The sequence below is a fragment of the Meles meles genome, chromosome 7 (genome assembly GCF_922984935.1).
Source record: "Meles meles chromosome 7, mMelMel3.1 paternal haplotype, whole genome shotgun sequence".
In the NCBI taxonomy this organism is placed as follows: domain Eukaryota; kingdom Metazoa; phylum Chordata; class Mammalia; order Carnivora; family Mustelidae; genus Meles; species Meles meles.
The window spans coordinates 122,112,966-122,257,144 of NC_060072.1; the positions used below are offsets into that span (position 1 = coordinate 122,112,966).

Here is a 144,179-nt window from a genome sequence, read left to right on the forward strand (position 1 = left end):
TGAGCCAAGGTAGACAGGAAATTGTTTTATAAAAAGATCCCCAGAGACTCTTCCTTTCTTTCTAGAATAAACAGAATGAAGCAGTTTTCCAGAATTTCAATAAGACCCAATGAATGGGAAAGCTCTACATTTATGTAAGATCTCTGAAATCATGGCAGTGGGAAATAAAGCCTCAGCACTTCCAAGTTCACAAATAGACCTTCCTCTTAGAGTTTTCACAGCCAGCTTTTCAAAGCTTGGCCACCACTGCCATAATATTCCATGAATATCCAATTGTCACTGCAAGAAGTGTATTTTGGCTGGGACTTTTTCCCGCCTCCCTGGAATTGGATCACATTAACTTGGGGAGAACTGCTTTATGTGAATTGCTTGATGTGACTTCCACATTGGAACAACTCCTGTGTAATCATTTCTTCCCTTAGTTTCCAATGGAACCAGAAAGAGGAGTGGATGAGAGCAGGAATATCAATGGAGTCATTGGTTGCAAAATGTAAAGCCTATTTGCTGGAGAATTGACCCATGGAGCTTAGGAAAGAAACGTGCTCCTGGAGTCCAGTTGTGAAGAAATGAGGAGACCAACCTGAAAGAAAGCTGATTTCCTGCCCAGCGGGCTATCATGTCTATGAACTTAATAACTGTCTATTGGCCTATGACAGGGGGAAAAGGACCTCTGTCCACAAAACCAGAAAAGGGCTAATGTAGTCTACTGAAGGGAACACTGAGGTTTTGTGGGTACAAAAGGTCATGGACAATACAGCTAAGATTTTTGTGTCCAGGTTTATTATAGTCTCTTTGAAAGCCATGCATGAATACGTTTTCTCAGGGGACTTGTGACTTTTCAAATTGCAACATCATTTGTGATCATTTAGCTAGACAAGCATTAAGCCAGCCTCTATAGAAATATGACAGTTAATTTTGTGTCAACCTGACTGGGCTGTGGGGTACCCAGATATTTGGAAAAACACTATTCTGGATATTTCCATAAGGGAATTTGGGAATGAGTTTAACATTTAAATGGCTAAGATGGAATAAAGCAGATTTTTCTCCCTAATGTGGGTGGGTCTCATCCAATCTGTTGAAGGTGTGAATAGAATTGGATGCTGACCCTCCCTGCAAACAAGAAGAAACTCTTCCTGCTTGACTGCCTTGAGCTGACACATCAGTTTTTCCCTGCCTTCAGGCTCCAGCTGAAACAGCAACTTCATGGGTCTCAAACCTGCCAGCTTTTGGATTAGAATTACACCAGCAGTTCTCCTGGGGCTCAGCTTGCCAGCTGCAGATCTAGAAACCTGTCAGCTTCTATTGGCATGAGCCAATTCCTTATAATAAATATATTATATACATACAGTTCAAATTGCAAAATCAAAATAAAATTATATGGACACATACACACGTATATCCTATCAGTTGTTTCTCTAGAGAACCGCAATTAGCATAAGAAAAAAGAAGTCTAAACTGAAATTAAGTTCATTCGACATCTGCTAAGACAGGATGCCAAATATAATGAACCAAAAGGAATGCCACTTTCTCAGAGCTGGAGGGAAGCTAAGAGATCACCGGTACCCGCCTCTCTACCTCACTGATACAGAGGCCAAGAGCCGAGGAACTCTACTCCTTCATGCGTTCTCAGACCAGACCCAGGTAGCCTGATACCCAGAACTGGGTCCCCAATACCACCCTGCCCTTCTAAGAAGGGAGAAATTTCATTCTAGGAAAGAATAAGTGAGATGGAATAAAGACAAATCACATGGGCTTCAATAGTGCAGATGAATTATTTAACCAGAAGCAAGGAACTATGTAGAAAACCACCCAGGCCATTTCCCACTGGCCAGGCATCTGACAAAGACAATGGCAGTGTTTTTCAGACCATGACCAAGAGCTGTGGTGTCTTGGAGGGATTATGCTCCAAAATCACTGGTCTGACTCAGAAGTACCTCAACAGAAAATTTTGTACCAGGAATTTTTAACAGTTCTATAGCAAAACAAGGAAACAAGAATTTAATGTGTAATCTACTCTCTGCTTTGCCTTGAGAGAAAACATGGGGGAGTCTAGGACAGCTTCTGGGTGTACATAATGGACAGGAGCAGGAAGTAACTGATGCTTATCAGTTTTACTTCATATTACTGTGTTTTTTTTTTTTTTTTAATGTTCACAGAGGACCAATGACCGCCTAAAAGATTAACAGAGTCCTCCCCAACGAGATTACTATTTCAAGATTTATAAACATGAGGCAAAGGAGAGGAATTAAACACAGACCACACACACTGTGCTCTGGCTTTTCATAAAGCAAGGCCATTGTTCCTGGCACTCAAGATACTTGGCTTGCAAACTGATGGCAGGTTAAACTCTATTCGTAGAGCCTCGTTCTGATGGAAGCTTCAACTACACACCTCACTCCTCCTACAGGCAGATGCTACAGGGCCAGATAGCTGTAAAAGGAAATACACACACTTGTTTGAGTCCTTGTTTTCAATCCTTTGGGGGACTGTGCCTAGGAGAGGAATTACAGGGTCATGTGGTAATGCCATTGAACTTTTTCGAGGAACCCATCCTCAGAAGAAGGGACAGACATGCCCTTCATCAGACCTCATGATTAATTATAACTTCAGTCTCCGGGGTGCTTTTTGGTGTTGTTTTTGCGACTCTATTGAGGTGTCATTAACACCCTATAAATTTCACCCATTGTAAGCCCAATGATTCTAATAATGCCGATAGAGTTGTACAATGATCATGACAACCCCATTTTAGAATATTTTCATAACCCCCCATAATTCCCTTGAACTCGCTTGCAGTCAAGGCTACTCCCAGCCCCGGGGAACCATAGGTCTGCTTTCTGTCTCTCTCGGTTTCCCTTTTCCAGACATCTCACATCTATGGAATCACAGTACATACAGATCTATAGTATAACTGTTTTTTTTCCGGAGACTTTTCTTCATTGTTAAGCTGCAACATACATGGTTTAATACAACCAAAAAAGCATTTAATCAAGTGAAAAATAATAAACTGAACAATAAACAAATAAACACACAAAACAAAATATTTTCCACTGGAAATGTGTTAAGATGGTACAGGGCTTTGTGACCATCTTACTGGAATGTTCTTATGGGTTACCAGCCTACATACTCCTTGTTTTCCACAATCATGCAGATGTGAATGGAAGTGTGAATGATTAAATAAATAATAAGTTTGTTTACTGCAGAGAATCATTTCACAAGGAAACCAAAGTGGGTTTAGAGAACAGAATTATTTAAGAAATTCTTTGTGAGTTAGGTTCACTTTAGAATCCATGAACCTTAAGCTGTTCCTCCTTGTCAATACCAATCTCCAAGAGACACTGACAAATGTTTTTTCTTTGGTCACCATGAGGCTCAATCACAGTATCATTATAGGCAAAGGGGCTGAGGCTTGACTCTTTGGTGCTCATGAGACCACCAAGCTCTATCCCTCTCCCAGTATGCGGGAGTCACGCTTCCTTCCCTCCAACTGCTGAAAAGCCCTCCACCTAATAAAGAAAATTTCAACTTTTAATGCTGTGGGCTCTACTCCAGGGATCTCAGGGAAGCTGTATTTTTAACTTTTACCAAGATCAGAATGATTTGACCAAACTTTAGAGCATGGGCACTATTTCTGCTGTGAGCACACTTTTTGCATCAGCTTCATTAGCAAATCACCGAAAAGAAACATTTCTAGGGGCCCCTGGGTGGCTTAGTGGGTTAAAAACCTTTGGCTCAGGTCGTGGTCCAGCGGTCCTGGGATCGAGCCCTGCATTGGGCTCTCTGCTCAGCAAGGGGCCTGCTTCCCGCCCCCCCCAACCCCCTTCCCTCTCTCTGCCTGCCTCTCTGCCTACTTGTAATCTTGATCTGTCAAATAAATAAATAAAATCTTAAAAAAAATATTAAAACATTTCTAGAGAGAAGAGTAAGACTCTCCCTAAACTCCCCTACCTCTGAAGCCCACACCCTTGTCCACACTTAAATCTAAGATAAAGTTTGTAATTTTCTGAAATGTCTTATGTCATGGTGAATTGTAACCCTGGATGTAAAAAGACATATATAATCCTGGATCAAACCTTCTTTCTCGGGAGCACTCTCCCCTTTGTAAAGATTGTGGATCCAGGGAAGTTGTCCTCACTGGGCCTCCAGTAATAGGTAACTACTCTCGCATAGGCATACTACTCGCATAGGTAACTGCTCTCCACTTTCCTCCAGGACACCTGAGGTAGATTGCATATAAAAGCTTATTTGAGGCACCTGCGTGTCTTCCTTGGGTGTCTGCCTTCAGCTCAGGTCATGATCCCGGGGTCATGGGATCGAGCCCAGCATCAGGTTCCCTGCTCCGCAAAAAGTATGCTTTTCCCTCTCCCACTCCCCCTGCTTGTATTCCCTCTCTCACTGTGTTTCTCTCTCTGTCAAATTAATAAATAAAATCTTTAATACATAAATAAATTAATAAATAAAAATAAAAAGCATGTTTGTCCAAGAGTCCTGCAAATGCCCTTGAGGTAGGAGCCATGAAGGGATGGGCTGCCTTCTCCAAACAGCAGGTGAGGGGGATGGGGAGGAGCACAGAAAGCATGAAATAAATGAATATCTCACTGACTATGCTGCCACACTACTTCGCATTCGCCCACCACAAAACCACATCAGTGAACAGCTAAAAGAACGTAATAATTTCAGTCTTTTTATCTACACTTAGATTCCATCTACTCCGAGAAGTGTGAGAGGAAGGAGGCACCACCCAGGACCAGCCAGGCTTCACACCAGCAACAACAGCAACGACATTGTGCCCCCCTGTTACTTTCACTCGTCCTAGCCCCCCATCCTCCCAATGGCCATAGGCAGTAAGGGCTGTAGATCCAGATCCCTTATTTAAAGCAGTCGGAGCAAGTTCCAGTTTCAGAATTCAGAATTTTTTGGATTTTAGAAAGGTGAGACAGGAATGTATTACAAAGTATGTAATTTATATAACGTAACTTCCCAAGAGTGTCCGAAGCAGATCTCAAACAAACTAATGTCTTCAATGAAATAAATAATCCCATGAAGTGGTGGTCTAAAGACTGTAAATAACTCATCAGTGGAGGTCACATTTTGGCGCCAAATGAACTACAAAAAGCCTTTGGCAAAGTTCTCAGAACTTCTTGTATTTTGCAGATAATGAGGCACAGCAAGATCAGGTAACTGCCCAAGGTCACGGAGCTAATACGCGGTAAGCCAGAGGTCCCCTTCCCCTACTGCTGAGAGAACTCCCTTGACCATTTCTCTACCAGAAATTCAACTCCAACCTTACTTACTACTCCCCAGCTGAGTAGTACGACCTTCCTTCCCTGCCTCCCCGCCCCCAAATCCTATTACACTAATTTTATTTTACCTTAATATGGTTTAAAATAGAAGGAAACCCAGAGGGAGTAGGACTCACCCCAGGCACCCGGATAGGCTCAGGAGGGACCCTCGGGAATTGGGTGTTGGGGGTGGGGCAGGGACTGACTTGCTACCCCTCCGCCCAATTTTAGAGATTATTAACTCAAGAGTGGTGTGAAAGACGAGGCAGGGGGAACCTGACTGAAGCAGGCGGTCTAGAAAGTGAAACTGAATCCTTTCCAGATGCCAGAAGAGGGCGCATCCGCCTTTTCCCATTTAGATTCGGATCCCCCCGCCCCGGCCCGCCTTCCAAGCAGTTTGGACCCACAAGCACAAGCTGCGTGTTACTGGCGAGCAGCGTCAGTGTCTTCATTACCAACTCAAGTTCTTACCGCATATGAAACCCCCCACTTTTTTTTTTTTAAAGATTTTATTTATTTATTTGACAGACAGAGAACACAAGTAGGCAGAGAGGCAGACAGAGAGAGAGGGGGAAGCAGGCTCTCTCTGCTCGGCAGAGAGCCCGATGCGGGGCTCGATCCCAGGACCCTGAGATCATGACCTGGGCCGAAGGCAGAGGCTTTAACCCACTGAGCCACCCAGGCGCCCCGAAACCCCCCACTTTTGTTTTCTTGGTTAGGGGTTCAGGTTAGAGTATTTTGCAGTTCAAAGACTCCAGAGAATAAAAGCCCATACTGCTGGGGTTGGGGTTAGGGGTTAAGGATAGGGTGTAAGTCTGGTATTTGAAGTCCTTTTTGATCTTTGGCCCAAACTTACTCTCAGACCCTCTCCTTTCACAACTCTCCCCTCCTCCCCCTCTCCCTCTCCCAGTTCTGTTTTCTTGTCTTGATGGGGCCCTGTTTCTGGGGCACAGGCTTCACCACCTTGGTCGAGATCCTGCCCAGACCTTTACCTCATTATTAGTTCCCTTCTGTGTCCTGTGTCTGAGTCCTTCCTCAACCTTTCTCGCTGTGCTTAGGACTCAGATTACTGTGCTGTTTCCTCCTTCCTCGTCTGGTTTCCTCCCTCTTAAATCTATCTAATCCAGAAGCATCTTCCCCCTTCCCGGACAAGTAGATCAATACTTCTGCTTCCCAAAACAATTCAGGTCAATCCAATAATACCACCTGCCTGTGGCACTTGAACTATCCAGGCGTCCACAATTGGCCTCTTCTTGGGAACAAAGAGCCCAAGAAGCATCCTGCAGGCTTTATGTTCTTAATTAAAGGTCTATTTTAAGGGCAAAGTCGGATGGAAAGCCACGCATGCTCAGTTAACTATATTAGATGTAAGGCTTTTAACTGAGATCCAGGGTTCGGTCAAAAGATGTCTCGGACTGTACCCCTTCTTCCGTGGGGCGCAGGGAGTCCCTGCGGCTCCGGTCTTCTAAAGAGATCCCAGCAGAGGAGACCGATTCCGCACATCCTTTAATTAATTATCTATTTAAGTGAGCGCCGCCGGTCACGGCCGTTCTCGGACCCGTTTAGGCCTCATTGTCCCCGCCCGAGCTGCAGGGCTGGGACCGCGGACCCGGAGGAGGGGGCGGGGCCTGTGGGGGCGCGACTGCGGGGCGGGGCCCGGGAAATTCCCGGCGGGGGCGGGGAGGCGGTCAGCTGAGCTGCGCTGGGCGGGGTCGCGAGGCCGCAAGTCAGCCGGAGGCTCCCCGAGCCCGCGCCGCTGCCCCTGGTGGGTCCCCTGGTCCGCGTCTGCATCCGGGTCCGGAGCCCTCCCCCAGCGGGCACGATGCGGAGAGAGCAGTGACCCCGATAGAGGCCGGAGCGCGGGCGCGGGGTGAGCTGGGGCAGAGGGCGGGCAGGGGCTTGGAGAAGTGGCGGCCTTGGAAGCTGTTCCCGCGGCCCCGTTCCCTGCGACGCGGGAGCCTGTCGGGTGGCGTTGGCGAGGGATGGGACGTCCTCTCCCCCGGAGGGTTTCCGGGCCTGGGCGAATTCTGACCTGGTGGGAAAGGGCAGCGGGGCGGCCATCCCAAAGCGCTGTCCCCCCTTTTTTACCGGCCGGGTTGGCCGCCGGTGACTTCCTCTGTAGGTCACGGAGGTTGTTTGAGGGTGACATCCTCCCGCAGGTTGGGAATGATTACAGCCAGTTCCTCGTTATCTAGGAAGTGGTTAAATGTATACCTTTGAGAAACGAAAACTATTCTAGCTTTTCGAGGTGGCCCCGGGACGCTAAGGAACAGGTGACCTCTCTTTAAGGCGCTGGGACTCCTGAACAGCTGAAAGGAATCTTCATAAACCGTTGTGTCCGGGAGAGCATGTGTGTGTGTGTGTGTGTATATATACATACATAGACCATGAATGCTCCCTGAGGCTGAGAACCCCAGAGGAATTGTTTTTCCTGTCGGAAATATGAAAGCTGGAGGCAGAGTCAGCATCGCTAAGAGAAAACGAAACCCAGATTCTAGTCTGGCCTCCTCCTCCAGGAAAACTGTTGTATGGAAATGTATGCCCCAGAACTATTGAAGGATGAAGTGGAAAACAGAACCGTGGTCCAGTAAGGTGGTATTAGGACCTCAAAAGCCTCAGATCTGGTAAGCAAGAGCAGCGCTATTAACACAAGAACCAGCCCCTCCCCTTACTCTTTGCCTAGGGAGGGAAGAACTACGGAACCCTGGCTACCTCCCAGGATGTGCGCAGTTTGTGCTGGGCTGGAGAGATCCTGGGGCAGAGGCAAAGGCCAGGAACTGCCCTAGGAATGGACAAGGCAAGTGAAGTTTAAATGTGGCATGGAGAGAGAGGACAGGGACAGGAATCTTCCGAGTGACCTGTTTTTCTACTGGGCCACTTCTAGTGGTTCTTTGTATATTATGTACGACATTATAAAAATAACGTCTTTTTTGGGTAACTGATCTCAGGTTGCATATTATGCTATGGAGTCCAACTAACTCCTCCAAAAAACAAAACCAAACTTTATTCTTTTTTTTTTTTAAGAATTTATTTACTTATTTACGAGAGAGAATGAGAGAGAGAGCATGAGAAGAGGGAGGGTCAGAGGGAGAAGCAGACTCCCTGCGAAGCAGGAAGTCCGATGCCGGACTCCATCCCGGGACTCCAGGATGATGACCTGAGCCGAAGGCAGTTGCTTAACCAACTGAGCCACCCAGGCACCCCAAACTTTATTCTTGAAAGAAATTGGCCATTGTATTACCTTCCTTCAAAACCCTCTCCCTTAAGTGAGGATACATGGGTATTTTCCCTCCAAGCCCTGCTTTTCCTGAATTTTATAGAGACCTGAACTATTTGATATATTCCTTGGAATCAGTGGGATTAGTAAATCTAAAGGAAAAGGAAGAAATTAAACTCTGTTTTTGAGAAGTGAAGTCTGTTTCAGAGGAAAATATTATTTTAAAGGTTTTCATTTTGACATGTATATGAGGATGGGATAATAGGATGTGTGTTATGAAATGACACTCAGATACCTTTGGGGGTGATAAAAGAAACAGTACTAATTTTCAAAACAAGTTTTAAAAGTTGAGGTCAAGAATTAGGGAATGAGGGGCGCCTGGGTGGCTCAGTGGATTAAGCCTCTGCCTTCGGCTCAGGTCATGATCTCAGGGTCCTGGGATCAAGCCCCACATCGGGCTCTCTGCTCAGTGGGGAGCGTGCTTCCCCTTCTCTCTCTGCCTGCCTCTCTGCCTACTTGTGATCTCTGTCTGTCAAATAAATAAATAAAATCTGAAAAAAAAATTAGGAAATGAGTGCCGTAGAGTTGTAGAAAAACTCATAATACTAGCGTGCTGGGTTTGTCACTATAGAGCAGAAAGTGTCTTACACTATATAGCAGAAAGTGTTTTAAGGTCTAAGTGCTAGACCTTAAAATACCTCATTGCACTGTGTTTTCATTTCATTTCAATGAACATTTACTGAGAGCCTGCTGTGTGCCACTCACAAGGTAGATAAAATAGAGACCTTCCCTGAAGTTTGACAGAGGATATCCTGGAACGGGATGATCATAGAACTTTGCAGAAAGAGCCCAGTGCTACTGGGTACTGAGAGGAAAGAACAGTCTGTTTTATACAGACATCTATCTCAGCTGGACATGGAGCTGTCTGGTGGGTATTTGCCAGGGCAGACGTGGGGCCAGATATTTTGTGCAGAGAGGAGAACAGAGATAAGAGCAAAGAAGCGGAAGAGAGCGGGAAACTGTGAGCTCTTTCATGTGCCTTGCGTGCCAGTGGCATGGTGATAAGAGATGATACCGGTGAGTAAGTGGGGGCCAGACTCTGAAAGGCCATGTCTTTCTCATTTAGGAGCTGGAATTCTGCCTTGCATGGGAAGGGTTTTCAGCGGGAGGGTGACCTCATGCTGGGAAAGAATCTGTAGTGGTCGGGGGACTGCGGTAGAAAGAGGCCAGGCAGACCGCATAGGTAACTACTCAGCAAGGATTCTCGGTGTGGGAGACACAGTGGTGCACAGAACAGACAAAAATCCTGTACTCTGTGGAGTGCATCACTGCTGTAATTGAGACAAGCCTAAGCTGGCAAGGATGGGAAGGAGGAGGAAGTACCAGCAACTTACTGACCCATGAGACTCCAGTGGAGAGAATCAGGATACTCCCAGCCTCCTGCCTTACATGAGAAGGGTAAATCGATTTCCATTTTCTGTAGGTTGGCAAATTACAAAATCAGAATACCATTTCTGGCATGAAAAGCGAAGCTTCTTTTTCCCCCTTCATTGGATACAGGCTTTGAGTTCTTTTTCCAGGATGATGATGGTTTTAGTTGACGTAATCTTGGGGTCACACTCAGCCCCGCAACCCTGGCATAAGTGTAGGAAACAGAGCATTAAGCAAGTGTCTGAGGATGAGGGATATAAGGCCATGATTCTACAATCTCAGCCACCTAATGTCTCTGATCAAGAAATAGGTTTTTATGTTTAAAATTAATTTATTCATGCAGGGATTGAAGCTTTGAATGCTTATTAAGCCAGTTTGGAACACACCAGGGTAAGGGCCTGGACTTATTCTGTATGATGCCTACTGGTCCAATGTCCAGTGGGTGGAAGTCAGTATAAGACAGATTTCTGTTCAATACAGAATGACCTTCTAATGATGGGAATGGTCCTGGAACAGAATGGGCCGTGTTGCCTGCCAAAGTCATTGCTCGTATATTCTGTCATTGAAGCCTTTCAGGCCCGGTCTGTATGACCCTCTTCCATGGAAACCAGATAAAAGATTCTTGCATTCTAATAAGAAGTTGGAATGGATCATTTGTAAGGCGAACTCAGAAATGAGATTTAAGCTCATGCCCACACCCACAGAGCCAAGTCATTGCTACTTGACCTCTTGAATTAAAAATGATAATATATTTAAGAATTCAAATAGGACTGGGAATAAAATCAAGGAAATTCTTCCAGGTAGTTTGCTGTCTTTCTCACTGGTGAAATCTTGATAAATCCTGTGCTAAATTAACTCACCCTTCTGTAGTTAAATATCACCTTTGCTTTGAAATGACATGTTTCAAGGATGCTTGGCTGACTCAGTAGAGTATACGACTTTTGATCTCAGAGCAATGAGTTCAAGCCCCATGTTGGACATAGAACTTATATTAAAGAAACAAAAGAAAGGAAAAAAAAGACATGTTTCAGATCCAGGTTAGTTGGATTTTTATGAGAAATTCTGTTATTAAAAAAAAAAGAAAGAAAAAAGCAGTTCTGTTAATGGATAGAACCTTGGAATAAATGGCTTAGTTCCAGTTTCTATAACCTTGGGAAATGTGTGCAAGAATTTATAATTCATCTCTGTATTTGTTCAGCTGAATGTAGCTTAAGGCGATGTTAAAGACTTAGAAAATTCGGCTTTCCCTAAAGGGTGCTCTACCAATAGACATTTCACATAGGCACTGTACTCATAACTCATAGTGATGTCCCCCAAAATACCTAAAATCATAGGGTGCTCTTTGGGTCACCAAAAAACAGTTAAATTGCTTTTGGTTACAATTTGGTAATAAGTATTTACATGCTTATGTTTGGCATATACACTAACTTATTTCCTATGACATTTGAATTACCAAATAATTTTTCCTAACAATGCTGGATAATAAAGTGTTTGCTGCGATTAGGACAGGTATATAATACATGTGGTGGCATGGCCGTGATGGTGCTGGGTTGTATGTGTTGGATGGGGGGGTGGGGGTTGGATCTTCCTAGAAATTCAAGAATACTTTTCATGGGGTTTTTGAGCTAAAAGCAAATGTAATGATCGTCATTTGCTAGACAAGTCAGTAAATTATCATAAGAGGTCACACATCTGGGTAAGGCAGCCAGTGTTTTTTTCTACTGTCCCCTAGCATGACCCTGCTTTTCCCCCTCATGTCCTAAAATCTGGGCAACGTGAAAAAGTTAGAAACCCTGATAAAACAGCTAGAACCAGTTTTAACTTTATTGTGGGTGTCTAAAGGAAGTATAAAAGAAAGTTGAAGAGGAAAAATAACCTGGATAATTTTCAAGAGAAAATCTTTCTTTTCTCCCCTTCCCTCTCTTCCTCTTCCCTGCTTCCCCTACCCTTCCCTCTTCTCTCCGCTTTCCTCTTTCTTGGAAAAACAATTAAGGAGAAATGTGTATATACTAAAATGAAATTAAGCACATCTCTGGAGAACTGCTTAGGAACTTTAAAAAAAATCTGTTGAATGTTTCCATTTGCTTTTGCAAAGTGTATTATAATCATTGAATACCTAAGCAAACTGGACAGTTGACAAGTAAATGATACATATTGTAAGGTTTTTAAATTTTTTATTTAAATTCAATTTAACATATAGTTTCAGGGGTAGAATTTAGTGATATAGTGTACTGTTAGTTTCAGGGGTAGAATTTAGTGATTCATCAGTTGCATAGAACACGCAGTGCTGGGGCACCTGGGTGACTCAGTTGGTTAAGTGTCTGCCTTTGGCTCAGGTCATGATCTCAGGGTCCTGTGCTGGAGCCCTGTGTCAGGCTCCCTGCCCAGCGGGGAATCTGCTGCTCCTTCTCTCTCTGCCCCTCCCCCTCCACTTATGCTCTAAATCAGAAAAATAAAATTAAAAAAAAAGAGAACACCATGTGTTCATTCTGTCAAGTGCCCTCCTTAATGCCCATCACCTAATTCCCCCATCCCCCAATTCCCCCATTCCCCACCCACCTCCCCTCCAGCAACCCTCCGTTTGTTCCCTAGATTTAAGATTTAAGATTTATAGTTTGCTTCCCTCTCTGTTTTTATCTTATTTTATTTTTCCTTCCCTTCCCCTATGTTCCTCTGTTTTGTTTCTTAAATTCCACACATGAATGAAATCATGTGGTATTTGTCTGTCTTTGACTGACTTATTTTGCTTAGCTTAATACTCTGTAGTTCCATCCATGTCATTGCAAATGGCAAGATTTCTTTTTTTCATGGCTGAGTAATATTCCATGCAGATATATACCACATCTTCTTTATCTATTCATCTGTCAGTGGACATCTGGGCTTTTTCCATATTTTGGTTATTGTGGATGGACATTGCTGCTCTAAACATTGGGGCACAATTGTGAGGATTTTATCTTTAGGTCTCTTTAGTATTCCTATTATTTCGTAAAAACCCATGTTTATGAAAGGTTAGCTCCAACATCATATTGTGCAAAAACAAATGTTATAGAAAGCCAGAAACTGGATTTCTCCCTTTTTTTCTAAATTATTTCATCTAGATTATTTTATTGGGGAAACCAAAAGCAGTCTCTTCTCGTCACTGAATACTAGGAGCCCACCTCAGCACTAGACCACTTTCCTAATGCATTAGGATATGTAGAACATAGGCTACCTTCCAGAGGCCCACAGTGGGATAGTATGCCTTGTCAATGCTTTTCACTTCAGAAATTGCCATCCTCCTTAAAGCATTTCATGGGACTGCCTCTCCTTAAGGTGGCTGCTCAGGGAAGAAGCCGGAGCCTGCTGTCCTGTCATGGTACTGTCCCTCATGACCTGCAGGTTCCTTCAGACCAAAAGCAGATCACCAAGCTCTTGGGTCCAAGGGACCTCCAGAGAATCCCAGGCATTGCTTCCATTGGGAGTGGGGAAAAAGGACTGTACCACGACCTGTGTGTTTGGTTGCATTTTAATAGACAGTCACCAAAAGTGCTCCTAGCTGATAATGATACGGTGCTGTATCAGAAAGAGTGCACTTATCCTTCTTCGTCTTCCATGACAAGGCTTATCATGATTGTCACGAAGCGCAAAAAAGAAAATGTTTGCCTGTAGCATGCCACCAGTTGTTAGAAGAGATTCGTATGTTTGCCCAGGTGGTAGGGCATACATAAACGGATCTTATTTTTGTCCATCTTGTCTGTTTTGTCTTGTCTATCTCATTTATGTCCACATTGACCCCTCTAAAAAATAAAGTGGTATGCTTAAAATATTCTCAGAATATGCAATAAGTGAGCAAGATCTCTTAGTCTTTTTAGGATGCCTTGTAGAATTATTGAATATTGAAGCCTAAATATTCAGTAGCATCTTTATTGTATGACGGAGCTGGGTTTTGGTATTGTTCATACCTCTTCTGAAGTGACCTCGGCCGAGCTCTGACAACGCTGGGAGCTCAGCTTGGTCTCCTGTCAAGTAGCCATCCAATTGGGTATTAGTGAGGATTAGAAACTGACATCTTGGCTGCGGTGATTCAGCATGTAGTAAGCATCCAAAAAATGCCTTCTCCCTTTCCTCTTAGCCAAAAATTCAAGAGATAAAATATGGAGATGTTTTAACAGCTTTATGTGCAATTCACCCAAAACAAAAAGATCTGAGCTTGAAAGATTTGCATAGGAAAACCAGTTTAATGATACTTTACCCATATCTACAAATGTATGTTTGGAAGCCTTGAATCCCTGTTAGGATCCCTGATTCTCATGCTCTTCTCTCCCTCTTCCATCCCTTAGGCCCTTGCTGCACCCACGCACACAGACACATGGGCACACTCACAACGCATTGAGGCTAGAATACACCTCTTTGTTTAAAAGGGAAAAACCAAAAATGTCCAAAAATGAATTGGAGAGGAAGGAGGCAACTTTTGGAATACACACTAGCAGTTGCCCATGGGTTTGTGGGACTCAGGGGGGCCCCTTGCAGCGGGAAGACAGCTCTCTCTTCAGTCTGTGACGTTTCCCTAGGTCCTGCAGCCATGTCCCACCAACCGCTTAGCTGCCTGACTGAAAAGAGGGACAGCCCCAACGAAACCACAGGAAATGGGCCCCCCAACCTGGCGCACCCAAACCTGGACACGTTCACCCCAGAGGAGCTGCTGCGGCAGATGAAGGAGCTCCTGATTGAGAACCATCAGCTCAAAGGTGAGAAGCCCCTGGCCACCATGTTTCTTCATTCACCCTGGGCCTTCATGAATAGCATCTCTCTGTCAAAAGGCTTGTCGGTGAATTCCCTTCTCTCTCTTTCACTAGCGGGAGAAAGAGCACAGGGTTTAGCTTTTGGTAAAGCTAAAATTGTTTCCATTGCTTACTTTTGGGATACAGGTAAGAATAAAAGGTACTTACACACCCCAGGGAAATGGTGTAATGACATGGAGTCCCTTTAGAAAGAAAGGAAGAATTACAGAATTCTAAATATGACCTTGTTCATAGAACGCATTCTGGGGTCTCCGGCCATGGCTTCTGGCAGGACCTGTGTTCAAATCAGTCCTCTAGCATGTGTGTCATCGTGGAGGAACCCAAACCAGTTTTATTTTCTGGAGTCTTTGGAGGACTAGAAATGACATTAGGCCCCTGAGTCCTGTCTGGAAGCAAAAACCACTCTCCTTCCTACATTTTCTGCCAACCCTGAGGCCCAGGCCAAGGAGGGCTCCTTTAGATTCACAGCTAAGTCACGAGGGTGGTTGGAGGTTGGATTCATCAAATCGAGTCTGATGTGTGACACTCTCACTTTGAACCCCATACAGAAGCCATGAAGCTAAATAATCAGGCAATGAAAGGGCGATTTGAAGAGCTTTCAGCCTGGACAGAGAAACAGAAGGAAGAACGCCTCTTTTTTGAGATACAGAGCAAAGAAGCCAAAGAGCGCCTCATGGCTTTGAGTCATGAAAATGAAAAATTGAAGGAAGAACTTGAAAAACTAAAAGGGAAAACAGAAAAGTCCCTTGAGGTGAGCAGACTAGTCAGTTGTGATTTTATTTTATTTTATTAATATTTAGAGTGGAATCTTCCTTATCTAGACTTCTAGATCAAAATCTTTCATGGTTCAGGCTAGATGAGTATTTTGCATCATTTGAAAGAACTGTTCTTCTTGAGAAGGTGGCTGCAGTTTCAGGGGTTGTGTACAGTCCATGTTGGGGGAGGGAAATCTGTACAGTTTTGACCATATTGATTATAGTCAAAAGAAGGTTGCAGTTATAAATCAGTATTTTGTATTCATTATAGACCGTGCAGGAGAACCTCTGCCTCGAACCATCTAAGTGTTAGCTTTTCGTTTATATCTTTGATAGAAAATTACATTAAAAAAAATCTATTACTCCCAAGTTTTACTTACTATTTTAGTCTTTTCCTAAGTCTAAAATAGAGATTCCTCACTTTACATTTTACATCTACTTTTGAAAAATGGTGCGATTCATGTTGTGATAGGAAGCTGTCAGTTTGCCACATTTTCATTGACCCAAAGAACCTGAGAAATGTGCTCATGGCCAAGAGTGGGTGCCAAAGATGTCAGTGAGAAAATATGTATCAGAACCCATTTGAAGCATCTGCCCATATTCTGAGGACTGGCTCTTGTTCCTTAGGCTGGGCATCTGCTGTTCCTTGTCTTCCCAACCTGGAACTTAGCAGCCCCCTGAGGGATGGACAACTGGTTTGATTCAGGGAGTATAGAAACCCGGACTTCAGAGATGTTCCCTGAGATACCTTGAACCCTGTTGATCTCTGATTTCTTGGGTAAAGTATGCAAACAAAGAAAGATAAGAGGAAAAAAGGGGGGGGGACAATATGGAATAATCTGAAGAATGAAAAGAACTGTATTGTGCTTTATGTCAGGGCTTTACTCAATCCCTGCTCATGGGACCGTGTAAACATTCTGCTTGAATAAACTTACATTTGTGTAGGAAATGATTCATTGCTGATTAGATCTATCACATCTAATGCTTCAACTTGTCTTACAGTTCAAAAAACATTAAGTCACTTTTTGGGGGGAAATCTCTCAGTATCTAAATATTTGCAAAGTAGAATACTCTGAAAAAAATGATCAGCTAGGATATCTGAATAATTTTCTACTCTCTGTAAGAAAATATCTCTTTTTAAAGATTTTATTTACCTGAGAGAGAAAGAGTGTATAAGCTGGGCGGAAGGGCAGAGAGACAAGCAGACTCTCCACTGAGCGTGGAGCCCAAAGTGAGACTCGATCCCAGGACCCCAAGATCATGACCGGAGCCAAAGTCAGATGCTTAACTGACTGGGCTAGCCAGGTGCCCCAGAAAATATCTTACACTGTTTTCCCCCTTTGGCTTTTGGGATGTGAGCTGACAGTTGGCATCGGTCTGTTGGGGCCTATCACATTGCATTGAAGCCCAGAAAGAAGCTTCCAGAAGCAGTTTGTCTGCTTGAAATCATCTGTGAATGGGTTTTCCTAAGAAGTCCCAGTATAGGAAGAGATGGAGAGAAGAAGCTGGAGCTCCAGACAGCTTCTTTCAATGCAGAAGATAGCTGAAACAAGCTATAAGCGGGACTCAGAAGTGAGTCCTTGGGGCAGAGGACATGGGTACTTGGACAAAGAGACATTTATGGCTCTTTAATACCCTTGGTCATCAACCTTCTCTCCCCAGAAATGTGCCTCCCAGGCCTGCCTATTGCCTCCCTGCCTCTTCTTTAATTTTTATTTCATGGACCAGTTGAGATGATTTGTACAATTTGGGCTGTCATCTTCCTGACTTAAAGCTCTCCCAGCCCCTGCCTTTTCTCACTCTTGCTAACTCATCCTTGCTGCATCTCTCCAGGGAATCCCCTCCAGCCACCAGCGCCTCTCATGTGTTCTATGCCACACAACGAAAGGGCATTCCTTTTTTTTAAAAAATTAATTTCTTTATTTTCAGTGTAACAGTACTCATTGTTTTTGCACCACACCCAGTGCTCCACGCAATACGTGCCCTCTCTATTACCCTCCACCTGGTTCCCCAACCTCCCACCCCCCCACCCCTTCAAAACCCTCTGGTTGTTTTTCAGAGTCCATAGTCTCTCATGGTTCATCTCCCCTTCCAATTTCCCACAACTCCCTTCTCCTTTCCATCTCCCCATGTCCTCCATGTTCTTTGTTATGCTCCACAAATAAGTGAAACCATATGATACTTGACTCTCTCTGCTTGACTTATTTCGCTCAGCATAATCTCTTCCAGTACCACCCATGTTGCTAAAAGTTGGGTATTCATCCTTTCTGATGGAGGCATAATACTCCATCGTGTATATGGACCACATCTTCCTTATCCATTCGTCCATTGAAGGTCATCTTGGTTCTTTCCACAGTTTGGCGACCATGGCCATTGCTGCTATAAACATTGGAGTACAGATGGCTCTTCTTTTCACTACATCTGTATCTTTGGGGTAAATACCCAGTAGTGCAATTGCAGGGTCATAGGGAAGTTGGGAATAGGGCATTTCTTTTGGAGATCTGCCTTCTGATCCTCAGGGTGAGGCCAAGGTTTTCATGGTTCTGTCCAATTCACAGAATTACACATTATTATCGTCTATAGAGAGAACTTTTTAACTTTTAATGGTACAGATTGCTAAGCAGATCATTAGCTGGGTATTTCTTCTAGGGTTATAAAATGCATAGTAGCCTGGGCGGGTTTCCGGGACAGCAAGTTGGAGACATGATACAAGTACACAAGGACAGATATTGTGTTGCATGAAGGTCAAGGGCAGGCATTCAAAAGTGATGAAAGGTAACAAATCATGGAGTTGGGTTTGATCAGAGAGAATAAAACATGTGAGTTCTAGTCCAGGAAGGGATTGAAAGGAGTCTCATGAAGAAAGATTTAGAATGTTACCTTGTGAGGTATTTTATGGTCAAATAAGTAGATAGGAATTTCCCAAGGATAGAGAAAAGATCCTTACTCTTGTAAAAAAGATGATTACCCTGACAAGTCTGAGATTCTAGAATCATGGCCTTATATCCCTTGTCATCAGACACTTGCTTAAAACTCTGTTTCCTACACTTACGCCAAGGTGGTTTTAAAAATCCATTCTGAGGTACCTGGGTGGCTCAGTCAGTTGGGTATCTGACTCTTGATTTTGGCTCAGGTCATGATCTCAGGGTCATGAGATCATCCTGCTTAGGATTCTCTCTCTCTCCCTCTGTCCCTCCTCACCCCCACTAACACACTCACTCTCTCTTAAAAAAAATTTTTTTTAAATCCATTCTATAAAATGTCCTCAGAGGGGTCCAGCAGGAAAATGTGAACATACCTAATAGAACCTGACTTTGCCCTTGCCTGCTTGCTTCCTAGTCTAGGCTAAGTAGGGCCTCTCCTTTGACTTTCCACTGCTTTCACGGTTTCATTTCTTTGGAATGAGTCATTACCAAGAGAGGATGCCCAGGCTGATAACCTTTCCCTGCACATCTAACTCTTCAGCTTCACAATGAGTTCTTGTCTCTCAGGCCTGTGGTCGTTTCCTGGCAAGGGAGCACTCCCAGTGAAGCAAGAACATGATCTCACTGGTGTGAGAGATAGTCCCGTGCTGCATATTAATACCTTTCTCTCCAGGTTTCAATATTTCAGGGACCAGCTGGTTTACGTGAATCCTTTTGATGCTTTTTGGTTCTCCTAACAGCCTTTGGGTCTATTTCTGGTTCCTTAGGAAATCTATCACGGAGATGGGTGTGTGTGTGTGTGTGTGTGTGTGTGTGTGTGAGTGTGAGAGAGAGAGAGAGAGAGAATGCTCTGATAATCTCAAGTGTTTATTTCTGGTGGCACCATGCCCATAAACACAATGGTTTCCTGAGGAGGGAATCAGAGAGGCCTCCTAGGTCACAGCTGGAAGGGACCACGGAGACCACTTGGGACCATGTCTTCCTTTATAGGTAAATCTGCTCAGGGTGACATACACAGTGTTTAGAAAAGGGCTGTGGACTGGAAGCTGTTTTCTCTGCTCCCTGATGAAAACACTGCATCTAAACAGACCCTTTCTCTTAAGACTTTATCACAGGTAGTAAGTGTAACAAGAGGAACGCAACACATATTTGGTATTAGTAAATAGGAGTATTTATTCTTTGTGTTGACATAGGCTGAAATTTAATTTTTTTACCTTTCATAGCAGTCCAAATTTTCAGTTTTCTTATTTCTCCCTGGGCTTACTTTTAGCAGCCTAAAAAAAAAAAACCACCAACATAGAGTATAACAGACTGCCTGAGAGAATTTAGGACTTTGCATTGTCTTTACCATTCATGTATCTCGTAATGAGATGTCTTGATGCTTTGACTTCAAACTATACATGACAAGTATGGATAGAGTGAGGGTGGGTCTGCCTTTGTTTGGGAAGAAAAAAGGCAAGGGGTTGATTTGGTAGCTTTTTGTCCTTATTTTCTGAGGTTTTGGACAACTTTACTGTTGTCAAAGTCTGATTGGTTTCTTTCGTGTCATATTATTCTGTAAGCTGAGAAAGCCTTTCTTTCTTGTCATGAGATTATTTTAACTTTATGTTGTTTGAATATAATAAAAGAATGTAAAATCTTCCATTTGAAATGTTGTGTCACAATATATCTCCAAGAAAAGGCTAGAATTTTCTACCGTAAAGTGTAGCTGCCTTGCCAGGGGGTGTGGGAACTCTTGAGTTTGATGACCAGGTGTTAGTTTGATTTGCTCATTCACTTTGCTTCTCATCATTTCCAGGACCCCCCTGGGGACCCCAAAGTCCCCAAGGCAGAAGCAGACCAGGAACTGGAACAGCTGAAGACCCAGGTGGCCTATCTCCAAGCTGAAAAAGCAGATCTGCTGGGGATTGTGTCAGAACTACAGCTCAAACTGAATTCGGGGGGCTCTTCTGAAGACTCCTTTGTTGAAATCAGGATAGCTGTAAGTGTCCTGGTTTTGATTTCATTTTCAGCAAATTACAAAACCTCACCTAGACACCTAGACACCTAGATTACCATCATGTCTTTTCAACACACCAAAGCCAAAGAGGGCAGGAGTTTCAGCATCAATATCACCAAGATAAATTGGCTCTCGTTTTTAAGTATGACATAATCCTAGGGGCGCCTGTGTGACTCAGTGGGTTAATTGTCTGACTCTCTATTTTGGCTCAGGTCCCGATCTCAGGGTTATGAGATCCTGCTTGGATCATGGAGCCTCCTTGGGATTCTCTCTCTCCCTCTGTCCCTACCCTTGCTCGCACATGCGCGCTCTCTCTGTTTCGCTCTCACAAAAAAAAAAGTCCAACACTCATGAGGGCTATCGTGGCTGAAATGGAAGAATACCGATTATCTTTTATGACAAAAGGGATTGGGTTAGTTTTTCTTTTCCTTCCCATAGGTACTGACAAATCAGGTATCTTGTGACTGATCTAAAAAACAAAACAGAAAACACACTTTTCCAGACCAGGTCCTTCACTGTGTCCCACACTGCACTTGGGTGTACGGACTCATGAGAAGATGGGGCAAACTGATGGCTTTAAAATACTTTTTAATAATAGAACCCTCTTTTCAGACAAGCCTTACGAGGAACCTTGGTTTATTAAAAACAAGAAGTGAAGAAAAGAAAGTAGTGCCACTGGGGTTGGGTTGAGGGTTGACCTTGGCTTTGCCCCCGCTTCTAACAGCAGCTGCCTGGGCACCTCCAGGAGCTGAGGGTGAAGCCCTGGGTGTCTGACACGTTTCTGTGGAACCGAAAACGAAGTGAGCTCAGTGAAGTGGCGTGTGCTGGCCTGTTCCTGAGCATATGACGAGTATCTGTGGTGTCTGTGTCTGGAAGCCACAGAGCCACTCTCCTTCATTGCCACCAGAAAATATTAAATGTTGAGGAAGAAAACCCCACAAGGATAAAATCCTCTGTGATACCCACTGGCATGTTAGCTTTATCAGACCGTACATCAGACAGGAAAAAAGAGAGTGTCTCTGAGAGAGAAATATGGACCTTGTAGGTAATGCGTGGGAAGCTTGTAAAAAGCTGAACTCCTGGGCGTGTCAGAATTATTAGCGTGTGACTTTCTTTGCTTTCCAGTTCCTTTGCTGCATTGAAGAGTAGTAGCATGGGGAGATAGCTCTTAGTAATTTTGCCGTCCATGCTCCCTAATAAATCTTCAGGAGCGTTCATAGCAGCCGAAATCAGGAGAATTGAAATACCAAATGGAAAGCACGCTTTGCCAGAGTACCCTTTCTGCAGATGACCAAAGATAATGAAACACATTTTCGATCGAACAGCTTTCACCTTCTCCAAATACCTCGCAAAATTCAGGAAGGCCAAGGAGCATATGAGAAGTTTCCAAACGAGGCTTCTTCCTTTGGGGTGTATGGTGAGCACAATACGCTCCTCCACTCGTCCAATGAGCGACAGTTAGTTTAAGTGTAAACATGCTTTTCTTGCCTTGCTTCTTGTGAACTGGAAAACACTGCCCAAGGTTTAGGAAAAATGTACACAATCAAAATTGTCTAGAACCACCTTTGTTCATGCATTTTCGGAAGACTTTCCTGCTCACTCATTGGAATATTAATGTCTTTCCTATCATTTGACTTCTTGTATGCTTAAATGGCCCATGATGTATACAGATTTTGCTAGGAGCCAGCGTTGTGCTTTGTGAGCTTTGCCCATCGAAAACAGCCTCTTTTTCAACATTGCTTCAGCAGGTTCTGACATTTTGCATTTTAAAGGCCTGTACAGGGAAGCTGGATGGAGGTGTCGCTAGCTCCATGTGACCTTGACTTGGGAAAGAAGGGAACAAACTGCCAAGGAGAGGGAGGAGATACATTTTCATGTGTTCGGGGTCAGGTTGACTGTTCTGGATGAGACATGAATCTTCACACCTTGGCCTAGATATTTATAATCCTGACAGGGTATGCAGAGTAAGGGAAGGGTAGATTCCCATTCCATTTCAATAACCTCATTGAAATATCTCACATTTAAATGTCGGTAGCTTCCTTGGATTTCAGGCCATCAACATTCTTGATCTTACTGCCTTTTTCTCTTTTGATAAAAAATTTGTCTTGCGGACATTATCATGGTAAAGCCCTTTCACTTCTGCCTTTACAGGAAGGAGATGCAGATGTGGCAGTGAGAGAAATCAGGACAAGTCCTGGACCAACAAGAACTGATTCCATTGACACGTATGTGAAAAAGGGCTAGAGCTACTGGACAACCCCTACCCTGCCCCCCGACCGGGCAATCTTGTCACTTGCAGCTCGCCACTGGGAGGTCAAACATCTTGGGCTGCAAAAGTCAATTCTCATTAATTGATGCCAGGACCCTTTTTTGGTTGTTGTTGTCAAGAATTTATTTATTTATTTGAGAGAGAGCACAAGAAGAGGGAGAGGCAGAATAAGAGGAACCAGACTCCCCACCAAGTAGGAAACCTGATGCAGGGCTCGATCCCAGGGCCCTGGGGTCTTGACCTGAGCAGATGGCAGCCATTTAACTGACTGAGCCACCCAGGCGCCCCATGCCAGGACCTTTTAAGAATGTCCGGTTTGAATGCAATTTAGTGTTGCAACCAGGCTGGCAGAGAATAAAAACAACGTATGGTCCCTCTGTGGGCCAACTCAACCCTCACCACTCCGTTTAGAGGTGTTTCATCTCCCATAAGATGAGAAGAGAAGACAAACTTGTTCTTAATCAAAAGACTCATGCTTGCTGATTTGTTTACTGGTGCATCGGGCTCCCTGCTCCACAGGAAGTCTGCTTCTCCCTCTCCCACTCCCCCTGTTTGTGTTCCCTCTGTCAAATAAATAAATAAAATCTTAAAAAAAAAAAAAAGGACGCAGACATCTAGGTGACCTATTCCAAGTAGACATTAGGAAGCAGGCATCTTAAATGGTGGTTGGGGGGGGGGGTGTTGGCAGAAAAGATGGCAGAAGAGCTAGGCATTCACAACTCTCACCTGGAATGGGCCGTTGGCTCATCCCCTGTATGCAAGTTACTGCTGGGTTAGTCTCTTTGAAAGAGACAGTTATTTGAAAATTCATCTAGGAATCTCTTCTCTCGTGGGATTTTAATACCTTTTTTCCCCATAATGTGACAAATGTACTTAGAAAAACAGGCTGTTTCTTTTTTCCCTGTTTTGCTCCCAAGCCCTTGCATCAAATAGAAACTAAGTGTTAGATAATACTCTTTCGTTAAACAGGGCTGTCGGCATAAATGAAAGTTGCTTCCTCGCTTAGCAGTTCCTCAGCTTTCTCCCATCCTGCTGTTTTTATATCGAAAGACTTTCCTGGAAGTGGTGGGAAGGAAGAAGGCCCTGGTTGAAATTTCCAAGCCACTTCCTCTTCATCTATAGCCACCTGCTAAAACCACTTCCTCTTTCAAGCCATAGGTGGTTTTTGTTTTTGTTTTTTTAGGATTTTATTTTTAAGTAATCTCTACATCCAACGTGGGGCTTGAACTCACGACCCCAAGGTGAAGGGACACACGCTCCTCTGACTGAGCCAGCCAGACACCCCAAGCTACAGTTATGTTTTAGTAACTGCTTTCTTACCTCATTTGAAGGGATATTAAGGAGTCAGAGATTGATAACTGGGTGTGGAGTTCAAAGTCAGGAACTGGGATTTAATCTCAGCTGTGTATGAAACGTGTGAACTTGAACGTGAGCATCATTGTGGTCATCCGGGAAGTGTAGCTGTCATACCGGTGGTCCTGGTCTTGTTTGTCATCATCCTGCTTGTTGATATAATCAGATTTCGAAATCAAGGAAAATATTTCACATACCAGTGGTGCTTACATTTCTCTGCTATAGTTATTTGAAATCAAAAACAAAAAGTACATTCTTCTCTTGACCTGAGAATATCAAGTTGGAGAAAGGTCAGCAGTCCGGGTGTTGCCAGGCAGCACACGTGTTAATGTACTTTGTATGACTGTGGTCCTCTTTGAGGCTAGTTCTCTAGGAAGGCTGGGCACCAGAAACCAGGGCCATCTCTGCTCCACCATTCATGGGGGTTCTGGGGTCTAATGTAGTGGTCACACTGGCTATTTGGAGGAAGCGAGCGTGTACAGTGCAAGGCGAGGCTACCTGAGAGTCCCCATGCCCCCCTTTCCTGGACAGTGTGGAGGAGGGTGAACCTGGTGGTCTCAGGCCAGCTGTGTTTGGTCTGTAGATGAGAATTATTTGGAGAGTGTTCTGAAAAGTAGTTCCTTTACGTTGGTTTCAGTTACTTTCTTAGACACTTCGACATTTGTGTTTTCTGATGAAAACCTTTTAATCTTTATTCTGTTCTTCATACAGGAACAAATCTACAGAAAGTGCCAGGAATTATTTGGAATTTGAGAAATTAACTGTGAGCCAGCTCCTGCTTTGTCTAAGGGAGGAAAACCAGAAGGTAGAGAAGCTTGGAATTGCACTCAAGGAAGCCAAAGAAAGGTATGAAATAGGTAACTTGAAATATGCATACATTGCTTTTTTTAACAGCTTTATGAAGATAAAATTAAGACATCAGATAATCCATGCATTTAACGTATACATTTCAGTATAGTTTAAAATATTCTCAGTTATGTAGCCATAACCACATTACAATTCTGGAACATTTTTTTTCCCAAGTAAGAAACCCAGTACCTGTTAACACTGATCCCTCATTCCTTCCAGCAGTCTGTTCTCTGTCTCCACAGATTTGCCTCTTCTGGACATTTCATCCAAATGGAACCATATGATATGTGGTCTTTTGTGGTCGACTGACTTTATTTAGCAGCATGTTTTCAGAGGTCATCCACATTGTAGCACAAATCAATTCTGCATTTCCTTTTTGTTGCCAAATAATAGTCCATTGTGTGACTAGTCAGTATTTTGCTTATTCAGCAATTGAACATTTTGGTTCCCACTTTTTATCTATTGTGAATAATGTTTGCTGTAAACATTCTTGCACAACTTTTTGTGTGGATGTATTTTTTTAATCCTCCAGGGGTATATACGCAGGAGTGGGATTGCTGGGCTGTTGGCATCTCTCTGTTGAATGGTTTGAGGAGCTACCAAACTGTTTCCTGCAGTAGCTGCGCCATTTTATGTTTGAAGGTTCTGCTTTTCTCCACGTCCTCTTTCACACTTGTAATTGTCTGCCTTCTTGATGACAGCCATCCTCGTGAATGTAAAGTGGTGTCTCGTTGTGATTTTGATTTCATTTTCCTAATGACTGATAATGTTGAGCATCTTTTCATGTTGGTCATTCGTATATCATCTTTGAAAATATCTATTGAAATCCTTTGCCCATTTAAAAAAATTGGATTGCCTTTTTTTAAAAAATTTATTTATTTATTTTTATTTGTTTATTTACAGCATAACAGTGTTCATTGTTTTGGCATCACACCCAGTGCTCCATGCAGTACGTGCCCTCCCTATTACCCACCACCTGGTTCCTCAACCTCCCACCCCCGCCCCCCCCCCCCCCACCGCCCCTTCATAACCCTCTGGTTGTTTTTCAGAGTCCATAGTCTCTCATGGTTCATCTCCCCTTCCAGTTTCCTTCAACTCCCTCTCCTCTCCATCTCCCCATGTCCTCCATGTTATTTGTTATGCTCCACAAATAAGTGAGACCATATGATACTTGACTCTCTCTGCTTGACTTATTTCGCTCAGCATAATTTCTTCCAGTCCTGTCCATGTTGCTACAAAAGTTGGGTATTCATCCTTTCTGATGGAGACATAATACTCCATTGTGTATATTTATTGCTGAGTCCTAAGAGTTCATTATATATTCTAGATGCAAATCCTTTTTGAGGGTATATGATTTGCAAATATTTTCTCCCATTCTGTGAATTACCTCTTTACCTCCTGGGCACTTTTATTGGCAGCATAAATTTTTTTATTTTGATGTAGTCCACTTTATCCCTTTTTCTTTTGTCGCTTGTGCTTTTGATGTTGTGTCTAATGAACCATTGACCAACCCAGGGTCACAAAGATTCACTGTTTTCTTCTAAGAGCTTTATCATTTTAGCCCTTACAGTCAGGTCTCTGATCCATTTTGAGTTCATTTGTGTGTATTGTGTGAGGTCGGGGTCCAACTTCTTTCTTTTGTGTGTGGTTATCCAGTCGCCTTAACACCATTTGTTGAAAAGACCATTCTTTCCATCAGTGAACTGCCTTGGCACCCTTGGTATAAATCAGTTAGCCATGCATGTAAAGATTAATTTCTAAACCTTCAATTTTATTCCTTTGATCTATATGCTTATCCTTTTCTAATGCTACACTGTCTTGATTACTACAGTTAAATTTTGAAATCAGGAAGTGTGGGTTCTTAAACATTGAAAGATTGTGTTGGCTATCCTGGGTTTCTTGCTTTTCTGTATAAATCTTAGGATAAATTGGTTAATTTCTGGTTTAAAAAAAAAAAGCCAGCTGGGATTTTGTTAGGGATTGCATTGAATCTGGAGTTCAGTTTGGGGAGCATTGCCATCTTAACAACATTAAATCTTCTGATCCATGAAGGATAACCCACAGATTTCATGAGGTCATCTGTAATGTATTTCAATGATGTTTTGTCATTTTTGGTATACAGGTCTTAAATTAGTTTTCAAAATTTGTTACTATGATTTCTAGTCTTTTTAGCCCTCTTATACATGAAATTGTTTTTTAAATTTCTTTTTTGGAGTATTCCTTGCTAGTGTGTAGAAATACCACTTACTTTTTTGTATATTGCGCATTGATATTGTATCCTGAAACCTTGCTAGAACTCATGTAATAGCCCTAATAGTTTTTTAGTGGATTCCTTAGGATTTTCTTCATACAAGATCATGTCCTATACAAAGGAATAGTGTTCTCTCTTCCTTACCAGGAAGGGTACCTTGTATTTCTTTTTCTTGTGTGATTTCCCTGGCTAGAATCTCTAGCACAATGTTAAGTGAAGTGGAGAAAGCAGACATGCTTGTCTTAGGGGGGAAGGCTTCAACCTTTCACCATCAAGTATGATGTTAGCTGCAAGTTTTCATAGATGCTTTTTTTATCAGGTTGAGAAGCTCCCTTCTATTTCTAGTTTGTTGTGCTTTTTATCATGAAGGGTTTTGGATTTTGTGAAATGCTTTTTCCATGTCTATGGGGACAACTAATGGTTTTTTAAACTTCTGTTAATATATATTGCAGGGGCGCCTGAGTGGCACAGTGGGTTAAGCCTCTGCCTTCGGCTCTCTCTCTCTGCCTGCCTTTCTGCCTACTTGTGATCTTTCTCTCTCTGTCAAATGAATAAATAAAATCTTTTTTAAAAAATATGATATATTGCAGTGATTGATTTTCATGTGTTAAACCAACCTTTCATTCCTGGGTAAATCCACCTGGCTGTATAATCCTTTCTATATCTTGCTCGTTTAGGTCACTAAAATTTTGTTAAGGTTTTTACATCTTTATTCATAAGTTGTATCAGTCCATAGTTTTCTTTCCTTGTAATGTCTTTGTCTGGTTTTGGTGTAAAGGAAATACAGGCCTCATAGAATATGGTTTTTATGGGAACACACACACACACACACTTTGGGATAAAATTCATGCACTGTAGAGTTGTGAAGTCAATGAATTTCTATGTGCAAATGCACTTTTAAGAAATGCAAAGTGCTAAACCATGTAGGATATGGGAGAGGTTATGCAATAGTTTTAAGGTTCCAGCAATTGCAACATTTAATCGTAAATATACTATGACATCATTGATTCTCTCAGACATTATAAATGGCTTATTAATCTTAAAATTATAACATTGTGAGAAGCACTAACTGAAGCAGTTTACATCTGAAGATTTATTTATTTTAGAGAGGGAGGCGGGAGGGGCTAAGGGAGAGCAAGAGACAGAGACTCAAGCAGACTCTACCCTGAGCGTGGAGCCCAGGGCAGGACTCAGTCTCACAATCCTGAGATCAGGACTTGAGCTGAAACCAAGAGTAGGATGCTTAACCAACTGCACCATCCAGGCGCTCCTGAAACAGTTTAAATTTTCAACTATAGAAAGATCTTTTCTCAAATATGAAACATAAGTTCCTTATTCAGATGAGGTTAATTAACCTGGAAGACACATCGGCTTTGGTCCAATGACTGATTTCATGATCAGCGCATTTCAAAAAGTGCAGAGGGCACGCCAGCTCTGAATCTTACATGTTTACACCATATCCTCCTGTTGTCCCTTAGAAAATTTCAAGGGTTGACTTCTAGGAGACTAGTAGCATGTATTCTAATGGAGCAAAATACTCATCCTGTCTTTTCGACAAATCCTAAGACATAGTAACAATGCATAGATAGATAAATAAAAGCACTCTTTTTATACCTTAGTTACCAAGCTAGTTTTTAAAGGGAAAATGTTATCCTTTGAAGGAGACCTTTACGAGCCATGAATAATCAGTGTGTTTATATTTTGTAGGCACTTTTACCCCTCCTGTATTCTGCACACCATTCTCAGAAGTCAAGTTGAGCCAGTAATTCATTTGTACTTAGACAACATGATTAGCTTTCATGATGAAAGTGTCAACTTAGGAATTTACTAATTATACCTCCTCATCATTCATATGATATATATAATTCCTGCTTTCAGAATAATCACAGCCTTCTCCCTGAAGCGATAGTTCTTCGGATGGCCCTAGGAAGTCAGGCATGCTTTTGAGATGGCTGTGTTTAGTCTCCCACCTTGAGCACCTAGAAAGGGTTGCTTTCTCAATAGCATTAAATCTACATTCTTTGAGCCAGCCCTCTCTCCGTATTTAACAACTGGTAAGTCAACAGACTCATGCTCTCTGGGTGGGTATCAGGATGATGATTTCGCCCTCACTATGGCAGAACTGAAAACCAAGAAATAAAATCCCTGATATATGGACAGCCTGGCTTGTACATGCTGTATAGGATATGATGAAAACACATCTCAAGACCTAACATGTCTCTTTCTCAAACAAGTGAGTGTTCAACTGTTTTCATTAATCATGTCAAATAGGGATATAGACAGCATGAAATTTATTCTGGAAACTCTTAGGAGATTTGTGGGAAGGAGACTGTAGATCTGTCTTTTTCTTTCCCTCACTGTTTTCCAGGATTCATATTTCATGTTATTTGTACTTTCTTAACAAATTTAAACTGACAGCAAGTAAAAAGGAGGAAAGTGTAGGAAGTGTGGCTCATGAGAGTCAAGAAGTAGCAGGGGGGACGCCTGGGTGGCTCAGTTGGTTAAGCGGCTGCCTTCGGCTCAGGTCATGATCCCAGTATACTGGGATCGAGTCCCACATCGGGCTCCGTGCTTGGCGGGGAGCCTGCTTCTCTCTCTGTCTCTGCCTGCCACTCTGTCTGCCTGTGCCCACTCTCGCTCTCTCTCTGATAAATAAATTAAAAAAAAAAAAAAGAAGTAGCAGAGAAAGTCAGTCCAAGATGAAAATTTGCCCTAGAAAAGTAAGATAAATGATTATTCAAAAGTAGATCAGAACCCTGGGTCATACATGAGTGGCATGAAAAAGACCCATCCATCAACTCCACACCAGCTGGCTCTTACCCCATTTATCTGGCTTAACCCAAAATAGTGTCTGTGCACTAGTTAGGTTTGGCAATTTGTGACGGTTGTGACCATTTTGATATTTCCCTCCATGCACCAGGCTTAAATTGCTACTGAGTTGTCCCCCTATTGTGAGCACAATCTATTGACCTCCCATTGCACACACAGATGCCTATGGACCCAACTTACCTGCCCCACCTTCAAAATTGGCTATACTGAAATTTAGTTAGGTAACTACTTGGCATTTTATGTTATTAGGAGCACCCAGGGAGTACTCAGTTGAGCTCTGCTCTGTGCCTTGAACACCTTTCCTTTTTTTATACAACGTTTTTTTCTTACTTCTGTGCATAATTACATCTTTAATATTTGCTTAGTTTCCCTATACTCTTCCTCAATGAGGAAATCTCTCTGATGCATTCAGGCATGTTAGTAGTCCAGTCATATTCTCTCTGGAGAATACTTGCTTTCTAGGTCCTGCCTCATGGCACTCATCTTGGCGTCTCCCTTTGCCTTCACCCTGAGGAATTCCTTCAGCTCTCCTGTGTTCCATCACCTGTTTCCTGAATCCAACACCTTTTCTACTCTTTTAAAATGTTGTTATTGTTGTTTTTCTCAAACAAAGCTTATCATATTTCCACTAACTGACTGAAAAAGAATATGAGGATAGTATATTTTCTTAGACCTGCATATCTAAAAATCTCTCCTTCTGCCTTTATACTTCATGGATAGTTGGGCTAGGTATAGAATTCCATTATCAGATATAATTTTTCCTCCACATTTCAAAAGCTTTGCTTCATTGTGTACTAGCTTCTGGTGTTAATGCTAAAAAGACCTTCTGCCATTCTGGCTCCTCATCTTTGGGGATGAGACTTCTCACATGCTTTGGTGTGAGCCTGTTTTTCATCTGTTCTGGACACTCTTGGGATCTTTCATTCTGCAAACTCATGTCCTTCAGTTCTTGAGAGATGATCTTGAATTAATTTAGTGATGATCTCTTACCCTCAATTGTCTTTTTCTCTCTTTATAGGAGTACTATTTTTTTTTTAAGATTTTATTTATTTATTTGACAGAGAGAGAGATCACAAGTAGGCAGAGAGGCAGGCAGAGAGAGAGGAGGAAGCAGTCTCCCTGCAGAGCAGAGAGCCCGATGCGGGGCTCGATCCCAGGACCCTGAGATCATGACCCGAGCCGAAGGCAGCGGCTTAATCCACTGAGCCACCCAGGCGCCCCAGTACTATTTTTTTTTTAATTGGATCTCCTCTAATTTTCTTAACTCTTTGTTCCTTTTCTATGTCTCTCCCTTTTTCTCCTTTCTGATAAATTTGATCAACTTTCATCTTCCCTTTTTTTGTGGAGGAGAACCTGAGTATTCGTTTTTTATTGTGTTCCATTTTTTTGTGGTTGTAATGTTTCCTTATCTCTCTAATGATCTTAATGATATTTTTGACATTTATTTCTCTGCTGGGATATTCTGTTTTCAGTAAATTACTTTTTTCTGTTTCTTATTAAGATTTTCTTTACATGTCTAGTAATCTTGGCTGTTTGATCAGATTTAGCAGGATTACAGGGCATTAGAAACTGATTGAAGCTCTCAGTGCACATCTAGAGAGATCTGGCTTGGAGGTTTCCTTGGGGAAGCGCTGTGCCAGAAACTTTCAGTCTTTTCCCTTATCCTGCTTACATAGTCCAGAGGATACTCATCCAGCCAAAAATGCCTGGAGGGCATTTCTCAAATGTGGAGGTTCTTGAGAGGAGTAAAAGAAGGTGGCTGAGGGTCTTAATGTTCTGTGTGTAAGTTCCCCTTATAGAAGAACCGTTATCTCATCTCTGACTAATGTCTGAACCCAGAAAGCCCTCATTTTGTGATATTCTGGACCCTCTTTTTTTTTAAAGTAGACTCCACACCCAAGGTAGAGCCCAACATGGGGCAGAATTCATGACCCTGATGAGATCAAGAGTTGACGCCCAACTGACTGAGCCTCCCAGGCATCACTTCCAGTCCCTCTTAAACAGGCCTCACCTTTGTCCCCACATCCAGAGGTACCTGGTGTCACTGACTCCTGAGCCTTCTACTTCCCACAGTGTCAATTAGGTTATGTCTTGGCTTTCCCTAATGTTGACTTCAGCAGCCTTACTGGGCTGCCAAGTCAGTTCCCACTCATTGCCCTGCTCCCCAAATCTTCATGCTGTTATTTCCTCTCCCTTTCTCTTTGTTCTTGTATGTAGATAGCTTTTTAAAAGTCATTTTGGTGGAGTACAGGGTGGCAGAAAAATTATGTGCATATATTCAGTTCACTGTCATTAACGAAAAATCTCTTCTTGTTTCATTTGCCTTGGGCTGGCTTTCATGTGGTTATGATTCACTGTAAGGATTTCAGTACATTTGTTTGTTTTTTAGGACTTGTGAACTTAGATGGGTCCAAAAAGGCTTCCTTTCTCTGCTGGATCTTTATAAAGGGATGCATACTCATGTAACACACACGCACACATGTACATACAACAAAGACACAGATTTTTAAAATATTTCTGTGTATTACTGTACATGGAAAGAGGCAGTTTTTGTAAGTGTTTGGTGTGATTTATGCCCATCTTTTATCTCTGCATGAATTCATCCCTTAAATCACATATAGCCAATTTTAGGATGAGAGCTAAACCCAAAAAGGTTATTATATAATATAGCAAATACAGAGAGATTTTGAAATCCCTGATCTTTCATCCAGATTTCAGACAGTGTTGTTTTTGGTGCTTCTGCAATTGCTGTTCCTGTTGAAGCCGAAGACAAAGTAATTTTTCCATATTCTGTATTTTTCAGAGTTTCATATTTTGAAAAGAAAGCCAGTGATCATTCTGACATTGAGACCCAGACAGAGGGGAGCAAAGAAAAAGAGAAAGAAGAGGAGAAAGGCCCTGAAACTGTACGTACTCGGGTTCTAAGGCTGCTGTCACACCCCTGATAGACCTAAGAGTCATACCTGAAGTAGAGTCTTGTGCTATGTCATTAGATTTAGAAATAGAAATAATCAAAATGTTGGATGTATTATATTCTGTTTCTCTCATATTTCCTTGACCTGATTCAAATTTCATCCATAGTAAATTATAGTGAGATGTGTTCCTATCCCAGTGATTCTAGGGAATCACACCTCTATATCTTTTTTTTTTTTAAGGTAGATTTATTTATTTTAGAGAGCAAGAGCATGCATGCACGAGTGAGGGGAGAGGCAGAGAGGAAGGGAGAAAGAGAATCCAAAGCAGACTGCCCGTGGAGAGCAGAACCCGACACAGGGCTCCCATCTCATGACCCTGGGATCGGGACCCCAGCCAAAATCAAGAGTCAGAAGCCCAACCGACTGAACCACCTAGGCTCTATCCCTTCTTGGCTGATTTTCTCTCCTAACTTTGTGAGTGAACAGGCCGTGTAGTGGAGAAGGAATTTTGCCCACTTTATAATGAGATTATTTGAGAATATGACCCAGAAACTTGAGATAGAATTGAAAGATCTTGGGTCTCCCCACTACTGGTTTGAATGAAATAGTTTGAATGCAAAGGTTGTTTCTGTAGCCAGTGTTCTGTGGCACCTCAGAGCTGTGCCCTAGAGTCTGTCACTCAGTCTTAAGCTTAGGGAGGGTGGATGAAGGCAGAAAGTTGTAAGAGCTGTAGTCATCCATATGAAAGACATTTATATAAGATGCTCACTGTAGCCAATTCATTTATTCAAGAAATAGATGTTGAATGTCTACTGTATGCCATGCTCTGGGCTGAGTTTCCTACTTCAAGAGACTGGAGAACACTGAAAACACTGAGATGAAGAGACAACCCGGGAGTCATAGTGCACTGTGGACTAAAGCCAATTTGACAACCGGTAGTAGAAGAGTACTGAGATTTCCAAGGCACCATAAAGCTCACTGACAGCCATTCTGGAGCTGCCAGGAAAAACTCGGTTCAGTGAAAAGAGTGGAGTAAACTAGAAACATAAATCAGCCAAGGACTATGAGCATAAGCTGCTCTCTGGGTAAATTAGATTATGCTTTGACTCCGCTGTGCTCTCTGATCCCCTGAACTGTGATCAGGATTAAGTGAGGTCTGACAAAGGGTGAGCAGAGACTAGCAAAACCTAGAACCTTAACGTCTGGGAGTGTTTGTGTGAATTTTGGCCCCTACAAGTCTTAAGAGTGTATGTTCTTGGGTTGCCAGAATCAAAAAGGAGACAATTCTTCTACCCTTTAAATAAACTACACACATGTCTATTGGAAAAAAAAAAAAGATGATAAAGTCATTATCACAGTGCATCCAAATTGATCAGTTATGTAAGAAAAACTGTTTTATATATAAATATCGCCATATGTTTGTAAGTTACATATTATGAAACATAAAATGTTACATATGATTAGTAAACGTAGACATATAAGGAAACAGAGTTGTAGCTAAAACATTTCTTTTCATGGAAGATATTTGTGGTATTAATTGTCAAAAGTGTAATCAATTCACCAGTCTTAGTTGGACAATGATGGTTCACACAGTTTTCTCACAAAAAGGTTCATTTAGTCTGGATCCAAATCACATGTGCGTGTTTGGGATTTCCTGAATGACAGGTTGGAAGTGAAGTGGAGACATTGAACCTTCAGGTGACGACTCTATTTAAGGAGCTTCAAGAGGCTCATACGAAACTCAGTGAGGCTGAGCTAATGAAGAAGAGACTTCAAGAGAAGTAAGAATGAGAGATGAATTCTATTTTCTTTAGAAAATGGACATTTTTACAAAATATATTACTATGTAAAAACATAGTTTCATTACTGTGCTACTAAAAGAAAAATAGAAACCTAATTAAAATATGAATTCAGCAAAGACTAATGACTAGATTAACGTACAGGTTCATTTATAAATATGAAATACTTGTAATGTGGGGGAACGGGGCCCAGGGAAATCTGATTCTGCTGCTCCGGGATGTTGGTTACGAATGCTATAGCCTATGGGATGACCTCTTAAAAAAAAAGCAGTAAGCCAGATTTCCTGTGGCTTACCTGAGCTGACAATATTGATGTAAGCAAACATAAATGAAGCTGCAAAGAGAAAGAAGAACTTCAGGGAGATTTATTGAGGAAAAAGAATTCATTTTTAATCAATTATGAAGGCTAATATTTAAATTCAGAGCTTTGTGTTTGTTTGTTTTTCTTAATGTAGCAATTTACCTCAAATTTTAAAAAGCTAAGTTGATGTTGTTCTTTTGGATTAGTTGGCAAACATAAATCCAGTTCAATACATGAGCATGTGTTGCCTTAGAGTTATGCTTACCAAGGCTCTACCGTCTTACGGTAATCAGGCAGAGCATAGCAGCTAAAGCTAAGGACTTTGGACAAACAGGCTTAGTTGAAACATGGATCTAGAATTTATTTGTGGTATTACCTTGGGCAAGTTATTTATTTAACCTCTCTGAGCCCTAGTTTTATCATTTGTAAAATCTGTGTCATTATCCCTACCTTGTAATGTATTGAGAGGTTTACCATGCTTGGTGTTAATGCCTTGCTATTAGGAACCTGTGGTTCATGTTTCCTATTATTATATTGAAATTCTCTTTCTGATCTTTAAGAGACCTTAAACACTTCCTTTTCCCTTATTGAATCTTTGGACATATTCTTTGCGCATTTTGACAGAACCCACACTTCTCAAAATACTGAAGATACCCATGGGTGAAAAGCACCTTTAGCCAATTACTACTTTGGTCTGTGTTGAAGAACAAAAATATACTTGCATGATTACTTAATGCCATTATTCCATAGCTTCTGTGACCTTAGATCTGTACTTTTTTTTTTTTTAATGTTAAGCATAAGGGTTCAGGAATACGTAAATTTCTTTTCCAAAAAAAGGTCTGTATTTTTTTAATGTTTAGTCATGAGGGTTTAGAAATATTATTTGCTTCTAGTAAAGAAGCAAGGAGGATAAAATATTTTTTTGCACCATTAAATCGTTGAAAATGGCAATCCTAAATTTCTTTGTGTTTGCTACATAATCTTGGGTTTGGTTTAAAAGCCACTGCGAAATGAAGGAGTATTGTTTTTCCTCATGATCTTTCGTAGATGTCAGTCCCTTGAAAGGAAAAATTCTGCAATCCCTTCAGAGCTGAATGAAAAGCAAGAGCTTGTTTATAACAACAAAAAGTTGGAGCTACAAGTGGAAAGCATGAAATCAGAAATCAAAATGGAGCAAGCTAAAACTGAAGAGGAAAAGTGAGTATGCCCCGGCTGAATGACCACTTGCTAGAAGAAGGTAGAAGAGCACTTTCATAAGATTGGAATTAGGATTTAGAATAAGTTTAAAATTTTTCTCTTTTATGTATTTGAAGGGGGTACCAGGAGACTTCTCTGAAAAGTTAAAATTTGTTCTATTATAACAAAATGATTAAATTACTTGTAATCTATGCTGATTTTTTAAAAAGATTTTATTTATTTATTTGGCAGGGAGAGGTCACAAGTAGGCAGAGAGGCAGGCAGAGAGAAAGAGGAGGAAGCAGGCTCCCCGCTGAGCAGAGAGCCTGATGCAGGGCTCGATCCCAGGACCCTGAGATCATGACCTGAGCCGAAGGCAGAGGCTTAACCCACTGAGCCACCCAGGCGCCTGTGTTTTTTTTTTTGAAAGATTGTTTTCTTTGAGAGTAAAAAAAAAAAAAAAAAGACTGGCAAATAGTGGAATGGTAAAGGTAGGAGAGAAGATTTTGCTAGTCGAGTTTTCAGAAGAAGGTGGGAAAGCAAGACTAAGTTTTTATATTTTCTCCCAAAATTCCATTTCTTAATTTTTTTTTAAACAGGTCCAAGTTAGCTACTCTTCAGTTGACCCATAACAAGCTTCTTCAAGAATACAATAATTCATTGAGAACACTGGAGGAACTGAAAAGGAAAGAGGTACTAATAGAAAAAAATGACTTTCATAGCCTCATAAGGAACAGAAACTATAAACATTTTTATATGCAAAATAGTTGTGTTAATCCTTAACTGGCTCTGGTTTCAAAGGTGGTTCTTCGGTTTATAATTGATTTCTTATGTCTAAGTGTGTAGAGCTTCTGAGGTTCCCCCAGTGTATAATGTGCTTTATAAAATGCTTTTAGCATTTCTTTTTTTAAATATTTATTTATGTAGTTATTATTTGAGAGAGAGAGAGAGAGTGTGGAGGGGCATGGTGGGACAGGGCAGAGGGAGAGGGAGAGAGAGAATATCAAGCAGATTCCTGATGAGCATGGAGCCCAACTCAGGGCTCTATCCCAGGACCCTGAGATCATGACCTGAGCCAAAACCAAGAGCTGGACCCTTAACCAACTGAGCCGCCCAGATGCTGCAGCTTTTAGCATTTCTAACAGTGGGTGGGTTCGTAGGAGAGCTACCAGCATGGGTTCCCAAGTGACCAGTGTACAGTGAGACTATGCGTGGCCACTGGAGGGGTTGTCTCCATGGAGCTGTTACAGGGCTAGCTTGCTGCTGCCAGTGACCTTGAGACCCTGGACTCACCGGACTGCAACTTACATTAGTATAACACCAGCAAGAAGTGGCAGTTTAAAAATGGGAAGATGTGTGAGATGATAGGTGTGCCTGTTAACCTGGTGGGGGGAACCCTCTCACACTGTATATGCATATCAAATTGTTACATTGTTCACTTTAAATATAATTTAGTTTGTCAGTTTTACTTGGATAAAGCTGGGATAAATGAGTAAAGATCATGGATGCTTTGAATTAGAAGGGTCTTTGAGTTTATATGCTTGTAAATGGACTCTTTGTTTCCTTTTTTTTTTTTTAAGTTTTATTTATTTTGAGAGAGAGAGAGAGAATCTTTTTTTTTGTTGGGAGATAATAAGCTATTTATTTTTTTTTCCATTTTATTTATTTTTTCAGCGTAAAAGTATTCATTCTTTTTGCACAACACCCAGTGCTCCATGCAAAACGTGCCCTCCCCATTACCCACCACCTGTTCCCCCAACCTCCCACCCCTGACCCTTCAAAACCCTCAGGTTGCCCCAACCTCTCACCCCTGACCCTTCAAAACCCTCAGGTTGTTTTTCAGAGTCCATAGTCTCTTATGGTTCACCTCCCCTCCCCAATGTCCATAGCCCGCTCCCCTTCTCCCAATCCCACCTCCCCCCAGCAACCCCCAGTTTGTTTTGTGAGATTAAGAGTCATTTATGGTTTGTCTCCCTCCCAATCCCATCTTGTTTCATTGATTCTTCTCCTATCCCCCTACCCCCCCATGTTGCTTCTCCATGTCCTCATATCAGGGAGATCATATGATAGTTGTCTTTCTCCGATTGACTTATTTCACTAAGCATGATACGCTCTAGTTCCATCCACGTCGTCACAAATGGCAAGATTTCATTTCTTTTGATGGCTGCATAGTATTCCATTGTGTATATATACCACATCTTCTCTATCCATTCATCTGTTGATGGACATCTAGGTTCTTTCCATAGTCTGGCTATTGTAGACATTGCTGCTATAAACATTCGGGTACACGTGCCCCTTCGGATGACTATGTTTGTATCTTTAGGGTAAATACCCAGTAGTGCAATTGCTGGGTCATAGGGTAGTTCTATTTTCAACATTTTGAGGAACCTCCATGTTGTTTTCCAGAGTGGTTGCACCAGCTTGCATTCCCACCCACAGTGGAGGAGGGTTCCCCTTTCTCCGCATCCTCTCCAGCATCTGTCATTTCCTGACTTGTTAATTTTAGCCATCCTGACTGGTGTGAGGTGATATCTCATTGTGGTTTTGATTTGTATTTCCCTGATGCCGAGTGATGTGGAGCACTTTTTCATGTGTCTGTTGGCCATCTGGATGTCTTCTTTGCAGAAATGTCTGTTCATGTCCTCTGCCCATTTCTTGATTGGATTGTTTGTTCTTTGGGTGTTGAGTTTGCTAAGTTCCTTATAGATTTTGGATACTAGCCCTTTATCTGATATGTCGTTTGCAAATATCTTCTCCCATTCTGTCAGTTGTCTTTTGGTTTTGTTAACTGTTTCCTTTGCTGTGCAAAAGCTTTTGATCTTGATGAAATCCCAATAGTTCATTTTTGCCCTTGCTTCCCTTGCCTTTGCCGTTGTTCCTAGGAAGATGTTGCTACGGCTGAGGTCGAAGAGGTTGCTGCCTGCATTCTCCTCAAGGATTTTGATGGATTCCTTTCTCACATTGAGGTCCTTCATCCATTTGGAGTCTATTTTCGTGTGTGGTGTAAGGAAGTGGTCCAATTTCATTTTTCTGCATGTGGCTGTCCAATTTTCCCAGCACCATTTATTGAAGAGGCTGTCTTTTTTCCATTGGACATTCTTTCCTGCTTTGTCGAAGATGAGTTGACCATAGAGTTGAGGGTCGATTTCTGGGCTCTCTATTCTGTTCCACTGATCTATGTGTCTGTTTTTGTGCCAGTACCATGCTGTCTTGATGATGACAGCTTTGTAATAGAGCTTGAAGTCCGGAATGGTGATGCCACCAACTTTGCCTTTCTTTTTCAATATTCCTTTGGCTATTCGAGGTCTTTTCTGGTTCCATATAAATTTGAGGATTATTTGTTCCATTTCTTTGAAAAAAATGGACGGTATTTTGATAGGGATTGCATTAAATGTGTAGATTGCTTTAGGTAGCATGGACATTTTCACCAATATTTATTCTTCCAATCCAGGAGCATGGAACATTTTTCCATTTTTTTGTGTCTTCCTCAATTTCTTTCATGAGTACTTTATAATTTTCTGTGTATAGATTCTTAGTCTCTTTGGTTAGGTTTATTCCTAGGTATCTTATAGTTTTGGGTACAATTGTAAATGGGATTGACTCCTTAATTTCTCTTTCTTCTGTCTTGTTGTTGGTGTACAGAAATGCAACTGATTTCTGTGCATTGATTTTATATCCTGACACTTTACTGAATTCCTGTACAAGTTCTAGCAGTTTTGGAGTGGAATCTTTTGGGTTTTCCACATATAGTATCATATCATCTGCGAAGAGTGATAGTTTGACTTCTTCTTTACCAATTTGGATGCCTTTAATTTCTTTTTGTTGTCTGATTGCTGAGGCTAGGACTTCTAGTACTGTGTTGAATAGCAGTGGTGATAATGGACATCCCTGCCGTGTTCCTGACCTTAGCGGAAAAGCTTTCAGTTTTTCTCCATTGAGAATGATATTTGCGGTGGGTTTTTCATAGATGGCTTTGATAATATTGAGGTATGTGCCCTCTATCCCTACACTTTGAAGAGTTTTGATCAGGAAGGGATGCTGTACTTTGTCAAATGCTTTTTCAGCATCTATGGAGAGTATCATATGGTTCTTGTTCTTTCTTTTATTAATGTGTTCTATCACAGTGATTGATTTGCGGATGTTGAACCAACCCTGCAGCCCTGGAATAAATCCCACTTGATCGTGGTGAATAATCCTTTTAATGTACTGTTGAAACCTATTGGCTAGTATTTTGGCGAGAATTTTTGCGTCTGTGTTCATCAAGGATATTGGTCTGTAGTTCTCTTTTTTGGTGGGATCCTTGTCTGGTTTTGGGATCAAGGTGATGCTGGCCTCATAAAATGAGTTTGGAAGTTTTCCTTCCATTTCTATTTTTTGGAACAGTTTCAGGAGAATAGGAATTAGTTCTTCTTTGAATGTTTGGTAGAATTCCCCTGGGAAGCCGTCTGGCCCAGGGCTTTTGTTTGTTTGGAGATTTTTGATGACTGTTTCAATCTCCTTACTGGTTATGGGCCTGTTCAGGTTTTCTATTTCTTCCTGGTTCAGTTGTGGTAGTTTATATGTCTCTAGGAATGCATCCATTTCTTCCAGATTGTCCAATTTGTTTGCATAGAGTTGCTCATAGTATGTTCTTATAATTGTCTGTATTTCTTTGGTGTTAGTTGTGATCTCTCCTCTTTCATTCATGATTTTATTGATTTGGGTCCTTTCTCTTTTCTTTTTGATGAGTCTGGCCAGGGGTTTATCAATCTTATTGATTGTTTCAAAGAACCAGCTCCTAGTTTCATTGATTTTTTTCTATTGTTTTGTTGGTTTCTATTTCATTGATTTCTGCTCTGATCTTTATGATTTCTCTTCTCCTGCTGGGTTTAGGGTTTCTTTCTTGTTCTTTCTCCTTTACGTGTAGGGTTAGGTTGTGTACTTGAGACCTTTCTTGTTTCTTGAGAAAGGCTTGCACCGCTATATATTTTCCTCTCAGGACTGCCTTTGCTGTGTCCCACAGATTTTGAACTGTTGTGTTTTCGTTATCATTTGTTTCCATGAATTTTTTCAATTCTTCTTTAATTTCCTGGTTGACCCATTCATTCTTTAGAAGGATGCTGTTTAGTCTCCATGTATTTGGGTTCTTTCCAGCTTTCCTCTTGTGATTGAGTTCTAGCTTCAGAGCATTGTGGTCTGAAAATATGCAGGGAATGATCCTAATCTTTTGATACCAGTTGAGACCTGATTTGTGACCCAGGATGGGATCTATTCTGGAGAAGGTTCCATGTGCACTAGAGAAGAATGTGTATTCTGTTGCTTTGGGATGAAATGTTCTGAATATATCTGTGATGTCCATCTGGTCCAGTGTGTCATTTAAGGCCTTTATTTCCTTGTTGATCTTTGGCTTGGATGATCTGTCCATTTCAGTGAGGGGAGTGGTAAAGTCCCCTACTATTATTGTATTATTATTGATGTGTTTCTTTGATTTTGTTATTAATTGGTTGATATAGTTGGCTGCTCCCACGTTAGGGGCATAGATATTTAAAATTGCTAGATCTTCTTGTTGGACAGACCCTTTGAGTAGGATATAGTGTCCTTCCTCATCTCTTATTTTAGTCTTTGGCTTAAAATCTAATTGATCTGATATAAGGATTGCCACCCCAGCTTTCTTCTGATGCCCATTAGCATGGTAAATTGTTTTCCACCCCCTCACTTTAAATCTGGAGGTGTCTTCACGTCTAAAATGAGTTTCTTGTAGGCAACATACTGATGGGTTTTGTTTTTTTATCCATTCTGATACCCTGTGTCTTTTGATTGGGGCATTTAGCCCATTAACATTCAGGGTAACTATTGAGAGATATGAATTTAGTGCCCTTATTAGCCTGTAAGGTGACTGTTACTGTATATTGTCTCTGTACCTTTCTGATCTACTCCTTTTAGGCTCTCTCTTTGCTTAGAGGACCCCTTTCAATATTTCCTGTAGAGCTGGTTTGGTGTTTGCAAATTCTTTCAGTTTTTGTTTGTCCTGGAAGCTTTTGATCTCTCCTTCTATTTTCAATGATAGCCTAGCTGGATAGAGTATTCTTGGCTGCATGTTTTTCTCGTTGAGTGCTCTGAATATATCATGCCAGCTCTTTCTGGCCTGCCAGGTCTCTGTGGATAAGTCTGCTGCCAATCTAATATTTTTACCATTGTATGTTACAGACTTCTTTTCTCGGGCTGCTTTCAGGATTTTCTCTTTGTCACTAAGACTTGTAAATTTTACTATTAGGTGACGGGGTGTGGACCTATTCTTGTTGACTTTGAGGGGGGTTCTCTGCATCTCCTGGATTTTGATGCTTGTTCCCTTTGCCATATTAGGGTAATTCTCTCCAATGATTCTCTCCAATAGACCTTCTGCTCCCCTCTCTGTTTCTTCTTCTTCTGGAATCCCAATTATTCTAATGATGTTTCGTCTTATGGTGTCACTTATCTCTCGAATTCTCCCCTCATGGTCCAGTAGCTGTTTGTCCCTCTTTTGCTCGGCTTCCTTATTCTCTGTCATTTGGTCTTCTATATCACTAATTCTTTCTTCTGCCTCATTTATGCTAGCAGTGAGAGCCTCCATTTTTGATTGCACCTCATTAATAGCTTTCTTGATTTCAACTTGGTTAGATTTTAGTTCTTTAATTTCTCCAGAAAGGGCTTTACTATCTCCAGAGAGGGTTTCTCTAATATCTTCCATGCTTTTTTCGAGCCCGGCTAGAATGTTCAGAATCGTCATTCTGAACTCTTGATCTGACATATTACCCATGTCTGTGTTGATTAGGTCCCTAGCCTTCAGTACTGTCTCTTGTTCTTTTGTTTGTGGTGATTTTTTCCGCCTTGTCATTTTGTCCAGATAAGAGGATATGAAGGAGCAAATAAACTACTAAAAGGGTGGCAAAGACCCCGGAAAAATGCGCTGTAACCAAATCAGAATAGACCCCAAATTGTGGGGGGGAGAAAGGGGATAAAAACAGGTTCTGAAAAAAAAAGAAAAAAAAGGAAAAAAATTTAAAAAATAAAACAAATAAAAAAATATAAAAAAGATAGAAAAAATATATATATTTAGATGAACTAGTCAAAAAACGTTAAAAAAGAAAAGGGTAAAAGTTTTAAAAAATTTAGCAGAAGAAGAAAAAAGAAAAAAAAATTGAAAAAAGAAAAAAAAATTGAAAAGAGAAAAAAAAATTGAAGTAGCCGCAAGTCTAGAGAATCATGGGGAGAAAGCCATGAGTTCTGTGCTTTGCTTTCTCCTCCTCTGGAATTGCTCTGCTGTCTTAGGAATTGAATCTGCTTTCTCCTTGATAGATGAACTTCGTCCTGGCTGGATATTTTGTTGATCTTCTGGGGAAGGGGCCTGTTTTAGTGACTCTCAAGTGTCTTTGCCCGAGGCGGGATTGCACCGCCCTTACCGGCGGCCGGACTAAGTAATCGGCTCGGGTTCACTTTTGGGAGCTTCTGTTCCCTGAACGCTTTCCGTAGAGTTCCGGAGGACGGGAATGAAAATGGCGGCCTCCTAGTCTCCGGCCCGGAGGAGCCGAGAGCCTGGGGCCCCACTCCTCAGTGCGCCCCCAGAGGACAGCACCCAATCACTCCCGTATCCCCAGCCTCTAGCCGCGCTCCGAGCTCACCCAGCCCGCGACCAGTTCAAGGTAACCCCGAGCTGAGAGTTCAGTCCTCGGCTCTGTCTCTGCAGCCGGCTTCTCCGTTCTAATACCTGCGAGCTCTCCGACACTCCGACACCCCCGATCCTTCTGTGACCCTGTGGGGCCTGGGGCCACGCTGGCCCCGCGTGGGCTTCACCCCGGTTTAGCCCCTGGAGCAATGTCCCTCAGTGGAACAGACTTTTAAAAGTCCTGATTTTGTGCTCCGTTCCTCCGCCGCTTGCCGGGAGCCGGCCCCTCCCCCCGCGGTCTATCTTCCCGTCGTTTTAGATTCACTTCTCCGCCAGTCCTACCTTTCAGAAAGTGGTTGATTTTCTGTTTCTAGAGTTGCTGTTCTTCTTCTCTTCGCTCTCCCGTTGGATTTGTAGGTGTTTGCAAGGTTTAGATAAGCTATCGAGCTGATCTCCTGCTACCTGATGTAGTCTCAGGCTGCTACTTCTCCGCCATCTTGACTCGATGAGAATCTTTCAGGGGAGGGTCAGAGGGAGAGAATCTTTCAAACAGACTCCCCGCTGAGTACGGAGCCTGAGGACACAGGGCTTGATCCCTCAACCATGAGATCAGGAACTGAGCCAAAACCAAGAGTCAGATGCTTAACTGACTGAGCCACCCAGACACTACTTTTTTTTTTTTTAATTATTCTTCCTGGGGTGCCTGGGTGGCTCAGTGGGTTGGGGCCTCTGCCTTCGGCTCAGGTCGTGATTCCAGGGTCCTGGGATCGAGCCCCACCTTGCGCTCTCTGCTCGGCGGGGAGCCTGCTTCCTCCTCTCCCTCTCTCTGCCTACTTGTGATCTGTATTTGCCAAATAAATAAATAAAATCTTTAAAAATATATATATTGTTCCTCTCTAGGACTAGTAAAATTTTTTCATTATTTATATACTTATTTATTTTTAATTGGAGTAGAGTTGACACACAATGTCATATTAGTTTTCAGTGTCCAACATAGTGATCTGAAATTTACATACCTTATGAACATTCATAATTATAGCTACCATCTGTCACTGTACAGAGTTATTACAATAGTATTAACTGCACAGTTGACCATTGAACAAAAAGGGCTTGCACAGATCTGCTTAATACGCAGATTTTTAAAAATACAGAACTGTATATGTGTTTTTTCTTCCTTATGACTTTTTAAATAACATTTTCTTTTTGTAGCTTACTTTATTGTAAGAACACAGTATATAATACATATAACATACAAAATATATGTTAGCCCACTAAATTATTGGTAAGGCTTCCATTCAGCCATAGAAACTTAACTTTCTAGTTAAGTTTCTGGGGAGTCAAAAGTTACATGTGGATTTGTGACTCTGCAGGGGCTCAGTGCTTCTAACCCGTGCATTGTTTGAGGGTCAGCTGTGTTCCTGTGCTGTACTGTACATCCCTTGACTTATTTATTTTATAACTACAAGTTTGCACGTCTTGATCTCCTTCACCCCCTATGTCTCTCTCCTTAACAAAACAAATGCTTTTTACATTCCACATAAGTGAAATCATGCATTATTTGTCTGTTTCTATGACTTACTTCACTTTACATAATACCCTCTAGGTCCATCCATATTGTCACAGATGGCAAGATTTCAGTCTTTTTATGTCTGAGTAATATTTTCGTGGGTGTGTTTGTGTGTACATATATAGATCACATCTTCTTTATCCATTCATCTGTTGATGGACAGTTAGATTGCTTCCATATCTTAACCATTGTCAATAATGCTCTAGTAAACATAGGAATGGATATATCTTTTTGAATTAGTATTTTCATTTTCTCTGGATAAATACTGGAGAGTGGGATTGCTGGATCATAAGGAGTTCTATTTTAACTTTTTGAGGAACCTCCATAGTGTTTCCAGAGTGCCTGCACCAGTTTGCATTCCCACCAACAGTGCACAAGGTTTCCCCTTTTTCTCCACATTCTTGCCAAACTTGTTGGGTTTTGTTTGTTTGTTTGTTTATTTTTGATACTGGTCATTCTGACAGGTGTCAGGTGATCAGTTTTTAATTTAAACATGCTTCTGCTTTTCCACTGACTTTGCCATGTAAGAGTAACATCAGTGGGGAAAACAACAGTATCAGCAAGTTACAGCCTCACTGAGATCAGGGTTTGTCATCGTTTCCCTTCTTTAAGTGTTTTTTTTTAATTGTCTTAAATTAAGAAATTATAATTTGCACACTGTAAGTTAAATGAATACAACTTTCTGAGTAAGTTGTCATTGCTAATTAGCAGAACAGTTTAGAGCCAGGCATTTAAAAAAATAAAACTTCGTTTAATGTTTTATTAAATAGCTTGAATTAGGGGCGCCTGGGGAGCATCGTTGGTTAGGCAACCGTCTCTTGTTTTGGCTCAAGTTGTGATCTCAGGATCATGAGACCGAGCTTCATGTTAGGATCCACGCTCAGTGAGGAGCTTGCTTGAGACTCTTTCTGTCCCTCTACCTCACCCCACCCCTGTTCATGCACACTCTCTCACTTAAATAAATAAATCTTTTTAAAAAAGATTTATTTATTTATTTGACAGAGAAAGAGAGAGGATTACAAGCAGGCAGAGAGAGAGGGAGAACAGGCTCCCCGCTGATCAGAGAGCCCAACTCGGGGCTCGATCCCAGGACCCTGAGATCATGATGACCTGAGCTGAAGGAGAGGCTTAAGCTACTGAGCCACCCAGGTGCCCCTAAATAAATAAATCTTTTTTGGGGCGCCTGGGTGGCTCAGTGGGTTAAAGCCTCTGCCTTCGGCTCCGGTCATGATCCCAGAGTCCTGGGATCGAGCCCCACATCAGGCTCTCTGCTCCGCAGGGAGTCTGCTTCCTTCTCTCTCTCTCTGCCTGCCTCTCTGCCTACTAGTGATTTCTGTCTGTCAAATAAATAAATAAAATCTTTAAATAATAAATAAATAAATAAATAAATAAATCTTTTTTTAAACATAGGTTAAATTATTTCACAGTCATTTCTAGAATAATCTTGTCTCTTTTAGTCTGAAAAAGTGGATAAGGTGGTACTGCAAGAACTAAGTGAAAAGCTGGAAGTGGCAGAGAAGGCCTTGGCTTCCAAGCAGCTTCAGATGGATGAGATGAAGCAGACCATCGCCAAGCAGGAGGAGGACCTGGAAACCATGACTGTTCTTCGGGCTCAGGTAAGCTACGTTCTGAACCATGAACTGAGCGAGGCCAACCATGGTTCTGTTCTCATATGGGAAAGTGATGGTGTTCAAAATATATTTTTGGGTGTTATATAATTTCCACCAATATATTTAAAGATATTTTTTATTAAAGCATATCATGGAAGGAAAGTGCACCAGACTTTTAAGGGTAGAGCTCAATGAATTTACCCATGCTACAGTTGATAAGTAGTTGGGTTATTTTCAGTTTGGGCCGGTATAATTAAGGTCGTTCTGACATTCTTGTGGGTATCTCTCTTTGCTGGACTCTGCATTCCTTTCTGTGGGTACATACCTAGCTAGGAGTGGAAGAGCACATTGCTAGAGTTCATGTATTACTGAATGTTAGTGGATGTTGCCAGTACTTTTCTAAAGTGGTTGTATCAGTTTTCGCTCCCACCAACAGAGTCCCCATTGCTCAACCTCCTTACCCATACTTGTATTATCAATATTTTTACTTTCATTTGTAACCATTCTGGGGGGCACATAATGGTGTCTCATTTAATGTGCATTTCCCTGTTGACTAATGAGACTGAGTACTTTCTCAGGTGTTCAGTAGTCTTCTTGATGCTCCCTTTTGTGAAGTGCCTGAAGATGTCTTTGCCTATTTTTCTTCTGGTTTACTATCTTAATTTTATGAGTTCTGTGTTTACACTCCAGACACAAGCCCTTGACAGTTCTGTTTGTTGCAGGTTTCTTGGTTCTGCCATTTGTCTTTTCACACCCATAAAGGTGTCTTTTGATGAATAGAAGTTCTTTATTTTAATGTAGTCTACATTGTCAGTCTTTTTTTTTTAATTAATTAATTTATTTTTTCAGCAAAACAGTATTCATTACATTGTCAGTCTTAACACTCACAATTAGTACTTCCTGTGTCCTGTTAAAAAACTTTCACTACCTCAAGGCCATGAAGATACTCTGCCGTGTTGTATTCTGAAAGTTTTACTCTTTTGCCTTTTGTATTAATATCTAGAAACCATCTGGAATTATTTTTTCTTTATAGAGTGGGGTAAGGGTGAAGACTCATTTTTTTATCTTATTGCCTTGGCACCATTTATTTATAATGTCATCTTAAGTACTGTGTTGCCCTCTTTGTTATATATTGTATTCAGGTATCCATGGTCTATTTCTGGAATCTGTCCTGTTCCATTGAGCTATTTTTGTATCCTTGCTCTGGTATCATACTGTCATACTTATTATGAAGCACCAAAATTTTGATACCTGGTAGAGTAAGTCTTCCTACCTCATTGATACTTGTTAAGAAGACCTTAGATTTTCCTTCCCTTTTTCATTGTCATTTTAATTTTAGCATCCACTTGGTATTTTTACATATATACAGGAACATAGAAGAACCTTCTGGAGCTTTGACTGGAATTATATTAAATATATATCAATCCACTTGGAGGTAACTGACCTCTTTACAACAGTGACTCTTCCAGTGCAAGAATGTGGCGTATCTTCTGTAATTCTTCTTTTTTTTTTTTAAGATTTTATTTATTTATTTGAGAGAGCATGAGCAAGAGAGAAAATATAAGCAGGGACAGAGGGAGAGGGAGAAGCACACTTCCCTGCTGAGAAGGGCTGATGCAGGGCTCGATCCCGGGACCCTGGTATCATGACCTGAGCCGAAGGCAGACACTTAACCAACTGAGCCATCCAGGCATCCCTTCTTTAATTCTTCTTCTTTCTTTTCTTTTATTAACATATAATGTATTATTTTTTAAATCCTTCTAAGTAATATTTTTAATCTTCTTAGTATTAGATTATTCATAGATACTCTATTTCAGTGATACTGTTATAAATAGCACCTTTTAAAAAATCTTCATTTTTTTAACACCTGCTGTTATATAGAAATACAACTGATTTTTATAAATTGATTTTGTATGCAGTAGACTTGCTCAATTCACATTTTAATTTTAATAATATCTCTGAATATTCTTTTGACCTCTTTGCATTCACAGTCATATTTAAATAATGACAGTTTGGGGTGTTTTCCTTTCCAGTTCTTCCTTTGCTTTATTTCTTTTTCTTGCCTTATCACACTGACTGGGTCCCTGTTACACAAAGTGTTGTGTAACAGTGCAGATGGCAGGCAGCCTTGCCTTGCTCCCAGTCTCAGAAGCAGTGTTTTTAACATTTTACTGCTAAGTACATGGTGTTTGCTATAGGCTTTGTTGATCTTACTTATCAAATCAAGGAAATTCCCTTTTCTTTCTTGTTTGCCAAAATTTTTATTTCAAGTGGATATTGAATTTTATTGAGGGAATGTTTTTTTCTTCTGGTAATGATATAGTTGGATAATTACATGCCTTTTTCCTTTAATTTATTAATGTGGTGAATCACATTGATTTTTAAGTATTAAATTACATTTCTTGAATAATCCTTCATACATATTGCTGGATTTGGGTTACTTATATTTTGCATAGGACTTTTGTATCTATATTCTTGAGTAAGATTGGCCTGGAATTTTCCTTTTGCTAATGTCATTGTGAGGTTTTGATATCAAGGTTTTATTGGCCTCATGAAAACAAGTTGAAATACATTCCTTCTTTTACTCAAGAATTTATGTACCAGGGCTTTTTGTTACTATTTGGCCCCACTCTTGCTCCTGGTGGGTGGAGGACTTGCAGAAAGTTATCAGTGAGAATGAATCCTGCCTGAGATGTAAAACCACAGGAAAAGTGGGAGAGAACCTTTGTCTCTTGTTGTTACTTTGTTTGTTTGCTTAATTAAAAGTGGGATTGCCGCATACCTTTTTTACTACAACTCTTCACTCATGATATCTTAGACTTCTCTCCATATTAGTACTCATAGCCATTTGTTATCTTTTTGAACAGTTGTATGGTATTCCAAAGTGTGTATTACCATCATAGACTTAACCAGTCCTTTAATATGTATAGGCTGTACCAATATTCTTGCTATTATCAACAATGGTGAACTGAACACTCTTGTATGTATGTCTCTGTGCACTTGTGGAATCTATAGTGAGATGTAGACATGGAATAGTTGGGTTATTGGGTATGCCTGTCTTTAAGTTAAATAAATATTAACAAGTTGTCTTCCAAAATTGCATAACCAAAATTATCCTCTCACCGAAGGAGATGAGAACGTCTATTTCCCCACCTCCTTGCATCATTCTTTTAAATGTTTGCCAATCTGATAAAGATAAATTATTTTTAATATAATGAAGTTAACAGTTTATTATTTCCTAGTGACTATCTATATACTCATTACTCAGATATGAAATCCGGAGGTGGTTGACTGGACTTACGGTTTGAATTTTATTTCTGTAGGAAGAGAATTTCAACCCAAGCCCTTTATAGCATTTTGTTTGTTCAGGTACCTCATGATATTGTTGTCATGTTCTTTTCCTTCTGTACACGGACATTTGTTGTGTTTTGATAGATACTCCTGTTTGTTCACTCAGCCACTTCTTTTTAAGCACCTGGAACGTGAGCCACTGGTGTTGCTGCAGGGCATGTAGGAATGGACAGAACCACCCAGGTCTGACTGACTCAAGCTAATCATTGATCAGCTTGACTGATCAAAGCTAATCATTGATAGAAGTAAAACAGTAACTTAAATTGAGATTGGTCTCAAAAATTCCCATGATGCATCAGTGATCGCCCACCGTGTTGGACCATTCATAATGGCAGGAAGTCCCTTAAAAGGGGAGGGGGTGTAACTAAAACTGTGATATTTAAGTTTTTATTAATTTTACTTTTAAAAGTAAGAGATAAGGGGCCCCTGGTTGGCTCAGTCGTTAAGCGTCTGCCTGCTTCTCCCTCTCCCACTGCTTGTGTTCCCTCTCTTGCTGTGTCTCTGTCAAATAAATAAATAGAATTTTTTTTAAAAAAAGTAAGAGATAAATATTTTTATCCCAGAACCATGAAATTTGGGGGAAAACCTAAATTTTAAGTATAAAAAGTTAAAAATTTTTATTAGAATAATGTTCATTTCACTATTAAGGAGCTCATTTTTACTTTAGAATTCTTTAACAGTGAAGAAATCTCTATCACAGCACAATATTTATATATTTCTAGGTTAGAAATTACCCTCCAGTTTAGCAGCTGCTACAACAAGCGTTTGTCATCTTTCGGTTTCTGTGGGTCAGGCATGCAGGAGCAGCTTAGCGGGGTCATTCTGACTCAGGGCCCCTCATAAGGCTGCGCTCAAAATGGACCGGAAGATACATTTCCAAGCTGGCTCACCACATGGCTGCAGGCAGGAGGCCTGAGTTCCTCACCCTGTGGGGCTCCCCACACGGCAGCTTGCACACCCTCATGACATGGCAGCAAGCTTCCCCCACAGCAGGTGACCCGGGGAAGAACAAGGCAGAAGCCACCCCATCATTTCTGCAATATCCTAGTGGTTACACGGGTTGGCTCTATTCGCTGTGGAACGGGACCATGGAAGGGTGTGAATACCAAGAGGGAGCATCACCCAAGCCATCTTGGAGGCTGGCTACCACCGTGAGAAGGGGGCATAGAATATAGGCTTCAGTCTTGGTTCAAGTGCTGGCTTGACCACATACCAAACTACCCCAGACTGAGAGCTGTTAAACTTGTGAATGTAAAATGAGCATAGCAATTATACATTCACAGGACCTTTGATAAAGTGAAGTAAGGTAAGAATATAGGCACCTGACGTAAGACCTTGTACATGTTTGGAATGCAGTGAATAACATCTATTTATTATTATTGTTTAAAATTTAATTTAAGGCCAGCCTTTGTAAATATACCTGACAGAGTAAATAAAGCATTTACTATATTAAGCTAATCCTGAATATGATTTTTAAATTTTTAAAAAATTTTTAATAAAGATTTTTATTTATTTATTTGACAGAGATCACAAGCAGGCAGAGAGGCAGGCGGAGAGAGAGTGGGGGAAGCAGGCTCCCTGCTGAGCAGAAAGCCCCCGCAGCTCGATCCCAGGACCCTGAGATCATGACCTGAGCCAAAGGCAGAGGCTTAACCCACTGAGCCACCCAGGTGCCCCTGAATATGATTTTTTAAAAAAGACCAGAGAATTGGGGCGCCTGGACGGCTCAGTCATTAAGCACCTGCCTTTGGCTCAGGTCATGATCCCAGAATCCTGGGATGGAGCCCCGCATCAGGCTCCCTCCTCAGTGGGAAGCCCACTTTCCCTCTCCCACTCCCTCTGCTTGTGCTCCTGCTCTCGCTGTTTCTCTGTCAAATAAATAAATAAAATCTAAAAAAAAAAAAAGAAAGACTGGAAAATTTTACTGAACAAATGTTATGTGCAGTACTTAAACCACCTATATCAATGTTATTGTTGGGTTCTGATTGTCTAAAGTGTGCGCGTGCATGCATGCACATGCACACACAATTTGTCTTCCATGTGAAGGTTGGGAAGTCATGTGCTGGTTTCTACCAGGACCGTGCACACCTGTTCCTGATGACGGAATCACAGAAGGCAGCACTTCCCCTGTGCCCCGTCACCCAGTGGGCTGTAGAGTATCCATGGGTTCGTCTAGGTAGTAACTTCTGTCTCTCTTACCTTCTACCAGATGGAGGTTTACTGTTCAGACTTCCACGCTGAAAGAGCAGCGAGAGAGAAGATTCACGAAGAGAAGGAGCAGCTGGCCCTACAGCTGGCAGTCCTGCTGAAAGAGGATAATGTTTTTGAAGACGGAAGTAGGTGAGGCTCAGGAAGGCTGGGAGCACACGCCGGGAGCCCAGGGCACAGGCTGAGCCTGGGGGCCTCTCCGAGATGCTCCCTATGAGCTGTCGGGATCAAGTTGAGCACACTTGGCTTGACTGTGTCCCTGACACTCAGCGCAACTTCCCGAGAGGCTTAGCCGCGTCCTATGGGAACGTGATGAGTTCTTTGCTTTCAGACATGCTGTGAAGACGTGACCTTGTGTGTTCCGAAGCCCTGTCCTGCTGTCCTGAGGGGTACAAAGTCATAAACACTTCAATTTTGTAAAGTTTCAAAAAGAAAATATGGCTGAAATTACTTCTGTCTTTTAAATGTTCATTTTGAGAAAAATTGGAAACAAATAGAAATAGAAAAATACAGGGATAGAATGTCACACACTATGATGTGCCCCACCCAGAATTGACAATGACATACATTGATTTGCATCATGGATTTTTTTTTAAGATTTTATTTATTTATGTGACACAGAGATCACAAGTAGGCAGAGGCAGGCAGAGAGAGAGAGAGGGGAGCAGGCTCCCCCGCTGAGCAGAGAGCCCGATGTGGGGCTCAATCCCAGGACCCTGGGATCATGACCTGAGCGGAAGGCAGAGGCTTTAACCCACTGAACCACCCAGGCCCCCCTGCATTGTGGATATTTTATACTGCCTGGAGTTTGAGTGGTAACATCCCCATCTATTGTATACTTCTACATAGTATCAGTATAATACCTATGACATATCTTGAAACAACATAGTATTTGTTTCTCTGTATGTAAGTTACAGGATGGTCACTAGATACTGTTCTGCAGCTGGCTTTATCTCACACTGGGATTTTAAACTCTGGGAGGTTGTGTGTATATATGCAGTTTATTTCATTCTAATTGCTCTATCGTGTCTTGTTTTAGAAATATACCACTTTTTTCTAATCCATTCCATTATCAATTGACAGTGTGGTTATTTACTGATTGATATATTTCATTCTGATTATTCATTTCTTTCACTACTCTGTGTCTTAGTGCCAATAATATTTAACATTCAACTTAATCCTTAATATCTGGTTTCTATGAACCTTGCATTCATTTTTCAGCTTTTTTTTCTCCATCCCGCTGTTGAATGTCTGTCTAATGTTGTCATATTTCAGGGCGTTAGAACATCACTATCCTGTTGCTTTTCATCCCAGCAGGCAGTCCTTGATGGAGATGCAGAGCCGTCATGGGGCGAGAACCAGTGACTCCGACCAGCAGGCCTACCTCGTTCAGAGAGGTGAGTTGCGTGTGATTGTAGGTGATCAGGGTTCCAGGGAATAACTATCCTGTAAAGAGAATGCTTGAAGACAAATGTAGTGAAGACACTACATTTTACATGAAAATTCCAGATCAAACTGTGAAGAATGTAGCACCCCTCAGCCTTAATTCCTGTGTACCCTGTTCTTCATCCATTACCAACTGAATCCAGACACCAGACTCTTCATGTTAGTACTGAAGACCTGGTGTAGCTGAACCTTTAACCTTTCTCCCTCTAATTCTCTACAGCTGTTAGCCAACTGAATCACTCCCCTTCCTTGAACTTGCTCTAGGCTTGTATACCTGCGTGTACTTGGTTACGCGGTGTCCTTCACTCACTCATCTCCCTGTCTCCCTCCCATCTCTTTCCAGTGAACTCCTATCCCATCTGTAAAACCCATTTCAAATACTATCTCTAGGATTCCAGCAGAATGTGACCTCTCCCTCCTGAATTTCAGAAGTACTCTCTTCCTGTTGTAGTACTCATCTGCTATTTGATTTTATAATACGTATGTGTTCTAAATATGCATCTAAGTACCATATTAATGAAGCTCTCCCATAACTTGTAACTTCACCTATTACCTGGTGTTATGCACATAATAATGTTCTCATTTACTGAGTTCACTGTGCACTGACATGAACACTGGCCTCAGGCATGTTTACTGTCACAGGGTAAAGCTGTGTTCTTCCCCAAAAGCTGTGTCTACCCACTTGAGCACCACCAGACATTTTCCCTAATCTGGTTTTAAATATCCCAGAAACACCCATATTCCTCTGTTATCAAAAGTGTCTGCAGCAGTGTTTTGGATCCAAAAGAGTGCAAGAGCACCTGAATTTCTTAGGAGAAGTTTTTCTTTTGTCGTAATTAAAGAAGGCAAATGCCTATTCATGTTAAAAAAAAAAAAAGGTCACATACTCTTCTACATATATTTATAATCCAGAAATCATCACAAAGGACACATTTATTCATGATTATCCTAATAAGCTTTTTGTCTTATAAAAAGCAATATTCCAAACAGACTGTATTGAGATATTTATTTTATTTTTATTATTATAATTTTTTTTAGCTTCACAACAAAGCTGCCTTAAACAGTAGCCCCTCTTAACTGTATTTCATCAGTATAGTCACCTGTGGCCATCATCGCACCTGGGACACTCAGCTGAGCACAAGGCCTGGTCAGGTCCATGGTGACATGTGGCTTGGTTGGAGAGACAGGATGTGTACATAAAAGGATGGGTTCATAAAACAAGATAATATTTGAGTAATAGAAATAATGGTGCTGAAGGTCAGAGGACAGGTTGATCACTGGGGGGCCAGGGGAGCTGAGAAAGGCCTTGAAAAGGTGTGACTTTAAGCTTGACCTTGAGCTAGGATTTACATAAGTACCATATGAGAATAAAGGGTCCAAGGCAGAGAGGAGGGTGATGTGTTAACAATGAAGACCGACTAAGCTTATTTTATAGCAAAGAGCTGGGAGGTAGAGGGAACCCATGAACCAACTAATAAAACAGCCCAAATCTGAGTCTCAAAACCTAGACCCAGATTTAAAAAAAAAAAAAAAAAAAGAGGCACAGGTGGACACAAGAAAGTTTTAAAATGAAGAATCAGCAGTCCCTGGTCAGTGGCCAGTTGTCATCTAGAGCAGAAAAAGTTGATTAACTCCTGATCTAAGACCATGAGACCATTAGAAAGTCCCCCACTTTCAGGGCATGAACTCATGCCTTGTCAGTATTTCTTTCTTTTTTTTTTTAAAGATTTTTTTTTTTAAGATTTTATTATTTGTTTGAGAGAGAGAGCACGAGAGGAAAGAGGTCAGCGGGAGAAGCAGACTCCCTGCCCAGCACGGAGCCCAACGTAGGACTCCATCCTAGGACTCCAGGATCATGACCTGAGCCAAAGGCAGTTGCTTAGCCAACTGAGCCACCCAGACGCCCGCCTTGTCAGTATTTCTGTTTAAGGCTGTTTGCTGAACACAAACTGTCTGTAATTGTCTCACATATTATTCAATCAAATAATATGCTCAGAAGCCAAAAACCATGTTAAATGTTGCCTCCACTAGCAGCCTCCAAAAACAAACATTTCAGGGGCTGACTGAAAGTCCTCAGACCAAAATGGTCTGCATTGGTCCAAAAAAGTCAGACCAAGGAGATGTCCCGGGAGCCAGAAGTCACTTCTAGCATCGATCACAGTTTGCACAGGTGGGACCTATTTAGAGTCAAGGCTTATTTCAAGCATTCTTTTTTTTTTTTTAAAGATTTTATTTATTTATTTGACAGAGAGAGATCACAAGTAGACAGAGAGGCAGGCAGAGAGAGAGAGAGGGAAGCAGGCTCCCTGCTGAGCAGAGAGCCCGATGCGGGGCTCAATCCCAGGACCCTGAGATCATGACCTGAGCCGAAGGCAGCGGCTTAACCCACTGAGCCACCCAGGCGCCCCTCAAGCATTCTTTAATTTAGACTTGACCCTCATTGCAGTTCTAAAATTGGATGGAATGCCATGACCCATTCTTTCTCATCACTTACTTTGCCTGGGCAGCCCTTACCTACACCAGAACTCCTCTTAAGTGCAATGGGTCTCATCTGGGGGCCCTTTTCAGTCCTCCCACTAACCTGCCTTGTGCATGACACAGTGTGGCCCTTTCCTTATACATCCCTGCTGTCGCTTTTCTCACCTGAAGTCCCCACCGTCTCTGTACCCCTCTTGTCCACCTCCCTGGGTCTCAGATGCATGGGCCAAATGAATGTAGTTGTTTCTGCTTCTGAGAAGCTTCACACTTTTCTGGCTGTCTCTCTGTGTGCTGCTCACTGTCCTCTCCACCTTCTCTCCTCTTTAGCTCATTCTTTCAGATATTCTTGTTTTTATTATAGCACATATTGTCCTGCACCTAAAACTGAAACCACATGTTGTCACGTGCCTACAATCTGGACTAGAGCCCAAATCTCAAAGTAATAGGAAAGCGGGTACCATTTTGGGAGATCTTCTCTATGTGTGTAGATGTCTTAAGTTAAAGACCCCCCCACCAAATTCCCTGTATTCACTCCCCTTTAGGTATCACTTGCAAAATTTAATAGATGTTAACATTCATCATTTGTTATTAAAATCAAAACCACTTACAACATGGAAGAAATGGAAGTGTTTCATTTAATGCCTATTCCCAGGAGCTGAGGACAGAAACTGGAGGCAGCAGCAGCAGCGGAATATTCCAATTCATTCCTGCCCCAAATGTGGAGAAGTTCTACCCGACATAGACACGCTCCAGATCCATGTTATGGACTGCATCATTTAAGTGTTCACATCTTACTTGCCCCCAGACTGTTGGTAAATATCAAGATTTTTTTCCTCAAGAGTTGTGCTTCTGTGTTATTTGTTTTCACACAAACATTTTGCCTCATTATGTTTATTTTAGGGAGAAAGAAAATGAGTATGTTCTAAATGGGACATTTTATGTGGATTTCCTTAGAATCCTTAACATATCACTCTTCTGATAATAGATTCTTTTTTTTTCTTTCCTTTTTTTTTTTAAATGTTCCACATACGGGAGCTGAACTACTCACGCAGTTAATGAGCTTGTGACATCATGGGACAGAGTGAATATAAATGAAGGAGGAGGCCTCACAGATAAACTTTTGAGAGAGTCTTTTAAGGAGGCAGGAAAAATGAAGTGGTCAGAGATTTAATCAATAGTATCTTTGGAGTTTTTTTTTTTTTAATAAATTGTATTGTTCTTTTTCTTCATCCTTTAAGACACATCTGTATGAGGTCGTGTGTATGTTGTGGTTTTATTGCACCTGCACTAACTGTACCATAGTTAGGATGGGGCTCTTTTCCTATGAGTGCTGTGGGCTTTTACTTGATCATTCAGAAGAGTGAAAATGTATTGGTGTACGTGAAGAACATACATTAAGTTCACTGGTTTCATTGTAGCCCCACGTGTATGGGCTTGTACAATAGATAGTTTATTAATTTCTAAGAAAGAACAGCTGCCTATTAATTTCCCTGGATCAGGCTGTATATTCATAATCACAAAAATAGGTATTGCAAAATAAAATTTTGCTTTTGAATAGTTCACATTGTTCGTATATGATTGGCCAAGTTCATGGGATGTTTCCCATATTCGGCTTTGTATAAACTTAATGCTTATTCAAGTCTGTTTGGTGAATTCTATGATATAAGCAAATCCCCTTACTAGAGACTAGTATGTGTTGTTTGAATTAGAAATTATTCCTGCTAAGGAGGTAAAAAGATAGGGATTTTCTCTATTCTGTAAACCCACAGTTTACCGAGATTAGCTAATACTGAGCCAGTCATCAAAGTAAACAGTGTCTTTGTGTGTCTATATCCTAAACATTTAGAAGAAACTTAAAAGATATACTCTGGGTTTATCATAATAATCTCTCTTAGGCAAACTTGATTTAATAACGTGTGTGTGTGCGTGTGTGCGTGCGTGTGTTTATTTATGCATATATGTTTTTTAAGCCAGAAATCAAAACAGTTAATTCTGTGTTCATGCCAAGAGAACACACAGATTGACCAGTAGCTTGGATTCCCCCATCTCAATCCAGGGAGAATGCTTGTGAAAGATATGTCTAAAGTAACCATGAAATTTTCATTTTAACTTATCGATTATAGTTCCTAGTTTAAATTTTTTTTCCTTACTATTTTGTATTGGAGGAAATTGATTTCTCTAGAGTCTTAACTAGAAAAGCAACCCAAGTGGTTTCACATTTAAGTTAAGGGACTATCCTTTTATGTTGTTCAAGTAAAAATATAAGCTGATTCCAACTCTGAGGTAATAATGTGAGTGGCTTATTAAAGCTGTGATCAAATTGTTTGCTGGATAATTAAAAGAACTGCAAATGAAGGCAAGTTCATATAGTCAGTTTAAATTAAAGCCATTGTTTGGTAAACAGTTTGGTAAACAGCTTGTAAACTGTGCATGTCTTCTCTAACTAACTGAGTCTCTTCAGAGGTCCAGCTCCCATGTTACCAGGTAATGACACTTCATTGGAATGTCAGCCTCTCTCTGGAACCCACTATCCTGTGTTCTCAAAGTGTGGAAAATGGGAGCATTAGGGACATGAGTACTGGGAAGAAATAGGAATGAGACAATGGAAATTTTACAGTTAAATAAGATGACAGTATTGTCTTCAAGTATTATATTTTAAAATAATTTTGATCTAGTCTGGCATATAAGGAGCTTGAAAGTCATCACTCCATCCTCTTAACAAGGAAAAGGCTGAACAGACTGAAAATCACTAACTCTTCTTAAATCCCTCAGAGAACTGAAGTCACAGGGCAAACCACTGCCCAGAAATTGGAGAGACAGTCAGACAGATACAGAGAGTCTCAGATTACCAGATCAGGGTCTCAGGAGCAAAAACCACAGTAGGAACTAGTGTCTTAGTAGGAGAACTTAAACTATAATTGAAGAATTGCCAAAGGCTCAGCATGGACAAACTTGAAAATTAAAAGCTTTAATAGGAGTCCATTCTGAAGAGCACCCCACACTTGCATGACTTTTACCTCCAGGAGCCCTAGAAGATCCCCACAGTGAAGATTTCTAAAAATTCTCCCATACTTTTAGCAGGGGAAGAGGGAAAGCCATTTTGAAATACACCAAAGTACTCTGTTCTTAGGAATTCTGTCCCTCAAGGGAAATTGTTTTTTCCAGACCCTAAACTGCTGGGTTATATCAGAACCTTACTGACCTAGGAGAAAGGAAATACCCAACTCCAGCCCCTTCTAGCTTTACTCCTCTCACCTGAGGAGGAGAAAAAAGTCTGAGAATGACTTGTAAAGGTCATAGTTCAGAGGCAGAAGCTCAGTAAAAGACCAAGACCTTATTATAGGACTGTGGAACTGTTTTCCCCAAGCCCTACCTTACCACCACATCAGCAAGGTCCCTGTCTAATAATGGGATTACAACAAGAAGAACTGCTCACTTTTGGGTTTATTAAAGAAGAGGTATATAGGGAATCCCAAAGACAATAGGAGAGACAAAACAAGGACACCAGAGGAAATTTTAGCCTGTGACACCCAGGAGCTGCAGCATAGTCCAGCTCTTAGCCAAGCGAACATAAAACTTCACACTATAGATTTATTTACCTCAGTTCCTTTTACCTACTACATCATTTCCATTTTTCAACAAGAAATTATACTACTACTAAAAAAAACCACAATTTAAAAAGACAGAGCAAGCATCAGATGTGATAAATATAAGACTGGAAATTTAAAAAAAAAAACAAAAAACAACAACTATGGTTAATATCCTAAGGGCTCTAATGGGAAAGATGACAACATGCAGGAAATGAAGGGTAATATAAGCAAACAGATGGGAACACTAAGAAAAACTCAAAATGAAATACTAGAAATCACAGGCAGTGTAACAGAAATGAAGAATGCCTTTTGTGGGCTCATGAAAAGATTGAACATGGTCAAGAGAATCTGTGCCTGAAGCAATGTCAATAGGAACTTCCAAAACTGAAATGCAGAGAAAAAAGAATAAAAACAGAATATCCCAGAGCCATGGGACAATTTTTTAATGTAATATATGTGCAATGAGAATATCAGCATGAAAAGAGATTGTGCTAAGTAACTATGACTGAGAATTTTCAAAGATTAATGACAGAGACCAAACTACAGATCAGGATGCTCAGAGATCACCGAGCAGGTTGAATACCAAAAAATCTTCACCTAGGTATATTGTATTCAAACTGCAGAAAATCAAGGGCAAAGAGAAAATCTTGAAAGAAGCCAGAAGGAAAAAATAACAAAACCTTACCTGTAAAGGAGCAAGGATAAGAAATGTATCAGACCTCTCTTCAGAAACCATGCAAGCAGGAAGAAGGGAGTGAAATACTTAAAGTGTTGAGAGAGAAAAACCACCAACCTCCAATTCTGTGTCCATGGAAATTGGACAAAATGAAGGAGAAATAGACTTTCAGAGACATACAAAAATTGAGGAATTTCTTACCAGTATATCTGCTTTGTAAGAAATGTGAAAAATTCTGCAGAGAAAATGGAAGTTACTTCCGTCAGAAAATCAGATCTACATAAAAAAAGGAAAATTATTAGAGAAACAGTAGATGAAGATGAAGACTTTTCTGTTTTCTTAATTGATCTAACAGAGTGACAGTTCAAAATAATAATAGCCATGTGTATTCAGTGATTATAGCTAATGGATCAGTGGAATGAATAATAGCAATGTTATAAGGGATGGGAGCAGGGAAGTGGGATAGTCTGTTAACAGGATGTTCGCACGTATTGCAAACTCCAGTGCAACCACTGAGAAAAAAAATGTTAAAGAAGTATATGCTAAGAGAGGAGTGAAAAATGGAATAACATAAAATTTTCATTTAAAAGCAGAAAACTGGGTGGGCCTGGCAGTGGGTATTAAGGAGGGCACGTATTGCTTGGAGCACTGGGTGTGGTGCATAAAGAATCATAGAACGCTGAAAAGCTAAAATAAAATTTTTTAAAAAAGCAGAAAACCCAGAAGTAGAGTGAAAGACAATAGAAGAAACAAAGAAAAGGGCAATGACTAGAAAACAGTAACAAATGTGGTAGATATTAATCGCATTATATCAATACTCACTTTAAACATCGTTAATCTAAATATGCCGATTAAAAGACAGATTGTCAGAGCAGATTAAAAAAAAAACAGGATTCCATCTATATGCTGTCTATAAGAAACCCACTTTAAATATAAGGACACATAGATTATAAGTAAAGGGATGGAGAAAGAAATAGCAAGGTAACACTAATTAAAAGAAAGCTGGAGTAACTATATTAATTTAAAGAAGACTTAAAAGTGAAAAGAATTGTCGGGGATAAAAAGGGACATTACAGAATAATGAAAGGGTCAATTCTCCAAGAAACATAACAGTCCTTAATGCATATATACCTAACAACAAGGCATCAATATACCTAAGGGAAAAATGATAGAATTGCAAGCATATATAGAAGAACCTACTAGCACAGTTAGAGAATTCAAAATCTCTCAGTAATTAACAGACCCAATAGTCAAAAAAATTAGTAAGGCCATAGTTTCTCTGAATAACACTATCAGCAAGATCTAATTAACATTTATGGAATACTTCATATTCCAAATATAGCAGAATATGCATTTTTCTCAAGTTCTTGGAAAACATTCACTGTGATAGACCATATTCTGAACCATAAAACATGGCTTACCAAATTTAGAAAAAGATAAGCCATATGCACAATATGCTGTCATACCACAGTGGAGTTAAACTAGAAATCAAAAACGAAAAGATACCTGGGAACCTTTAAAAAAAAAAGTTTGGATGTTTAACACACTTACAAATAATATATGGGCTAAAGAAGAATTCTCGAGAGATTTAAATAAGTTTTTAACTAAATGAAATTAAAATACAATATAAAGTCTGTGGACTGAAGTGGAAGCCAAGCTTAGCAGGAAATGTATAGCATTGAATGAAAGATCTAAAATTGGCAATCGAAGCTTCCACTTAAGAAACTAGAAAAAGAATGAAAAATTAAACACAAAATAAGCAGAAAAAAATAAATAATAAAAATTTGAATTGAAATCAAACCAGGAAGCCAATAAAGAAAATCAATGAAACTGAAAGCTGGCCATTTGAAATGATGAACAAAATTGATAAACCTCTAGCTAGGCTAAGAAAACAGAAGACAAAAATTGCCAGTATCAGTATACTAGCAATGAATGTTAGAACTTTAAAAACAAAATAACAATAATTTATTAGGACCAAAATACTAAATACTTATGTATAAATCTAATAAAACATGTTTTATAAGATCTGATGAAAGAAGTCAATAAATACATGGACCGATGTTTCATGTTCCTATATAGGGATACTCAGTATTATCAAGATTTTGGTTTCTTCCAACTTGATCCACAGAGTTAATACAATCCCAGGAAGTTATTTCGTAGTTATTGACAAAGTGATTCTAACAGTTTATATGGAGAGGCAAAAGACCCAGAATAGCCAGCATAATATTGAAAAAGAAGGACAAAGTTGGAAGACAGACACTACCTGCCTTCAAGACTTATTCTCAAACTGCAGGAATCAAGATTGTGATATTGGTTAGAGAATAGACAAATATATCAATGGAGCAAAACAGCCCAGAAATAGACCTAGGTAGTCAGCTGGTCTTTGATAAAAGAGAAAAGGCAATTCAATGGAGAAAGGATAGTATTTTTTAATAAGTGATGCTGGAACAAACAGTGGACCTCCACATGCAAAAAATAAATCCAGACACAGACCTTATACCGTTCACAAAAATAAAACTCAAGCCACAGGCTGGAAGTAAGTCTTTATAAAACACATTATCTGATGAACGACTGGTATCAAAATATAAAAAGAAAAAAAATTAAAAGAATTCTTTTTTTTCTATACACAAAGAATTCTTAAAACTCAGCAACAAGAAAGCAACTCAGTTTAAAAATGGGCAAAAGATAATAGATATGTCATCAAAGATGTGCACTTGGTAAACACATTTTTAAAGATGCTCAACAAGATGTTATTAGGGAATTGCAGATTTAAACAATGAGATACATGGAGAAGCAACATGGGGGGTTAGGGGGATAGGAGAAGAATAAATGAAACAAGATGGGATTGGGAGGGAGACAAACCATAAATGACTCTTAATCTCACAAAACAAACTGGGGGTTGCTGGGGGTGGGTGGGATTGGGAGAGGGGGAGGGGGCTATGGACATTGGGGAGGGGAGGCGAACCATAAGAGACTATGGACTCTGAAAAACAACCTGAGGGTTTTGAAGGGTCAGGGGTGGGAGGTTGGGGGAACAGGTGGTGGGTAATAGGGAGGGCACGTTTTGCATGGAGCACTGGGTGTTGTGCAAAAACAATGAATACTGTTATGCTGAAAAAAATAAATAAAATGGGGGGAAAAAAAACAATGAGATACCACCATACACTTATTAAAATGGCTAAAATCAGGGCGCCTGGATGGCTCAGTGGGTTAAAGCCTCTGCCTTTGGCTGGGGTCATGATCCTAGGGTCCTGGGATCGAGCCCTGCATCAGGCTCTCTGCTCAGCAGGGAGCCTGCTTCCTCCTCTCTCTCTCTCTGCCTGCCTCTCTGCCTGCCTGTGATCTCTGTCTGTCAAATAAATAAATAAAACCTTTAAAAATAAAATAAAATAAAATGGCTAAAATCCAAAACACAGCACCAGTCGATGCTGAGGAAGATGTGAGATAGCAGAAACTTTTCATTCACTGCTGGTGGAAATACAGAATGGTAGTTTGGAAGACAGTTCAGTGGTTTCTTGCAAAATTAAATGTGCAGTCCTTTGTATCTATTTAAATGAATTGGAAGCTATGTCCACACAAAACCTGCACATGAATGTTTACAATGGCTTTATTCATAATCGCCCAAACTTGGACACAACCGAGAAGTCCATCAATAGGCAAATGCATAAATGAACTGTGGTACATCCATACAATGGAATATTACTCAATGCTAAAGAGAGATAAGCTATCAAACTGCAAAAAGACATGGAGGAACTTTAAATGCATATCTCTTAAGTGAAAGAAGCCAGCCTGAAAAGCCTACATGCTATATGACTTGAACTGTATGACACTCTAGGAAAGTCAGTACTATGGAGACAAGATCACGGATTGCCCCGGGTTAGGTAGAAGGAGGGATGAACAGGTGAGAGCACAGAGGATTTTTAGGGCAGTGAAACTATTCTGCATGATACTGTGATGGTGGCTACATTTGTCAAAATCCATTGAATGTGAAACAGAAGAGTGAATCCTAATGTAAACTGTGGACTTCAGTTAAAAGTAACATATCAAAAAAAATTATGTGTCAATATTGGCTCATCCTTTATAACAAATGCCCCAACTAGTGCAATATGTTAGTGATAGGAGAAATTGTGTGTGGAAGGGGATTTATGGGAACTTTATTCTTTGCACTCAATTTTTCAGTAATCCTAAAACTGTTCCAGAAAATAAAGTTTGGGGTACCTAGGTGGCTCAGTCAGTTAAGCGTCTGCCTTTGGCTCAGGTCATGATGCCGGGGTTCCGGGATCAAGCCCTGCATCGGACTCTCCACTCAACGGTGAGTCAGCTTTCTCCCTCTGTGATCTCTTCTGCTTTTGGACTTTCTCAAATAAATAAAATCTTTTTTAAAAACAATTTTAAAAGTCCATTATTTTCTTAAAAAATGAAAAAAATAACTTCGAAGCACAAGATTATTTAATATGAACATAAAATATGTTGTGTGTGTCATAAAATCAAGATTCTTGTGAAGGTTGACTAACACTTCCATTTGACTCATAATGAAAAGGCTAACTTGGATTGCTTTTAATGAAATAAATTTATTATGCCATCATTAATTCAATGGAGGAAACCTGATACAAGAGCTAGTTGCAGCTTTTAAGTATAACAGGAACTAAGTCTGAACCAACATTCAAATGTCTTAGGGGAGCAATGAAAGGTAAGAAACCCGCTTTGCTCTGAGAAGCAAACAAAAAGTAGAAATAATTTTACAGTCTTTTGAATCCTTTGACTGAGTTCATCATTTTAGAAATTACTGAAATAACATTATGTACTCTTGTTGCAAAAATTCTAGTCATCACTGAGTAATTTGTTACTTTTTTCTAGCTAAGTACTTGCAAAGATGAGAAATATACAAAAAGTATTCATTCAGAAATTTTCCATAAGTTGATGGGTTTATATAGCAGTTTTTAAATATACAGAGCCATAATTATGGGTAAAATTTATTTTACATATATAATAATAATTTTACATATATATCACATAAAAATATATAATTTTGCATATGTATTACAATATATATTACATCTATAATAATAATAATAATTGTTATTGTTATATTATTAGCTGGGTTATAAACCCAGCAAAACCAAGGAAGAAATATGCTGAACAGTCTTATGAATTAATTAAAACCAGCAAAGCTAGTGGTTTCATTGGCTTTCCTTATGGAAAACATCATTTGAGGTAACTAGATGGAGGAACATACCCCATTGTTTAAAGTAGCCTCTAGGTTGATTGAAAAGCAGTAGACATTTGTGTGCACAATAGAGGCAATATTCTGTTAGCAAAATCATGGAGGTGGGGTTTCCCTCTTCTGCTAAGTAGAGGGTTGCTTCTGAGCAAAGATAACATTTTTCTCAGTGCAGGATCTTTGCCAGTCAGACAAACTCAAGTTTGGGGTAAGACTTGGAAGAGTTCTGTGCATACAGCAAGAAAGATATGAATGCAGATGTAAACAGACATCTGCAGGAAGGAGACAGTGGTGGAAGAGCTTTGGAAACTGGCTATTCCTCCCAGTAGAAGGTCCAGTTTTCCAATTTTGAATAGCATTGCTTGCCTAACCCAAGGATAGAGGAAGTGATATAATCATCTGGGTCACTAACCAGGTAGACATACTGAAGGATATTCTGCTTCTATAGTCTCTGCTTTGGAGAACGCAGATACACTCACTAAACCACCCCCCAGATCAACACGTGAAGTCCTGACACATCCTCCTGGCTTCAGTCCCACAGCTAAAGGTACCTGCTGAAATCCGCACCGTCGCCTCAGACTGAACTTGCTGCCTCCCCCGTGTCCACCACAAACTCCTCCTGGACACTCCAGTCCATTTCTGCACTTCTGCCAGGCGCCCAGATGTGGCTAACCTGGGCATTGTCCTCTCCTTTTCCTGCCAGAAGTAACTTTGTTCGGCCAGTTACCAAAGCAGACTGGGTTTCCCTTGTAATGCCTTTTCCACAGGTCCCTTTCCTTGAACTCTGGCAGTCTGAAACTGTCATGATCTTTAACCGGGTTTGTCTGCCTCCAGTTTCTGGTATATTCTGTTCTGGGGGACCCATCTTTGTTAGCGCACTCTCCCTAAGCAACACCTTACAAAAGTAGCAAGAATAGAAGTTAATACACATTTATGCTGACCTGTGCTGGGCACAATACGTGATATTCTCAAGTTTTTCTCATTAATCCTCAAAACGTCCTAGGAAATAACTATCACTAGCCCTGTTTTGCAGGTGAGTCAATTGAGACACGGCTTTAGTAACTGACCCAAGATTGCACAGTTAGTATGTGGCCGGCAGTTAACAACCACATACACAGTCATAATTAATTCAAGCCTAAGCACTTAGCCACTCTGTTCCTCTTTACATTGATCTTCCTCTCCTACCTGCTTAAATCCTTTCACTGCTAACAGAATATAATTCTTGACTGGTGTTCATCTTCTGCACTGCATTTTAATGTTTCTACCTCATTTGTTCCCTCCTCTTCAGCAATTTTGGAGCTCATTGGTTCCAACCTTATGTTATTTATCTTTTATGCATATGTCCCATCTCCCACATTGGACTGTAAGTTCTTAGAATATGGACGACATCTCTGTCCAACCCCGTGTGACCCTGAGGCAGGAAGTGATTATGGCTGATAACCGGTGTGTGAAAATGTCCTGGAAATTCTCATTTGAGCCCTCCTAAAATAGCCTCGAATCTACATACTGATTTCAGCACTTTCCAGAGAAAGAAACTGACCCTCCAGATGTTAAAGGACTTGTTAAGGAGGAAATACTCTATTTGTTTTCTTTCTGGAACAGTTATTGTGTGCCAGCCACCAGCAGCAGCAGGGAAGACAGCAAAGAGATAGAAAGATGAACAAGAACAGTTCCCTTGTCTCCAGATGCGGACACCACGGTGAGAAGAAGCAGAAGACACCCATGATGCAGTGTGAAAGTTCTATGTGCCCTCCCAGTCTCAAGTTGTGCTAAGCACCATCCTTGGTCCAAAGGGTCAGAGAGTCTTCACCAAGGAGGTGATGCCTACACTGAGCTTGGGTGGATGAGTAGGAGGTGATTCAGGGGTTCAGGCTCTCCAAGCAGAGGGATCTGCATGTGCAAAGGCTCTGAGGCATGCCAGAGCCCAGAATATTTAGGAAGAGAAAAGTCCCAGCTCAGTGTGGTTGGAAGAAAGGCTGATTCCAGGTGGAAAGAGAAGAGCTGAGGCTCAAGGAAAAGTAGGCAGGACTCAAGTCTGTATTTCAAGTTCCTGAGTGGCAAGAACTTTGTGAGTACGGGAACTGAGGGCCTTCACAAATTTTGTTCAGGGAAAATCCAGGCCAAGATTTTGTCATAATCAAGAGCAGTAAGAGAAATGGATTGGAGTGAATGAGATGGGATATAGATCAGTTAGAAGTAAAAAAGAGAGAGGTGCCCAGAGGTCAAGGAGCCTCACAGAAGTGAGGATGTTGAGGAGGGGGTGGGGTCAGAAGATGCAAGAGATAATCTGTAAAATGGGGGAGGTGGACACGGACCTGGAGAATGAGCACTACCCCAGGAGTGATGAGGGAGGTACTGAGCCATAGGGCCCACTGGCATTTGGGGAAAGGAAGCTGGAGCCCACTAACTTCTCCCTTTCTGGTTTTGTGATGTGTTTTAAAGGCCCTTTCATGACTCTGGTATCCTCTAAAGTTTTAGAACCACTTCTATAGAAAGATGCAATTACCACAAGGCTGAACATGGAATTCTGGGTTCCACCCTTGGTTTCCGATCTAGAAAGTCTGGTTTCAGGCATGAGCATTTGGTTTCTTACAAGCTCCCAGGGGCTGCTGCAGCTGCTGCTCTGGCAAGCCAGACTTGGAGAAGCCCTGTTGTCCCACTGACATTTGCCACTCCCTTCTTACCACTCTCCTTCTTTGGCATCCTGGGCCATCTCTTTCCTGCAGGCCCACTCTTTACACTGGAAAACTCTAGCCAGAATACAAACAGAAACCCAAGGTACAGAGTTTTAAAATTTAGAGGTCAAGCTTAGAGTCTCCTTGGAGTTTCACACAGAAACATGGCCCCAGCCCTGCCAACCTTCATTCTCCTTCCACCTGGACTCAGTTCTGTGTAGCACTTGGCAGACTTTCTCCAAGGGTGGGGACACCGGTGCCTTGTTGTTAAGCTTCCTTTAACTCCCACTCTGCCCACAACCCACCACCATCAAATAGGGACCCCTTGGACAGAGGGATCCGCCCTCGAAGGACAACCAGGGGAAGGGGCCTTGCAGGGCCTCAAAGCAGATTCAGAACCATGGGGTGAGAAAAAAGCCCGGAGTCTCAGGATGAGAGCTTGGCTACAAGGGGTTGTCCAGGATTTGGATGAGTGCATCCCTTAGCCCTGGGACACCTCACACGGGCGGGGGGGGGGCACAGCTAGAAGAGGACCAGCATAAGGTCAGGTGAAGGTCAGGCCAAGGCCTAGGGTTAAGCTGGGACCACTTTCCTAACCACTCCAGCCGCTCCTGTTCAGTTTCTGTCGCTGGCTTCAATGTCCCCGGCCATCTACACCAGAAGTTCTTAATTGGAAGAGTGTCTTTGAGAAAATATGTGAATCCTCTCAGAAAGTATACAAAATCTTGACTGTATGAGGGTACATTTTTCTTGGGGGGGGGGAAACATTTTTGTTCTGTTCCCAAAGGGCCTGTGATCACTCTGTGCCAAAAAGATCAGCACCACTGCATTGCAGACCTCTCCTCTGAATCCCAGATCTGGAGATAAAGCTTCTCTAAATCCATGTCTTTCATACCTCATTCTGAAAGCTGGAACGAAGTCTGTCTTCTGCCCTAAACCTATTCTGTTTCCTGTGTTCACTACTTCAGTGCGTTGCGTCAAAAAACACCCTAAACTCCTTTTTGTGTTTCCCACCTCCTTCCCTTTCATCAGTGCGTCTGAATCTACTCTCCTAATTCTTTCTCAAAATCACCACTGTACTCACTCCAACAATAATGCCTCAATCCCTCACTGGAGGAAAGTTTGAGAGCTTAGATTAGGTACTGTTTTCTACTTCTTGCATGGATTTGGGGGCAAAGTGGACCTGGAAAGTCAGGTTGAAAAAAAGAGCATTGGAAAGCAAGTCAGATTGGTCCAGGAATGTCTGCATCATGGCCAGTAAGTCTATGATGAACTTTTATAATTAGATGTCTTTAATTTGATTACAATAGTTCCTCCATTACTATGAATTTTTCAACACTAGCAGTTCTCAAAAAATGGTATTATTCCCATTCCTGGGTCAATATAATAAGCTCAGGTAATAAGGAGCATTAATATTCCATTAGGACACAGAAAAAAAAATCAGTGTAGATGGTATCCAGATTGTTTATTTTCATCATCCTAAAGCTGATTTTAGTTTTTCTGAAAATGAAAGCAAACACAATGGATAGAGATACAATCTTACATGAAATAATTAGTGAGGTGGTGCAGGGCCTGAATAGAGCCTGTGAGAGGAGGATAAAAAAAGACTTAAAATGGTTATTTGAAAGTCAGAGAAAGACAAATACTACATGATCTCATTGATATGTGGAATTTAATAAAGAAAACAGATGAACATATGGTAAGGGGGAAAAGAAAAAAAGGATAGAGGGAAACAAACCTAAGAGACTCTTAAGGACAGAGAACAAATGAGGGTTGATGGAGGGAGGTTGTTGGGGGATGGGGGAGATGCGTGATGGTATCCAGGACACAAGTTAGGATGAGCACTGGGTGTTGTAAGTGATGAATCACTGATTTTATTCCAGAAACCAGTATTGCACTGTATGTTAATTACTAAAATTTTAATTTAAAAAGTTAATTGGGAGCTTGGGTGGCTGAGTTCGTTAAGTAACTGCCTTTAACTCAGGTCATGATCCCAGAATCCCGGGATCTAGTCCCACATCTGGCTCCCAGCTCCACAGGGAGTCTGCTTCTCCCTCTGACCTTCTCCCTTCTCATGCTCTCTCTCTCAAATAAATAAAATCTTTTCTTTAAAAAAAAAAAGTTAATTAAAAAGTGGTCATTTGCTCCATCAAAAACTCTTCTGCTTTGAATTCCTTCAAATTATGTAGAAGCTAAATATAATCCTGCACGTAGACATGACAGTTCTCAGAATTATGTACAAACACCATTTTTAGAATGTAAATACCTAAAAAAGTCTGAATTTTACTGAAAAATATCCCGTGAAAAATAGGGCCCTGTAACAGTTAGTCTAATGCCAGTTTAAATTCTCCAAGCCTGTGGACCACAAATTCCTCTGTGAAGAGTGATTTCTATAGCATCAAACAATGTCATCTAGACTTAAGATCTCATATTACAGACGGTGAAGCAGAATCCCAAGGGGGTAAGTTATTTCCCCAAAGTTAGACAGAATTAAAAGTGAACCAGATTTTTGTTTTTGAGTCTAGTCATCTCAGTTGAACACAAGAGGTTGTGAAATAATCATCCAGCTTATTCAGACCTCTCTAGGATCAGTCCAACAAAGAACATTTGTGAGGCCAGGAGAAACGTCTGGAATGTGCTCCCTGTTTAAGTGTGTATGTGCAGGCTTCTTGGCCTCAGGCGTTACCCTCCACCTCACAGAAAGAAAATGAGGCTCAGAAGGATTGGATGACACAGTCCCACAGAGTGTCAGGAATTCAGTTTCCACCGTAAAATATACCCTACAGGACGACTTAAACTTTCCGGCGCTGGGGGTCGCCAGAACACTTGATTTTATCTAAAGGAACCCAAGCCTTCACCGACCGGAAGTTCCTTTACCCCCGACAAAGAGGGAACGCCGTCACGTGGACCAATCAGATTGCTCTACGCAAGGTCTGCATTTCGCTAACTCATCCCCGTTGTCCTCGCCAAGAATGCTGACGTTAGCCAATCAGCGCGGCCTGAAGCCGGCGTGCGTCTGGCGTCAGAGGTGGGGTGGAGCCAAGTTGGAATTTTGGCGGGTTTGGCTGTAGGACGCGAACCGGTTGGAAATAGGGTGAGGAGAAGTCGGAGTCTGGGTGTGGGGGTGGCCCTCCGGCAGCTGAGGAGAGGGGCCGCCACGCGGGTCTGAGGGAAGGTTTGAAGAGCTCCGAGGGCGAGCAGCGCGGAGCCCGGGGAGGTCAGGCGGGCGAGACTGGAATTGGGCAAGCGCGGTGTCCGAGCGGCCGGGTGGGCGCCGGCTGAGGAGCGACCGAAAGGTAGGGGCTCCTCTCAGAAGCCCCGGGGAGGTGCCAGGCGTCGGGCCGTCGTCTATACTTAAGGGGCCGGATTTGTTTTTTTCCTGAAGAAGGCTTTTAAAATGCCTGCCGAATGTGTGCCGTGTGGACTTAGTATTCATTTTGTTTTAATTCATGATTTGCTAATAGTCCTTGAATGTGTGCCTGTGCCGGCCTCCAGACATAAATTATTTATGAATTATTGTATATGCCCGCACGAAGCTTAGAATCTCAGGAGAGTAACATAACAAGCACCCCGCAGTGGAAAGTGCAGTAAAGTCGCGAAAAGGATGAGGTGTGAGAGGGTGCCAGTGGGGCCGCTCAGGTAGGGTGGTCTGGAAGGCTCAGAAAAATCGATGCCTACGGGGTAGCCGGAGGGGTGAGAAGGAGCTAGGGGAGTGAGCGCTTTCTAAAGAGCCTGAGGCCTGTTCAGTGTGTTCGGGAAGATGAAGGCAGTCTGAAGAGAAATAGGCAAGGGACAGAGTATCCATTTCCTCATAGACTTTTAAATTTGGTTCAACCAATGAGAAATCTCTAAAGAGGTTTTTTGGGGGTTTTTGTTTTGTTTTATTTTAATTTGAGAGAGAGAGCTCCTGCAGGAGAAGGAAAAGCAGATTCCCCACCGAACGGGGAGCCCCCCATGGAGCTGGATCCTAGGACCCAGAGATCATGACCTAAGCCAAGACAGACGTTTGCCAGACTGAACCACCAGGTCCCTGCTTTAAAGACTTTTTATTGAGGGAATACCACCCTCCGATGTACGTTCCTAGAAAATTACTAAGAAAAGATTATGGTGGCTGCTGTTTGGAGAAGAGATAACAAAGAGACCAATACCAGAAGCCCATGCAGTTGGTTCAGGCAAAAAGATAGAGCAGTATTTTGGAGACAGACCCAATGGCAGTTGTTGGGTAGACCTGAATGTGAGGGTGAGGTAGCTTACGCAGCTTTGAGGGGGAAAAGGTGGTTGGTTATAGAGATGAATACAACAGTTGGCTAACCCTCAGGAAGCTTACAGTCCAGCAGGTTTCCCAGGAGACTCAACACAGTATGGTGCACACGGTACTTCCATAGAAATATTTGTTGAATGAAAAGAAAGCATCATAATTAATACTTGAAATTAGACATACCAAGGTTAGCTGTAAAGCTCATCAGTTAAATAATAGTGTAGAAAATTTATACTTTTTTCTTGCAGTTATTAAAATTTAATGGGGGTGCCTGGGTGGCTCAGTCACTTAAGTGTCTGCCTTTGTGTCGGGTCATTGATCTCAGAGTCCTGGGATGGAGCCTGTTTGGAGCCTGCTCAACGGGGAGGCTGCTTCTCCTCCCTTACCTGTCCCCCACTCCCCTTGTGCATGCTCTCTCTCTCAAATAAATAAAATCTTTTTTTTTTTAAGTCAATTAAATGAAAGAAGGACAATGCACAGAATAATATGATTTTAACCCTTCTTAGCTCTGCCAACTCTGAGTTTTGCTGAGTAGTATTGAATCGAAATCCTGATGTGACTAAGGCTGCAGTTGAGTAGAATCACACACTAGACTGCTATGGATAAGGTAGCCGTCACATGTGTCATAGTAAATAAAATGGGATCGTAGCCCTAATATTTAGACCACTCTCAATAATACTTGTTCACAATCCGTCCCATCCATGTAATTTAGTACCCCACAAAGGGTACATCAACCGAGTTTCTAAAACCATAGTTTGAAGTCAAGATAAAGGGAGATGGTGTTGGTAGGTGGAGATGAGAAGTGGTCAGATTCTGGATGAATTCTGAGCTTCAAGCCCGTAGGATTTGTGAGATCCTAGATTTGTTGCCTATGAGATGTGAGAGAGGGGACAATCAAGGGTGACTTTTCCCATGTTGATTTCATAGCCTAGCCAAGATTTGACATTACTGCCATCTCCTGGGCACCTGATTCTCCTTCGAAGCTCTCAATCACAACTGTACTGTTGACGGCATGGATGGTAAGTTCTCTTTATTTCATGGAAAACCACCCTTTTGTCCACAGACTTATTTATTTTACTTGCAAAATAGTGAAAATAGGTATACCCCACCCTCACGTATTTTCTGAGTGGTTCAAAGAAGATCTCACTTCAGTCAGTCAATGTTATTTGTTTCAATCAGGTGGGATTTTATCTCCTGGCAGCATTGATTGTCTTTCATAATAATGATACTTAGCATGTACTTACAATGTGCCAAGCACTATTCTAAGGTCCCTACTTATATTAACTTCTTCCCTACTTATATTAACTTCCTTAGTTCTCCGAGCAACTGTATTTTTTAGACTGGAAGACAGATGGTTAGTAATTTGTCACTGGTGAGACTGCCAGAGCAGGGATTTGAACCCAGGCAGTTTGACTTCAGAGTTCACAATTAATATTGAAGTTTGTTGAAATGGTTTTATCTAGCTCTGGGTTAAACTCTTACAGTCCTTTGCAATTTTATACCCTGCCCTTTTCAAAAAAGTAGAACAAAATGTTGAAATTCCTCACACTATAATAACATGTGACATTGATTGTACCTTTGGTAAAATAATAGTGTTCTGTTTCCAAAAATCATCAAATTGTCTTCTGGGCAGTTAATTTAATATAAAGTATAATTATTTGCTGGGAGACAGTTATGAGAGTAAGTGGTGAATGGTATGTGTTCTCTAAGAAATCATCGTATCTAATAAACATTGATTTTGTTAACATGGTGTTAATAATCTGGTTCAGTACAGATGGAATCAAAGTATTTACTGGTTCTGGGCATACATGGTTGAACAAAATCCCTGCTTCTATTCTAATACAGAGAGCAAGATTGTAACAAATAAGTAGGAAAATATCAGGTAGTTGGTACAATGGAAGATACTAGAATGAATTTGTATGCTGAGAGAAATGCTCCAAAAGACAGGGAATAATGGGTGATGTGGGGAGGAGAGCTGGTGCTTATAGGCTTAAGTCCTTGAGGAGCTAAAAGGAAGAGGGTCCAGTGTATAAATGGAATGAGGAGCAAGGAGATTGGGTCAACATAACATGGAGAAGACAGGATTTTCTGTGGTGACTGAGTTAAACTAGGATGGGTGGTATCATGGGATTAAACATAGTGCTCTCATGGAAGAAAATGGGTTCAAGGAAGGATATGGAGCCACTTGGCCACATTTGTCATCTGGGACTCCCAGTGGTGTGAGCCAAGGCCTCTTCTTGGGGTGTGCTGTCTTCCACAGCTGGAAGCCAGACCGAGGAGGGCCTTTTGGCTCTATTGAGGGAATGTGGCTGTCTCACCCACAGCACAGGGAGCCAGATTGCCTCTTCTCTCTTGCTGCACACTGCAGTTGGAGTGTTGACTAAGCAGTTCAGACAAATCATTATGCAACCTCTGACTTTAAGCTTTAGACCCTTTTATCAGATTCTAGGCCATGAGTTTGGCTACTGGCTGTTTTCCATCTGCTAAAAGTGCAGAGTAGTGGAAAGAATATTGGTTTGCTGGTTTGGGATCTCCATCCTTTTTTTTTATTTTTTTTAAAGATTTTATTTATTTATTTGACAGACAGAGATCACAAGCAGGCAAAGAGCAGGTGGAGAGAGAGGAAGGGAAGCAAGCTCCCTGCTGAGCAGAGAGCCTGATGCGGGGCTCGATCCCAGGACTCTGGGATCATGACCTGAGCCGAAGGCAGAGGCTTTAACCCACTGATCCACCCAGGCGTCCTTAGAGATCTCTATCCTAAGTCAGGCTCCCGTGCTGACCTGTTTCACCATATGGTCCTGAACAGGCCTTTGACCTCTCTGTACTTCAGCCCTTATCTTTGAGGTGAAGGGGGTGTGTGAAATAGCCTTAATGTCTCTGCTTTAAAATGGCTCAGATTTGGGGCGTCTGGGTGGCTCAGTGGGTTAAAGCCTCTGCCTTTGGCTCAGGTCATGATCTCAGGATCCTGGGATCGAGCCCTGCATCAGGCTCTCTGCTCAGCGGGGAGCCTGCTTCCCCCTTTCTCTCTGCCTGCCTCTATGCCTACTTGTGATCTCTGTCTGTCAAATAAATAAATAAAATCTTTTAGAAAAATAAATAAATAAAATAAAATAAATGGCTCAGATTTATTAAGGACTAATGCCCAAATTGGGGGCAGGGGGCACAGAAAATAAATCAAGAAAGAAGAAATCCAAAGGGCTAATAAACATAATTCTTTGCCTTACAAGAATTCCGGAAATGCAAATCAGAACAATGAGATGCCTTTTAAGATCATCCATCAGACTAGCAAGAAATTTTAAGTGACATATCAGATATTGGTGAGACGGTAGGAAGAAATGGTACTTGCATGCAATGTTAGTGAGGGTAAAACCGCTTTGGGACCAGTTTGGCAGTATCTAAGAAAGTTGAAAAATGTGCATATGCAATAGTCCAGCAATTCCACTCCTGATAGGTATTTCCAGGAAACTCACACATATCGCAGGACACATTCATGGTTGCTGGATAGTTTGTGATGGGAAAGAATTGGATTAAAAATATGAGTTAATAAAATGTAATAGTTTTACTATGGAATGGCCTCTAGTCACTGAAAGAAGTAAACTAGAACTCTATGTTTTGATTTAGATGAATTATACATGCAATGTTGAATGAAAAAGTGAAAAATAGGCTAGAATGATATACCAAAATTATGACACTTATTGCAGTGGGGCATGGAGGCAGTGGAAGGAATTGGGCTAAGATTTGGCACAATAAACTTCATAAACTTTTTTTTTTTTAAGTCATGCAGTGTAAAGGCAAGCAAACATGACAAATGGCTAATTCTGAGTAATGAAATATAAGTACATTTTATGTAATTCTTTGTGCTTCTCCTACACTTGAATATTTTTTTCCTCAAATAATTAAAAAGAGCCTAAATGTATGTTTAGCGTGTTTTGGGATTATTCCCATTATTATGGATTGGGTTCCTTGGAAGTCGACATGCAGGCAGGTGCTTATCAGCTGAAGTAGCACAGGTGAAAGGACACAGCCCTGTGCATGGTGCACTGGGTTCACTAAGCCCGGTGCCCTCTAAGCACTTGGGGAGATGAAAGATGGACACAAGAACAAGAGTTTTACCAGGCAAAATGGTGAATTAACAGAGTCATTTCAATTGCCTTATTAATGGTGAATGTTTTAATTCACTGTACTTGTCATTTTTGTTTTTTCTCAGGTACGTTTACATTCTGTCCTTCTTCTTTCTGCACAGGGGAGGAAGATGATTTGTCTCTGCTGGCTGCACTGCTGGAGGAGAATGAGACTGCCTTGGATTGTAATCCAGAAGATAGTCACCCCTTGACCCAGGGGAATGGCGAACCCGACACATATGACGAGCTCTTTGATGCAGATGGTGATGGTGAATCTTACTCAGAGGAGGCCGCTGATGGAGACCTGGGAGAGACCGAAGAGCTAAAGGAAAATTTGGCCACTCTCTTTGGAGATATGGGGGACTTAACAGATGAAGAAGTTCCCACACAGCAATCACCTAAAAATAGAGTCCTCCCGGCTTCTGTTCCCAATCAGGGGAAAACTAATCAAGAGTTGCAAGGTGCCCTAACTACTTGCTCTTCTAATTTCTTCAAGATACACTAGATGGGAGCCAACAGTTTTCATTAAAATAGCTGCTGAGTCAGGGTGATGATAAATGACTTGGCCAAAAAAAAGGGTGGGAATTAGTAAATGAGACATTTCAGGCTGCAGAGGCCTCCGTCCCAGTGTCAGCCATCTATAACTGGTCCTTCCCAGACTGGCTCTACCAGCTTTCGTGCCTGTTTCAGAAAAATCTCACTTAGAGGTTTACATGCGTGTGGAGCCAGGGGTAGGACTGTAGTCTCTCCTCCTTCTATTTGGGCAGGAGGCCATTTATGAACAGAAGCTTTGAGGAGTGCCCTTTTCTAATTTGTGACATTGTCTCACATATTTTTTTTTTTTTAATTTTTATTTATTTGACAGAGAGAGGGAGAGAGGTCACAAGGAGGCAGAGAGGCAGGCAGAGAGAAGGGGGAAGCAGGCTCCCTGCCAAGCAGAGAGCCCGATGCGGGGCTTGATCCCAGGACCCTGAGATCATGACCTGAGCTGAAGGCAGAGGCTTAACCCACTGAGCCACCCAGGTGCCCCTGTCTCACATATTTTGAAATTGTAATCAAATTCAGTGGTTGTCTATTTCTTCTAATAGAGGAGCCCGCATTTATTGCATTAATTATGGTATTCACTCTATGATATAATAATCATTCCCTGACACCTAAAAACTTGTTAGCTGGGAATATGCATCTGTGATATTTGTCAGTAGTACCAGTTTGTAACTAGCTTAGGTATTAGTGATTACTGAAAATACAGTTTATTTCTCTGAATAACCTCTTTGAAGTACCAAAGTTAATGGTAGTTCTCAGTATGTGACTATATTGTGGGTCTCAGGGTTTTAAGTTGGGAAGTGGACACCAAAAATAATTCCAACATTTTTATCATGTATAACATTTCTTCTGCTGTGGATCTTAAATCAATATATTTTTCTTCCTTAGATGAATTAAGGAAGTTACAAGAACAGATGAAATCCTTACAGGAACAGCTAAAAATGGCATCACTTAAGCAGCCTGCAAGTCCACCCCTTCTGCCTAAATCTGGTAATCGAACTGTAATTCTAGGAATAGTGTGCAATTCTGTTGTTAAGAAATTATAGCATTTTTTCTGCATTCAGCTGCTGGTAAAATAGACTTTGAGCCCCTTTCTAAATTTTCTTTGTGAATTTCTTTTTCTTTTCATAAAGTAGAGAAGTCTCCACGCTCCCCTCTTAAAGAGAAGAAAGTTCAGAGAATTCAGGAGTCGTCATGCTTCTCTGCAGAGCTCGATGTCCCTGCTCTACCAAAAACCAAGCGAGTGGCTCGGACACCAAAGATTTCACCTGCAGGTATAGTAGTCAAGGCCTCCCTGGTTTTTTCGCTACTCTTGCTCTATTTAAAAGTCAATTTGGCACTGTCCTATCTGTGTGCAGGGGGCACTGTCATACCTTTCTGGTGGGGGAGGGCCAGGGGTCTATCTTATCTGCCCATTGAGAAAATTAAGTTTGTTGGGAATGAGAGCCATGTGGTGTATTTTGTAATCTTTCTCTACATCTCAGAGTGCTTAGAAAATCTCAAGATAAAGAGTAGCTATATTTACAAAAACAGTGAATTGAATTTTTTTAAACTCTTAATTTTTTTTAAATTCAAGTCTTCAGTTGACTTGAATTATAGTAAGTATAACCAGTCCAGAGACTGACTCTTTGGGCCCCTGAGTTCAAGCACAGATTCCTTTTAAAATGGCTAAGTTTTATTTGAAGCCAGGTTGTATTAAAGCAGATGGTCCATTCTTTAGAAAAGACTTCTTTGCCCAGAGTAGAGACGTGTACTCAAGTATAGTTCTGGTTCAGCCCACATGTAAACACACAGTTAAAATGAAAAATATCTATGACCCCTATGTATTGATTTTGCTGCACTGCCTTGGTTTGCACATGGTAATACTTTGAAAGATCTAAGACAAAATGGTCTGGTTACTCAGAGTAAACAGCATATTATTTACCACTCATGTTCAAAAAGGCCCTTTTAAATAGCAGTGGCATAAGACACAATAGCAGAGAAAAACAGCCTCTCCATATTCACATTTGAAATAAATTATATATTCCATGTATCCATTTATGAATAGCATCCTTCCCTTTAGGACCTTTGACATTAATAAGGTATTTCATTAAGTAGTGTCCAAAGTTAAGTTTTGAGGGGGTGAGGCATGGGCAGGCTTTCTAGAGATTCTAAAGTTCTAGGGTTGTCCTGACCCTGGAAGCTTATGATCATGACCCAAAGTCTCTTTGAGGATAAAACATATTTTATTTTCAGAGAAAATATGTTTATTAAGGAAAATATCCAAAATAGCCTGACCTTCAGGAACATTATCAAACACTTCTGAAGTAAGAAAACTAACTACATTGGGGATATTTAATGCAACCAAGTCAGTAGAATACCCTGGTCCCCTAGTTCCCCACCCCCTTCCCCACCACCACCACAAATAAAATGAAATGGAATGGAATGGGATGAGATGAAACCAGAAACAAAGAAAGGGAAGCTAACATTGGATTTTCTTCAGGTCACAGTTGATCTACACACAGATCACTAATTGATCCCTGAAGGAGGGCTCTTACTCCCTTGTGGAGTCTACCACAGCGATTGTGTATGGGGAATACTCAGTAAATGTCATTGCACAAAGGATCTGTGTTTGAGAGCAGCGCTATAATATAGCCGCCACCTGCTACATGTGGCTTTTTAAGTTTAGATTAAATAAAATTAGACATTCATTTCTTTGGAAACTCTATTCCATTTTAAATGCTCTGTGGCCACCATATCAGACAGCATCAGTGTATAACCTTTCCATTGTCACAAGAAGTTCTTTCAGGCTACACTGCAGAGGTTTGGAGGATAGTACAGAAATGGTCTTGTGGGTGTCCTTTGTTATCAAGATTTGGTTATTGCATATGTTGACTTTAAAAGAAGCAATTCTATAAAAACAAATTTTGTAAGGATCAGTGTGATTTTTTTCCTTTCACTTAACTTTTATGTTAATTTTCTAGAGTCCAAAAGCACATCTTCGAAGATGACAAGTACACCTCCCCAACCACTCCGAACTACTCCTGGAAACAAACCTAGTGGGTTGGCCAGAGATCAGAGCACAGGGACCCCCAGGAGTTCAGGGGAACCAGCTCAGACAGTGGTCTCCATGGAAGCCTTCTCAGGCCTGAGGCTGAGGTCAGTAACTGTAGAGTCCTCACATTCGGTTCTTATGGCCTCACTAGATGCTTTGTCCTCCTTCCCAAGGATTAAGGCTTTTTGAAATAATGTGTTTGTACAGCAGATCCACTTAATACCAACAGCTCTTGAATTTGGCAAAACTTGGCACTAAGATGAGCCCTAGCATTCAGTACAGTTTGATTGTGAAATGTTTAAAGAATGTATTTTCATTTATTCATTTAATATGAATAAAAGATCATGTATCTATAAAAAGGAAATGGACAAATAAATAATAGTTTATTTAATCAGAAACAGTGATGGAGACTATTTTTAAGTCCATAAAGTTATATACAATTTAACCAGGATAGTAGTACCTTCTTGTAATTAATGTTAAGAAAAGTACCTGTGGGGGCGCCTGGGTGGCTCAGTGGGTTAAAGCCTCTGCCTTCGGCTCGGGTCATGATCCCAGGGTCCTGGGATCGAGCCCCGCGTCGGGCTCTCTGCTCTGCGGGGATCCTGCTTCCTCCTCTCTCTCTCTCTGCCTGCCTCTCTGCCTACTTGTGATCTCTGTCTGTCAAATAAATAAAATCTTTAAAAAAAACAACAACAAAAAAACGAAAAGTACCTGTGCTCTTTTTCCTACAATGCCAGGTAATCTCTTAATTAGAATAATAATCTAATCCTTGCTGGTTTCTTGACCCAGGCGACCTCGAGTGTCTTCCACAGAGATGAACAAGAAAATGGTTGGCCGAAAACTGATCAGACTATCTCAGCTCAAGGAAAAGATGGCAAGTGAGCAGCTAGAAGAAGTAGACTGGGTGACTTTTGGGGTTATATTGAAGAAAATCACTCCACAGAGTTCTAATAGTGTAAGCCTACTGATTTCTTGACTGCTCCATCACAAGCTGACCATGGGTGCTCATGTTCTTGATTTCTCTATCTTAAGCCTATCAGTATTTTATTTTGAGAATGCTGCTAGTAAGTTCGCAGATGGACTCACCATTGTTGGATTGCTGTCTGAAGGTTAAATTTATAAAGAATGCCCTGCAATAACAAGACCTGGTTGTACAGAGTCCTTGGGCTTTTCACTGTAATAATACAGTAATAATAGCAGTATTATTACTGCTGCATTTCACTTGTCATTGTTTTGGGGGTACATGTGGTAGCCCCTGTGACACTGTTATTCATCTTGTGGAAGAGAAGCCGAGTTTCTAGATGCTCCAGAGAGCGTGCCTAGAAGGAAGAGGTCGATCTCAGATGTTCTGAAATTGCCATCCTGTGCCAGCACAGTGGATCTTAGAAAAGATCTAACAGGTTTTAAAATCGCACTTGACTGAGAGGTAACGGGAAGATGAATTTGTGGCCTGGCAACTTAGAAAACCCGGGGCCTGAGCCTCAATCTCCCTAGCTATGTGAACTTAGGTTGACCTTTAATCTTTGCGGATGTCTATTTCCTTCGTTGTAAAAGGAAAGAATTGGCTTTTGGTTATACCAGAATTCTCTCTGAGCTCTCAAATACTATGCATAATCATGCTCAATCCTGATTTCGTTCTCTAATTGAGATCTTGATCAACCTTAGATTGTTATCTGGGTCTTGACCTAGCCCTATAACTGTCAAGGTAAATGTGAACACATCTGGTTCATTTGATTAAGTTCTTAATTGTGTCACAACTGGCTATAATGACATTGAAATAACAATGTGTGAAATTTTATCTGAACCCTTCCAAGAAAGATCTTGTACAAATCCATGGAAACATAGTTATAACACTCGAATCCAGTCAATAACTCACCATAACCTATAACCACACCTGTTCTGGAATACCTGTGTGAAATAGTTTGATTCAATATTCAGATTATTTTAAGAAATAACTGTGAAAGTAGAAATTTTTATATAAATGGTTAGCATTTTGAGTTGCATTTCTTCAGATATGTATGTAATGCTTCTGAAATTTTACAGTTAAACATAACCAGCTATCTTTAAATGATACTTTTGTTTTTCTTCTAAGCTCGGCAAAGATTGAATAGCACAGAGCTGACATCTTTTTATTAATATTAATAATATAATTAACCAGTGGCAAATAATAGATCCTTTAAATTTATATCAGTAAATTATTAAATGGTAGTGCCACAACCTTCTCTGGTCCTTTTAATACTCTGTGTGTGTGTGCGTGCATGCGTGCGCGTGCATGCAGTTAGAAAGACCATACTATCCCATTGACTAGTTAGACCTGAGAATCAGAGACTTCACTAACATTTGTGCTACTGGCTTGCCTTACTTCACCTTCATTTCTAAAATGAGAAAGGTAATAAATACTAAAGCCTAGAGAGAGGTTTAATTTATAATGAACAGACATTCTCAAGATTTTATAGTCAGGGTGGTTTATATTTATATATGCTTTCACAGTAGAGCACTTAAACCATAAATGGAGATAGTATAGCCCATTGTGCAAAATTTATTAAAAATAAGAATAAATATTTGTTCCAGGGGAAAACTTTTAGTATCTGGCGACTGAATGATCTTCGTGACCTGACACGGTGTGTGTCATTGTTCTTGTTTGGAGAAGTTCACAAAGAACTCTGGAAGACTGAACAGGGTACTGTCATAGGGCTGCTCAATGCAAACCCCATGAAGCCCAAGGATGGTTCAGAGGAGGTAAGAGTCTGTTTCCATGGTTTCTTTCTTCCTTCCTTCCTTCTTTCCCTCCTTCCTTCCTTCTTTCATTTCTTTCCTTCTTTCCATCCTTCCTTCTGTCCTTCTTCCTTCCATCTTTCTTTCTGACCTTTCCTTCCTTCCTTCTTTCTTTCTTTCTTTCCTCCTTCCTTCCTTCCTCCTCCCTCCCTCTCTCTCTCCGTTCCTTCCTTCCTTCCTTCCTTCCTTGTCTTTATAGCTTAGCCAAGTTCTATCAAAAGCTTGTCTACCTCCAGATACTAAATCAGGCTTTTATATATCTCCACAAATTTGACTTTTTGTTTGTTCCTCACCCACCAATATTCTGAATTTTCTACCTACCCTTAAGTGTTTCATAACAGCTTCTTTCATTAAATCTTTCCACATCATTTCTGAGTTTCCTGGAGTGTTTTGCAGGATTTTCTAGTTGACGGGACTTCATTCCATTAGTTGTACAGCTGTAGCTGCAACTTAGAATCAGAGTGATTTCATCTTCTTAAGCAGCAGTAGAGTTTTCTCTGCTATTGCAGACAGAGATCTGTGAGAGGCAGAGTTTTTTCTCTTCTTCCTTTCACCATAGAATGGCAACAAATCATCTGTTGGTTCAAATGTTTTTAGGTACAATGAAGAAAAACTTCCCTACAGTTTTTTTTGTTTTATTTTCTTTTTTAAAGATTAATTTATTTATTTTAAAGAGAGAGACAGAGAGCACAAGCCGGAGGGGCAGAGGGAGAGAAGATCTTAACCAGAGCTGGATGCTGGGCTCAAGCTCATCTCCCTGGGATCACAACCTGAGCCAAAACCAAAAAGTCAGATACTCAACTGACCAGTCAGGCACCCCACACTACAGTTTGTTTTAATGGTAAACATTGGAGTATGTTTTTCTCCCATAATAAATAATCCCAGGGACGCCTGGGTGGCTCAGTTGGTTGGACCACTGCCTTCGGCTCAGGTCATGATCCCGGAGTGCCGGGATCGAGTCCTGCATCGGGCTCCCAGCTCCGCAGGGAGTCTGTTTCTCTCTCTGACCTTCTCGTCGTTCATGCTCTCTCTCACTGTCTCTCGCAAATAAATAAAATATAAAAAAAAAAAAAAAATAAATAAATAAATAAATAAATAAATAATCCCAGTGTAGGCAATGTAGTGATGTCAGGACCAGTGTCTGTGAGCCTCTCAGCCTTCTCCTCTTCCACTGGATGGCTTTGAAGCTCTTTCCCTTACATCGCCATACAAGGCAGGAGTGAGCCAGCACCACCCTGTCTGCTTTTGTGGAGAACTCTTGTGTCGGTCTCTTTGGCCTGAACACAATCCCATGACCATTGCTAGCTTCAAGGGATGCTGGGGAAATGAACAGGATCCGTAACCTGAGGCTGAGCACTGGTCAGCCCAAGTGAGATCCAGATTCTATAGCAGAGACACAGGAGAGAATGGATATTGGGTAGAGAATTGAACATGTCTTCTATACCTCCTATTCCTATAGCTGTTTTGCAGGGTCTGGCTTCTAATTTCTGTAGACTGCTAAAGCCTTGCTGACTCCCGCCAGCCAGCCTCTTACTTATTCTTGCCGATGAAAGGGCATACCTTTGTGGGCTTTTAATTCCCGCCCTGTGTCTTCTCTGCAGGTGTGTTTGTCTATTGATCATCCTCAGAAGGTCTTGATCATGGGTGAAGCTCTTGATCTGGGAACCTGTAAAGCAAAGAAGAAGAATGGACAGCCGTGTACACAGACTGTTAATTTGGTTGGTTTTTGCCCTGTTTGGATGGCTTTTCCTAGAGATGGGATCTAATGGGTGTGGATTGTAGATAGCCTAGTGGTAATAATCTGTTTGCAACAGAGTTTTCTACATAACGGGAAGCACCAAAGTAAGAAAATTCAGTGTGTGGTGAGTAACTGCCAGTTTGAAAAACTGAGGACAAGGGAAGGATTTAATAAGGTGATCTTTTCCTGCCAACTGACTAAGAAGTTTAAGGAAGATGGAATTTGAGTTTGCCCTCAATTCTGAGCAGTGCCAGAGACCAAACACTGTAACGAAATACACTAAAAACCTTATTTTAATCTCTGAACTCCAACATGTATTTTCTTAGAGCTTTTTAAAAAATCATAGTCATGATAACTTGAGATATAATTCACGTATTGTACAGTTCACCCTTTTAAAGTGTACATTATAGTAGTTTTAATACTGAGATGTTTAGCTATCACCACTATGTAATTTCAGATCCCCTCCCACTACCCTCCAAAAAACCCCCATACTCATTAGCAGTCATCTCCCATCACCCTCTTCCCCCAGCCCCTGGTGAGCACTACTCTGCTTTCTGTCTGGATTTGCCTTCTCTGGCCATTTCATATAATGGAATTGTACAGTCAATGACCTTTTCTGTCTGCCTTTCACTTAGCATGATGTTTACAAGATTTGTTCACGTTGTCACATGCGTCAGTACTTCATTCTTTTTTGTGGTTGAATAATATTGCATCATATGCACAGACTGCTTTTGTTTATTCATTAGTCAGTGGTCCTATTATGAATATTGCTACTATCAGCAATCTTTTTTTTTTTTTTTTAAGATTTATTTGTCAGAGAGAGAGAAAGAGAGCACAGGCAGGGGGAACAGTAGAGGCAGAGGGGGAAGCAGGCTCTTTGCTGAGCAAGGTACCCAATGTGGGACTTGATCCCAGGACCCCAGGATCATGACCTGAACTGAAGGCTTAACTGACTGAGCCACCCAGGTGTCCCTGCTGTCAGCATTCTTGCACAGATTATTATGTGGACAGATGGATGGATGTTTCTAGTTTCCTTGGGTATATAACCTGGAATTTCTGGGTTGCACCATAACCCCCTGTTTCAGCTTTTGAGGAACTGCCAGACTGGCTTCCAAAGTGGCTTTTACATTCTTACCAGCAGAGAGGAGGTTTCCTTTTTTTTCCATATCCTGGCCAACACTTGTTTTTGTCTTGTCAGTGATGACAGCCATCCTAGTGGGTGTGAAGTGGTGCTAATTAGAGCTCTTTGAACAGATTAAATGGCAAGTTTTTGTTTTGTCTCCTTTTAGTACCCTCATTCCTGCCTCCCAGATGAGCTAGTGAGCAGGAAATAGCAGGAGGGAAATAGTTGGAAAAAGAGGTATCAGCAGGAAGTGCCTGACACATTTCTTCATAGCAGTGCTATCATTAAAACCCCATTGTTGCTGCATCTAAGAGCTCACCCAGTGGAACATTAGCATGTTTCCCTTTTTTCCTTCACCGAAGGGGTAACATTCGTCCAGGAGGCAGCCAGGGGAATAAAAAATTTCACTAGAACCTAATATTTTATTCTTTTTTTTCTTTTTTTTTTTTTTAAGAGAGCTAGAGCGAGCTCTTAGGGGTTGAGGACTAGGGGGAGAGCGAGAGAATCTTAAGCAGACTCCACCCTCCGTGCAGGCCCCGATGGGGGGCTTGATTTCACGATCCTGAGATCATGACCTGAGCCAAAATCACGAGTCACACCCAACAGACTGAGTCACCCAGGCGCCCCAATGTTGTTTTATTCTTAAATCAGTTTGTATTGAGGTAAAATTCATATAACCTACAATTAACCATTTTTAAATATACACCTGAGTGATATTCAGCATATTTACTCTCATGTAAACACCAGCTCTCTACTTCTGAAATCTTTCATTATCCCACAGAAACACACCATACCCATTAAGTAACCACTCCCTACCTCTCACCTCCATCCCCTGGTGATGTGGCCTTTTGTGTCTGACTTCTTTCACTTAGCATAATGTTTTCAAGGGTCACTCTCGAGGCTGATTTTATTTCCATAGTAGCAAAAGGCATATGCGGTGAATAGTATCACTTTTTCTTTCACCCAACTAGAGCTTTTTAGTGGAATTTCAGGGAAGTCGCTGCATAGCTGTACACTCATTAGTGCCCCTGAAGCTGGGAGAAAGGAATAGTGTTTTTTTTTTTTAAAGGTTTTATTTATTTATTTGACAGAGAGAGAGAGAGATCACAGGTAGGCAGAGAGGCAGGCAGAGAGAGATGGGGGGAAGCAGGCTCCCTGCTGATCAGAGAGCCCAATGCGGGGCTCGATCCCAGGACCCCGGGATCACGACCTGAGCCACAGGCAGAGGCTCAACCCACTGAGCCACCCAGGCACCCAGGAATAGTGTTTATTGACACTGTCCCCTGATGTGTCGCCCTAGCCCTGAGACATCTGCTCTTCCTTTTGCAGAATGACTGTGAGTACTGTCAGTATCACATCCAAGCCCAGTACAAGAAGCTCAGCGCCAGACGAGCCGACCTGCAGTCCACCTTCTCTGGAGGACGAATTCCAAAAAAGTTTGGTGCCCGCAAAGGCACCAGCCTACGAGAACGGCTGTGTCAGGATGGTTTCTACTATGGAGGGATTTCTTCTGCATCGTATGCAGCCTCAATGTAAGACATTCTCTGGGGAGTCTTTCAGGATAGAGATCTTGCTTCTCTCCTTGTGAGAATAAACCCAATGGTTGTACTTTTCTGTAATGGTCCTAGAAGACTTGTACAGGTTTTATCTTTCATAAATTCATGGGCTAAAACAAGGTAGACAAGGACCGGGGGCGGATATTTGTTAAGTTTTGTCATGATGGTCTTTAACACAGCCCACACTTCTTATTTTGCTACTAAAGTAGGTAGTACAACTTTGTCAGGTCTGATTGTATGGCCATCAAAAATATGTTAATTCCAGTGTTGGCATCCATTAAGTCATTCCTCTCCCAACTATTACAGTGAGGTGGCAGACCTCTTGGAAACCACATTTAACTCTGAATTAATAGCAGTAAAGCCTTAAATAGAGTGGAATGCTGCTGAGTCAGACATTCATGGCCATGTTTTAGGGATCTCTGGCCCTTTATAGATTCCCCAAAGTAGTTGATCAATGGCCTTGCCACTGTAGGATAGAAAGCGTATCTGAGGACATGACTGGTGGGGACCTGTCTCAAAGGAGCTACCCCTAGTCCAAGAACAAAATAGTTTGTTCCCAGGCAAACAGAAATTGGGCAAGAAGACTCTCACCTCCTACCTGACTTGTTATATCAAACACATTTTTAAGATTTAAAGTAATGTCTATATTTTTCCAAACTGCAGAAACCAATAGTCCTACATTATAAGAATGTATCTGTGTATATGCAATTCAGCCAAAAGGAGATGATAAAAACTAGGTGTAATCCTGCTACCAAGATTATCATTAGTTCCTTGCTATCTGTGAACACATGCATACACACACACACACACACACACACACACACACACACACACAGAGCTGTATATGCTTCTAGATTTTTTCCCATGTGTATAAATTTCCAGTAATATAAAGTGAGATCATACTGGACCTATATTTTGCAACTTTCCTCTCCCCATAAAATAATTAATACTTTCCTTATTGAATATGCACTTACGGCATCATTTTTAGTGGCCACATAGTCTTTTATGTGGCTCTGTGATAAAACCTTCCCATAATGCTTAATGGATAAACATTAATGGTGCTTCTAACTTTTAACATTGCAAACAATATTTTAGCCCATTAATATCCTAAGTTTTTACCTATTCCTTAATTTCTTTAAGATAAATTCCAGACCACTTGATCAAAGTGGTGTCATATTTTTAAAATTTCTTTTGCCATCTTGCTTTTCCAGAATGGCCTCCACCAAATCTGCAGGTTGCCTGACATAATGCATTCACCAGCTATGCTGTAGGATTGTGGTATTAAGACAGTTCTTATACAGTGCTTTGAGAAACTTTGATAGTTTGTAATAAATGAATACTTCTGTGCCTTTACCTCATCAGAGCATTGAATTTTAGTGACTTTCCTTTTGGGGGGTGACTCTTGTCATTCCAGGGCAGCTGCTGTTGCTCCTAAAAAGAAGATTCAAACCACGCTGACTGATCTGGTCGTTAAGGGGGCAGACTTGATCATTCAGGAAACCCAACAAAAACTTGGTAACTTTGTTTCTTGATATTATATTTCTTTCTGCAGATTAAATATGTAGTCTTTAGCATTGAAAATGGTCACAGTTATTCATGCCCTAAATGATAAATATTCACTCATCACTATAGTTAGCAAGTGATGTGGCCTAAGCTGAAACAATCAGCCTTGCTTTGCAGCGTCTTAAGGAAAAACAACATATTAATCATGGCTGAGTCTTTGAGTAGATGCATTGTAGATTTTCTTGATGTATCTGGTCTAACTCTTAATGGCCAGGATTAAAATTGGTAGTATCAGGTTCCTGGTGATAGTCATCAGTTACCTCTCATTAAAAAAGGTCTAAGTCAAAGAATGGCGCCTCTGCCCTTTTCACTGGGGACTTTGTTCCTAACAGTGGTGAGGGCCTAGGACAGACCCTACTCATAGCGAATGTTCTGGATGTAGTGTAGCAAATGACCATACAGATACTGGTGTCCTAATCATCACTTGAAATAAGATCTATTTGTCACAACTTTGCAGTCCTATTAGTCTACTAGAGGCTGAGGATTCTTTTTTTCTCTTGGCATTCCATCTACTGCATTTACAAAAGACTAAGTTGTGAATGCAGAGTTTTAAAAGTGATGTCACATAATCTCAAACTGCCAGAACTTTGAGTCCTCTAAAGCTGATGTTTATATATTCCAGGAATACACCAGAAGAGCTTGTCTTGTTCTGAGGAATTCAGGGAACTGATGGACTTGCCTACGTTTGGAGCCAGAAACTTAAAACAACATTTAGCCAAAACCAGATTACCAGGTAGAGTCAGCTGTCCCTGCTCTAGCCCCACGTCTGTGCTCTCCTGGCCCCTCAGAGCCACTCAGTCTGTGGCTTTTGTTTCAGGGGTGATGGGGGGCTCGAAACCTGCTTTCCAGTCTGTCTCAGCGTCAGCCCTCTTGAAGCAGCAGAAGCAGCACATGCTGGAGATGAGGAAGAAGAGGTCAGAAGAAATACAGAAAAGGTAAGAATAACTACTTTAATATTCCATATTTAGATCTCAGGGATCTTCAGAATGTCTTAATGGGTTTCCAAAATGTGGCTTTAGATTTTGGGTTGGCTACCATTTTAACTTTGAAAGTTTAAAAGTAATTTTAACTTAGCCTGAGAAGATAGCCTTTCGAGTTCTGTATTTCTGACTATCGAAACTGAGACCAGGTGGGACAGGTTACAGTAATTAACACCCCAGGGAAGAAGAGAAAGAAGGAACCCTCGAAGAGGGTTTTGGAAAAGGGGAAAGCGTGTGTTGACCTGTTTCCTCTCATTTCTTAGTTCTACCACAATTCCTTTGTAAATTACAGGCTAAGCCAGTCATTAGCAGTTGTTCAGGTAGATGGTAAAAATGAGGCACTGAAAGTGGAGAGTCATTTTAGAAGCAGAAACAAGTGGAAAACAGTGCAGAAGACAGATGAATCAAAGATTCTTGCACTTAAGTTACCAGAATAGTGTAACAGAATAAGAGTAACAGTTTACAGACGTGCCACATGCTTGAAGACGTATACCGCACAAAGACAGTGTCACAACTCAGGCCTTAGCGTTATCTGTGAGGGGCTGTTATCCTTGTTTTATGAGTCATGTAACTGAGCGCCAGAGAACTGGTTGGTGATGGAGTCAGGTTTGGACTCTCATCTGTTCTGCCCCCATTAAAACAGTTATCCCAAATCTGGGCCACTGAAAGATGGATGGGTCAATAAACAGGAAAGTCAACTTTAAGTCACCAGGAAACTCTTTGGGAAAATCCAGAGCATAGATCTGGCCTCAGGCAGGTGAGTTTGAGGTGCTGATGGAATATCTCTGGAGGTGTTCTTCATGTGGCTACAGATGATGTAAATAGATAATACATGGAATTGTGGCCTTGTGTCAAATAGGGGTCACCTGCTCATTTGAAGGTTTTACAGTTGGAAGTTTTTCAGAATTTTGCTAGCCAAATAAAACATCTCTTTGGGCAGGGTCTCACAGGGAGGTTACAGGGGTGGGCATGTGGTAGTGAAAACAATTCCTGGCCTGGGATTACCCAGTGCTAGACCTCAGCCTGTCACTTACGAGCAGTAGGGTCTTGGGCCTTAATTTCTTCATTTATTAAATGAGAGTTCTGGACTGCATAGTTTGTGGCAACTGTTGTTTCTCAATAGCCTTTAAGACTATTTACAAAATTAATCACCATGCAAATTACAGGTTCTTTCTGTGAAGGACTTTCAAATGTATCCTGTGTGTTGTCTCTTCCCAGTAAACTGAAATACCGAGAAATTCCATGAGTTCCTGAAGGTCCCAACTAAGCAGGGAGCTAGGATTACAGCCCACATCTCACCTTCAGGGCTGTGTTCTATAGAGAGGCACCCACTAGAAAGCCAGTTAGCAAAAGTAGTAATCAGTTCTAAACTGGTGAAATGAGAACTTATCAATGAATAATCTGTTAACCAGAGTTAGTAAAGCCAGCATGTTCTCAGTGTGTGCTAATCTGAATTCTTGACCAAGGAGCGGCAGCTACTTTACTAATGACTACTTATCAGCTGGTGGCCTAGCCTACAGTGTCCCAGTCTGCATATCTGTGGCTGTGTATTTCTTTAAAGATTTCTCCAAAGCTCAAGTGGGGTCAAGAGCCCAGCTGTGCCATCCTCTTCTCAAGGGGCCCCTTCTCAGTCTTTGCAAATGGGGGCTGTGTTGCCCATCCTGGAAGGAACGCCAGCAACACAAATGCCCAAACTTGGGCGAGGCATCTCAGAAGGAGATGATGTTCTCTTTTTCGATGAGTCACCACCACCAAGACCAAAACTGAGTGCTTCAGCAGAAGCCAAAAAGGTAAGTGGCATCTATTTTCAACATTTGAATTTGCATTCTGTAGGACATAGCTGGAGTTGCAAACTTTTTGTATCTATGATCAGGAAAGACAGACAGTAACAGCTATTTCTTGACCATGATAATTAGAGTCAAAGGAATTTCAAGTGATAATGGTATCAACATTGATTTAATCCAAGCATGTTATCTGTTCTCAACACTGTTCCTTGTGAGGCTGAGGGAGATGGCTTAAACACTGGCCAGCCCAAAGGAAACAAATTCTGGGACTTTTTAAGGCAAGATCATAAAATGGTTGTTTAAAGAATCTTTCTTTAAAAGAAATCTTACAAAATAAAATCTTGGGGTATCTGGGTGGCTCAGTCATTAAATGTTTATCTTTGGCTCAGGTCCTGATCTCAGGGTCCTGGGATCCAGCCCCACATTGGGCTCCATGCTTGGTGGAAAGCCTGCTTCTCTCTCTCCCACTCCCCCTATTTGTGTTCCCTCTCTTGCTGTGTCTCCCTCTGTCAAATCTTTTAAAATTTACACAGGAGCTAAATTACTCTGATTGACATGGAAGCTGGGAGTGCTCAGAACCCCCCTCTCCTCTTCCTCAGCCACTCTGAGCCCTAATTAGAGCCTGTCTTCTCTTTGTTCTAGTTAGTCACTTCACCATGTGAAGGGCAAAGGCTTGTCATAAGCCAAAGCTGCACCTGCAGTAATGATAGTGATAACAAGTGCACATGTGATCTCAGGGTAATGAGTTCAAACCCCATGTCGGGTATAGAGATTACTGAACAAATAAACTGTAAAACAGAACAATTGCACATGTACCCGTGATAGAGACACACATGTTGTTTGTATAGGTTTGTGCTTTGCATTCATTCTCTCATTTCATCTGCACAACCTAGTAAACACTATCATCGCCGTTTTATAAATGTAGAACCTGAGGCTGAAAAATTAAGTAATTTGTGTAAGGTTACAAACTAATAAGTGGCAGAGCTAGGACCCTATGCTCATTCTGTTTAATTGTAAAACAAACTTCAACAGTGTTTATGTGATTCCTCTGTGTCCTGAAACCCACAGTATAACTGATGTTTAACTTAATATTTAAATAAACTGAAATTTTATTAGCTTATAAAACTGTCTCTATGCTTTAAAATTTTAATAACTGGGTTAATAATGTTAGGCCAAAAGAAGGTATATTTTGCTGATTTGTGTTTGAAAGCAGAATTCACTGGATGAATAACTAGAAAAGGGACATAGGGTGACAGATACCTGTCTCGTCATTAAGATTTTTCTCTTTTTTTTGTAGTTAGCCGCTATAACCAAATTAAGGGCAAAAGGCCAGATTCTTACAAAAACAGACCCAAACAGCATTAAAAAGAAGCAAAAGGACCCCCAGGATGTCCTGGAAGTAAAGGAACGTGTAGAAAAGAACACCTTTTCTCCTCAAGGTACTGGGGATTTCAGAGTTAGTAGTGGGAAAGGCCGCCATCTGTGAGGAGGTGTTCCAAACCATAATCACCATCCCTGATACCGGAAGTCATTGTTTTACTTAAAGTGGGCTCTCTGTGCGATACCTGAGTAGAATCTCTACAAACTGGAATGGACCATTTTCTATAAGCACATTGAAAGGAAATTATGCATAATCTAAAAACTTGAGAAAAAGATTACTCATGGATCTTTACACAGATATATTAGTGTAAAGATTTACTTTGAAAGAAGTGGAATTTCTTTGTTTGCAAATTATCATTTTTACTTTGAAAACTCAGAAGCTGGCAGTAATACTTTACCATCAATTTATTTAAAAAGACTTTTTTCAATGTTACCTATCAGCATAATCCACTCCTATTTTAAGGTGAAAGAGATTCTGATCCAGTGGTCAAATCTGCCATCCCCCATATTCTAGACCCTACTTCTCAGTTCACTCCTGAAGAATTTTCCTCTGTGGTACCTAGTGGGGTAAATGACGTTTGAGGGGCCTGACTGGCAGAGATGGAGAGAACTAGAGGACACTGAGTTCATGAGGCTGTTGGCTTTCTGAAATTCCACTGTGACAGCTACTGTGTTTCCTTTCTGCTCTAGCTGAAGATGAATTAGAGCCTGCCAGGAAAAAAAGGAGAGAACAACTTGCCTACATGGAATCTGAGGAATTTCAGAAAATTCTAAAAGCAAAATCAAAGCACACAGGGATACTTAAAGAGGTAAGAGCTCAAAAGGTCAGAAATGATAGAGATACCTTCCAGACGCGAGGCACTTTGTTGTTAGACTAAGAATCAATTTCTCTAGTTCCATCCACGTCATCGCAAATGGCAAGATTTCATTTCTTTTGATGGCTGCATAGCGACGACGTGGATGGAACTAGAGGGTATCATGCTTAGTGAAATAAGTCAATCGGAGAAAGACAACTATCATATGATCTCCCTGATATGAGGACGTGGAGATGCAACATGGGGGGTTAGGGGGATAGGAGAAGAACAAATGAAACAAGATGGGATTGGGAGGGAGACAAACCATAAATGACTCTTTTCTCACAAAACAAAGTGGGGGTTGCTGGGGGGAGGTGGGGTTGGGAGAGGGGGAGGGGGTAATGGACATTGGGGAGGGTATGTGCTATGGTGAGTGCTGTGAAGTGTGTAAACCTGGTGATTCACAGACCTGTACTCCTGGGGATAAAAATACATTATATGTTTATTTAAAAAAAAAAAAAAAAAGAAAGGATGAACACCCAACTTTTGTAGCAACATGGACGGGACTGGAAGTGATTATGCTGAGTGAAATAAGTCAAGCAGAGAGAGTCAAGTATCATATGGTTTCACTTATTTGTGGAGTATAACAAATGACCTGGAGGACATTGGGAGATGGAGAGGAGAAGGAAGTTGAGGGAAATTGGAAGGGGAGGTGAACCATAAGAGACTATGGACTCTGAAAAACAACCTGAGGGTTTTGAAGGGGCGGGGGTGGGAGGTTGGGGAAACCAGGTGGTGGGTAATAGGGAGGGCACATATTGCATGGAGCACTGGGTGTGGTGCAAAAACAATGAATACTGTTACGCTGAATAAAATAAATAAATTAAAAAAAAAAGAATCAATTTCTTTGACCTCAACCAAGATGCACTTATATGTCTGAGTTAACTTTGAAGAACAGGAACATTTCTGATAGAATTTAGCTTTGCCCCGTCCTTGAATTGAAGAATATCATTTATCATTATTTTAATGGACCTCAATGTTATAAAAAATGTTGCCTCATAGTTATGGCTTTGCATTAATGTTTAAGCAGTTCACCACTATAGCTCTTCTTTTCTGTCCTGCTATATGGGGAGGGATTTTTTCCCCCATTCATGTATTTTTATATTGTGATTTCAAATACTGTAAGTCAGTTACCAACCCATTGGGGGTAGTTGCTCCCAAAGCCTTGTATTTCGGATTGCTCCCGTATTACCCTGAAATAAGATTCTTGGGTAATATAAATTAACCTAACTATAAATTTCAAGAATATCCTGTGTGTAATGTAAAGAAGAAGGAAAATACTTATATTAAAAGTATATAGTTGATTATGTTAATATGTAGGCATAACTATCCTAGAAGTTATAATGAAGATTATAAATGTAAATGAGACAATAGAAATGAAAGTCTCCTTAGGTGTGTTTTTTTTTTTTCGTGACTGGAATACCATAGGTCTGTTTCTTTGACAGTGTGATTTATTTTTTTAAACTGCAAATAATCCAAGGAACTTTTGAAGACACCAAACTAGAGTTGTCCTTCCATATACACAGGAGTTGCCTAGTTGTACTCTTGATATATTCAATGTATATTTGAACCATGCACAAATATTGTAGGGTTGTATATAAAGCAGTTAGGTTTGAGGGTTATAATTGGGTTTTTCATCCACATGGGTGGATGAGTTCTAGAACAGTCAGAAGAATCCTTTCATATGGAGGGACTGTTCCGTGCATTGCGGGTGCAGCTTCCCCGTCTCTGCGAGTAGCAGGGGTAACAGTCGTTGGGATGACCAAAAAAAAGTGCTCCCACCAATTTTCACAATGTCTCCATGGGGGCAGTACTGTACCTATTTAGTGCCAGTGCACTGCGTGCTCTGCTCTTCTGATAAACTACTGACTAATGAGACGGTTGTGTATCGCACCATTCTATCAGACCTGAAACGTGGCCAGAAGAGAAGCTGGGGCTAATCTTGAGAGGCTGTAGAACTGAGCTCCTGGCCTCTGTGGCCACCAGACACCTCGGGACTTGTGCAGCTGTTCTTACTCCTGAGCTGTGACCACCTTCAGCTGTCAATCTCTCTCTGCCCTCACACCTACTCCCTTTTGTTCCAAACAACCAAGGATTGCTCCTGCCATGTGCTTGGTCTAGCAGATAGTATCGAATAGACTGGGCTGTCATACATGGGGAGGCACTGAATACCTTCCATAGCTTGAGTCTATGTATTAGCATATGAGTCTATGTATTAGCATAGGAGAAATAATTTCCTTCTAGTGCACACTCTTGACGTGATGATGCTGTTAATAATGTTAGTATTTTCAGTTTGTATTTGGTATTTTAAAAATCGCCAGATGCTTTCATACTTGTTTTTGGAAAAATAAGAGCTTATGTTTACTAATGATCATCTTTTGGTTTGCAGTTCTTGATCTCTTATCAGGTGTCCTTATAACAGCGTGTCTCTTTGGTGGTTTTTATTATGGTTATTGAATTGGTACCTGAATACATTTTGGATTTGGTGCAAGGTCTTTTGTATGCCTTGTCGTTGCAGGCTGAGGCTGAGCTGCAGGAACGCTATTTTGAGCCACTGGTGAAAAAAGAACAAATGGAAGAAAAGATGAGAAGCATCAGAGAGGTGAAATGTCGAGTAGTGACATGCAAGACAGTGAGTGGAGATGTTTCTAACCCTGGGCCCTTTTTGGAGCTGTTGTGACCTCTAGTGACTCAGCGGGACACGGAGATATATGGGATATGGGGCCATGTCTTGTGATTGCAGTCCTGCACAGGTCATTTATTTAGGCTGGAAAGCAAGCTGCTCACGACAGCCAAGAACCTGGCTGCCTGCCCACTTGGCCTCCAAGCTATGGTGGCAGAATGTTGGTGGTGAGATTCTCCTCTGATTTGACCACGGCTCCTGGTTCTGCAGGCGAGCCTTGTCCATTGGACCCAAGTTCTTCTGACCTATGCTTCTCAAGTTTCTGGCATACCCTCAGTCCACGGCTCACAGTCCTGGGACATCAGTTGAATGATTTCCTTGGGCATCACCTGTTAGGACCAATTACTCTTAACCCTTTCTACTCAGGGCTTAACCTGCTAAATTGAATCTCAAGGCAAAGGATAAATTGCATTATTTTCTATGTTTGCAGAATTTTTACACTAAGTCTATTAGAAGATGATATACCATCCATCCTTCAACACTGATAAAATAGGATCAAAAAATATTTCTTGCAGAACTGTATCCTTCCATTACCACTCATTTTATCCTGCCTGACTCATCCTCCTCATATGCACATGTGAGAGAGAGGAGGAATAGGCTTAGCTTACCAAGTACCATTTTCTCAGTCTTTATTCCTTTTCAAGCCTCAACATTCTCCTTTACATTTAGGGGATGGCCCTAAACCAGCTGTCACCAAAAGGTAGGGATTCCCTGAGAAAATTCGGAATAAGTAAACGTTTCTCCTGAGATAACAGCTTATACTCTGACAAAACAGCAAACCTAAGGACATAGCTGGTGTGTTAGTTTCCCATTGCTGCTCAGACAAATAACTACCACCTTGATAGTTTAAACACAACTTTATTATCTTGCACTTCAATAGGCCAGAAGTCTCTGTGGGTCTCACGAGGCTAAAATACAGGTCTGGCAGGACTGTGTTCCTTCTGGAGGCCCTACGGTAGAATCCATTTCCTTGCCTTTCCCTGCTTCTCAATCCCACACATATTCTTTGGTTTGCAGCTCCTTCCTCCATCTTCAGAGCCAGCCATGGCAGGCCGAGCCTTCTTCTCACATCCTCTGGACTCCTCCCTGTGCATCCCACTTCTGCTCTTAAGGGCCCTTATGATTCCATTGGGCCCACCCAATCCAGGATCATTTCCCAAGTTTAAGATCAACCAACAACTCCGGTCCCCCTTTGCCATGTAGCCTCACATGCTCATAGGTTCTAGGGAGCAGGATGTGTATGCCGTGGGGGTGCGGGGGGCTGTTTTGCCTACCACAGCTGGCATATCACTCTGCTCTGTACTTTCTGAGGCTGCCAGAACCAAAAGTTACTTACCTAGACTCTCATTACCAGAAACCACGGTGCTTTGTCCCAGCAGCTCTTTCAGTGTTCACCCATCATTTCTTTCTTTCCTTCTTTCTTCCTTCCTCCCTCCCTATCTCTCTCTCCCTTTCTTTCTTTTCTTTTTTTCTATCATACGATTCCATTTATGCAAAATTCAAAACAGTCAAATGAATCTCTGCTGCTAGAAAGGAGGGTAGTGATCACCCTTGGGGTGCGGGGGGAGCAGTGCCTGGAAGGGGGTGCAGAGAGGGCTTCAGGAGTGCTAGGGAGTTTTGTTTCTTAGACTGGATGCTGCTTATTGTTTCCTATACTCTTCAGTCCTTTTGAGGATCAAACTTACAAGTGAATTATTAATATCTCTGCTTGGTTCTGCTGCTTATGAAATAGGAGTAGTAATAAGCTTACATCCTATTCTGAGGCTTTTTAAGAGGAAAGAAAAGGGCTACTGAAGAGGCCCCAGTGTCCATGTCCTATCACCAAGCGACAGCAGTAAATTTAGGACGACCTGATGAAGCTATCGAAAGGTTTCTGGTGCTTTTGTTTTGATGTTACAGAAAGTTATTGTGTACTTCATGCCTGACCCAAAATTGTGGCAAACATAAGAAAAAGTGGCACCGGTGTGCGAGACTGAAGAAATCGCTGCAGCTAGTAGATAAGATGGTTGCTCTGCTCACAGCTGCCTGAGCGATGGCGAGAAAACAGAAGTCCTCATGGAACAGATTGCCCTCTTAGCAACTAGCCAGAGGGCAATCTGTCAAGGCTCTTGACAGATGTGTCCTCCTGTTGGTTTTATGCAGTGTGCCTATACCCACTTCAAGCCTTTGGAGACCTGCGTCAGTGAGCAGCATGACTACCACTGGCATGACGGCCTGAAGAGGTTTTTCAAGTGTCCCTGTGGAAACAGAAGCATCTCCCTGGATAGACTCCCCAAAAAGCACTGCAGGTAGGAGATCTCGCCTGGCATTCTTAAACCCTCTTTTCAGTTCCTATGTTATGCCTTTCTGCTAGAACATTGGACAATCTGTTTTAAGGTCAGCCCTTATTTCCATGCCTCTTACAGCTTCAGGCCATCCCTAAAAGCTCATGGAGGTAAGGGATCCTGAACTCTTCAATGCTTTACCCCCAATACTTAGTATAGTGCCTAGCCCATAGGGGGGTCCTCACAAATGTTTGTTGAATGAAAGACAAAAATCATTTCTCTGAAGGTCCTGGAATTGCTGGGACAAGAAGTAGGGAACCAGAACGAGGGTAGAACCTTAGAGTGATGAGCTAACTTCTGTGGCCATTTCTGCCCTGGGAGGTTTGGCGGACTCTAGGCCAGGGAGCTGAGAGTCTGGGTCTTGTCCTGGTGGAGGGCCACCTCCCACAGTGGTTGATGCTCCCTTTAGGATATTTATTTCATTCAGGTTTTCTAGTTGTTCTCAGAGCACTAGTCTAGGGACTAAGTTGTATGGCACTCAGGAGTAGAATTAAGATCACATTACATGAATAAAACAATTTTGTGGGGCCTAATGTCTTTTATATATGAAATCATCCCTTTTTAAGATCCTGGAGTATCTTCCCATTTATTCATCCCATCCTCTATGGCTTTTATAAATTTTTTAAATTATCTCCACAGAAATGTTGAGTGTTCTTAATTCTTAGATGTGTCATCACTTGTGTTGATACTGTGAATGGCAACTTGCTCTCTAGTGTATTTTTTAGTTGCTTACTGTTGGTGTAGAGAAATATTATTAATTTGTTATATGGTGATCTTGCCTCTGACAAGCTTATCGACTCTTATGCCAGCAATTTGTTGATTTCTCTACATAACTGATCATTCACAAATAAAGACAATTTACCTGTTTTGTTCCCATCCTTACACCCTCTATTTTTTGTCTTTCTTGATAGGGTTGGTCAGACCCCCAATACTATTTCCATTTCATGATCTTTATCTTAAAGTGAATGTATCCTTCACAAATTTCTTCTCCAAGTATAACCTTTACCAACTTAAGGAAAATCCTTTTTATTTCCAGTTTACTATGATTGTGGGTAGATAACTTCTCTTCATTTGTATGATCTTATCCTTTAGCATATCAATGTGTTAGTAAGTTGAGGAACTTCTTTCTTTCTTTTTTTTTTTTTTTTTAAGACTTTATTTATTAATTTGACAGAGAGAGATCACAAGTAGACAGAGAGGCAGGCAGAGAGAGAGAGAGGGAAGCAGGCTCGCTGCCAAGCAGAGAGCCCGATGCGGGACTCGATCCCAGGACCCCGAGATCATGACCTGAGCTGAAGGCAGCGGCTTAACCCACTGAGCCACCCAGGCAAAATTTTCTCCTGTTCTGTAGGTTGTTTTTTCACTTTGTTACTTGTTAATTTTGATGTGCAGAAGCTTTTGAGTTTGATGTAATCCCATCTGTTGATTTTTGTTTTTTTTGCCTGAGCTTTTGTCATAAACTGTAAGTCAGTTACCAACCCATTGAGGGTAGTTGCTCCCAAAGCCATGTGTTGAAAAATCAGGGCTAAGACCAATTGTGTTCAATTGTGTTCCAAAAATCCAGGGCTAAGACCAATATCAATGAGCTTTTTCCCTACATTTCCTTGGAGGAGTTTTATGGTTTCAGGTCTTACATGTAAGTGTTTCATCCATTTTAAGTTAATTTTTGTAAGGGATGTGAGTTAATAGTCCAATTTCCTTGTTCTGTGTGTATTTCTCCAGTTTTCTCAGCACTGTTTGTTGAAGAGACTGTCCTTCCTGTCCTTCCCCATTGGGTACTCTATTTTTTTTTTTTTAACAGAGAGAGAGAGAGATCAGAAGCAGACAGGAAGAGAGGGGGAAGCAGGCCCCCTGCTGAGCAGAGCCCAATACAGGGGTCCATCCTAGGACCCTGAGATCATGATCTGAGCCAAAGGCAGAGGCTTAACCCACTGAGCTACCCAGGCGCCCCTACCCATTGGGTAATCTTGACTCCCTTGCAGAACATTAGTTGAAATATTAGTTGACCATATATACTGGGCTTTAAATCTGGGCCTTCTATTCTGTTCCTACTGGTCGGTATATCTGTTTTTGTGCCATTATCATCCTGTTTTTGTTACTGGGGCTTTGTAGTATAGTTTGAAATCTAGAAGCATGATGCCTCCAGCTTTGTTTTTTTTTTTCTCAACATTGCTTTGGCTTTTCAGGGTCTACTCTGGGTCCATACAAATTTTAGAGTAGTTTCTTCTTCTTTTTTTTTTTTTTTTTTAAAGAATGCCTTTGGTATTTTGATGGGGATTGCATTGAATATCTGCAGATTGCTTTGGGTAGTTTGGCCATTAAAACAATATTAATTTTTTTTACATCCATGGACTGGGGTGTCTTTCCGTTCATAGGTGTCTTCAATTTCTTTCAGAAAAGTCTCATAGATTTCCATTCACTTCCTTGGTTAAATTTATTACTAAACGTTTTATTGTTTTTGAGTGTATCCTGAGTGTAAAGGAACATAATTGATCATTGAGATGATCATGTGATATTTTGTATCTTTCATTTTATTGATGTGATGTATTAAATTTATTGATTTGTGTATGTTGAATCATCCCTGTATCCCAGGGATAAATCCCACTTGGTCATGGTGTATAATCCTTTTAATCTTGAATTTGATTCACTAATGTTTTGTTGAGAAATTTTGCATTTATATTCATCAAAGATAGTTTGTCTACTTTTTTTTTTTTGGTGGTATCTTTCTCTGTTTTTTTGTTTTGTTTTGTTTTGTTTTAAAGATTTTATTTATTTATTTGACAGAGATCACATGTAGGCGGAGAGGCAGGCAGAGAGAGAGAAGGAAGCAGGCTTCCCGCTGAGCGGAGAGCCGGATGTGGCGCTCCATCCCAGGACCCTGGGATCATGACCTGAGCTGAAGGCAGAGGCTTTAACCCACTGAGCTACCCAGGCACCCCTGTTTCTCTGGCTTTGGAATCAAAGTGATGCTGGTTTATTCATTATCGGTCTGTTCAAATTTTTGATTTCTTTTTGATTCTGTCTTAGGTTGTAGGTTTCTAGAAATTTATCCATTTCTTCTAGGTTATGTAATTTGTTGGCGTATAATCTTTCATAGTCATCTTTGGTGATTCTGTGTATTTCTGTAGTATCAGTTGTAATGTCTCCTCTTTGATTTCTAATTTTGAATCTTCCTTTTTTCTTAGTCTAGCGAAAGATCTGTCGATTTTGTTTATCTTTTCAAAGAATCAGTTCTTAGGCTCGCTTTCTTTCCTGTTTTTCTGGTCTCTTTTTCTGATCTTTATTATTTCCTTCCTTCTGCCACTAAATATGGGCTTACTTCTGTTTTTTCTAGTTCCTTGAGTATAAAATTAGATTATTTGAGAGGTATCTAATTTATTAATAGATATTCCATCCCTTCACTTTAAACTTTGTATGTTGTTAGAGCTGAGACGTGCCCCTTTAGGCAGCATATGGTTGGTTTGTTTTCTGTCCATCCAGCCACTCTGCCTTTTGACTGATGGATTAAATCCATTTAAATTTAGGGTGGTTATTGGTGGGTAAGGATATACTACTGCTATTTTATCTTTTGTCTTCTGGTTGTTTGGTCTCCCCATTGTTTCTTTTTCCTTGTTTCTGCCTACTTTTATAAGTTGGTGGTTTTCCATGGTGATTTGTTCAGTCTCCCCACCTTTTATATTTTGTGTCTCTTCTCTAGATCTTTGCCTGTGGTGACCATGAGGTTCGCATAAAACATCTTTTTGATAAAATAATCTTTTCTCTGGTGTCAGCAATTTATCTTCACCTATAAAGGATTCATCTTTTTTCTCTTCCCCTTTTATATTTTTTGGCACAAATTATTTTCTTTATGCTGCGAAGTGTATACTTAGCATTTGGGTATTTGGGTGATCACCAAGTAGTAGCCATACTTCAATTCTCTTTTTCTTGAATCTTTATACTGTAATTAAGAGTTTAATATGCTATTCTAGATAAGGGTTAACAGTTTTCTAATTCTGACTATCACCTTAATTGGAGTTTTGTGTATTTCTTTTTGTTTCAGCTCTAAGAGTTTTTAGCATTTATTATAAGGCAGATCTAGTAGTGGTGATGTCCTCAGCTTTTGTTTGTCTAGGAAAGTCTTTATTTCTCCTTCCCATCTAAAGGATAACTTTGCAGAATAGAGTATTGTTGGCTGGCAGTTTTTAATCTTTGAATATTTTTCATATGTCATTCTACTGTCTCCTAGTCTGTAGAGTTTCTGCTGAGAAATCTGATAGCCAGATCCTTTGTAGGTTGCTATCTTTTTTTCCCCCTGGTTGCCTTTCAGATTTTTTCTTTATCATTGACTTTTGACAGCTTTGATATAATTGTTTCTTGGAGAGGTCTTCTTGCATTGAGTTAACAAGGTATTCTACTAGCTTCATAGATTTGTGTATCCAGTTCCTTCACTAAGTTTGGGAAGTTCTCAGCTATTCTTTAAATAAACTCCCCTTTCTTGTCCTCTCTTCCCCTTCTGGAATACTCATCATTCTTACATCTGCTTTTCCACTGGGATCTGTTTCGATGTGGCATCTCAGAGGACTTCTTTTCTTTTTTCTTGGGCACCTGGGTGGCTCAGTGGGTTAAAGCCTCTGCCTTTGGCTCAGGTCATGATCTCAGGGTCCTGGGATCAAGTCCTGCATTGGGCTTTCTGCTCAGCAGGGAGCCTGTTTTCTTCTCTCTCTCTCTGCCTGCCTCTCTGTCTACTTGTGATCTCTCTCTCTGTGTCAAATAAAAAATAAAATCTTTAACATCTTCATTCTCTCACCTCTTCCACCTGAATCATTGTTAGTTTCCTGACTTCTAATTCACTAATTCTCTCTTCCATCTGATTTGCTGTATTTCCAACGTATTCTTTTGCAGTCTTCATCTTACTTAGTGAGTTGTTCTGCTCCAGAATTTGTTTGGCTCTTTTTTAGAATTTCTTCTGTGAAGTTCTTCTGTTCATTAATCCTGAGGCCACTGAGTTGCCTTTCTAAGTTTTCTTATAGCTCACTGAATTTCTTCATAAAAGCTGTTTTAAATTCTTTATTGGTTAGATCGCACTATTCTTTGGGCTCCTTTGCTGGAAAATTGTCAGGTTGTTTTTGTTTTTATTTTCAGTACTATATTACCATGGTTTTTCGTGGTGCTTGTTGAAGAGTATCTCTGTGGCTGCATTTGTAGTAATGAACACTTATCTTGGGCTAAGATTTGTTCACTCTGATTCTGACAGTTCAACCTATAATTAGGAGCATTTTTCTTATTTTCCAGAAGGTGGCACTATAGCACATGTTTTTAGTTTCTCTAGGCTGTGAGCACATAAAAAAAAAAAAAATGAGGGGGGGCAGTGGCCAACTCAGGGGAGGTGTATACTTAGCATTTGGGTATTTGGGTGAGCCCAGAAGTCCATGGGCCAAATGCCTGGACAGGAAGGAGGAGACACTTTCCTGCGGTCCCTCCAGCTGTAGAAGTTGCAGAATGGGTGGCTAACCCCCACACGGCACCTTCACCCTCCACCTCCTGCCAAAAGGGTGTTGCTGACTTGCCATTTCCATGACAGCTCTCCTCCTTTGCGGCCCTCCCTGCTCCCATCCACCCTTGGTGACCTGGATGCTGTGCACAGGTGCTTTTTTTTGCGGGGGGTGGGGGGGTGGTGAGGGGGAGGTTATAGATGTCTACTTCCTTATAAACCATAGAGGGAGAGAGGAAAGGAACGGCTCACCTTGTGATAGTGACATGACTCCCAGAAGTTTCCTTTCATTCTTTTTTTTTTTTTTTTTTTTTTTTTTTAAAGATTTTATTTATTTATTTGACAGACAGAGATCACAAGCAGAGAGAGAGAGAGGGAAGCAGGCTCCCCGCTGAGCAGAGAGCCCGATGCGGGACTCGATCCCAGGACCCTGAGATCATGACCTGAGCTGAAGGCAGCGGCTTAATCCACTGAGCCACCCAGGCGCCCCTTCCTTTCATTCTTTGGGTAAACCCTACTTGATTTTTTTAGTTTATTTTATTTTTTATTTTAAGATTTATTTATTTATTTATTTGACAGAGATCACAAGTAGGCAGAGAGGCAGGCAGAGACAGAGGGGGAAGCAGGCTCCCCGCTGAGCAGAGAGCCCAATGTGGGGCTCCATCTCAGGACCCTGAGATCATAACCTGAGCCGAAGGCAGAGGCTTAACCCACTGAGCCAGCCAGGTGCCCCCTTGATTTTTAGTCTGACATCCCCATTATCCATTCCATCTCCCCACCAGCCTCCCCTCTGACAGCCACCAGTTCTCTGTATTTAAGAGTCTGGTTTTATTTTGTTGTTGTTTGTCTCTTTTATTCTTTGTTCATTTGTTTTGTTTCTTAAGTTCCATATATGGTATTTGCCTTTCTCCAACTGATGTATTTCACTTACTGTTACACCCTTGAGAGCCATTCATGTTGTTGCAAATGGCACAGTCTTATTCCTTTTTTTATGGCTGAGTAATATTCTGTTGTGTGTGTGTATGAGTGGGTAGGTGTGTGCTTCCATAATTTGGTTATTGTAAATAATGGTGCAGTGAACAGGGGTGCATATATCTTTTCAAATTAGTGATTTCATTCTATTTGGGTAATCCCAGTAACAGGATTACCAGGTCATAAGGTAGTTCTAATTTTTATTTTTTGAGGAAACGCCATACTGTTTTTTTAGTTTACTTTATTGTAGGAATACGATATACAATCCATATACAAAATTGGGTTAATTGACTATTATCAGTAAGGCTTTGGTCAGCAATAGGCTATTAGTAATGAAGTTGTGGGGGAGTCAAAAGTTACGTGAGGATTTTTAACTGCATGGGGGCGGTACCCCTATGCCCATCTTGTTCAAGGGTCCACTGTATATTTGTAAGTGAATTAGACCTATTTTGTTTTTTGTTTTTATATAGGCTTTACCTGGTTTTAGTTATTTCTTGTCTTTTTGATTTTAGCCATTCTGAGAGGTATGAGGTGATATCTCCTTATGGTTTTGACTTGCATTTCCCTGATGATCAGTGAGGTTGAACATCTTTTCATGTGTCTGTTGGCCATCTGTGGGTCATTAGAAAAATGTCTATTCATGTTTTCTGTCCATTTTAATCAGAGTATTAGTGGTTTTGGTGTTGTGTCGAGGATTTTTTACTTAAGTAAACAGATATACTTAATTAGCTAGTATTTTATATAGGATTTTTATATCTACAGTTAACCCTTCAACTGCACACTCCACTTATATGCAGATATTTTTCAATAAATACGGCACAGTACCTAAATGTATTTTCTCTTTCTCATGATTTTCCTAATAGTATTTTGGGTTTTTTTAGTTTACTTTATTGTAGGAATATGATACACAATCCATATACAAAGTTGGGTTAATTGACTATTATCAGTAAGGCTTTGGCCAGCAATAGGCTATTAGTAATTAAGTTGTGGGGAGTCAAAAGTTATGTGAGGATTTTTAACTGCATAGGGGTGGTACCCCTATGCCCATCTTGTTCAAGGGTCCACTGTATATTTGTAAGTGAATTAGACCTATTTTGTTTTTTTGTTTTTACCTGGTTTTAGAACAAAGATTATATGAGACTCATAAAATGAACTGAGCAGCTTCTGGAAATAATTTATATTAAATAGTGATTAATTATTTCTTAAGGTTTTAATAAATCTCAACTGTAAAGTTATTTAGGCTTAGGCCCAGACCCAGGTTTTAGGGCCCGAGGTGGCTTGATAACCATTTCAGTTTCATGGTCGCTTCTGCCAATTTCAGCTTTTTTTTTTTTCCTTTTAATCATTTCATTTAGGTTTTTAAATGTATTGATGTATGGCTGTTCCTAATAAACTTTCATTGTTTTTAATCTGTCTCTTGTTATTTTTTATTAATAGGCATTTACTGTATTTTGTGCTATTATTTTTCTTCTCTTTTTTAAGATCAACCTTGACAGAAGTCCCTTTATTCTCTTTTTCTTTTCAGAAAACCATCTTTTAACTTTCTTAATATTTATTGGTTTTCTTTCTCTTTACTGATTTCTGTCCTTATCTTTCTGCCCTTGTTTTTTTGGGTTTGCTCTGTATCCTTTTGCCAACATCAGTTAATTGCTTATACTCAGATTACTCATTTTTAACTTTTCTTGTTCCCTCATCAATGTGTTTAAAGCTACATGTTTCCCTCTAAGCACTCATGCTTTAGTGTCTTCCACAACGTTTGGCCTGTAGTTAAAAGTATTTCTTGGGGTGTCTGGCTGGCTCAGTTGGAGGAACATGCAACCTTGGGGTTTAAATTCAGGCCCCACATTAGGTGTAGCGATTACTTAAATAAATAAATCTTTAAAAAAAAAAAAAGGATTTCTTAATGCCTTTGATGATTTCCTGTTTGACCCAAGGGTTAGTAATGTTGTTTAAATTTCAGATATATGGGATTGACTTTTATTCTTTTTAAAAATAATTTCTGACTTTATTGGCTTATTCTTAAAGGACAGAATTTATATGATAATAAGTCTTTGGAATTTGAGGCACTTTCAAGATCACCTTCAGTCTTCCCAAGAATGTCTCACCAGGATAGTCTCACCACCTATTTGCTTGCTTGTTTGTTTTTTGGGTTTTCTTTACTAACTAGAACCCCTACTTCACTCTAAGTATCTCCAGACTTGATTGGGGTTAGGGACGGGACCCAGACGCCATGCTAGTTCATTACCTTGTTGGGAGTTGGTTTGTGAAATTGCTACGACCTTGATTATAATTGTTTTAAGTATCTATCTGTATATTGATACTTGACTTCTCCAAAATATTTTAACAGCAAGAGCTTATGTAAAACATTTGAGTATCAGAATAATTCCATTAATAAGCAGGAAGTACAACTCACAAATTGAAGAGCAAGATGCTTTTCCATCCTCCAGGTGGCGCTGTGATTTCTGTAACAACTGCTTTTCTAGACTTTCTCTTGTCAATTCTTGACCCAGAGCAGAACGGGGCAAACTTTTTCTGTCAAAACCCAGATAGTAAACATATTTTGCTTCTTGAACTAGGCGGTCTGTTTCATAACTACTCAGCTTTGGTGTTATAGCTCAAAAGCAGTCATAGGTAATACAGAAACAAGTGGACATGCTGTGTTTAAATGAAACGTTCTTTACAAAAGCAAGTAGCAGGCTGGATTGGGCTCAGGGGTAGTAATTTGTCGACCCCTGACAGAATATCTGTTATATGTAATTTCATCATTAATCTACCAGTAGTCTAGAAAATTTCTCTCAATTGATATTGAGCTAGTCTCTAGACAGGGAAGGTGGTGGAGGGGCTTAGGACCAAGGCCACTAGTATGCAGACAGACTCTCAGGGCTGGAGTAGTCTAGACTTTTAGGAAGAAGGATGAGGCAGGTAGGGCAATCCCCTGTGCCCTAGAGCCTCTCAAATCTAAGAGTGCCGGCAGCCATATTTCAGTGAGTTAACAGTTTCTTTTGTTTGTTTCAGCAGAGGGAACATCATGGCAAATAAACTTTCTCTGTAGTAGCCACATCTCTGCTCAGGGTCAGACTCACATAACATGTTAAAAAACGAGAATAAGAGTCTTTGGGCCCTTTGAACAATAAGAAGTAAACATCTTTAGGTTTGAAAGGAGGAGAAGGATTGGGCAGATCAGGAGGAAGTATAGTTCTTTTTTATCACAAGCTTTTCGTTCCAGAAAAGGGGAAGGGAGAAGTCTTTGTATATGGCATCAGAGGGCTAGCTTCCTCTTCTGAGTCTTTTCCCGAGGCAAGGGAAACCAAGCTTGTGTGCATCACCTGCTGTGTGCTACCCTGTATACTATCACTGGGTGTTTCATCTCTGAAGTATCTAGTTTTTGACAGATTTGAAGACCACTGAAGTGTGTATTTTCAGTAGCATTAGAGCATAGCCTGTAATATGCTTGTTACCTTGATCATCTTCTGTTTGAATGGGGAATATTCTTCCTGTAAGTGCAGTGAACCCGGTTGACTGTGTCCCAGCTCACTACTGAGTAAATCCCCTTTTCTGTTTCAGTAACTGTGGCCTCTTCAAATGGGAACGAGACGGAATGCTAAAGGTAGGTCGTTTGCAAGGTGACCAATTTTAGTAATCCATGCAAAATATGTTGACCCATTTCTCACTAAACTATTTTCATTTTTCTAGGAAAAAACAGGACCAAAGATAGGAGGAGAAACCCTGTTACCACGAGGAGAAGAACATGCCAAATTTCTGAATAGCCTTAAATAGCCCTGACTTCAAACAGGTACTGATGGCCTACGTGGCTTCTTATGGTTCTGGAAAAGGAAGAGTGTTGGCTCTGTTTGCTCCTGATTGACACAGTCCAAACAAATACTTGTTAAGCTTACACGTTTTGCCGACTTATTTTCTGTTATATTGGTTTGATACCAAATTTAACATTGACCTTTAGGTGGTAGATCAGAATACCATCATCTTCCATGTTCTTGCTAGTGATGGCTGCGTTCGTGTAAATTTTTTTGCTCAGAAAGTGGAAGGTAAACTGAGAGCTGTGTTTCTATATATTTTGGGTATAGAGTGTGCAGTGTTTCTTCTTTTTCAGAGTAAAATTCCGGTATTTATATGGGCACACAGAGGCCAAAAAATGCCTCTACTGGGGTTCAGTTTTCTTACCTAGAAAATGAGGAAGCTTGGAGTAAATGATCTTGAAGTGTATCTTTCAGCACTCAAATTCCTCAGATAATATGACTTTTCCCATATAAATAATTACACTCATCAACCTTGACATAATCTCGATATTTTGACATCAAGCTAGGTTCCTTCTTTCATTTCTATTTTTACCTCTCTTTTGTTTTGCAAATTAATTCACTGACTCACCTGACATTTAATTCAGATCTACAGGGTTCTCTCTGCCCTTACAATATTGTGGAGCTCTTTAATAGAAACACTAAAATCTCATCATTTTTTTTTTAAGATTTTATTTATTTTTTTGACAGACAGAGATCACAAGTAGGCACAGAGAGAGGAGGAAGCACGCTCCCCACTGAGCAGAGAGCCCGATGCGGGGCTCGATCCCAGGACCCTGAGATCATGACCTGAGCCGAAGGCAGAGGCTTTAACCCACTGAGCCACCCAGGTGCCCCTAAAATCTCATCAATTTTAAAGTATGACTTTATTTAAATATGGCTTAAAGAGATTTCAAAACCTGTAACTAAAATGAATGCAGAATTTAAGCTGTGAACAATGATTGAAAAACAGAAACATCTCAGAACTCAGGGAGTTCGAGATTTACAGATATAATTTATCATACACATCAAGAATTAGAGGTCAAACCATGTGCAAATTAGCACCCCAAAAATGCTGTTTAGGAAATTCCTCTGCCAGGCAACCTGATTTTCCAAAGTGAATGGTGATATCATCCTCAGATTGAGTAAATTGGTAGGATTATTATTACATTGGGATTTAAACTCTAGCTAGAAATAGATCAGGTTTCAGCCAAGATGGTATTATGGTAGGACACAATGCTTACAGGAGCTGGTTGTGGGAGATACTTGATTTAGATTTTCAGGAGCCAGAAAAAAACATGTACATGCCTTAAATTTCATCAAACTCTGTCTACTCAGTGTGAGTAGAAGGTGCTGTGTCTGACGCTTGTGTTACTCCTAAGGTTATATTGCAAAAGCTATATTTTTAGGAGGATTTCCCTTCCCAAGAGGTGTTTGTTTTAACTAATGAAGAAAAGAATAAAGTGTTTATTAATTCTTAATAAGGACCAAAGGCACTCAAAATGGTGATATTTTTAATGGCTCATTTAGAGTAGATTTGTTTATCCCATAAGCTTAAAATAGAGCCATGGATTTGAAGGTCACAGCTGAGCGGCTGCCAAGGACCTGAACTCCAGGCTGCTCCTTGAGCAATCCCCTTCTCATGAAAGAAGCGTATTCCTTTTTGAACCAAGGGTACCATCGGAGTCCCTGTTCATATATAAGTCCCTTGTGTGTCATATATAAGAATTGTAAGGTACTGTAATAATTTAAAAGTCATTGATTTACTTCTCAGTTACTCTAGATCTTGGGGGCTTTCACTGGAGGTCTTTATTTGCTTTTGTAGGTCAGCAATGGGAAGGGGTGGGTGGGCCAGACGGGGACGTCCTTGTTTGCACTGAAATTATGATTTGTCAGTGAAATCAGTCTTTTAATCCTATTATCTTCATCAGTGTATTAAATGCTTTTATATAAATCCAAAATGTTTATTTAGTTTTTCCTCACCTGTCATTGGCAATGTATTGTATAATCATATTGTCATAGGCCATCCAAACAGAGTAAGTATGCAGTGACCTAACTTAGCAAACAGAAACTTTGTATTTTGTGGGGAAGAAGTTGATTTGGATGTTCTGATTGTCACAGCAGATTATGTTTGTGCTGTGCTTTTTCCTTTTTTTTTTTTTTTCTTTTTTTTTTTTATGGAGAGCACACAATCTGGGGCGAGTTTGCAGGGGGAGAGGGGGAGAATCTAAAGCAGACTCTCCACTGAGCTCGGAGCCTGATACAGGGTTCGATCTCATGACCCTGAGGCTGTGACCTGAGCCAAAGTCAGGAGTCAGTCGCTTAACCCACTCTGACCATCCATTTGCCCCTGCCTTTTTTTATTTAGAGGAAACAGGTGGCTTATCTTTTTTTAATCACTTTCTCTTGAGTTTTGTGTAAATATATTTTCTCTTCCAAACAACAGAAGGAAGACTGAAGTAATTTAGATAACAGTGATGTAGAGTAGCAAATAAGAAGCTTTTGAGTGATCAGTGTGGAATGTTCCTCAGAGGCAACTTAGAAAGTTTAAAAATTTTAAAGTTTTCAACTTCTAAAAACGTTGCAAGTTGACCGTTCCATAGCCAAGTGGACAGGGAGAGATTTCATGAACTGGGTCGTGTAAAAGTTGATGACGTATGGGAAGCTTGATTGTTTATTGCAGATTAAATGTGTCTGAGAACATGGATTTTTAAGTCCAGAGGGTAAATCTGCTTGCCTAAGTATGTCATTCATAGCAGCCCACTAGAACTCTACTTGACAAGTAAAATAGACATCTCTGATCCCATGACTAGAGATTTGGAAACAATACAGCTCTCAAGGATGGATGGCTTAAAAAATGAAATTCCATATTCACCAATATTGAAGAAAGAAACGGTGATATAGCTACGGAAAATAATAGAGAGGCACAAAATGGAAGAAATCAGTTAATAGCAGTTTGTGGGAAAGCTGTGAAATTTTTGAAAATTAAAAGAAGCCAAGAGGCACCTGGGTGTCTTAGTTGGTTGAGACACCAGCTCTTGATTTCAGCCTAGGTCATGATCTCAGGGTCCTGGGATTGAGCGCTACATCAGGCTCCATGCTCTGCTGGGTGTCTGTTTGAGGCTTCTTTCTCTTCCTCTCCCCCTCAACCCTTCCCCCCTCAAATAAATAAATATATCTTTAATAAAAAAGTAAGAGTATAACCACAATATCAAACCATGTAGATCAAACTGGGAACATGGCCTGCTGTGTCCTGCACAGGTCAAACCATCTTGACTTACCTTGTTTTTTGGGGTTTTTTTTTTTTTAGATTTTATTTATTTGACACAGAGAGAGAACACAAGCAGGCAGAGAGGCAGGCTGAAAGAGAGGAGGAAGCAGGCTCCACACTGAGCAGAGAACCTTATGCGGGGCTCGATCCCAGGACCCCAAGACCATGACCTGAGCCAAAGGCAGAGGCTTAACCCACTGAGCCACCCAAGTGCCCCTTGACTTACCTTTTGTAGAAAAGCCGTATGACAGTAATCAAGATGGTAAAAATTCAAAACCATTTCAGAAAAGGACAGAGCTAATAATATATGTACAGTTTATTTTTGTTATTCACGGTAATTACATTTTGTAAAGCCATCACTAATGGAATTAGCAGATACTGAGTCACTGTACCTAGCAGGGAATATAAGGGTAGGTTTCAAAGAGCCTCTTATCAGATTTTGGTCAACAATCCATACATTACCTTATTTTACATCTGTTTCTGTTTAGACACCATATTTAATATATGGTTGATATATTAACATGGAACTCAAAGCGAACAGTACTATACATCATGACTGAACGAAGCTTATCTAGCACACATATCCTCTCTAGATGGCACACACAGCCTTCTTGTAATAAAGAACACTAGACAGCACTTCAAGCATTATGCTTGGGGCCATTTTAAATAGCAAGATCATCCACAAAAAGCACAAAGTCTGAAAAACATGAATAAAAAGGACATTTGCTTACAATATGAGGGCTGAAACAAACAAGAATATCACTTTGTTTGACCCTGTCTGGGAATGTGTGCATTGGGCAACTCATATTTTTCATTGCTCTTCACATCCATAAATGACCAAAAAGACACCCCAAATATTGATTATTGTTTTGGAGTTACTAATAAATTTTAGCCATTATGGGAATCCATAAATAATGAGCAACTGTTTAATTTTTTTTAAAACAAGACCAGATAGACATTGTCCCCATTTTGCAGATTAGGAAATTGATTAAGGGATTTGAAACGCAAATTGAAATTCAGATGAGAACAAAGGCTGTGGTAATGACGCTTGAGCAAAGACTTCTCTATTGCTATTTTTCTTCCCAGTTTTAGTATACCTGCTGCCAAAGTAAGCAAATCTTGATCTCTTTCTTAATCAACTTTATTAAGGCCTAATTTTCACACAGTAAAAGGCACACATTTTAACTGTATGATACTATAAAATGTTGATGAACCTAGACACCACCATAAGCAAGATGTAGGACATTTCCATCCCGTCAGTGGCTTGTGCGATTTTCCCTGTCCTCCCCCACCCATCACGGATCCGTGTTCTGTCCCCATAATTTCCTCCGTTCTTGTGAGTCTCACTTAAATAGAATCATGCAGAACACACTCTTGTATCTGGCTTTTTTCATTCAGCATATTTCAAAATACATCTGTGTTGTGGCATATATCAGTAGTCCATTGTTTTTTTTATTGTTGAGTATTTTAGTGGCTGGATATGCCCCACAATTTATTTATTCACCTGTTGATGGACATCTGAGTTGGATTATTTTCAGTTTAGGGCTGTTATGAATAAAATCTCTACCAATATTCAGGTAGAAGTCTTTCTGTGACTATGTGTTTTTGTTCTCAGGTAAATACCTAAGAATGGGATTTCCAGGTCAAATGCTAAGTGTATGTTTAGCTTTATAAGAAACTGCTAAACTAGGGGTTCCTGGTGGCTCAGTGGGTTAAGCGTCTGCCTATGACTCAGATCATGATCCCAGGGTCCTGGGATTGAGCCCTGCATGGGACTCCCTGCTCAGCAGGGAATTTGCTTCTTCCTCTGCCCCTTCCCCCAGTCCTTTGCTCATGCTCTCTCTCTAATGAATAAAATCTCAAATTAAAAAGAAAGAAAGAAAGAAAGACACTGCCAAAATATTTTCTAAAGGGGTTGCACTAGGGCACCTAGTTGGGCTGATCAGTTATGTATCCGACTCTTGGTTTTGGCTCAGGTTTGATCAAGCCCATGTGGGGCTCCACGCTCAGCAGGGAGTCTGCTTGGTATTCTTTCTCTCCCTCTGCCCCTCCCCCTGCACATGCATGTGCACTTTCTCTCTCTAAAACTAAATTAATCTTTAAAAATTTTTATTTATTTATTTATTTTTTAAGATTTTATGTTTTATTTGTCAGAGAGAGAGAGAGAGAGGGAGAGGGAGAGAGAGGATCACAGGCAGATAGAGTGGCAGGCAGAGTCAGAGGGAGAAGCAGGCTCCCCGCTGAGCAAGGAGCCCGATGTGGGACTCGATCCCAGGATGCTGGGATCATGACCTGAGCCGAAGGCAGCTGCTTAACCAACTGAGCTACCCAGGCGTCCCAATCTTTAAAAATTTTTAAAAATAAAGGGGTCATGCCATTTTACACACCCATTAATAATGTGTGAGAATTCAATTTGCTCCACATTTTCACCAGTATTTGATACTGTCAGTCTTTTTAAGTTTTAACCGTTCTAATAGGTGTGTGGCAGTATCTCTTTGCAGTTTGAATTTTTGTTTTTCTCATGACTGTTGATACTGGCATCTTTTCACGTGCTGTTGGCATTCCTGTATCCTCTTTGGCAAAAATACCTGTTTACTGATTGATTAAGTTGAGTAGGAATTCTTCCATGTATTTTTATGTGGAATTTAAGAAACAAATGAGATTGGGGCACCTGGGTGGCTCAGTGGGCTAAAGCCTCTGCCTTCGGCTTGGGTCATGATCCCGGAGTCCTGGGATCTAGCCCCGCATTGGGCTCCCTGCTCAGCAGGGAGCCTGCTTCCCTTCCTCTCCCTCTGCCTGTCTCTCTGCCTCCTTGTGGTCTCTGTCTTTCAAATAAATAAATAAAATCTTAAAAAGAAACAAATCAGATTAACATAGAGGAAGGGGGGCGCCTGGGTGGCTCGGTGGATTGAGCCGCTGCCTTCGGCTCGGGTCATGATCTCGGGGTCCTGGGATCGAGCCCCGCATCGGGCTCTCTGCTCCGTGGGGAGCCTGCTTCCTCCTCTCTCTCTGCCTGCCTCTCTGCCTGCCTCTCTGCCTACTTGTGATCTCTGTCAAATAAATAAATAAAATCTTAAAAAAAAAAAAAAAGAAAAAAAATAAGTTGAAAATTGAGAGGGAGGCAAACCATAAGAGACACTGAACTCTAGGAAACAAACTGAGGACTGTGGGTGGGGGGATGGAGTAACTGGGTAATGGGCATGAAGGAGGGCACTTGATGTAATGAGCACTGGGTGTTGTATGCAACTGATGAATCACTGAATTCTTACTCTGAAACTAATAAAAATAAATAAATTTTTTTTAAAAATGTTCTTCCCATATTCTGGATACAAGTGTTTTGCAGATATATGTGTGATGAATATTTTCTCCCACTGTGAAACTTGCCTTTTCATTTTCTCTTAACAGTGCCTCAAAGAGCAGTTTCTACTTTCTTGTAGTCCATTTTATCAGATGATCCACTTTTAGTTCATGCATTTTGTCTTCTAAACTTCTTTACCTGCCTTAACAGACCTGCCTGTCTTCTTTACCTGCCTTAACAGTCACAAAGATGTTCTTGTGGGATATTTTATTATAGTTCTAGCTTTCACTCTTCCATCTATGGTCCATTTCAAGTTAATTGTTGTATCAGCCGTGAAGTATAAGGGTTGAGGTTCATTGTTTTCCAAATGGACACTCATTTACAGCATCACTCAGTGAAAAGATGAGCACTTCCCCCATAAGATTATTTTTCCTTCTTCGTCAAAAAATCAGTTGATCCTGTATTTCGGGGTCTACCTCTGAACTCAGTTTTGTTAAAGTAATGATATATTCATACAGTGTGTGTCAATCCTTATGTCAGTACCATGCTGTCTTAACGATTATAGCTGTAACAAGTGTTGGTATCAAGTAGTGTTAATCCTTCAGCTTTGTTACTTTTAAAAGTTGTTTTGGCAATTCTAGGGCCTTTGCATTTCAGTGTAAATTTTCGAAGTGGCATGCTGATTTCTACTGGGGTGTGGGGGAATCCCGACTGGAATTTTTATTAAGATTGTGTTTAAGGAACATCTGGGGGACTCATTAAGCATGGGACTCTTGGTTTCACCTCAGGTCAAGATCTCAGGATCATGAGATTGAGCCCTGCATCAGGCGCCACCCTCAGCATGGAGTCTGCTTGAGATTCTCTCCACGTGTGCACACACTCTTTTTCTCGATCTCAAGTAAATAAGTAAAATATTTAATTTACAAAAAAAAGATTGTGTTTAATCTACAGATCAATGTGGGGAGATTGACATCTTAAGACTTTCTTTCTGTGAATGTAAGACATCTCTCCCTTTATTTAGGTCTTTAATTTTTCTCAGCAACATTTAGTAGTATTTGTGCCTGTCTCAGCCAGTGTTGTGGTTGTTCTGGCCTTGGTGATTCCTATTATGATTGCAAGATGCCCTTCAACAATAACCATCAGTAAACTTTGAAAAAATAAAGGTTTATAAATTATAACCCCTGGAAATCACATAGCATACCAAATAGCAAGATCTACTGTAGAAGGGTGCACATGAGCCTGGGGCTCTGCTTTCTCTGGGGTCAGGGCGGGGGTTAGTATTTCATGGGCTCATGCTTTACCGGTAAGTTTAAAACATATGAGTGAGGTGGCCTGGCTCTTCAATCTAGTGGTGTAGCTGGCCATGTGTATGTCCAAGATAGCCATCTTTCAAGTATATAAACTGTATTTATATTTTGTCCTGTTTATTTCTAAACGTCTTACAGTTTTGATGGTATTGTAAGGGGTACTTTGGGCACTGCAATTCCCAGTTATTACTTGCTAGTATATAGAAATACAATGCATTTTTGTCAGTTGACCTTGTATCCTGGGACCGTGTTAAACTTACATATTAGTTGAGCAGCTTTTTTATAGATTCCTGAGGATTTTCTACATGTTGGATCATGTTGCCTGAAAAGTTTGAACACTGCAGTTCTTATCTGTGACTTATGTTGTTGTTCCCATTCTAAAGAGGAAAGCATTTTCTTTCACCATTAAGTATAAAAGTTTTCTGAGTAAGGTTTAACAAGAAGATCTATAAATTAATAGTGTGGGTTTTGTTTGTCTTCTCATGCATCCCCTAGTGATGTTATCAGTTGAGCACCAGTGGGCTTGACCTTGAGAGGAGAAAGTCATGTCAAGTCCTGGGTTGAGTTCATTTTCAGGTTGTGCTGAATTTTATCTTCACATAATTATCAATCATGCCAAAACAACAATGGTATCCATGTCATTTGGGCACTTAGGGTTAAAGGTACAGAAAGAGTGTCCTCAGTGATTTAATAAAGGAATGGAGTATTTTCTTTTTGACCAGTGACTTCATGACACCAATCTAAGAGTATTTTAGGGTTATCACCTTACAAAATATAAAACGTCTTGTCCCTCAGTACCACAATTCTGCACTGGGTGTGTGATAAACAGCCAAACATGAGCTAATAAAATCTTAAGCTAGTGTACCCTGACCTCACTGCCTCATATTAATGAGGCTACCATTTTTTTTTTAAAGATTTTATGTATTTATTTGACAGAGATCACAAGTAGGAAGAGAGGCAGGCAGAGAGAGTGAGAGGGAAGCAGGCTCCCCACCGAGCAGAGAGCCCGATGTGGGACTCGATCCCAGGACCCTGAGATCATGACCTGAGCCGAAGGCAGCGGCTTAAACCACTGAGCCACCCAGGCGCCCCATGAGGCACCATTTTTATTTAGGAAAGTTTTTTTTACTTTCTGGGGGCCTGTTCCCTGAATGATTCATACTCACCAGTGTGTCATTTGAGATACATTATTACTGCTCTACATTAATGAGAAATTATGTAGAAAACAATTATTCCCCTTTGTTTTACATATTAAGTGAATGTTCTTTTCAGACAAATCTGCTCAAACACTGTCATTCCCACAAGAAGCTTTCTTTTTATGACTTAATGAAAACTTCTCAACTCTAACTATGCAGATTTTTTTAATGGTAGAAAATTGCCTTAATGAATAAAGTGAGCATCATTGGTCAAAAATGAATTTTAAATTTGAAACATAAACGTGAAAAAAATAAAAATGAAAAAAATATAGGTAGATAATTTAAAGTGCACAGATCTCTTGAAGGATACTTAAGACTTGGGAATAATGATTTTCTTTGGGAGGCAGAAGGACACTCTATTCTTTTTTGTCCTTTAAATTTTTAAACCATATGTATGTATTACCTAATCAAAGTATTCTTAATTTAAAAATTCAAAATAATTTGTAATATCTATGATCTGTCTTGCTCAGTTTCTCCCGAATAAATAAATAAAATGTTTTTTTCAAAAGTGTTAATACATTGCAAGATCACAGGGTATACCAAAGTTACCAGTTGTGAACTAGACTATCCATATATTTTTTTTTTAAGATTTTATTTATTTATTTGTCAGAGAGAGCACAAGCAGGAGCAGCTGGCAGAGAGAGAAGCAGGCTCCCCTGCTGAGCAAGGACCCAGATGCAGGACTCAATCCCAGGATCCTGGGATCATGACCCCTGCCGAAGGCAGATGCTTAACGATTAAGCCATCCAGGCATCCTAGAACATCCATATTTTTAACCAATTTGCTTTTGAACAAATCCCTTAAGAACTTTTAAATTATGAAAAACTTGTCAGAGAATTGGAGTATAATTGGTTGAAAATGAATTAGAAATGAGCTACCCAGGCAAATTAAACTGATTAAAAAGCATGTACCACATTTTTTAAATTTAAAAAAATCATTCTGAGGCTCACAAAAATGACCACTTCCTCGCCCCCAAAAAACTAAGTAAGCAAAGGCACATGATAATAATTTGTAAAACTCTTCCCTGGAGCATATGCACACACTCCCACCCCTCCCCAACCCACCCCCCGAAAAAAGAAGCAGGAAAAAGCAAATGGCAACATAAAAAAATAGTGATTTAAAAATAATGAGTTTTCAGGGCTCCTGGCTGGCTCAGTCTGTTAAGTGGCCGACTCTTGGTTTCGATTCAGGCCATAATCTCAGGGAGCCTGCCTCAGGCTCCCTGTTGGTCATGGAGCCTACTTAGGATACTCCTTCTCCCTCTCCCTCTGCCCTTTCCCCCACCCTGCTTGCTCTCGCTATCTGTCTTTCTCTTAAACTGTAAATGGAAAATTTTTTAAAATAATGTTTTCAGGGCACCAGGCTGGCTCAGTCAGTGGAGCATGCAACTCTTGTCTTGGTTTTGGGGTTGTGAGTTTGAGCACCGTATATTGGGTATAAAGATTACTTAAAATAAACTCTTAATAAATAAAGTAAATAAAAATAATAAATTTTCACCAATTCATCCTTTGACAAATTTGTTTTCAACCACTTGCCTGGAATCCCTAAAGGACCAGGAGAGAGTAATGAAAGAACAAAAAAGTGTCCAAAAGGCCACACTTTTGACAAGGCCAGTCTCTAAAATTACGGATTGCTCCATTACTTATTTCCTAGTAAATGTGGCTGCCCAGATTCCCGATTGTGTTACCTTTGGCATGTTTCTCCCTGACCAGGAAAAATGACTGTGATTGGTTTTTATTGAAGGAATTCAGGGCAGAATTTGAAAATGCTGAGGTATAATGGGACCCTTGTTATGGAGGTAATAGGTTTATTTTTTCTGCCAGAGGTCTTTTATCTGGAGCCAACATTCCAAGCATAGCCATTAAAGAGGCAAGTACAGACTGTTTTATTGTTTTAAAGGGACTACTCAGCCAGACCATTCTTGATTCTTGCCATCTGCCTGGCCTCAACATCTCTTTCTGCAGGTGTAGGTGGCTGAGGGTATGATTCCACCAGCTTCTCTCTACCTGGTTGCTGGCCCTCTTACTAGAAGGCATTTGGGTGTGTTCTAACCAAGATGACCCAGAATGTGGCCCCTCCATTTTTATGGCTAAGGTGGAGAGCAACGCTTTGCCTTTTTTTTTTTTTTTTTTCCTGTTGCACAGCTGTGTGTGTAACCATACACATTCCCCCTTGTAAATTAGGGTTACCAACTGAAAGCTCTTGGATCTGGCCAAGCAGGAGGGCAACTTCCTGTGGGTAAAGCGCCGGCTCACCTGTACCCCTGGGCCAGCAGCCTGTAGTCCTGCCCCGGGTTCAGAGCTAGCAGTCAGCCAAGCTGCATCGCTGGTGCCCAACACCCAGCCGCAGCTCGTTGGCTTGCCACATCTACTTGCACTTAGTAACCCAGCTAAGTACAGGATTGTGTTGCTCCTATGCGCCACTCGGCAAGAATTTATTTTATAGGTGTGAGATGAGGTGCTGAGAGGAGCCCCACCCCACAAGAGCAAGACTGAGGCAGGGGTATATCTGGCCAGTTCGCTAGGGCTCCCCGTGCTGCCACTCTCACGGGTGCAGTAGGAAATGGATGGGACCCCTGCGTACATCTCCTGCCCAGTATTCCAGAGAGGAATGCCTCTGACCTTTGTTCTGCCCAAGCTGACTGAGTTCTCCACTTAAGATCAGAGATGGAAGATAGCATACAGAAGAATTCCGTTCCTTTCTGTTGAGATATATGTTTTGAAACTTTGAAATATTCGTACTCAAGTAGTAAGTTCTTATCAGGTAACGAGTAAAAATAGTAAAGAAATTTTGAGGCAACAGCAAAGTTTTTCCTTGATGCCAGTTTCCTCCAGTGTGATCATGTTCTCATTTAAAGCTGTTGGGTCCTTTCAGTGAAGACTGCGGATAAAAGCAGATTTCCTAAAGAGACTTTCTGTTGAAAACAGGCCGAAAGCCTGTGGGGTAGCTAGTGGAAATGTGTGGCTCCTGCAGATGGGATGTGATTTGGAGACTAGAGCTGAGGGTGACATTTTCTGTCTGAGGAAACACCATGGACAGTGTATTCCGAAAGAGTTCCCCATTCCTGACCTTTCTGCCAGTATTCTCAGTTTGCTTGTTTAAGAAAGGACCGGCAAAGGTGTCCAGTGACAGAAAGCACATATAACTTCTTCAAAGAGAAATCTGATTTGTCCAGTTTAACGTGTGTAAGTTATGACTCATCATTTCAAGAAACCTTTTATTAATAGAGGAATGGGTAAGTTAAGTCTAGCATAGTCACTGACATGCACAGGGAACAAAGACACACACAAACACTAGGCCATACGACGTAAATAAAAAATAGGGCTTACTGGAGAAAACTTTGGAGCACAAACAATTCCCTAAGCACCCATTACCTCACAGAGAAGTGTATCTTAAAGCTAGGAGAGCTGTACCAGCTCCACTGTGAAAAGGATTATAGTAAAAGGACCCAATCCCATGATGCTATCCTTGCTTATGAAAAGAAGCAAGGACCATGCCTGTGACAATTTAATAATGAGCTACTTGGTTGAGGCAAATACTCTTGCTAGACCTCATTAGAAAGAGGGAGCTTCTAGGGGCACCTGGGTGGCTCAGTGAGTTAAAGCCTCTGCCTTCGGCTCAGGTCATGATCCCAGGGTCCTGGGATCGAGCCCTACATCAGGCTCTCTGCTCAGCAGGGAGCCTGCTTCCTCCTCTCTCTCTGCCTGCCTCTCTGCCTACTTGTGATCTCTGTCTGTCAAATAAATAAATAAAATCTTAAAAAAAAAAAAAAAAAAGAAAGAGGGAGCTTCCAGAACTCAACTTTGGTACCAGCCAGTTCCATGTGACCAACTCAGATCTGCTAAGTAGTTCCTTTCTGCACTGACTGTGGGGCCATCTGGATTTGCACACTTAAGTGTTATTTTGCCTTTAGAAAGGATGAATTATGTGTGTGAGAATAGACAGGAAAAGTGGAAGGATACATACCAAACCACCAACGGGGCTTATTACCTCAGAGTAGAATTAAATTAAAGAAGCAAAAAGGAAAAACTCTCATGTGTAATGGATTTCCTTTTTTTTTTTTTTAAGATTTTATTTTTATGTAATCTCTACACCCGACCTGGGACTCGAACTCAGAACCCCAAGATCAAGAGTTGCACACTCTACCGATTGAGCCAGTCAGGTGCAGCCAAGAACCCCGTGTGGAATGGATTCTCTGTTGTTTGAATTTGCTACATTGACCACATACTATAAACGAAATAATTTTACAGGGAAATGTTAAAAAAAAATTGGGTGAGGATGAGTAAACACGTGAAGAACACTTTAAGTGGTGAAATAGCAGTTCTCTGTTAAGTATCATGTGCATGTTTTTCCAATTCGGAGGCAAGTTTTCTTTACTCTCCTGGTTTCCTTATGGAACCATTCAAGTTAGATCCAGTTCAGACACTCACAGACCGCAAAGGTGCAGACTGATAACAAGATTTCAGAGTACACTCTTCGGAGCATAATCAGAGGATTCCGGAGGGTCTGCTACCTGTCTCCATGCTTAAGGCTAATTCAACACAAGTGCATCATCAATACAAGCGTGGACAAAATGGACACTCCTGTGGCTTTTGTGCTGGGACTTGGACCCCAAGCCTGAGTCTGCACAGTATGAATCCCGGGACTCCTGAAAAGAGAACGGCTCCCCTATTCCACCTGCCCGGGTGACAGTGTTTGGTGATAGAGTTTGCCCTATGCCCTTCTTACCTTCCCAAGGCCGGTTCAGCTCCTGCTTGAAGTTTGTGTGAGAAAATACAGTGCTGACTAGATGAGGTGATCTGGAATATGCATGATTGCTTCAGCACTAGGTTTTATCAGCCTTTTAAAAGATTACTTAAAAATACATGCATTCATTATAAAATGGCCTGCTCTAATTGTGCCATCTGGTGGGGTATTTTTTTTTAAAAGAATTTATTTATTTATTTGACAGAGATCACAAGTAGGCGGAGAGGCAGGCAGAGAGAGAGAGGGATGCAGGCTTCCTGCTCAGCAGAGAACTGGATGGTGGGGCTCGATCCCAGGACCCTGAGACCATGACCTGAGCTAAAGGCAGAGGCTGTAGCCCACTGAGCTACCCAGGCACCCCTCTGGTGGGGTATTTTACCACAGTGAGCAGCTTCTCCTTAAAGCAAAGTCCACCTATGCTGCTCTGGGATCCCAATCTCAGAAGCAGGCTGGACAAGCAGGCCAGGGACCCAAGTCTCAGGGGAAACAGAGGGCCCGGTGTGGAGACAGGGAGATGGCTAAGAGGGGGTGCTTGTAGTTCATCTAGAGCCCTCTATCTTCTAATGCACTGTGTCCCCACAGAAGTGCCTATTGTAGTTGCTCTTGATTGTTCTGCATTCTAAGTAGGGAATTCCTGAGGGTAGTTGAAAGCAAACATAAAGTAAGATAGATGGTGAGTCTGGGGCAGGCAGTGGGGTAGTCGGGAGAGGAGAAAGGGACACTGTTAGAAGCTGAGTTGGGTCCCCCTCCCTCCTTAATTCAATATGACTGGTGTCCTTAAATGAAGGTAGATCGTGTGACTCTTGATCTTGAGTTTGTGAGTTCAAGCCCCACATTGAGTATAGGGTTGACTTTAAAAAAAAGTGATATCAAGAAGAGAAGAGACACATACACATGGAGGCAAGATGATGTGAAGACAGAAAAGGCCCTGTAACAATAGACGCAGAGATTGGAGGGACAATGCCACCAGCCAGGGTGGTTCCTGGAACCACCAGAAGCTGCAGCAGGCACGACAGGATCCTCCCCTAGAAAGGAGCACCCAGGCTCTGCTGACACCTTGAATTCGAATTTCCATCTTCCAGAACTGTAAAAGAATCCATTTTTACTGTGTCAAGCCACCCAGCTTGTTACACGATGCTATGGCAGCCTTAAACTAAGGCCTACAGGCACTAGGAGGGAAAATGAGGTAATACCAAAGCTACATTTCCTCTGCTTTATAGTTTTGGTTACAGCTGGCCCTGCTGTAACCTCCCTTTTGATTCGATGTAGTTAAGAAACCACAGTTGAACCCTGAGACTCCTCAGAGATGTGAGGAAGCATCTGGGCTCAGTAACAGTCCTGGAGAATGGTCTTAACCTAAACAATTGTGTTAACATTTCTCGTTCACGTGTGTGACTTGCTGAGACAGGATGAGAAAATCATGAGCAATGTGCCTTGAGTTCAGGCTTTCAAATGCCTAAGTCAGTGAAAGTAATGGGTCAGTCAGGCTCAGGGAGAGAAGTTGGCATGACTCGGTTTGAGATTTCACAAGATAATTAATACACAGTGATGACACAACACTTTTATTTCTAAGCTGTAAGCGAACATCATCTTTTCTCTTTACTGCGGTCCTTTGCATTGTTCTACAGGACAGGAGTCCTACCGTGGGAACAATGGCTAAGTAAGGGGAAGTCACTGTGGGTTTGGTGCTAGGAAGCCCCACAGGTGTTAGCCCACCTCAGAAAATCATCTGCAAAGAAGCGAAAGCCAGGGCATCTTAGTCCATCAGAGCAAAAGGCATGTGTGTGAAACCCTTTGAAGGGGCCTATTCACGTGGAAGTGTTGTTCAAACACCTGGGGTGGGTATGTGAGTTTCAGGCTCCACCGTGGTCTGTCAAGATGAGGTCAGATATGGTGGCGGTTATAGAGATATGATGGGTACAAGCCATCATAATGCCACTGGCGCCACTGCTCAATAGCTTCCCGGCTTCTCTCTTCTTGTTCTGGGGAACAGAGATAAAATGGTCATGTTAGCATGGAGAGGACTCTGCTCTGAGGAGAGCCATCAAGCTCTTGGCAGCCATTCTATCCAAACTACCTACCCTGTGGTGACATGAGCAAATGGTGCAGAACAGAACAAAATGTCTGAGCTGAAAGACCTGACAGAATGCTGAGTCACTTTGGGTGCCAAGCGTAGTCAGGAGGCAGAGCTGGTAACCAGTAGAGTCAAGATCAAGACCTATGTCCCAGCCTGTGCTCTTTCCCTTACACAGCCCATAAAGCAGGGAGAGGCAACGGAATAGGAATGAAGCATAAAGAGAACAGAACAGTAACGAAAAGAGACAACAGGCTTTATCGTTAAAAAATGACATCACGGAAGGAAATAACTGTCAACTTCAAGTGATGGCATTATGAGTAATTTTTTTTCTCAGACTCTGAAAATAAAATTACGTTTTAAGAACTACCCAGAAAGGTAAAGCAAAGTGGAAGTAAATGTGATAATCGTTGATTCTGGGTGGTGGTTATATGGGGGTTCACTGAACTATATACTTTCCCATGTGTTTGAAATTTTTCCAAGTAAAAGGGTAAAAAGAACAGAAAGGAGTTTTTAGTAAGAAAGTCTTGATTCTGCCGTCTATAATCAGCCATGTCTCTGAGTAACAACTTTGTTCAATTGTAGGATTAGGCTCCTGATGCCAAGTCCACACTGCTTGTTTTTGTTAGGGACCATAAAAGCACGAGCAGATTTCACAAGTCCCTCAGTGTGTAAAAGGCAACCCATAAGACTCCTCAAAAGGTAAACAGCATGACCACATAACCCAACAATTCCACTCCCTGTATGTACACCTAAGAGAAGTGAAAACAGGGACAAATGAATGGACTAACAAATAGTTATCCAAATACACACACATACATATGTATTATTCAGTCATAAATAGGAATGAAGTTCTAATAACATGCTACAGTATGTGTGAACCTTGAAATACGCTCTATGCCAGACACAAAGAGATGTGTACCGTGTGATTCCACTTCTATAAAAGACCTAGAACAGACAAATTGGTAGAGAACAAAATGTACTAGAGGTGAGCAGGGATTGTGGGCGATGGGGAGTTAACAGTTGCGTAATGGGTACAGAGGTCATCTCTGAGGTGATGCAAGGGTTCTAGGAATCCATAGTGTTGCTGGTGGCACAACAGTGTGAACGAGCCGAATGCCACTGACTTGACTTGAACACTTAAAAGTGGTGACGATGGCAGATTTTATGTAAATTTTACCACAGTTTTTAAGTGTTTGTGGAAAATGTTGGGAGGATCGGAAGTTCTAACAGAAAAAAATGGTATCAAGGATACAGACCCCCAGAAGTTGTACTTATTTTTTTCAAATGTGGGCTTCACCACCAAAAAGCCTGTGAACCTGACTTTGATGCTAGTGAACCTCATTTTCTGGAGCACTGGGCAAACAGGATGACCTGGTGACATCAGGATGCAGAGAAAATGTGTGTCTGTGTGGTCCTGTGTCTGTGTGGACCCCTTTGAAGGTCCATCACATGCCCTCGACAAGAAGGACCCCTTGTTACAGCTGGGTATTCAAGCATAATGGCTGCTGTGTATGTTTCCTTCCTCTTTGAGCTTGGAGTCATGCTACCCTTGATGCTGGAAATTGCCTTTGGGACTTAGTACCCCAGGACAGCCTGGAGCTTAGAGTCAGGCCCCAGCTGGAGCTTTGGGTCTTCCTACCTTTCTCAGGCCAGATCGGCTACTCTTTGCCAATCTTGAGAGCATGATTTTGGCATAGGAATTGATTTTTTTTCTCTAGGTCATGCCGTTTTCTTCATACACCATTTCACTTAGAAAAAGGGAAATTCTCCCTGACAAAGGCCCAAACATCATGGCTTTTGTGTAAGGGACCACCTGTGGCTGAGCATGTTTAGCCAAGCCAGGTGTCATGTGGCCAAGCCCAGATGGGCCGACCCAGGCTTCTGGCTTTGAAGGTGGAAGCAGACTTTGGCTCCCACACAGACCTCAGGGGTAGGAGCTCAACACACTGTTTATCCTGACACTTCCAGACGCAGAACTCAAAGGTATAAAGGCATCTTTGCCTCATCAAACTGGGGGTTTTGAGTAGAGAAATAGCCAGGAGCCATAGCTCTCCCAGAATAGCTCCGGTGTCCCGGATGGGCTGTTGGGGCTGCAAGATTGGCTTCTCAAGCTCTCAGGAAGGTCACCTGCCTAAACTTACACCTTCGGAAATCCTAGGCCTTTCATTTATCCACAGTCTTTCCTTAGCATTTGTTTTTAAGGGGAAATCCTAGCCTTTCATTTATCCACATTCTTTCCTTAGCATTTGTTTTTAAACCTGCAGCTGCTGCCATTTATTCTGAAAATAGGTGACATGGTCAGATGAAAATAGCCAATCGAAAAACAGGGTCCTGACTGAGGAGTATGTGGGGGCATCAGAGAAGAACTGAGTGTTCTGCCCTGGAGGAGAGGTTTCACCAACCCGTCTACCACAGCTGGTGCTGCCGCTCGGAGGGGTCAGAGGTGATGGCAGAGGAGGAGAATTGAAATGTGTTTCACATCAACATTTACCCTCTGGCAGGCTGGACCTGCTCCACCTCTGCCTCCTTTATTTATTCAGCTGCGGGGGCACTGGGGCAGGGAGGGCATGCTTTCCTTACCTCACTCTGTCCCATTGCAGGGACTAATTCCCAGATGGAAGAAGGTCCCCCGAGACCTCCATGCACCCGATCATCCTTCGTTTGTAAGAACAGTTCTTGGCTGGCAAAGATACCTTGGTTCAAATCCCTGACTAGCCATGGCACCTTGGATATTCAGGCACCCTTTCTAAGCCCGAGTTTTTTAAACAAAAACAGAAATTTTTAAGACCTGAGAACCTGGGTATAAGGGTTGGGTGGTTCAGAGCAGTGCCTGACAGAGCCGGTGCTCAACCAGTGACAAAAGCTCCAGTGTTACAACTCCTGTAAGCCCATGGCCTGGCCGGGGGTCTTCATCTCTGTGGACAAGGCCTCACGCCCCTGATTGCTGTCTCTCTGGCTTTGGTAGAGGACTGGTCATCCCTTGAGTGCTGGCCCCTCACCCTAATTCATTGTGAAAGGGAAAACAGTGAGTGTTCTCCAACCAGATGCTACGTATGGGGACTGGAAACATTTATAAATGCTCAAAATAAAGTCCTGTTATTAATACAGTGAGTTAACAAAACAAAACAAAAAAACCCTGAAGGAATTTTTCAGGCCACATACTCATATTTTAAATGCCTCTCCCCAAACTGTCCACCAAGGTAAACAACTGTCCAACAGAAATATTTTGCTTCTGAGTTACAACATCCTAGCACACAACACCCCCCCCCCCCCCGCCCCCAGGATGTTCCCAGGAAAGCTTGATTTGGTGGGATCCAAGCCCACCACCTGTTTGCAGGGCTCAGGTGCAACCTGTGAGCCACTGGGCATGACCTGCAGTCCTTGAGTACCTGGTGATTTTATCCTGTTCCCAAGAGAAGCCCTCAGAGAATGTTACCTCCCAAATCAACCAGAGCATACAAGCCAGGAGGCTCATGACATCAGAATGAAAATCAGGGACTTTCTCTAGCAAAGGTCACCTAAACTGGGGCCTTTTGTCTAAGCTCATATACATTCGGGAGCTTGCCCCGGAGCATTTTCTTCTGGAAGTGTGGGGGAAAGATGGAACAGAAATAAACATAAATAAACACTCTGGCTTGCTAGCCTCAGCCCTAATAAGTATTTCTGTGGGGTTTTGGTCTGAGTGACACTTGAAGACACTTAGTTGATGCAAAGTGCCATCCCATGCCATGGAGTCTGGTTCAAAAACAGCTCCTCTCTCTGCCCCCGCCCAGCCCACACCCAGCTCTCACCTCTGAGGCCTTGGTGAAATCAACATTGCCTGAGCTGGGTCAGGAGCCTTACCTGCCCTAGGGCTGAGGTAGGGAATCAAGTGTGTTGTTTGCTGGCAAGAGACGCTGACACAAAGCTGAGGCTTAGGAAAGACAAGAGCAGTTGCGCAAAGCCTATAAAACTTAAGAGCATGCCCGGCACTGTGAGTTGCTTTCTGAGGTCGGATTTCCTGGTCTGGTTACAACGATCAGATAAGATACTGATTAAAGGGGTGCCTATGTGGCTTAGTCAGACACTTAGTAAGCTCTTTGTCTGCCAAATAAGTAAGTTAAATCTTTAAAAAAAAAAAAAAAAGATACCGATGTTAGTGAATAGGTGAATGGAAGCCAGAGTGAGTAGTTCCTAGAGCTGTTATGTTGCTGTGAATCCAGCGGAGTTGAAAGTGAGTTTGAAATCTTTCCAACACACCTGTAACCAGAGCTAAGCCACTAGCATAGGCACTAAGACAGGGAACACAGGCCACCACCTCAGTCCCCAAGTGGGAGAAGATATGATCAGCCAAAAATTCCCTGAACCAGTGGAAATCTAGGTGTTGTGTCCTCTTCTGTTCCTTCTCAAGTTCTGTAGCCATTTGTGTGACTTTCTTCCTTCAAGACACCAGTAGATGTGAACTGAGGAAAGAGCCTCTCTTACCCCTCCCTCTTCTAATTCAAATTTAGGGAAAAGTGGAAGCAACTTTTTATTTTCCCCCAAAGGCCCACTTCCCCGAAGACACTGGCTGAAGAGCTCTTACCATCATTTTGCTCCTCCACGAAGTTCTCAAACTCCTTCCTTTGTTCCTCGTAATATTCTCTCCGCAGCTCGTCAGCCCGCAGCTTCTGCCTGTTCTCCGCTGGGAAATGGCAAGAAGCAAGATTTGCCTCCAAGAATGGGGGCAGAGGCACGCATTTAGGGGAACAGGAACACTGATCATTTGGCCTGAGAAACTTGAACGTGGTGGGGAGAGGTGGTTTGGGGGGGCTTCGTGAAGATGGTTTACTCCTGGCACAGACTTTAAAACTTGAAGGAACCAGGAACCCACCCCTTCCAAGCACCACGTTTTGCAAATGAGAAAAGCAGTTAGGCTTTACTCATAAAATTAGTGGTGCATCTGAGTATACTGGGCCAGTTAGAAACTAGAAATCCAATGATTAGAAATGAATTCTAGGAGGAATGATCAACTTAAAGTTTATTTCACATTGGGGACGCCTGGGTAGTTCTGTCAGCCAAGCATCTGCCTTTGGCTCAGATCATGATCTGAGGGTCCTGGGATCAAGTCCCACACTGGGCTCCTGATCCCATTGGGCTTCTCCCTCTCCCTCTGCCCCTCCCCTGCCTGTGTTCTCTCTCTCTCTCTCATGCACTCCCTCTCTCCAATAAACAAATAAAATCATTTTAAAATAGTAAAGTTAATTTCAAGTTAATACCTTCAAGTCCACCTTTGAGCAGCTGTCACAGCCAAAATGTGTGCCAGGAATAGATTAAAAAGGCAAGAAAGATTCTGTCCCGCTATTCTAGAGGCCTATAATCCAGATAAGGAGAAAAATACAAAAATGTCATACCCAGCAGAATGGCTGCTGTGATAGAAATGTATACAGGGCACAGTGATGTTGGGGGTGATAAAATGAGGTAGGAAGATCTGAGAGGATCCTTGGTATCCATGTGTCCTTAGGCTGTTCACTCCCTTTGTGTGGGCTGGCCTTGATGACTCTCTTCTAATGAACAGAAGTTGGCAGACATGACGGAATGTGGTTTTCTTCTTGGGCATCTCGTTCTGAGCAAAGCCAGCTGCCATGTTGTAAGCGGTCTTACAGAGAGGCCCACTCATGGCAAGAAACTGGTGGCCTTGACGGATAGTCAGCAAGGCATTGAGGCTTGTTCGAAGGCAGATCTTGCAGTCGGGCCTTGAGAGGACTACAGCCTGGGATAGGTGCTGAGCCTGAGGCCCCCAGTTAAGGCATATCTGGACTGCTGAGCAACTTAGGAGACAGTAAATATGGTTTTAAATTGCTAAATTCGGGGTCCATTGGTACACAGCAATAGGGAATTGGTCAGAATATGAGATGATCACATCAACTTCCTGATGTTGAAGATACCGACTTCTTGTATCCCTTATTTTGTAAAGCAATGCATTCTAGTAAAGTTGGCTATAAACTTCTTTTTAAAGATTTTATTTGAGAGAGAGAACAGGGAGAGGAGAAGGGCGAAAGGGAAAGAGAATCTCAAGCAGAGTCTACACTGAGCATGAAACCTGACGTGGGGATTTGATCTCATAACCCTGACAATTACCTTGATCTCATGACCCTGACCTTGAGCTGAAACCAAGAGTTGGACATGGTAACATTGGGGCGTATACCTCTGTGGTCAGAAGAAATACCCCCAGTGATAAGTGAAAACTGTCACCAAGAACGTATAAATATGGTGACCATTCCTTGGCAGTTGAACAGTGAAGCCCCCCCCCCCCCCCGGCAGCACCTTGAGCCCCAGCGGGAATCCCCTCCGCCCCCCACCCTGCCCAAACACCACATCACACTTAACCAGCAGGTGCAGCTGATCCTCACTTGCTTCAATTTAGCCTGAAAAAAATCTTTCTAGATTGGGAGATCTTTTGGTGTAAAATAGTTTCCAGGTTCATCTCTTTCTACCCTTAAATCTTGACCTCTTTGGTATGAGAGCTCTGGTCGTCTGAAGGAAATTATTGAAAACTCTTGTAGTATCAAAATAATTGCTTTTAACTGGGCTTCAACTGGACAAATCCACAACAGCAGGAAGGCCATGTCTGGTCCAGGAACTGTCCCTCAAGGACACCTCACACTCCTCTGGTATGATCACATCAGAGGGGAGACCAAGGCACCGTTGTCCCCATCAGCTTAACTGTGCAGGAAGTCAGGAGACCAGTGATGATGGAAGCAGAGAAACTGAGGAAGCCATTGGGTTCCTGCCCCACCCCATATTACAGTGGTGCTAGGACAAACAACGGAGCATTTCTTTGTGCAATAATTAATGCCATGAACCATCTGAAATGTTTGAAAGTTAAGGGGCCTGCAATAATAAGTGAATTAATTAAATACTTGTTATTTGTATTACATTATTTTATTTAACTCAGAGTAAAAAATCCAGTTATCTGTGAATTGGTCTCAGTGCAGATTTCTTAGGTAAACCCCACGCGTTTCCCACACTATGTCTTTACCAATATAGTTGTAGGATTCTTGAGTCTGGCAGAAGGAATTGGTTTTCCAGTCCTTCCCCAATACTTACGCCCCTTGCCCCATATCCACACATTTCTTAGGAGGGAATTGAGGCTCAGAGAGGTTCAGTGACCTAATCAAAGTCACACAGTTGGTCAAGGCATAGCTTGGGACAAACCAGAGCCCACACTCACTACTTGGCCCAGAACACACCTTTCACCTTACCATCCCCTTATGATGCACCCTGAGCTCCAATGTTGCTCCAGGTCCCAGAAACCCCATGGGGATGGGAGAGAAGGGGTTTGGAATGTAGGAAGCAAGTGCTTAATGAGCCATCACCAGTTCCTAAAGAAGAATCTTCCATTTCTATGGACTTCAAAAAAGAAGCTGTCTTCCCAAATTGCCTTTCTGGGTGTACGACAAATGGAACCCTTGACTCAGCAAGGGCTAGGAACAATTTAAGTCTTTGGACAAAATGCCATGCTGACACCGTGCATCGTGTACATCCCTTCTCAGGTTCTGTGTTTCATTCTGAGTGCCTCCTGTCGTCCTAAAGGAACCTCTTGCATCTTCACCCTGAAGCTTAGAGATGTCAGGTACCTTGTTTCCTGGTTCCAGATTCCAGCCTATCTGTGTCACTTGCCTGTGTCACTTGCCTTTTACCCAGCCTGAGACATAACTGAGCATTGTTCTCCTGTCCATGCATGGGACTCGCCCAGGGGACAGCAGGTGACCTCAGGCGCATCCTAACATCCTCACCAGGCTCCCCTGGACCCCCACGACTGACACACAGAGCTTCTGTTTGAGGTGAGGGACCTCTGGCTTCATCACACTCCTCGTGGTTCTGAATCAGCTTATGAGGATGGAAACTACTCCCTTCTCCTACAAGAAGAGGCCGCTTCTCTGATTTCCATCAAGAACTGCCTGGCCTTCATCATAGCCGTTCCTGTGTTTCTGGATGTTTGCTAACTTCTAAATCTCAGGTTGGGTGAGGCCTGGAGATTTTTCCAGTGTAATTCGTACTTATCCAGTTGGTTGGGGGCTGGTGGAAAGGAATTTCATCTCCACACATTTTCATCATTTGAAAACAGTCCTGTTATTTTTTACTGAGCAAGTAAGTCTTGCTGAGCGTGCCGAGGGACACAAAGAGTTTATTCAGACACACGCGTAAGTAATGAATCAAGCCACAGACTCAGAGACAGAACTCAGAGTCCTTGGAAGAATCTAGTTCAAGGGCAAAAAACTCAGATGCCTTCAAGGGTCGGCAGGTCCTGGAAATGAGGGTCCCTGCCAGGCAGGGGACGCCAGGCCCTACTTCAGACTAAGAGGGTGAGACACACTTAAACTCATAAGGCTTCCAGAGGCATTGGAAACCAAAATCAAAAATGAAAACAAAAACCTTTACTGGCTGAATACTACAATTTCAGGGGCTTATAAGTAAGGAAACTTGGGGCCAGGGAGAGGAAGGTGTCACCAACTCCACAGTCCCAGCTCCCAGTCCCAGGCGCCCTCTCCCCGCCTCTAGTGCTGTTGGTAGCTGTTGCGCATGGGGCGCTGTCTGATACCCCCAGAAAACACACATCTAGATACTGTGTTCCCTCCTGACTAGAACGTATTTCTGCTTCCGTTTGAAACTTCCTGAAATTGGGAGGCATCTCAGTCTCTATTAAGTGCTTTCGATATAGCACTGCCCCTTTTCATTCCTTACCCTGTCAGTGTAGTCCAAGATGTGACCCGCAGCTGAGGAAAAGTGGAATTCCTAATTCAGAGCCGCTATCACTTGGATATCCAATGGCCTAGGTGGAGGCCCTCCTTGGTCCCCTTGTAGTTCCCACATCCCAGCTGACTGTGAGAAAGGAATGGGAGGGGCAAGCAGAAGGCAGACCTCCAGCAAACTCACCATTGGCCTCGTCTTGGGATTTGGGAGACCGCTTGCCCCGCTTCTTGAGGAAATTGGAGGCATCTGATTCCTGCATGAAGATCTTCTGTTCCACATCTAAAACCCGAGAGAGGCCGGTCACAACGAACCTAGGCTTGCCAGGGCCACCGCAGCGGCTGGCCTACTGCGTTGCACCCAAGGGCCAGGTGGGTGGCCCTTGCACTCACCTTCCTGGGCCTCTTGTCTTGCCACCTGCTGGGTACCCACTGATGCACCAGTCCCCTCCTGCAGCACTGTGGGAGAGCACAGGGTGAGGGACGCAGCACCTCAAAGGGAGCCCTCACCCAGAGCTGGGCTGGAACAGTCCTTCCCCACCACTGTGACTTGCCAGGCCCCAGTGTGGGTCCCTGGAACCCTCACATCCCAGTTCTAGAGCGGTATCCCCAGGAAACCACCAAGTAAGCTGTTCTTTCTATGTTGTGTTACAATACACACACACACACACTCACACATACACACCAGGCACAGCCCTCTTAACAGTAAACAGCCCCTCTTTTTACCTGGACCAGCTGAACAGCCTCACCTAACACCAGTCCTCTCCATACTCACTGGTCAGGAGCACAGCAGCTGAGAGACAGGAGGCCAGAAAGAGCTGTCACCACGCCATTTTTGGAAGGGCTGAGGCTCTGGGAACCACAGGACAGAGAGGGTTCTACAGACCCTGAAGCCAGCCACCAGATTCCTCACGTCTGGGCCAGGCATGCCAGGTGGGAGGGAGGCAGGAGACCTGGGTGCCCGTAGCGGGGGGGGGGGCGTGGGAGGGGTCTCAGCTGCGGCTTCCATTGGCTGCTCCTCCTGAAGCACTGGAGATGTTTTTGGCGTCCTGCAGACCTTCACAGAAGCAGAACCTGTCGTCGTCAGGCCCCAGCTGAGACAGCTTTGGAGTGGCTTTTCCAGGATTCCGCACCCAAGGAGTTGCTGTTGGAATGCCCAGCCCAGTCTGCGATTCGAAAGACTCAAAGAGATCCTGGCATCTGCTTCAGGGGAGGTGGGGACCTTAGTCCTGGAGGCTGAAGCCTGTGGGGGGAAGAGAGCAGTCCTCAGTGGGAGACTGACTGAGATATCAGGCAAGGAAGGACCAGAAAGCCTAGAAGACTCCCTCAGGTAACCCTCACATACACACATAGGCTGTTACAACAGTAACCAGAGTGCCCCTTACTGTGACATATCCGTCAGCTTATGTTCACTGTCAAGCAAAACACAGACCTCTGTGGTGGGGTCCCAGTGCCCTTTCAAGACTGAGGAAAAGAGGCAGTCCGCCTTTCACTGCAGAGGGGAAACAGTGCACAGTGTGTGAAGAGCCCACAGCTGAGCATGTGTCTCTAGAAGGAGACAAAGGCACACCTCATGTAGGGGAGGAAGTGAGTTCCTAGAAGTGGGAACACCAATGGGATCAGAGCTCTGTGGGGCCATCAGAGTGATATGTTGGAGATATGTTCTTGACATTGTCATTTATTATGAACAATCCTCAACTCTTTGTGACTAGCTGAAGAGTTATACTTTACATTGCTTAGAGTTTTCTTAATGGCAACCATCACTAGACCAAGAGCACAGCCCACACCTACCGGAAGGTGTAAGGGAGAGGAGGGGAACCCATGGGAGTCATGTCCCCCAGTTGTCTCATCAGTTGGCTTCTTGCTCATACCTGGCATGGCAAAGTTAAATGAGGCCATTTTGAGGAAATGCAGGCCATTCAATAATAACAGAACCCAGGAACATTGAGGGTGGGAAATAGGCAGGACCGAAGTCATAGGAAGGAGTTTGGTTTCCATCTTTATGAGGCAGCCTAGTGTGTAGACTATAAGCACAGACCCTGGCCAGGCGCCCTGGACTCAACTGCAGCTCCAGCCTTGGCCAGCTGCATGGCCTTGGGCAAGTCATTTACCTCTCCATGCCTACTCCCCTCCTTTGTCATACAGACTGACATGAGGATTGGAGGTAACACATCCGAAGTCAGAATGATGCTTAACGGACATGGAGCATTGGATGTGTTTTTGCTATCATGACACAGTCATGAACCATTGAATGATTTTGAGCAGAGAAGTGACAGGAGGGTATTTTTAGAAACGCTATCGTCCCAGTGATGTGGAGCGTGGGAGGGATTAAGCACTAGGACTTAGGGAAGGCTTTTGCATTAATCCAGGTGGGAGATGGTGTCAGCAAAAGGCAGGAGGAGCAGGAATGGAGAAGACAGAACATTTCAAAAGACTGAAGAAAGAATCTGTAGAGCTCGACTGATTAGCTAGGGGCAGTGAGAGGCTGGGAAGTGTGCATTGGGGAACGGGGTGGTTGGATGGCAAGACCTCTCAGTGAGGTGGAGAACGCAGGAGGAAGTTCGAAGGAAATGCATTGGACAAGTCAAGTATCTGACACTTGTGGGATCTTCTAATGGCGAATCCAGTGCTCTTCTCATTTTCCTACAAAAGTAATTTTGTGAATATGTTAAACCATCACCACAATCAACTTTAGGACACTTTTATCGCCCCAATAAGACATCCCATACCCATTAGCAGTCACCCCCCAATTTTTTCAACCCCCAAAGCCCTAGGCAACCACTAATCTGCTCTCTGTCTCTGGTTTCCCTGTTCTGGGCATTCCATCTAATTGGAATCATACAATGTGTGATTCATTGAGACTGTATTCAAGGTTCATTTCTGTTGTAGCCCACATCAATACTTCATTTCTCCCTGCTACAGAATAATATTCTATTGTACATATATGCCATATTTTATTTATCCATTCATCACTTAATGGGCATTTGGGTTGATCCTACCTTTTGACTATCGTAAATGAGGTTGTTATGAAAATTTTGTGCACGGTTTTGAGTGGACATATGTTTTTATTTCTTTTGGGTAAATACCTGGAGCAGATGTTAGGTCACATGGTACTTTTGTACTTTCGAGGCACTTTCACATTATATTTTCCAACTTCATTTACTCATCTTCCTTCTCGAGTGTTCTGAGATCTCTTTGAGGAGAAGTTTCTAACTTACTCTATGGAAATGATGCCCAGCACAGAATAGGTACTTCATAAATGTTTATTGAATTAGTGAAAATACTCTTGAGTGAGGGCATTAAAAGGGGACATTTATAAGCTTATTTCAATGGGCCATTCATAAAAAGGTACCCACATGGGGACCCAGAATTTCTAAGTTAATGTATCACTGGGTCCAGGATTATTCTCAAACGGCACGAACAATTTTGTGGCACATTTATGGATTGCCTTAGAGGATGGCCAATTTGGCTGTAACATTCTCCTCAACTTGACCAAAGTTTATACAGTTTTCTTCCTTATGATAGGCCCCTGACCTCCCTTTTCTTAGAGTATTTACTTTAGAAAACTGCAACTGTAAATTCTTTCTCTGCCCCTTTGAAATCTATACAGATCTCTTCTAGTCTTGTGCTGCTCTTTCAATCCAGGATTGTCTTTCTTAGGGACCTGGGGACTTTCTTTTCAAAACGAAAATATCAAATGAGATAGCACCCCTATCTCCCAATCTCTGTGGGAGGAAAGACACCTGGCTTAGGTGGGCACCTTACTCCAACTGTGAAGAGCAGTTAACAAAATGCAGCCCACCCCACCCCACCTCTTAAAATCCCTCCAGGTCCTTGCTTCAGTGGAATTGAGTTTAGCATCACTCCTCTGTTACAATAGTCCTGAATAAAGTCTTCTTGGCCTGTTTAACTTTGTCTTTTACAATTTTAACTCTGACAAGGTCATCGGTTCAACATATCACCTGATCCACCGGGGCCTGTAGGCATGACTCATATAAGTGGAAATGACCCTTGGGGACGGTGTGTCCAGGTAAAATGGAATCACTAGATACTATGGCTCATGTTAAGTGTTCTTCCAAAACAAATATGTAAAAGCCCATTTTCTGCACCTAATTAAGAATATGTTATGCTCTGGAGTGCCTGGGTGGCTCAGTCAGTTGGGCTTCCAACTCTTGATTTAGGCTCAGGTCGTGATCTCAGATTCATGAGATCCAGCCCTGAGGCAGGCTCTGCACCCAGCAGAGAGTCTGCTTCTCCTTCTCCCTCTGCCCCTCCCCCTGTTCGCACACTCTCTCTGTCTCTAAAAATAAATAAATGGGTCTTTAAAAAAAAAATATATATATATATATATATGCATATATATATTTCATTTTCAATGGACTAATTATGTTACTGAGCCTGATCCCACTGCCCATTTGATAGGAAGAATTAAGGATTATACCAAAAGAGGTACTCATGACCCTGGGAACCAGGGGATCCCCAGGACTCAACTTCCTCAGGAGTCCCCATAGCAAATATAGATGAGCATTTTTCTGCTACCTCCTCAGGTCTCAGGAGTGGTGAGAATAAAACACCTTAGACGTGAATGTGAAGGCTTGTTTCTGGGGCAAGAGTGACAGTTTGTGAAAACGGTTTCAGCGTTTTTGATGTGCCTCTGGAGCTGACTGTGTTGACACAGCTGGGTGTGGAAAACGAGAGCTTCATGAGTCAGGACGTGTCTGAAACCTTCCTCATTTCTTATCTTCCTGTAAAAGGCATTCATTTCTCTAAGTGCCTAGCTAGAGTGTCATGGAGCTTCTTTACAGCTTTTCCCCTCCCATGTTACGGAATATTATTAGTCCCTATGAAAGTGGTTTCTAGAGGTCTCCCTGTAGAATTAAGTCTGAGAGGAGATGTCTGCATTCAGAAAAAGGCATGAAACATTCTATAGCTGCATAGAGTACTGCCAGGAGAGCACCCGTGTCCAGGTTGATATCAGCAGGCAAGCTGTGATGGCTATACTGTTACTAAAATATTAAAATACTTTCCTATTAGTCAGGACATGTCTGAAACATGAAAATGAAATGAACATGAACATGACAATGAAAATGAAAAATAAAATGAAAAAAATGAAAATTGCCACTTTCCTGAGCCATCTTCCCAAAGCCCTCTACTGCTGCCAGGGCTCCATGCTCTCCCCCAGAACCCATGCTTTCCACAATTCATTCTCAAAAAAAGTGATGATTGGCCCAGCAGGGAGCCTGCAAAACCCTGCTCTGCTCCCACAACCAGCCTTGATTCTGATTGATCAGTGCCTGTCCTGTGCCAGCTAAACGTATCGCCAATCACTCTGAACTTGGAACTTTCTGATTACTCACTGTTCCTCTGAACTTACCTTGTATTTTGTCTACCTCTTCTCTTTGTCACCTCTGTTCTGTTTTCTGTGTGATGTACTACCCCCAGCCACCATCAAAAGTTCCATACCGTGGGCACCTGGGTGGCTCAGTTGGTTAAGCACCTGACTTTGGCTCAAGTTACGATCTCAGGGTCCTGAGATCACCCCGTGTCCAGCTCCATGCTTAGCGGGGAGTCTGCTTCTCCCTCTCACTTCGCCCCTCCTCCTTCTTGTTCTTTCTCTCTGAAATAAATAAAATCTTTAAGAACAAAAATCCCATACCTACTACAAAGCAGGGCATATGTTAGGGTATATGTGTGAGAGAAGGATATGTATCAATTAGAAATGTTTTCAAGGACTTGGCCACGTGGTGTCATAATGGTTGTTGACAAGAGGAAGCCATTACAGTGTAGGCAACCAGATGCTCTACCAGAGGCGTTCTACTAACAGGTTCTCAGGCTTTGCTGATTCTTCTAGAATAGGGTATGGTAGAGTCAGTTATTGGTGTAAGGGAAAGGTGAGTTGACCCTCTTTTTCTGGAAGATCACCTTGAATGGATAGATCATAACTGTTCTGAAATTAATCACTTTGGCTGGCCTCAGTAGAGTGTATAAAAAGATCTTTAGTGCACTGAATGACAAAAACTGACCTAATCCTTTGTTAGAGGGGAAGGAAAGGAAGAGGATGGGGTGTAGAGGTGTTTCGGGTCTGTGGAGGGGAACCTTGGGCAGGTCCTGACTGCTTTACTTGGGCTTCTTATTCATGGTTCCAGAAAGAGCTGGTCACTAAGATTGCTGAGATTCATTACCCCTTGGGATTAAGACCCTAGACTGAGAGGATCCCGGGGCCCATCTCTCCACCAGAGATATGAAGTGAAGGACTTTTGCTCTACTACCTATGGTAGCCACTAGAGCAGGGTACTTAGCCACTCCCATCTTGCCTCCATCATGGCAGCCTGTGCCCCCATCTCCAGAAGCCTGAGCCTTCTGGCTGAGACCTAGTTTCTCCCACCTTTGCCAGCAGCCTCTTGCCTCTTAACCTAAGAGACTGAACCACTGCCCATTTCCTGCACTTGTTCATGCTTTGGTAGTGACACTTTGGGGTCTGGGGTCATTGGTGTATCACAGCCCAAATCTTCACTGCTCAGAAGTTGACCTGTCAGGAATTTAAAGAGCATCCTGGTCAGAGTGGCTCAAAACCCATCCTAAAAATGACCCTTTAGGGGAAGAAGTCCACTGCTAAGGATTTATTGCTCTAGGACATGATAACAGCTTATCGAGTGCAGCTACTTTAGATACCAAAGACTTGACCCAGCTAGCAAGACTTGGGTACATCTCACCAAGGCCAGATTCCAGCACAAACCCCAGTCTCACCAGGCCACCACCCCAAGACCAAACTCCCAAGATGCAGCCAAAGCAGATCCCCAACGTAGAGCAGGGTAGAGACTAAATTTCTGGACTGTACCATAATCCTCAGATGAAGGGACTCAAATGTTCTCACCCTTGGATGGATGGAGATGCATTCACTTTGCTCTGAAGGCCTAGAGATAGGGACCTCACATTTGACTGCACACTCAGATCTCCCTGGTGCTGTAAAAATACACAGTGCCTGGGCCTCAACCTCTGTGTGTGTGTGTGTAATCAATAAGTGCTGATTAAAAATCCCTGAATTTATTTTTTGCCAGATTTTTTGAGGTATAATTGACAAATGGAAGTTGCCTGTATTTAACCTGTACGACTGTTTTGATGTATACATTGTGGAATAATCATCATTATCAAGCTAATTAACATATCCATCACCCCATCTTCTAAGGTTCTTGTTCAGTTTATGTGAGGTCTGAACACCAGTATTTTTTACAAACATTTGAGGTGGTTATAATGAACAGCTAAGGTTGGGAACTGCTGGTGCAAGTATATATATCTACTGCTCATACATGTGTACAGATGTACATGCATATATATATACACACACACATTCAGAGACTGATCCAAATTTTTTTAAAGATTTTATTTATTTGAGAGAGGGAGAACAGGAGTGGGGAGAGGGAAACACAGACTCCCTGCTGAGTGGGGAGCCCAATGGGGGGGCTCGATCCCAGGACCCCAAGATCAAGATCTGGGCTGAATTCAGATGCTCAACTGACTGAACCATCCAGGTGTTCCTCCAGTTTTTTATTAATGTGTGTGTGTGTGCATGTGTGTGTTGAAAAGATTGTAATGGAATGGTCTTGATTTTCTTCCTTTAGTTTTTTTGGGTTCTTTTTTTCAAGTTTTGTACAGTGGTCATACAATCATTTCTAATCCCAAGGAAAAAAGCCAAAGTGCTATGTTTAAAATAACTTTACTTTCTAGATCAAGCTCAGCTCTCTGTATGACCCACTTCAACACCCATCTGATTTCTCCCCCCTGAATTCCTCCCAGCCTGTGACCACTCCAGTGCACCCATCCCTTCATGGAGACTACAGATGCTTGTTCTCTGTTCCATGTTGGTATCGCGCCTCTCCCTAGCCACAGAGTGCCCAGAGTGCAGGGTCTGGCATGTCTTTGCAGGAACAGAGGTATTATTGATAACCTGGGCCTGAGCTGGTGCCAGGAGTCGTTCAGTTCTCTGAACAAAGGCGCTCTCTCTCTGTCTCTGGAGATGAAACACAGAATGGCTTTCTGGTCTCCGGATGGGCTATCTAGGAGAACGGAAGGGAAAGGATGCATTGGCACGGTCTGTGGAAGAACATACAAATGAGGTCTGTGGGATAAGAAGTGTGGGCCAAGCTGGCTAGGGTCCCTGTCTGTCCAGGAATCTGGTGAGTGTATGGCTTGTATTCTGAGCTCTCCACAGTTCTGGCAGCTTGGCACGTCTTAAGGCAGACCCGGGGAGGAGAGGAACTGAGCCGTGTCAGGAAGTCTGGGCAGCAACGAGAGGAAAATAGGCACAGAGGGCCCTGTCTTGCCATCCTCGTGGGGATGGCTTTGAAGGCAAGCCTCTGTGGGGGCTCTACTAGGCTAAGTCCTGCATGGCAGGCCTGGGAAACCAAAGGGACTGGAAATGGAGGTAAGACCACAGCCTTCTTCCTCCTAGTAGATGTCAAAGTGCATCTAACTTGGAAGAAGAAAGCATCATCTTCTGTGACTTCCCAGTTGTACCCCAGCACTGGGGAATATATTAGGCTGTAGCTTCCCTAAAGTTTGGACACACTAGCACTACAAAATGCTCGAAAATGAAAGGATTACAGAGTCAAATAAATTTGGGGATCAGATTCACAAGGCAGAAGCGTATTAAAGATTCTGACATGTCCTGCAGCTAGAAAATTCCAGCATCCCTCCAAATTTAATTTACCATACCATCTTTATTCATGGAGCACCTATTTAAATATAGGGCCTGCTTTGGGAAGATCTGAATTGGTTACTTTATGGCAAGAGAGTCCATAGCTAGAGTGGCATTTGTCAGTAACTCAATTCCGTTTCCAAGAAAAGGCATAAATTGGGGTACCTGGCTGGCTCAGTCAGTAGAGCATGTGACTCTTGATCTCAGGATTGTAAGTTCAAGCCTAATGTTGGGTGTAGAGATCACTTAAAAATAAAATCTTGGGCGCCTGGGTGGCTCAGTGGGTTAAGCCTCTGCTTTCAGCTCAGGTCATGATCTCAGGATCCTAGGATCGAGCCCCACATCGGGCTCTCTGCTTAGCAGGGAGTCTGCTTCCCGCTTCCCCCACCTGCTGCATGTGATCTCGATCTCTGTCTCTCTGTCAAATAATTAAATAAAATCTTTAAAAAAAAATAAAATAAAATCTTTTAAAAAGAAGAAGAAAAAGCATAATTTAATAAATATTACATATTTGGGTCACTGCTCTGCCCTCAAATAATATACTGGCCAATTGACAGATTAACTGGCAACAGGTCTGATGTTTGAAGGAGAAGAAAGAGGGATGTAGGGTGGCATTTTAGCTCTGTTACCAGTTAGCCGAACAGATGTGTAGAAGCCATATCATATTTCTGGGTCTCATTCTCCTCATCTGTAGAAAGAAAGATAAATTTAGTGAACTTTAAGTTTCCTTCTATTCAGATGTTCTCTGATTCTAAAGTCAGAATAAAAAGTTTTATCTCGGGGGAGTCAAGATGGTGGGGAAGTAGGAGGAGGCACCATTTCAACCTGTACCCTAAAGTGAGCTGATTACCTACCAAAGAACTCCGACCACCCATGAAATCAGCCTGAGATCAGAATTATACACGTCTGGATCTCTACAGGAGCAGAAGACGCCAGTGGCAGGTAAAGCAGACTGGGAGCCTCGGACTGATATCGGAAGATAAACAAAAGGGGGAGGGAGCCACCAGAGGTCACCAATTGGAAAGTAATACCCCAACACGAGAGTGCCCTTCGTCTGGGGACCAGCATTAACTTGGAGTCTGGTTGAAAGCACTCAAAAAACAGAGCAAAGGATCGCGGGGGGTAATAGTGGGAACCTGGGCGGTTAGGGTCAGGGACCTAAGTCCCCCGACCCAGGACAGCCTTCCCTGGCGCTGAGCCAGAGAGAATGGGGCGGAGAAATCAGGTCTCCGTCCCTAAGCCGCCAGTGCGCCTGAACGCCAGCGCGCCCGAGAACGAGTGGGGTCTGGCTCCCATGAGGGGCTGGGAGCCTGGCCAGACAGCAAACCTGAAACGCGCGTCCCACACCCTCCCTTGGG

General features: G+C 41.7%; 3 protein-coding genes and 1 pseudogene across 6 annotated transcripts; 2 read left to right on the forward strand and 2 right to left on the reverse strand.

Moving 5' to 3' along the window:
• Positions 1–6,848: 6,848 nt before the first annotated feature.
• LOC123946488 (uncharacterized protein DKFZp434B061-like) lies at positions 6,849–7,340 on the reverse strand. Its single transcript, XM_046011857.1, has one exon. The coding sequence runs from the start codon at positions 7,338–7,340 to the stop codon at positions 6,849–6,851; it is 492 nt and encodes a 163-aa protein (XP_045867813.1).
• On the forward strand, positions 6,969–67,514 carry OPTN (optineurin). Of its 4 annotated transcripts, none has more exons than XM_046012841.1 (15): positions 6,969–7,149; positions 14,478–14,654; positions 15,257–15,459; positions 20,186–20,368; positions 22,538–22,611; positions 24,720–24,854; positions 32,741–32,843; positions 34,518–34,633; positions 36,000–36,149; positions 36,728–36,821; positions 46,774–46,932; positions 52,487–52,617; positions 53,800–53,882; positions 57,062–57,221; positions 67,499–67,514. In XM_046012841.1, the coding sequence occupies exons 2-14, from the start codon at positions 14,489–14,491 to the stop codon at positions 57,187–57,189; spliced, it is 1,725 nt and encodes a 574-aa protein (XP_045868797.1). In that variant the 5' UTR covers positions 6,969–7,149; positions 14,478–14,488; the 3' UTR covers positions 57,190–57,221; positions 67,499–67,514. The 4 variants fall into 4 exon arrangements, with proteins under 4 accessions (XP_045868797.1, XP_045868796.1, XP_045868795.1 ...); XM_046012840.1 differs by lacking the exon at positions 67,499–67,514 and adding an exon at positions 57,442–58,714; XM_046012839.1 differs by lacking the exon at positions 67,499–67,514 and having other exon boundaries at positions 57,062–57,249.
• A 4,213-nt stretch (positions 67,515–71,727) lies between these two features.
• Positions 71,728–110,480, forward strand: LOC123945828 (protein MCM10 homolog). The gene is made up of 20 exons (XM_046010758.1): positions 71,728–71,867; positions 73,757–73,848; positions 77,073–77,411; positions 78,382–78,483; positions 78,627–78,767; positions 80,457–80,631; positions 81,317–81,482; positions 83,099–83,266; positions 84,904–85,020; positions 87,493–87,695; positions 89,134–89,234; positions 89,905–90,015; positions 90,100–90,217; positions 91,824–92,052; positions 93,344–93,485; positions 94,117–94,235; positions 96,799–96,912; positions 99,106–99,251; positions 109,294–109,336; positions 109,423–110,480. Exons 2-20 carry the CDS (start codon positions 73,842–73,844, stop codon positions 109,504–109,506), a joined length of 2,625 nt encoding a protein of 874 aa, XP_045866714.1. The 5' UTR covers positions 71,728–71,867; positions 73,757–73,841; the 3' UTR covers positions 109,507–110,480.
• Positions 110,481–124,948: 14,468 nt separating this feature from the next.
• LOC123947308 lies at positions 124,949–135,054 on the reverse strand (annotated as a pseudogene).
• Between the last annotated feature and the right edge of the window lie 9,125 nt (positions 135,055–144,179).

Coding starts and splice junctions, on each gene's coding strand:
- OPTN (XM_046012841.1), top strand. CDS start 14,489: ATGTCCCACCAACCGCTTAGCTGCCTGACTGAAAAGAGGGACAGCCCC. Junction 14,655..15,256: donor TGAGAACCATCAGCTCAAAG/GTGAGAAGCCCC, acceptor AACCCCATACAG/AAGCCATGAAGCTAAATAAT. Junction 20,369..22,537: donor TTGTTGAAATCAGGATAGCT/GTAAGTGTCCTG, acceptor CTGCCTTTACAG/GAAGGAGATGCAGATGTGGC.
- LOC123946488 (XM_046011857.1), bottom strand. CDS start 7,340: ATGGCCGCCCCGCTGCCCTTTCCCACCAGGTCAGAATTCGCCCAGGCC.
- LOC123945828 (XM_046010758.1), top strand. Junction 78,768..80,456: donor ACCAAAGATTTCACCTGCAG/GTATAGTAGTCA, acceptor TTAATTTTCTAG/AGTCCAAAAGCACATCTTCG. Junction 99,252..109,293: donor CTCCCCAAAAAGCACTGCAG/GTAGGAGATCTC, acceptor TTTCTGTTTCAG/TAACTGTGGCCTCTTCAAAT.